The following is a 144,179-nucleotide window of genomic DNA, read 5'->3' as shown; positions in this document are numbered from 1 at the left end:
GCAAAACTTTCCATCTATGTTTTATGGAAAATACTTTCAATGTATACTCAAGGTTTAATTTACAAAATAAAAGGAATTCTCACAACTTGATACAAAATTATCACCAAATAAACTGATTTGAAAATAGGACAAGGGCTCAAGGAGGATTTTTCCAAAGAGTATTTATGCATATCTACTTGATATATTAAAAGGTAATCATTATGACTAGTCAGCAGGGAAAAGTACATTAAAATCACAATGAAATATCATACCACATGCATTAGAAAAGAAGTTCTGAAAAAACAGTGAGAGACAGAAAACATCAGAAACTTGGAACCCCATGGCAATGTGGAATGAGATGGCCACTGCTGAATAGATTGTGATGACTTCTCACCCAAAATCACCCTTGTGGGGAGAAATCTGGAAGAATTGAAATCAGTATCTTAAAGATGTAACATATTCCCAATGTTGTGGCAGGATCTTCCTAATAGTAAAGAACTAGAAAGATATGAAACATGCAAAGTTACCACTGCCAGAGGAATGGATAAATGTTGTGAGGTGCAGGGTGAGATACAAGAACCTTCGTGATCTGCCTCCTGTTTGGAATTTGATTTTTCTGAGCAGGACATATGCTTCCCTTCTGAATAAAGCAGAAACTGACACAAGAAGTGTCTATAATGTTGAAGGTATCTCTGCAAGTACATTAGCTTTGACACATTTTATAGATGGAGCACCAAGATGTTATGACACTCTTTAATAAATGTCCATTTTCCCCTTAACAGGAAAAAAACAAACCGGTCACATAATATAATGGGATCTAATTGGGAGTTTGTAGAGTGTATAAAACTACATATGATAACATGGATCAACCAAAATTTAAAAAGAAAACTTGCAAGAGCATTCTGCAAAATTAAGGGGATATAAACAAACTCCAGAATAAATGAAGTACAAGTAACTGAATGTAAGAAGAAAGTAAAAATCTTTGTTAAATTCTACTTTCATGTCTTGAATTATGTTCATCATTTCATTTAACTGTTTGTGCTTTCACATTGTGATCTAGGCATCTGGAGTTATGATATGTGAAGGGTTTCTTGATACAGATATTTAGCCTCACTTTTGTTAAGTGGGTGTTCCAGTCTTTGGTTGCCTTTCTCCACTCTGGGTCTTAGCCAAGTTTGGCAGCTGTGGGATTCCTGAGTTCAAAGCAAGGGTGGTAGGTCCCTGGTAAAGAGATGTTCTGATTGTCAGTGGGGAATCTCAAAGGAAAGGAAGTGGGCTAGGAAAAAATACCAAAAAGGGCAGCAGGGAAGAACTAGAGGATCCTGGTCTTCACCAAGAGGTAGAGCTCCAAGAGGATGGAGGTGGGCGGAGAGTGCCGGTTCATGTGGATAGGCAGCACCAACAACTCTAAGAGTAAGTCTAGGGAGAGCAGAAAGGAATTTGGGGAGGAGGATAAAGGCTGTGCTCATGAGTCCCAGCCAAGTGTGTTGGCTGTGATTCTCAGATAGATAGTGATTCTGCAGGTTGGCGGGGAGGTAGAAGGGGATGGAAATGGGCTACAAGGGATGGCTGAAAGGGGCAGTGGGTATGAACTCAGGGAGTCCATACCAAGGGAATGAGTCTCAAGGTGATGCTCTTGGGTTAGAAGGTGATAAGCTCATGTTGTAACATCTACTTACAACTTCCATATATTCACATCAGTTCAAAGGATTTGTCAGAAGAAGACTTTGTGGAGTTGGTTCACTCCTTCTGACTCTATGAGTTTCCAGGGATTCAAACTCAGGTCACAGGGCTTATGTGGCAAGCACATTTACTATTGCCCCAGCCTTATCCATGACTACTTTAAGTTCACTGTTTTCTTAAGGCAACTGGTTTTAAATTCTCTTAGAGTTGTCTCATAGTGATTATTTATCTGACCAGTGACTGACACCTTATTTGAACTGTTACATATAGTCATGGCTTTTCCTAAAACAAAAATCACAATTTTTTGGTATGTAGTGTTTTCTGCATATCAGATCATTATCTATTAATCTAGCCTTCTTAATTTGGCGCTGTAGCTGTTTTTTGTTTTGTTTTGTTTCAGAAATTCTAAACAAGCATTTTGTCTCTTCTCTCTGTCAATACTTGTTCTATTTGGGGCATAGATGGCACCTACCCTAAGTTATGCTTTGCCCTGTCTCTGCTAATACTGTGCTGTCACCATTTCAGCACTAGAGAGCAGTCCAAGATTAAGATTGCCCACCTTCTAAGTTAATATCTAGTTCAACATGAAGTAGGATGATACTTGGCTTCCTTAATGTTTATAAATGTAGTTTCATGTATTCATCTGTTAAAATTGGTATGTCTGTTGGGAATCTGACTTATTTACCATATTACATTTAAAGTAACTATTGATTGTTATATGCTTATTAATATTTTCAAAAAATGTGTGTGTATGTGTGTGTCTGTGTAGGCACTCTCGTGGATATCATATTTCCCTCTTCAAAGTGGGTTTAGGGGATAGAACCCAGGTCATCAGGCTCGACAACAAGAGGTTTTACTCACTGAACAATCAGCCAGGTCCCCATTGCTATTTTGATTGTTTTCTATATATTTTTATTAGGCGTTATTATCTTCTGTTTGTTGTTTTGATGCTTGATGGTATTTTATAACGGTGCACTTTCATTATTTGTACTTCATTTTTTCCTGTATTTACCAGGACTTTTCATTTGTGCTGGGCCTGAAGTCTGCATAAAGCTTGTGGTTGTTCTTATTGCTCATTTGTAACTGACAACTATTACCTTCCTGTATACACTGTACACATCATGCCCTATACTATGTATCCAGCTGATGTAGTCTTCATAGCACAAATTGTGTTCCATTAATGTTGGAATTTATTCCCTATTGTATTATGCACTCATTCACCTATTTCTGATTTCAAGGTTTTTTATGTTAGTTAATTTTAGTTGTGATGACAACATATAATATAGAATCTATTTAAATTGGCTCACAGTTTCAGTTCACATTTATTGCTTTTAAGCCTATATTAAAAAGAAATCACAATGAAAGGACATGGCTAAGGAAAGATGCTAGGAAAGAGAGAATGTAAAATGTCTGGGAAGATATGTCTTTCAAGACTATATTCCCAGGACTCTATTTCATGAAAAGAGACACCCACATTATGACTTTGATTATTTCACAGTAATAACAACAGATTAGAACTCCAACTATGCACTAATACAGTGTTCAGTCTAGAGGCTTCATTATCCAATCACTTCCCCATAGTCTCATCTCTGAACATTATCTTGGAGAACAAGCTTTCAACATAGGAGGACACAGGAGACATTTCCCCCTCCCACTGCTTCTATGAGGATGCTCTCCCACCCACCCACTAACCCACCCACTCTCTCCCACCTCCCCACACTAGGATTCTCCTACACTGGGGTATCTAACATTCACAGGATCAAAGGCCTCTCCTCCCACTGATGCCAGATAAGGCTATCCTCTTCTAAGTATGTGGCTGGAGCCATGGGACCCCCATGTGTACCCTGAGGTTTAGTCCCTGGGTGCTCTGGGGGATCTGGTTGGTTGATGTTGCTGTTCTTCCAATGGGCTTGCAGACCCTTTCAGCCCCTTTAGTCTTTCCCTAGCTCTTTCATTGTGGTCCCTGTGTTCTGTCTGATGCTTAGCTGTAAGCATCCTCATCTGTATTGGTATGGCTCTGGCAGAGAGTCTGGGGAGGCATCCAAATCTGGCTCCTGCCAACAAGCAATTCTTGGCATCAGCAGTAATGCTTAGATTTTGAGGTGGCATATGGGGTGGATCCCTAGGTGAGGCAGTCTCTGAATGATCTTTTCTTCAATCCCTGCTCCTCTATTTGTCTCTATATTTCCTCCCATGAGTGTTTTGTGCTCCCCTCCTAGATGGACTGAGGCAGTCACAGTCTAGTCTTTTTTATTTTTAAACTTTATAATGTGTGAATTGTTTCTTGGGTATTCAGAGCTTTGGGGTGCTAGTATCCTATTACCAGTGAGTACATACCATGTGGGTTCTTTTGGGACTGGGTTATCTCACTCAGGATGATAGCTTCTAGTTCCACCCATTTGCCTTGGAATTTCATAAAGTCTTTGTTTCTGATATCTGAGGAGCACTCTACTGTGTAAATATACCACCATTTCTGTATCCATTCATCAACTGCTGGACATCTGGGTTCTATCCAGCTTCTGGCTGTTATAAATAAGGCTGCTATGAGCATAGTGGAGCATGTGTACTTGTTATATCTTGGAATATCTTTTGGGTATATGCCCAGGAGTGGAACAGCTGGGGCCTCAGGTAATAAATACTATGTCCAAGTTTCTGAAGAACTGCAAGATGGATTTCCAGTGGTTGTACCAGCTTACAATCCCGGCTGTCACCTCAGTTTTTGATCTCAGCCCTTCTGATTGGTGAGAGGTGGAATCTCCTGGTTGTTCTGATTTGCATTTCCCTGATGACTAGGAATATTGAACATTTCTTTAGGTGCTCTCGGCCATTTGGTATCCTCAGTTCAGACCTCATTTTTTAGCTCTTTTTAATATTTCATTTTTCATAGGATTATTTGATTCTCTGGAGTCTAACTTCTTGAGTTCTCTGTATATATTTGATACTAGCCTCCTATTATATATAGGATTGGTAGAGATCCTTTCCCAACTTTTTGGTTGACCTCTTGTCTTCTAGACAGTGTCCTTTGCCTTGCAGAAACTTTACAATTTCATGAGGTCCCATTTGTTGATCTTAGGGCATAAGCCATTGGTTTTCTGTTCTGAAAATTTCTCCTGTGGCTATGTGTTCTAAGTTCTTCCTCACTTTCTCTTCTATTAGTTTGAGTCTAACTGATTTTATGTAGAATTCCATGATCCACCTAGTTCTGCATTTCTTGGGGCCCTCCATCATCAACATGAGGTATGTTTTTAAGTCCAAATCTTGTTTTTCTGGTGTGCTGTGATATCCACTATTTGATGGGGTGGGAGAACTGTGTTCTGATGTTGCCAGGTTGTCTTGGTTTCCATTTCTTAGGTTCTTGTGCTTGCCTCTTGCCATCTTGTTAACTGTGATGCTAGATGACCTTTTCTTTGACTGGAGCTTGTTTCCCCTGTGGGTCCCTGGGCCCGGGGCTCAGGAGGGAGATTTCTCCTGGGTGTTCATCTCTCTGTGGGGTAGGCTGTGAGTTCTTATTGCAGTGAGCTATCTCTGGCTCTGGGTACAGATGGAGGCTGGAGAAGTCCTTTCCCAGGCAGTACAGTGCACCCTGAGAGTTCCCAGTGGTCTCTCCCCAGACAGTCAGTGAGAGAAAGTGGGGACTCCCCCGTGGGCCCAGGAGGGAGAGTTCTCTTGAGGCTCCTCTGGGTGCTCAGCAGTCTGTGGGCAGGCTGTGGGTCCTGACGGTGGTGGCCCATCTCTGGCTCTCCTTTCCTCATTTTAAAAATATAATTTAATTTTTAAAATTTCAAACATTTATGCTAAAAATTTTGATCACATTTATTATATTTTTAGCCCTTTCTTATCCCTCCCAATTTCTCTTCTTTGTTTTCAAACTAGTTTCCCTCCTCATTTCATGTCTTTTTACCTTTTTTTTTCAGTGTTTGCAGGTAGCCACTGATATGTGTTGTTCATAATTGTAGTAACCTAGTAACCATGTAAAGGTACAGCATTTCATGGCATTTGGTCTCATCCTGTGACACTTAAATCCCCTCCTTCTTTGATGCTTCCTGAGCCTTGATATGATAATTAGCCTGGGTCTGACAATGCATGTCCCATGTAAGACTGAGCACCCAATAGCCACTTATTTTGTTTTTTTTAACAATAATGGATCACTGGTTTAACAGATGCCCATGGCAGCAGAACTGAGAGCAGCAGTATTCTACCTAAAACTATAAGTGATTAAAAGACAGTTTGATTGCATGTGTATTTAGCAAATCATCAGTTGTAAGTTCCCACCCAGGACCTAGAACCACCCTAGCCAGACAGTTTTGGCCAGGTGAGCATTCGTTCCTTTATATGGACTCTCAGATACCCTCAGAAAACACTTGATTACCTCTAAGAAGTTATGCCATTTTTGTACCAGTGGTTCAAATGTTTTGCTTCTATGTCAGTAGTGTAGTATTTTGGGTCCACAGCTCAGTAGTAATAGCATTGATTGTTTTTCCTTCTGCAGTAGGCTGAACAACATTCTTGCACTGGGGATACCCACCAGCAGAGAGGAAACTTCACATCAATTTAATCCTGATATCTGTTTCCTGTATCCAAAATGGGTGATCAATTTAACATCACCCTAGATGAACATCAATAGGGTGTTCATCTAGTTCTAGTGGGTGACCAAAAACAGTGACAATAACCTCTACTAGTTTCAAGCCTCTGGGCACTTCCTGAAAAACAACTCGCAGGGATTTATCTTGTACCTGGTATTGATGTTTTTCTTTAAAACGTACAGTTTCTGAGCATAGCAACATCACCTATGTAGGGTATCTCCATTTAAACTACCTTTGAAAAAGATTCTATTCAAACTACCTTTTACAAAATAGTTTAAAAACTACTTTTAAAATTAGTAGTATCTTTTTTATAAATTGAACAACTTTATTTTAAAAAATACAAAGATAAATGTACAGAATTTAAGCATTTTTCATAAAAGTATATGAATACATTTTTGTCAGTACTTGATTCTTGTAAAGGTTTGATAGTATGTATTAAAATCTTACTAGTTACAATGAGCATAAAGTACATGTAAGACAAGATGTAATCTGGAAATAGTCAAAGTTTTCTTGGTGTGTAAAGATTAACGTAATGGTTTTTCATTGTCTTTTTTTTCTTATGTTGGCCTTTGTTTTTTCTTAAACTTCATATAGTCTGTGAGTTGTTTCTGGGGTGTTCAGAGCTTTCTGTGGTTAGTATCCAATTATCAGTGACTGCATATTATGTCTGTTCTTTTGTGACTGGGTTACCTCGCTCAGGATGATATTCTCTAGATGCATCCATTTTCTTAAGAATTTCATAAAATCATTGTTGCTGATAGCTGAGTCGTACTCTGTTGTGTAAATATACCACAACTTTTGTATCCATTCATCTTCTGAAGGACATCTGGGTTCTTTCCAGCTTCTGGCTATTATAAATAAGGCTTCTATGAGCATTGTGGTACATGTGTCTTTGTTGTATGTTGGAGCTTCTCTGGGGTATATGCTCAGAAGTGGAATAACTTGGTCTTCAGGTAGTACTATGTCCAATTTTCTAAGGAACTGCCAGAATGATTTCCAAAGTAGTTGTACCAGTTTACAACCCCAACAGTGGAGAAGTGTTCCTCATTCTCTGCATCCTCGCCAGCATCTGTTTTCATCTGCATTTTTTATCTTAGCCACTCTGGTTGGTGTGAGGTGGAATCTCAGGGTTGTTTTGATTTGCATTTCCCTGATGGCACTTCCTTAGATGCTTCTCAGCCATTTGATATTCCTGAATTGAGAACTTTCTGTTTAGCTCTGTACCCCATTTTTAAATAGGGTTGTTTGATTCTCTGGTGTCTAGCTTCTTGAGTTCTTTCTATACCTTGGATATTAGGCTGCTATCAGATGTGGGGTTGGTAAAAATCTTTTCCCAATCTGTTGATTTTACTGGGGTAAGTTCTCTCACTTTCCTCTTGCCATCTTGTTGTCTGTGATTATATGTGATCTCGTTGTCAGTGATTAGTTCCCATCTCTCTGGTGTTCCTGGCCTGTGTCCCTGGATCTCTGCTGTTCCTGGTGGCAGATGGCATGAGCATTTGTTCTGCACACAAGGGAACTCCGGGTGGAAACTGAGTCCCTACGGTAGAGTTCCTGCTCCCCTGAAATAATCGGTGGTGGCATGTTTTCCGGGCTCTCGGCCCAGATCTTTCTGCACCCTGGCTACTCGCAGTGTAGTTTCACCGGGCCTCAAATTAGTAGTTTCTACTTAGGTTGTTTTCCTATCTCCAAGCCTCCATCCCCATTTAATCCATCGAACCCTCATTACTGCATCCTCTGCTTACACATCATGTATTTTACTATCTGTCCCTTTTGAATTTGCACATCTCATGACTCCTTTCTGCTCCCTCCTCTGTTATACACTCACTCATTCATTCTTCAACATAGACATTTAAGCATTTGAGGTCAAGGTCTGGGATTAGAAATAACAGAGGAGTGCACTCACTGATTAGTGGATACTAGCATCCAGAGCTCAGAATACCTAAGAAACAATTCACAGACCTTATGAAGCTCAAATATAAGAAGGCCAGAATGTGAAAGTCTTGGTCTTTCTTAGAAGGGAGAACAAAGAACTCATGGGAGGAGATACAGGGACAAATAGAGGAGCAGGGATTGGAGAAAAGATCATCCAGAGACTGCCTCACCTGGGGATCCATCCCACATGCAGTCATTAAACCCAAGCACTATTATTGCTCATGCCAGGAAGTGCTTACTGGCAGGAGTCAGATATGGATGCATCTTCAGAGGCTCTATCAGAGTCATAGAGATACAGAGGAGGATACTTACATCTAACCACTGGATTGAACACAGGGACCCCAATGAAGGAGCTAGAGTAAGGACTTAAAGACCCGAAAGGGTTTGCAATCACATGGGAAGAACAACATTATCAAGTAATCAAACCCTCTAGAACTCTCAGGGACTAAGCCACAAACCAATGAGACATGTGGAGAGACCCATGGCTCCAGTTGCATATGTAGCAGAGGATAGCATCATCTGGCATTAAAAGGGAAAAGAGGCCTTTGGTCCAGTGAAGGCTCGTTTTCCCAGTGTAGGGGAATGCTAAGGTGCTGAAGTCAGAGAGGGTGGTTGAGAGAGGGAGTACTTTCATGGAAGGAAAGGTTGGGGAGGGGCAATGGGTGTGTGTGTGTGTGTGTGTGTGTGTGTGTGTGTGTGTGTATGTGGGGAGAGAACATTTGAAATGTAAATACAATGAATATCCAATATAAATGAAAAAAGGGGAGAGATAACAGATATCATGTGTCTTTCTGGTTTGTGTACCTCACTCAGTATAATATTTTTTAGTTTTATTCTTTTTTTTCTATAAATTTAAATGTTCAGTTTCTTTGTGCTAATACAATTCTGTTATGCATATGTAACATATTTTCATTATCCACTCATTAAATTATGGACATCTAAGCTAATTACATTTCTTAACTACTGTGAACACAGTATTGGCATACATAGATGTGCATTTATTCATATATTGTACTATAGACTATAATAGATTTTTGGTATATGTCCAGATCTGTTCCAGCCTAAGTGCTGTATCTTAGTCATTTTGAAGTCCCCCATCATTAACAGCATTTTTTATTGGGTTTCCCCATACTAGCTAGCTAATTTAATAGCAGTGAAATGGAATATCAGAGTATTATCAATTTGAATTTCTCTGATGAATAAAGATGTTTAATATTAAAAAAATATTTGTAAGCAATTTGTACACCCTTAGCCATGAAACTCAGATATATAGATGATAGATAATAAATAGATAGATAAAATAATTAAGAATAGCCTTTACCCAGCCAACAGAATGGGAAAAGATCTTTACCAACTCCACATCAGATAGAGGCCTAATATCCAAGGTATACAAAGAACTCAAAAAGTTAGACACCAGAGAATCAAACAACCCTATTAAAAAATGGGGTACAGAGATAAACAAAACGTTCTCAGTTGAGGAACACCGAATGGCTGAGAAATATCTGAGGAAGTGCTCGACATCCTTAGCCATCAGGGAAATGCAAATCAAAACAACCCTGAGATTCCACCTCACACCAGTCAGATTGGCCAAGATCCAAAACTCAGATGACAGCAGATGCTGGCGAGGTTGTGGAGCAAGAGGAACACTTCTCCACTGTTGGTGGGGTTGTAAACTGATAAGACCGCTCTGGAAATCTGTCTGGCAGTTCCTCAGAAAATTGGACATAGTACTACCTGAAGACCCAGTTATTCCACTTCTGGGCATATACCCCAGAGACACTCCAATGTACAACAAAGATACATGCACCACAATGTTCATTGCAGCTCTATTTATAATAGCCAGAAGCTGGCAAGAACCCAGATGTTCTTCAGTAGATGAATGGATACAAAAATTGTGGTACATTTACACAATGGAATACTACTCAGCCACCAGAAACAATGACTTAACCAAATTCTTAAGAAAATGGATGCATCTAGAGAATATCATCCTGAGTGAGATAACCCAGTCACAAAAGAACAGACATAATATGCAGTCACTGATAGTGGGATGCTAACCCCAGAGGCTCGCACTGCCCCAGAAACAACTCACAGACTGTGTGAAGTTCAAGAAAAAAAAAAACAAAACAAAACAAAACAACAACAACAAAAAAAGTCATGCTCAATCCTTACACACCAAGAAAACATTGACTAATTCCGGGTTACATCCTGTTTTACATGTACTTTTTGCTCATTGTGACTAGTAAGACCTCAATGCAGAGTATCAAACCTTAAAAAAAGAAAAAAAAAAAGCCAAGCACTGACACAGTTGTATTTGTATACATTTATGCAAAAATGTTTAAAATTTTTTTCTTTTATCTTTGTTTTTTAAAATAAAGTTTAAAAAAAAAAGAATAGCCTTTACCAAGAAAGTAAAGGAACTCATTAGCGAAAATTTAAATTTCTAAAGAAATATTTTAAGAAAGATCCTAGAAGAAGAAATGGTAAATTTAGTATTGTGAAAATGACCATAATACCAAAATGTACAGATTCAATAAAGTTCCACTCAAAATTCCTACGATTTGACTTATAGAAATAGGGAAAATTTCCTAAAAATAGTACGGCCCTAAAAAAAACCCTAAATAGCCAAAGCAGTCTTGAACAATGTTAGAGGAATTACCACACCATATTTCAAGCTATATTACAGAGGTATAGTATTACTGAGATACAGTATTAAAATCTGCACGGCATAGGAAGATAGCAGGCATTCCCGTCAATATAACAATATAGAAGTCCCAAATATGAATACCCATATAATTTTACATGTATATATTTAGAGTTATAAGTTGATTTCTTCTTTTTTCTTTTTATTTATTCTTCTCTTATATATTACATCCTGAGTGCAATTTTCCCTCCCTCCTCTCCTCCCAGTTCTGCTTTCCCACGCCACCCCTCTTAAGAGTATATTTTCTGTAACTCGTAAGTTTTGTCACATTGTGCTTCATTTAGTTCTAGGAACATTTAAATTTTACTTCCTGATTTCTTCAATAACCATTTCATCAGTCAATAATCTGTTTGCAAATCCCCAAAGGTTTATGTATTTTCTGTAATTTCTCTTGTTGTTTTCCAGCATTGTATATATTTCAGCTTTGTGTTACATGATCAATGGGATGAGTTTAATTGGCTCATGAGAAGGCTGTGTAGTCTGTGTTTGCTTAGATTCTGTTGAGTACTGTTAGGTCTACTTGATCTATGGTGTCATTTAACTTCAATATGTCTCTTTTTGTTGTTGTTCTAGATGACCTTGTCCAATGTCAAGCTTGAGATACTGATGTCACCTACTATTACTGTGTTTATACTAAGCTGTGACTATGTATTTCTTAGTATTTCTTTTTTGAAATTGGGTGAACCTGTGTTTTCTTCAGATATGTTTAGACATAAAATGTTCTGGTGATTTGTTCTTTATTCAATATGAAATGACCTTCTGCATCTCTCTTATCCAATTTTTGCTTGATGTCTAGTCTGTCCGACATTACAATGGTAACAATGGTTTATTTCCTGGTTTCATTTGTCTTCAATAATTTTTACACTATGTCACTCTAAGGTACTATCTATTTTTGATGGTAAAGTGTGTTTTTATAGATAACAGAGAAAGGACTCTATTTTATGACCCTACATGTATATGCTTTTTGACTGAGGAACTGAAACCATTAACATTCAGTATTACTGAAACATTTATGTGGTTCTTAAATTTTTATTGATTTTATGGTATTAAGTATTCTCTTAATCATATTTTGCTTAATGTCTATTTTGCCATCATCTGTTTTCTCTGCATTCTCTTGGATGTCTCTTCTTTGCATGTTGGCTAGGTCTGGGTCTCTGTGAGTTGCCAAATGCTATGAGAAGAAGCTTTTTTGAAGGTTTATAAATGTACTGATTTGTGGATATAGCAGAACACCATTAAGGGTCATTTTAAGTATGTTGTTTAGTTTCCATGAATATGTGTATTTTCTATCATTTCTTGTATTAATATATATATATATATATATATATATATATATATATATATATATATATATATATATATATATATATATATACACATATATATATATATATATTCATTTTGTGTTCTATTATGTGGTAAATTGTGGAGAAAGCTTCAGGGGCTTCTGACAAGAAAGTGTATTTTTTATTGTTTGGGTGTAAATGTCAATTAAATCTATTTTATATTATAATGTGATTTAACAGAAGAGTTTCTGTATTTGTCTACTGGTGAATGTGAAGTATTGAAGTCAGTCATTATCACTGTGCAAGAGTTGAGATATGATTTTAGATCTAGTTGTGTTTCTTTTAAGAAACTGGATGTCCCTTTGTTTAGTACTTAAACATATAGAATTGTAGTATTCTCTTGGTTAATTTTTCCATTATTAGTATACGGCATGATAGTTGAACAAATTTAATCTTATCCCTGTCCATTTAGCTTACGAGTGAATGAAACTCAGACTGTTGTTACTTTATTTGGCTTTGACCACACCTCCTAATAGTGACATTCCCTATGGGCTTATGGGGGGTGGTTTTAGTCATGCTCTAAGATATTTTTGTTGCACAAGTGATTATTCCTAACTTTTACCCCCAACTTGTCAAGATTTTCAATTTTAGGCTACTTTGGGATCCTGGGTCTCATTTTACACAGTTTCAGAGCCACAAAGTAGGTAGGCTGTGGGCAGTAGGTGGTCACGTGGGAAGACTGGCTCTGGGAATTTCTATATGATGTTCTTGTTCTGATTCCAGGATGTCTTTGTAGCAGGACAATGAATGGGGATTGGCTTTAGGGCATCTTTAATTGGGGTTCTGAGTCAGACTCCATGTGGTTCCAGAGCCAAATGTGTTTGGTAGCTGATAGACAAGTAGACTAAGAGCCTGAGCTCCATTTTCATATTCTGAATTGACTTTCTTATTGCATTTAGCTCTTTGTGTTTTTGCAAAAATGTGTTCTGTAGTTTATTCCTGTTCTCTTTAAATTCATTCAGTAGCTTGTGTCCTAGTTTAACTCCTTAATCATATTTAAAATTGCTCTTTTGAACTCTTTTCTAGATTAACTCTAAGTTTCACTCATTGATGACTTGTAGTTTGGGGAAAAACATATGTCTTGGTGTCTTCATGGTAACTTGCCTATGTGTTTAAATTTGCATATCTAGTTAGTTTGTTGGTTGAGTCTTTTCAAATGAGTTTTTGACTCAACTGTGTCGAGTGAACTTTTGTATCAAATGTTTACTGTAACCTCAACTCATCTGGTTTTAGATTGTCTAACTCATGCATAAAGTTCATCCATGCAGAGATATTTAGTATTGATTCTTGAGACTGTAGCTATGGTGATTTCATATCAGCTAGGGAGTGCATGGCTCTTATTCTCATAAGTGTGTGCCTTCATGAGTTCACAGAGTGGGATAGGATGTCTGTGTCAGTGGGGCTATAGCTGGATGGTCTGTGTTATTTGTCAGGCTGAAGATTGGCATGTTTGGCTTGATTAGGTGTTGCCTCTCAGCTTGGGACTCAGTGGGCATTCCAGATGTTGGTGAGGATTCTGACTTGTGAATAACAGCAGTCCTGCTGGGTTCTCTGCAGTGGAGATTGGGATGTCAGGAATAGGAATGTTGCTTTCGAGTAGCTAATAAGTAGTTAACTACTCCTTCCACCCTCACCAAGGCCAGCATAAATTGGTTCTTGATTCTATTCACACAAATGGCATCTTAGTTCCTTAGAGCACATGGTCGTTTACTCTTAGCATTTTTACCAATCATGAATCTCTTCAGTCATTCCTCATATTTAAAGAATTCTGTATTGTGGACATGACATTGTGACCATATTCTTGAACTGACAGAAACTGTGTGCACCTTCCCAAAATTCCACAAGATGAAGCCAGCCCAAACTGAGAGATCTGCTCCTATAGATTTGCCCCTTGAACTCAGTCACCTGTGCCTCTAGACTCCCCTTGAATCAGAGGCCTAATCCTTGAGGACATGGCCCTTAAACTCAGAGCCCTAATTCATGAGACTTGCCCCTCGAAATCACAGGCCTGCTTCTCAGGCCTTGCCAATTGAACTCAGAGGTCTCCTCTGAACTTGCCCCTTGGACTCAGAGGTCTATTCCATGGCACTTGCCCTTGAACTCAGAGACCTGCTCCTCAGGACTTTCTCCTCAGACTCAGAGACCTGCTCCTCGGGACTTGCCCCTTAAATCTCAGAGGCTTGCTTCTACAGACTTGGCTCTTGAATGCAGAGGTCTGATCCTCAACACTTGTCTCTAACATTCAGAATCCTGATCTTTTAGACTTTCCCCTTAAATTCAGAGGCCTGCTCCTTGGCATTTGCCCTTAAACTCAGAGGCTGGGTCCTGGGGACTTGCTCCTTATAGGAAAGCTATTGACAGCCGACTGACACCTGCAGGAAGAGGGAAAATCTTTATTTTTTATTGTTTTGTTCTATTTTTCTTTTACTGAAAATAGATTTGTTTCATACAGTATATCTTCGGTGCTGTTTTCCTCCAACCAACTCCTACCAAAGTCTTTCCACCTCCTCTCCAGCGGCCACATTATGCCTGAGTTGTAGCCACTGCAACTTGAAGTAGAGTTATGGCAATCTAATTTTTGTACTTTTTTGATAAGCTAGATTAAACCACAAATTATTTTACCAATATTATTGCTTTCAGACTGGACAAACTATCAATATTTGGACCTGCCCATGTCCCTACACTTTTAGCATATGTCCCCTTGCATGTCCCATTCCTGTCACTAATATCTAGCACGTGTTCTCACAATGCTTCTCCTGCCCTGCACTGTATGACTAACTAGGAGACTACCACATAACCCCATGGTCTGAGTGGAGCAAGTGTGAATTACCCTGTATCCATTGAAGAAGCTTCAAGAGCACAGGTTGCTAATCTAGGTCAAGGACATTCATAATCCTGTCTTTCAAAAATCAAGATAGCGGCTCCCAACAGGTTTTAGAAACATACCATGCACAAAGTACTCTCAGCGCTTTACCGTGACTTGACTGATGCTAGTCACATTGAGGCAAGGTTGAAGAACAGGTAGCTTAGATGGTCTGCATCGCAGGTTTTCATTAGAACCTCACTTCCACCTTTGAAATCAACAATTCTATGTGAAGAGATAACAAAATATATAAGACAACCAGATCAGTTAAAACACAATAAAATAGTCCTAAATTCATCATCTCAGATAAATTTAAGGAAGATGCATGCTAATTTACAATGGCAGTCTCTAATATGTTAAACAGTGTGCCATCTCAATGAACACACTGAGGAGCACACTCAATATCACTTCCATTCCTACAGGCTTCGTGCCACTCTTCTCTGCAGGTGAGATTAACTACTCTCTTGTCCAACGTTCATTTCAGCAATAATGCAGCACTTTCAACTATCCAAAATTAGGTCCTCAAAAAGTATTTTTCTGGATATCTGCTTCCCCCAGGGACCTGAATCAGCCCCCAAATACAGGGTGAGGGTAGTCGCACAGCTCCATAAAGCCAAGCACTGACCATAACCTTCTCACCTGCCACGTGCTGCTCACTGGGCAGTGACTATTTTATAATAGATCAAAGACATGTCCTAGGTTACCTCAAACATATAGCCATACTCTACTCAAGACCCATATCTAAACTTACTATGTCCATTCTGACAAGAATAGCAGCAGTAAGCAGCTACTCACTGTAGATCACATCTGGTTAGTGTAGGCACTATCTCCATTAGATGTTCTGAACCTTAAAGACACTGATACACATACCTTTCCGGATTCCAATGTGCTCTTAAGCATACATGAACCCTGGGAAAGTGCAACAGGATCCTGTTCAGGGTCAGCCAGTCCCTCCTGAGTACACACTGGGATATTCAGCAGATGCAAACACTTCAGCAAATCTCTATGTTGCCTCCAGTGACTTTGGTACAGAAGTACTCCTTTGGTACAAAAGATATTTTAAGTAACAGGCTACAAATAAAGAAAACAGGTGAACAAGCACATCACTAAGAAAAAGTAAGACAGCAAGAAATTGAGGATTGGAGAAAAGGTATGCATGGGCAGAGGAAAAGAGAGGAGAGGAGTTGGGGGGTTTGGAAGGAAAAGAAGCAGTTTAATAATTGAAATTGCTTAAAATATATTGTTCTAAATTCTGTTATATTTTCCCTGCTTAGTTCTTTTCCTTTTATGTAAAGTTCAAAAGCCACAAAAACTTTCATGTTTATAGACATCAATAACTATATAAATATTAAAGGTATAGGCATATAAAGAAGAACTATTCAACTCCAGGATAGAATCACCATAGAAAGACCAGAAAGTAATGCAAGAAATAAGAGTCATGAACTGTACATCATGTCTATCATGCTTTTTATAGTTTTTTAAATTAATATAATTACATCATTTGATTCTCCTCTCTCAAATCCATGTCCTCTTTTTCTTTATTATTCTTTCATATACACAGACACAGACACACACACACACACACACACACACACACACACACACAGACACATATAAATATATAAAGACAATCTTCTGGTTTCATTTAAAGTTGTGTGTATGTGTGTGTGTGTGTGTGTGTGTGTGTGTGTGTGTGTGTGTGTGTGTGTGTGCATTTTCCAGTGTCAATCACTTGTAGATAATTTAAGGGCTTATCCTTGGGTTAAGATTAATTCACTCTTTTCCAGTAGTTACTACTGTAGTCATTGCCTGTGGTTTTTGTCTAGAAGTGGGGTCTCATGAGATTTCCTCCTTCAGAGTAGCATGCCTACCTGTCTTTTGGCAGCTATATTTTTGAGGTCTCATGGTGTAGCTTCCCTGTTACTTCTAGTAGACACTATCTCACAGTAAACTTACTTGTTCTCTGGCTCTTTAAACCTTTCCATCTTTCTGTGATGTTCCATGAACTTCAGAGGTGCTTGGGCAACCCTACATTCAGTTGTTCACTACATTTTGACTAGTTGCAGTTTTCTGAAATTGTCTGCTTTCTGCAAAGACACACTTCTTTGATGGGGTGTAAAAGATACATTTCTCTGTGGGTATAAGAACAAATATTTAGAAAGCAGTTAGGTTAATTACTGTTACAGGGACATGGCATCAGTAGGTTCTTCTCATAAATCTGTGACCTCATTAGCCACAGGTAGCTGGCTGGGTTTATAGCTGGGCATGATTTCCCCACTGTTGAGCAGGCCTTAAGTCCAATTAGACAGCAGTTGATTAGCACCTTTATAGATAGCTTGCTAATGCTGGTCATTGTTTTGATCATAAGCCTCACAGATTGGTAAGACTACTGATCGCTTCCCTCTTTTAGCAGTCTGCACAGCACCCTCCATTACTATGAAAGCTAGTCTTCAGGGAAGAGGCTTTCAGATCAGGTCCAGCTCGAATCCTCCAAGTCCTATGTCTGAAGAATAAGTATCATCAACACCACGGACTTATCTTCAACTTCTGGGGGCAAAGGCAATAGCAATGGCCTATATTGTCTTCGGAGTATCTTGGACTCCCCTGACAAACAAACAAACAAACAAACAAACAAAAAGATTTCTCATGCTTGGTACTGAGGTTTTCATTAGATAGTCTATGGCTCTTGGAGGAAGTGACACAACTTCATTGTAACTATACTTATATACTTTTAGTATGGAACCGTGCACACGTACTCTGTCACTTGGTCCTTTAGCCACGCACTCCACATGATTCCCTTCCCAGGCAGTTCACTCAGCCTGCCCTGCTGCTTCTGTTCCGGGTGGTAGTTACCACCCTGGCATCTTCTTTCCTCCACCGCCCATCACAAATATCACTTCAAAGCCCAGTAACTTTTCAAATTGATTTATATAACTGTATAATCAGGGTTCTCTAGAGTCACAGAACTTATGAATAGTCTCTCTATAGCAAGGTATCTGTTGGTGACTTACAGTCCGTAGTCCAATTCCTAAACAATAGCCAGCAGCAGCTGTGAAGTCCAAGGATCTAGCAGATGCTCAGTCCCACAAGGCAAGCACGCAAAGTCCCACATAGCAGGCAAAAGAGCCTTCCTTGTTCCAGTGTCCTCAAGATCAGGATCAAAGTTGGGCCTCCAAATTCTGGATTGTGGATTGTGGTTCATTCCAGATATAGTCAAGTTGACAACCAGAAATAGCCACTACAATAATAAATTCACAATTCACAAACCCTCTACACAATAAGATTATATCCAGTAGACAAAAATACAGACTGCCCCTCCATATGAGATAAAGACCTATAGAATCTCTTTAAATATTTATATCTACCTATGTCCGATTACCGCCACCAGGATCTAAGTCTGCTTTCCCCGTTCCATCTTAATTTTTTTCTCCTTCCCTGTCCTCTCAGTTTTCCTCCCTTTTCTCCACCTACCTCCACTGTCCAATCACATATCAACTTAACATAAATCTATATATCACTCCTTTTGTTTACTTTTAAAAAAACCTTTACCTTTAAATGTAAGCTGTGTACTACTATTATCACTCTACAATTTATGAAGTATAAGACAGCCTTAACACCTAGTCCAACAGTTTTGTCCATTAAATAAAGCACTCTGCCATCTATTCTATAATTCTACACCTGACTTATATCCTGGTTTTAGATTGTATGTCATCTGAAAACCACCCTTTTAGATCTATATTAACTTTCTCAAGGTTAAACAGCTGGTCTGGCTATGAGGCTACCAGTCTTTAACCACCAGAATGATTGACATTACCTGATATATGAGAAGCACAAAACACAGCTTCCAAAACTAGCCAATTTATAGAGACTGCTGATCACTTGGACAGTCCCTCATCCCTCAAAAAGTCTTCAGCCTTCTGGCCTAGGATCATATCTGACAGATCTTTGTGATACAGAATTTTAAAGGGCTGATAATTATGGCTTGGCAAAGATTATCAGTTGACTATTATGCATAAAGTGTCCCTTCCTGGACAGTATTGACTGTAGACGAATGAGGCAATTCTTGATTAGTGGCTGTCTCACCACAACTGGAGCAACTCCACTGATGCTCAATTTCTTCTTAGACTCTAAGAAGGGGTACTATCAGGAGCAGACAGGTCTCTAGTCAAATTATCTTTAATAAAAAAAAATGGCCATAAATGTCATATTCTGTGGACTTCTGATGCCTTTGAAGATTATCTATCTACACAAAGCATCTTTGAACTGTTAAGCCTTGACTTGGCCATCTTTAATTGAAATTATATTAAAAACACCCCTTTAATGACTCAGAACCATGACTTTGTTATCTAGCCCTTAACTAGTATTATTTAATCAACTAAAACAGTATATAAACCTTAAATTTGTATCAAATAAATTTTATAGCATTATAAAGATTGTATCTTTAACTTTGTATCAATTAGAAAGATTCGTACCAGTGAAGATATGACTTTAGCTTAGTTACCAAAAGAAGATTATAGCTGTACAATAAAATCTGGTTAATTCTTCCCTGTAAGATTATGACCATTTCTAAATTCCTCATACAAACAACCTTAAAATAACCACTTTCACCCCCCAAAGTCTAGGGAATCAGGTAACGACTCTTCATAGCTTTCTCAAACTGAATATATGGGCGTTGAGAATTTAGAAGTGGGGAGGGGAATGAGGAAGCTGAACAGACCTCAAGAAGGAAAACCACACTGACAATTGTTGCAGTCTATGATATCTGGAATCGGGCCAGTTCAGCATTTTGATGACAAGCTTCACCATAGCTGTACATTCTGAAATATATATAAAACTCAACAGAAAACATTTTAGTACCAAAAATATTTTATTTGATCTTTTTTAATTTAGTTTTTCAGGTGGTCTACCTCTATCAAATCTAATCCATATAACTCTGGAAGGCACACAGAGCCGAATCACACTTTTTAAAAACACAAAGACAAAACCTTTCTCCTAAAATAGCATGTCCCTTAGTTGGCAACTAGAATATCTTGTATATTGTATTCTTTCCCAGAGAAATAATATGAACACAAAACTCAACATCATATCTATTTTGAAACAATATAAACAATTAAGATAATTATAAACCCTCACTAGCTGGCATCTGACAAGCCACGTGTCCTTAGCGGAATAATTCACAAAACAAACTGACAAATCAATAACTTACAGATCATGTACAGATTAATAAGTAAGCAATTTGTAAAACCTTAAAATGTTCATAGCTCCCTAACGCCAATTAAGTCCACCTGGATCCAGTTCATCCTTCCCGAGCTCCATCTTGACACTCCTCTCCCACCTCTATGGGGGCACTATTATTTAACTCACCACAAGGTATTAAGCATAGTTAAAGGGACATAGCAGAAGGAAAGCAGAAGCGGGCTTTGGGAAATGGCTACTTTTTATTCCCAGAAGGCTCTGTGAAAAGAAATGGCAGCCAAGCACAGAGGCAGGTATCTAGATAGGACAAGTAGGGAAAAAGAAGGAACCAATGGACCTACAAAGTATCTAAGTCAGCCTCTGTTTACGGGACTTCCAGCCTTAGTTTCTCCCATCCTAACAGGATAAAGCTATAAAGTTTCCCTTATCTTATAAATTGTCTTCTGTCTTTCCCAGTCATTCAATTCTTTGTTCATGCCAAGGAATAAATTAGCAATCTCTAAGACAGCTGCCAGACCTCCATTACAACAAAGATGCCAAAATTACACACAGGACAGAAGTATCTTCAATGCTGGGTAAACTAGATATCCCCATGTAGAATAAAATTAGAACTGTATATATCACCCTGGTTAAAAAAAAAATGGCTCCAAGTGAATCAAAGAACTCCATGTATAACCTGAAATGCTGAAACCTATAGAAGAAATATTAGGGAGCATCCTACAAGAGATAGGAATAGGAAATGACTTTCAGAAAATGGCCCACTTTGCCCAGAAATTAAGACCAAAATTGACAAGTGGGACTTCATAAAACTAAAGAGTTTCTATATGGCCATGAAAACTGTCAAGTGGGTGAGGAAGAAACTCAAAAAGGAGATAATCTTGGCTAGCTATACATCTGACAGAAGATTAATATCCAAAATACATGAAGAACTCAAAAATAGAGTCATGAAAACAACCAATTAAAAACAGAACTCTTGAAAAAGAAAAAAAAGACTTTAAAATTCAGTGTTCATAATCATGGCAATCAAGAAAATTCAAATTATAATAGCTCTAAGATTTCATCTTACCACAGTCAGAATGACTAAGACCAACAAAACAATCAACAACAAATACTACCAAGGAATTTGAGAAAAGGAAACCTCATTCACTGCTGGGGGGAGGGGTACTTAAAAACTGGTGAAGCTACTCTAAAGACCAGTTTGAAGTACTCTTACAAATCTAAAATTAAGTCTACTACATTACACAAGTATAGTACTGTAGATTTATGTTAAGGCATTACATGATTGAACAGTGAGAGGTAGGTGGAGAAAAGGGATAAAATCAGAAGATGGAGAAAAAAAAATCAAGATGGAGCAGAAGAAAGCAGACCTAGATCTTAGTGGCTGCAATGAGCAATAGGTAGATAGGAATATTTTAAGGGATTTTATAGGTTTTCTACAGCATATAGAAGGGCAGTTTGTATCTTTGTCCATTTTATGTACTCTTACTGTGTAGAGGGTTTGTGAATTGAGAATCTATTATTTAAACCTGTTTGAAAAGTTACTGGGCTTTGAAGTGATGTTTTCAACAGGCATTGAAGGAGAGAAGACAGCAGGGAGGTAATTTTACCTGGAAGGGAGGCAGTAGGGCAGGTAGAGTGAACCGGGAAGGGACTCACGTGGAGAGTGTAGCTCATGGACCGAGTGACAGAGTCCATTCGCGCAGCTCCACACTAGAGCAGCATCCCTGGAGTGAGACTGCAGGAGCCGATAAAGAAATAAAGATTACTTATTTAATATTCACAGCAACATAGTACTCCTTGGTATATGTCCAAAATGTTTAACATCCTGTTCCACAAATGCTTGCTCAGCAACATTCACTGCCACTCTATTCACAATAACTAGGAAATAGACATCCTCAATGTCCTTCAACTGCTGAGTTAATAATGACTAATGAAAACCGAGATACTGTTCATCTCTGATTAAAAACTAAATCGTGCAATTTTCAGGTAAATGAAACTATGTAAGATCATATTAAGTGGTATAACCCAAACCAGAAGGATATACCACTACAAGTTCTCTGTCATCTGTGGTTCTTAGCTTCAAATCTTCAGATGTGAATATGTAACCTAGAATAATTGCAGTAAGGAGAAATTTTAAAAGGTACCACCAGGTAGTAGGGGTGGTTTCTATAAAGGGAAGTAATACATTGTGAGTGATACAGAAAAATGGGAAAACAGGGAGTGGAGTTTTAACTTGAGAGGGAGGGGGGAGACTAATACAGAACAAGGGAGTGTCTTAGTCAGGGTTTCTATTCCTGCACAAAACATCATGACCAAGAAGCAAGTTGGGGAGGAAAGGGTTTATTCAGCTTACACTTCCACATTGCTGTTCATCACCAGAGGAAGTCATGACTGGAACTCAAGCAGGTCAGGAAGCAGGAGCTGAGGCAGAGGCCATGGAGGGATGTCACTTACAGGCTTGCTTCCCCTGGCTTGCTCAGCCTGCTTTCTTATAGAACCCAAGTCTATCAGCCCAGGGATGGCACCACACACAGTGGGCTGGGCCCTCCCTGCTTAATCACTAGTAGAAAATGCTTTACAGCTGGATCTCATGGAGGGATTTCCTCAACTGAGACTCCTTTCTCTGTGATAACTCCATCTTGTGTCAAGTTGACACACAACCAGCCAGTACAAGGAGGAACAAATAACATCAAAGAATATTTGAAAAGTAATAGTGAATCACATTATGTTATAGCTGCCTTAAAATACATATGCATGATAGTTTCAAAAGATACAGAAAAGACCTTTGACAAAATCTAACACGGATTATGATAAAAATCCTGGAGAGACTAGAGTTGAGGGACTCTTTAATATAATAAACTATCCACCATGCTAAATGAATGGAAGTTGGAGCAAGTTCCACTGAAATCAGAAACAAAACAAGGGTATCCATGTGCCCCACTTCAATTCAACACAGTGCTTGAAGTACTAGCTAGAGTATTAAGACAAGAGGATACACTGGGCTGATAGGGCTGTGGGTGGGTTGGTGTTTCTATTGCTCCACTGAGGTTCTTGTCCAGTTAGTTATAGGAGGTTGTCTTCATGTGGGTCCCGAACAATTGGAGCAGGGCTGTCCCAAAAGCTGTTGCCTGTACATGGGACATGTTCTTCTAGCTGCGCTGCCTTGTCTGGCCTCAGTGGGAGAGGAAGTGCCAGCCTCATAGAGACTTGAATTGCCAGGGTGGGGGATATCCAAAAGGCCCCCACCCAATCAGAGGAGAAGAGGATGGGGGGATGGAGGAAGGATTGTGGGAGGGGTGACAGGAAGGGGGCAGTGAGTGGGATGTAAAGTGAATAAGTAAAAAATAAAACTAAATAAAAAAAGAAAAGAGAAGAAAATGAAAATAAGTCAAAGTATCCCTATTTGCATGTAATTTTTTCTGTAACTGAAGGACCCTATATACTCTACCAGGAAACTCTTAGAGATGACAAACACTTTCAGCAAAATGGCACATTACAAAATCAGTACCCTTGCTATATACCAAAGGTGAACATACTGACAGATAAGTCAGAGACACACTCCCTTCATAATATTCTTAAACTTAAATAAATAAGTAAATGCCATAAAATAAACCCAACCAATTGTGCTGGTTTAAGTAAAAGCATCCCCCATAGGCTCTTGTATGTGAAATACTTGGTCCCCAGTTGGTAACCCTGTTTAGGGAGGTTGAAGGAGGAAGTATGTCCTTCCAGGAGGAAGCATATCACCATGGGAAGGCTTTGAAAAATTAGAGCCTTGCCCTATGTCCCACTTACTCTCTGCACTTCTTGCCGATGGCTAAGGATGTGCGCTCTCAGCTTCCTGCTCCAGCTGCTATGCCTGAGGCTGCTATGCCTCACTACCATGATGGACTTTTTATTAATCACTCAGGAACCATGAATCCAAAGTAAATTGTTTCTTCCATAAGTTACTTTGGGGCATAGTGTTATATCATAGTCACAGAAAAATAACCAATACACCAATAAAATGAAAGACCTATAAAATAAAAACTTTAAAACAATGAAGTAATTAAAGAAGACAGAAGATGAGGATTAATATGATTAATACTTTAAAAGTCCATCCTATAGTGATCAAATAATTAGGCACAAATATAATACTTTTCTAGGGGTACATAGCAAGTGTGGCAGCATTATATTCAGGGTCATTTCAAAAACCATCAAATATATCTATTCTTGTTTTCTTCCGTTTTCAAACATGCCAGAGGCTGGTTACTTTAGAGAACTGCTGTACATATGGGTGTGGTCTGGCATGAGATGTACAACCTCTCCCCTGGATATCCAAGGGCTGACAAGTGTTCAGTGGATGCTGCGGGAGACACAATGCTTTCTAAGGCACAGCCCCTCTCTGAGTGTACCCACTTCAGAATTCCCACATACTCTTCTATCGTCAGTCAGATTACTGTACTGGATGCCCCCTAGCCACCAGCTCCCTAACTCCAGCTTTAGGGATCTGAACCCATCAATATGCCAGGAGAGAAGAGGGCATCTCCTGTCCTTCTAGAATGGCATAGCCAGCCAGTGTCTCAGGATCAACTGGCCCATGATCAATTGCTGTTCACCTACTCTTCTATAACAGAGTATGACTAAGGTAAATAAATGAATGAAGACAACTGTGTTTCAAAAGACATATGAGCAGGCCATAGTGGTGTAGTACTCAGGAATTCAGTGCCAGCCTGCTCTATATAATGAGTTTCAGGCTAGCCAGGGATACATAGTATGACCATATATTTAAAAACAAAAAGAGGAAAAGTATCTCATGTTAACAATCTCATTTAAAAATAAAATTGAAATCACTATGCAATGTGAACTTCACTGTTTTTAAAGTATTTCAACCTTTTTACCCTAATGAAATAATAAATAGCATGAACTAAAGTTCTCAGAGAAAAAGCCACATCTACTTTAAACATTCTATAAGGCTATGGCGAGTTGGGATGTTGCAAGACCAAAGCCAAATTATCGTGGGCTATTATAGATACTCTTAAATAGTTATATTCAATAAAAGGCAATCAACAATCTTGTGATTACGAGGTAAGTCCCAAGGCTAGGGAAAGAATCTGAGGCTTAGAGCAGAGCTCTCCCAGGCCTTCATTATAACTACTGCTAATGAAAGTAACAGGTCTTATCTCAAAGTAATAAAAGATGCGGTTTGTTCTAGACTCAAATATGAGTTATTATGGCCCAGGAACACTGATTTTTTTAGATCTCCTCAAAATACCGTGATCCAATGAGGTAGAAATTTCATAAACATTTTATACTAGCAGAAAAAAAGAAGTCCATAAATCAAGACACTTTTGGAAATGTGGGAACATCAGGCAGGGAGGTGAGAACCCTGCTGTAAGCCCTGGATGCCAACTGACACCTTAAGGCCTTCGGTTAGTGGAAAAGTTTGATTTTGTTAATATATCCCTAAATGTTTTATCTGTTTGTCAGGATATTAGATCTGACAGAGGTAGAGAAGAGAAAAAAACATTTAGTAGGCTAAAGGTCACCCAAGACAAACTTTAATTGGGCCCCTGGAACAGCAACAGTCCAGCCTCTCCACATAATTGAAGTGGGCTGTTTGCTTTGTTTGTTTGTTTGAGACGGGATTTCTCTGTGTAGCCCTGGCTGTCCTTGAACTCACTATGTAGACCAGGCTGGCCTCCAACTCACAGAGATCTACCTACCACTGCTGGAATTAAGGCAGGCACTACCATGTCCTAAAAGGTTTTAAACAGTCAATGTGCCTTTGCAGACTCAACTTCTTTCCAAGAATTCTCACTGATATCTGACCATCTAAGGGTATTTGAAAAGGGTTGTCAATTGTGATTTTGTTACCGTAAAATTTTATGAAATGGTTACCACATTTAACCTTGGTATTGTGGGTAACCTAAACCTGTGTTCCAGAGCCAGGGCCGATCATCTCCAAACTAAACTCTCTTCCCTTTGAGGGGAGAGTTATGTTTTTGTGGTGGCAGTAGATAAATATTTCACTGAGTATTACAACAATGAAAGGATAAACAAAATATCATACAATAGATATATTCAATATCACGTATAAAAAAATACAGCTCCAGAAAAAACAAACTGTGCCATTGGGAATGAAAAATTTGTTAGGAAATGTATAAGAGACTATGACTATGGTGACTAGACATATTATCTGGATTCCAATTTTCAACAGTGATGTCAACTGACATCTATGAATCAAATAACATGTGGCCTCAATACTAAAGTATACCCGTACAAGCTGAGACAACTAAAGTAAGAGATCACTCAGTAACGAGAAAATACTAGAGTTACCCAGAAACCAGATATTGTGTTTTAGTAAAAGAACCCTGAAAATATTACCCCATTGAAAATCCCATAGAATCTATAGCATTTGAGGAAGAAGAAAAAAGAAAAATGAAAAACAACAATAAAAAAGGAAAGAAAGGTGGTGGGGGGAGGGGCGGCAGCAAAGCTGCATCTGCCTTGCATTTCTTTTTTCAAGTACAAAGGGCAGGGGAGAAACTGAGCAGCGGGCAACTGCAAGGAGCAGCACTACCATCTACTGGTCAGAAAGCCTAAATTCAACCACAGCGAACGAAACTTCATCTTTTTTTTTCAGGGTCTCCCACCCACTACCCTAAAAAGGCAGGCTGTGGGAGTCAGGTGGGATAAATAAGGGGGGTGGGAAATGTCAAAGGATACAGAATTATATGCAGTAAGTACGTCTGCCTCAGAAGCGGTTTGGCAAGGCTGCCTTTAGTCCTATCCCCAGACCCATAGCAACAGCAGCAGAAAGTCCACAACACATAGAAAAAAACTTAAGCTAGTAAATCATTGGATTGGAGGGCTTTGGGCCTGCGCAATGATTCAAAATGAGGTTGCAAGGACTGACCCTCACTCCAGGATCCTAAACCTCCTAGCACACTTAAATGAGCTGATGGTCCCTGCAGTCTCCTCAGGAGCCATCTGCTTTATCCATCCCAGTCTCTGCACCTGTGAGGAAGCCCTGGGCAGCACAGAAGACGGCTTTTCTGTGGTGCCCAGTAGTTGGCATATATCTAAGCAGGACAGGACTTCTGCCCCTGGGGAAGTTTGCTTAGATAAACAAGAGCTTACAATACCCTAGCCTACAGGATCTCTATGCTGTTCTCTGTGTGCCCCAGTGCCCCAGAGAGCAAAGGAAGATGGAAGACAAAGGAAATCATGAAAACGGGTAAACTTAGCATTCCTTAGGCATACCAAGCACCCCAAAGTAACCTCTAAACTCCATTCTGTAGCTAGAGCACCACCCTTTGACTTAAGCAATGATTTGTAAAGAAACCTTTTAAAAGTCAAATTTATTTTTGCTGTGTATAGCATAACCTGGGAATGACAAAAGCAAGTATAAAGGTGCATCATTGAAAACTAAGTTCCATAGGCATTTTAGTTCTGTTTCATGTTAAATATATATTTGCATGTGTTTATGTTTCATTTGTGTGTATGCACATATTTTTTTCTAAAAGGCACATCATATTTTTTCCTACTTGTATGTAGTTTTGTTGTAGGACCCTTTGTTCACATGCTTAAAGAAGATTATCTCTCCTGTTAAAATTAGGATTCCAGGCCTTGTAGATAATCATACCCATTAAACCACTATACAGCTATGGATTGAATGTGTACTTTTGAAAACCAAAACTTTAATGCTTTCGGATGCAGGGAGACACCAGAGCAGAGTGAGAAGTAGGCAGTACATTGTGACCTGAGAGTGGTGCTCCAGAATGCTGTCTTTGTCTAAAATTTTAATGTAAAGGGTTTGCCTAGATCATCCAAGGCAAGGTGTCATGTCGAAAGAAAAATAAGCCAGGCATAGTGTCACACACCTTTAATCCCAGCACTCATGAGGCAAAGGCAGGTAGGCCTCTGAGTTTGAGACCAGCCTGGTATTCAAAGTGAACTCCAGGAAAGCCAGGGTTAAACAGAGAAACCCTGTCTAGAAAAAAACAAATGACAAAAAAAAAAAAAAAAAAGGGGACTCGAATTTTAAAGGTTATTCAACTGATGCACACCAAGGAGGCCAGTGAGGCCAGATAACACCAGAGCTGAAGCATGGCTAGAGTTCCCTTAGGGAAGAAATAGGATAGGGCATGCAACTGTGCTCATTTCCCAAGTTTTGAAACTGTGACTGAAGATATTGGAAGGTTCTCGCTGCCAGACTGGACCTTTAAAAAAAATCTTTCTTTCATTAGATTCCCTGGTGCCAGAGACTGATTGCATAGGCAACACCTTGAACCTATATCCCCAGTCACAAAGGACTCATTTTAAAAATCACAGTACTGGCTGCTCCGAAAAGCCATCCTTGCATTGTTCCCGGGTCTTGCTCCTGGCTCCCTGCAGCCACCTTCGCCGCCCACCACCTCCTCCGACGCGACTCAGGCAGCTTTCTCGCCAGAGTCCTTGAACTCAACTAATCCCTTACTCGCTGCATCGGACCACCGGCGTGCCCCACCATGTCAGACGCGGCAGTGGACACCAGCTCCGAGATCACCACCAAGGACTTGAAGGAGAAGAAGGAAGTTGTGGAGGAGTTAGAGAATGGAAGAGATGCACCTGCCAATGGGAACGCCCAAAATGAGGAAAATGGGGAGCAAGAGGCTGACAATGAGGTAGACAAAGAAGAGGAAGAAGGTGGGAAGGAAGAGGAGGAAGAGGAAGAAGGTGATGGTGAGGAAGAGGATGAAGATGAAGATGAGGAAGCCGAGGCTCCTGTGGGCAAGAGGGTAGCTGAGGATGATGAGGATGATGAGGATGATGATGTTGACACCAAGAAGCAGAGACTGATGAGGATGACTAGACAGCAAGAGGAAAAGCTAACCTTACGCACCGGGACCTATTCACCCTCCACATCCCGTCTCAGAATTCAAACGTGGTCACCTTCGAGTAGAGAAGCAGGCCCCGCCCGCCCATCGCGGGCAGTGCAACTCACAGATAACATGCGCTCTCCACCACCCCACCAAAGCCACAGGAATTGGCAACATGGGAGGAAAAAAACCAGAACTTCCCAGGCCCTGCTTTTTTTCTTAAAAATACTTTAAAAGGAAAATTTGTTTGTAGTTTTTATTTACATTTTATATTTTTGTACATATTGTTAGGGGTCAGCCATTTTTAATGATAACAGGTGACCGAACCAGCCTTCAGAGCGTTTTCTGTCCTACTTCAGACTTTACTTTTGGTGTGACCATGTTCATTATAATCTCAAAGGAGAAAAAAAACTTGTTTAAAAGAAACAACAACAACAAAACAATCTTATTCCGAGCATTCCAGTAACTTTTTTTGTGTATGTACCTATCTGTACTATAAGTAGTTGGTTTGTATGAGATGGTTAAAAAGGCCAAAGATAAAAAGTTTTTTCCTTTTTTTTTTTTTTTTTTTTTTTTTTTTTTTTTTTTTTGGTCTATGAAGTTGCTGTTTATTTTTTGGCCTGTTTAATGTATGTGTGAAACAATGTCCAACAATAAACCGGAATTTTATTTTGCTGAGTTGTTCTAAAAAATAAAATAAAAATCACAGTAACTTACATGAAATCTTACATATTTAAGCTAAACATAGTAACACACACCTGTACTCCCAGCACTTTGGAGGTAGTGGCAGGATTATGAATTCAAAATTATCCTCATCTATGTGGCTCACTGTGCCTTGAACTCCCTGTAAACTAAAGTTCCTGGGGGCAGGGGGAACCACTTTTGCACGGCTGAATGGTTTGAGCTTCATGAATAGAAAGAGGTGAAATGTTATAACTCTATAGCCAAAATTATTTTAGTCCATTTAATCAGCCATTCCGTGCATCTAACCTAATGTCCTTTCAACAAGCCTGAGCTTACAAAGACAGCCCACACTTACACATGCATGCATGCACACACATCGAAGTGGAGCATAAGCAAAGACTTGAGTACTATACCTCAAACAAAAAAGTCATGCTACACTCCCATTACCCATTTATTTATGTACCTTAATTTTTAAATAAAATATAAGTGTATCATTTCCATTTTCTCTTCCCTTTCCTTGCCCTGCGCCCCCCTCCAGTTCATGGCCTTTCTTTCATTGTTATTATTGTGTTTTGTGTTTGGGGATGATTATCCCATGGGCTTTTAAAGATCTATAAAGTGTCCACACAAAACACAGTTCTCACCTCAAAGCAAATAAGAGATAGTTTGCTCTTAAGCAAAATGTAAGTAGCCATGGCCCAGGAAAACAGTACTCAGGGTACTCTGGATAGAACACTTTATATAAAGTTTTCCTAGCCACAGCACAAAACAAAGTCATAAATTGGAACCTTTTTAATACTTTGGCAGAAACAACACATTATAGTAAAGCAGGGGAAGTCTTCACTATGTCTCAGCTACTGTCAGCTGACACAGCATTTTTGGATGAAGCTCTGGCACAGAAGCAACTCATGAGAAAGGAATGAGGGGCACTTTACAGAAACTTTAAAAGTGTTTCACAAGAGATGAAGTCACAGAGTTCAGCAGACCCAGCCAACAAACAGTATATTGCAAGCATCATTATTTATCATTCTACATCCAAATGTTGTGTTCGTTATAGATGATCCATTTTATTAAGTGCTTTCAACCTGTACACTTGCTGTTTTCAGCAAATGAGACACACGAATTATTGTAGGCCAGGAGCATAGAACAACTGCATATTTTAAGATTAGGGCTATACATTACCTTAGACTGTAAAAGGTGATTACATGGAAAATCCAAGGCAAGCAAGGTTGGTGGCTACATTGTTCTCTTAAAGGCAGGTTAAGCAAACCAGCAGAGTACACAGCAGGATAGCAATCTTATGTCTTAAAGAGACCTCAAAGTTTATTATTAACTCTAGCTCTGAGGTCCAGCAAAAGTTCCAGGCTTTTTAAATGTAAGAGATATTTTGCCACATCTCACATGTATTCATGTACTTCCCCCCCAACCCCAAAAGGAGGAAGTATTTTAAAATAAACCCTCATATCTGGTATTCTAGCTGGCTTATATTAAAAACGTAAAACAGTATGTAAGAAATACTGATAAAACCTGGTAATTCGTAATAAAGAACTTTCCACAAAACCCTATATAACTTAAATTAGGTACTAAAATTAAAATTAGAGTTTATGTCAAAACTAAACATAAATTCTAAAATATCTCCCTATTCACTCCCTCTCTGCCTCTGCTTCTTTATGCCTTGTATCTTAGAGGTCTCCTGAGTAGCTTTTTTCCCCTTAACTCATATGCTTAAAGTGTCTGTATTAAACAAACTAGTCCTAAAATTCCTTTCAACCTTAAAGCCAAAAATTTCCTTGAGTGGAGATCCCAATAGCTTAGGGGAACCCCTCAGGCTGCAAAAGAAACACAAATGAAGCTAGTTTGTGTCTCCACCCCAATATTTCTGTGTATTTATGCTGAGACCCACCTTAATTGTTAGGGAGTTTCCCTGGGTGTCATTTTGCCTGATGTCATTTTGCCTGTTAAACATTAGTTCTGTTCCTTGGCTTCTGTGTTTTTCTAACATGAAACCCACTAAATATTTGAGTGTCAAGAACATCAAAAATAGACATTTCCTAGACCCATCCATAGTCTGCTACTGGATCCTATGTAGTAACACAGAGCTTTTCTGGGGAGTATCTTCAAAAAAACCTGATCCCCTGTTTTACTGGTCAGGCAGAAATAAAGATACAAAGAGATACAATTTGGATATCAGACTACTGAAATACAGACAATAAAAATATGAAAACTTCCCCCAGAAATCTCACGCTTGTAGTACAGGGCACCAGCCAGAGAGAGATCTTGTCTTAGGCAATATGTTTTTCAAACAGTTCTAACAACTTGTCAGACCACTTTACAGGATGAGACTGAAACCTAGGTAAGGGGATGTGACCACACACTGCCCAGATGTGCAAATATTTGGACTTCTATATAATCCTCGCTCTTACTTGGGGACTCTAAAGATGGACTTGAGGGATTTTCTGTATCCCTTTGTCCCTCTTTATTCAATCTGACTACAATGAATAAATCTCCCCTTTTGGTGTTCTACTTCTATTCTGGTTCTTTTAATTGGCTTGAAGAAAGGTAACCAGGCCTGACTTGGCACAAATTGTGACCTCCGAATTCAATAATATCTCTATATCCTAAGATAACCAGATAAAGCAGCCTGATGCACAACTAAAAGAAAGAAAAGGAACACAAAACAAATGACAACAAAAACAACCCCAACAAATTAGAGAAAGAGAAGAAAAGGAGGAAAGAAAATATTGCCAAACTTGACCTTGTAAACTTCTGTTATTAAGTCTTTCTCACATTATACATCTATTTCGATAAGAACTTCCTTCTAAAACAGATTCTAAATATATAGTTTTTTTTTCAGTTGTATCATGGGTAACATAACAATCATGGTTTCTTTTAAAAAATGTTAACTATAACATTCGTCTATACTTATAGATCAGTGCTTCATTCTGCCACCATCAGAGAAGCTTCCTCCTATAGCAGAAGAGAACAAGTACAGAGACCCAGAGCCAGACATCATGCAGAGAGAGAGACAGAGACATGGAGACAAAGTCAGAGAGAGGCACTTTGGAACATTCAGTGAGAAGTCTCTATGAAATCCCTCCTCTCGGAGCTCAGAAAACAATGTTTGTACATCATTATGGAGTTCGGATAATACTGTGGAACTGTGAGATGGCTTAGCAGGTAAAAGTACTTGTGGACAAGCCCAAGAAGGCAGAAAGAGTGTAACAGCCAGAGAGGATGGAGGACACGAGAAGAACAAAGGCCTCTAAATCAACAAGAACAAGCATCTATGAACTCAGAGACTGAAGCAGCACGCAGAGGGCCTGCATGCGGCTGCACTAGGCCTTCCAATCCACTGGACTGAATTTTCCTAAGTAAGCACATGGTGGGTTTGATTTCTGTACCTTCTCTTGGACTCTTTTCCTTCAGTTTGTCTTCTCAAATTTCAATGTGGTAGGTTTGTTTAATCTTATTATATTTTAATGTTATCTCTTAGAAGCCTATTCTCTTTTAATCAGAGACAAAAAGGAAGTAGATCAGAATAGGTTAGAGGTGGGAAGGAACCAGGAAGAGTAGAGGGAGGGGAAAGTGTAATCAGGATACATTATGTGAGAAAAGAATTTATTTTCACTAAAAAGGGAAAAATAAAATAAGCTCTATTCATGTTTTCAGCAGGAACCAAAAACACCAGAACGAGATGGGAGGCTCATGTTCCAAGTAGCCTTCACCTTTCCTTAAAGCCAGGAAACAAGCCTGGCAACCAGCAGTGCTCTGAGGTATAAGCGGCTAAATATCTTGTAGACAAAACATAGGCGAGCTGGGGACATGCAATGCCATAGCTTTTGTCTGGTCCCCTCTCCTCCATTTGAGATAAAAATTCCCTGTGATATTTAACCCTTCAAAACCTGCATGCTTTCTATATTCCCTGGAAAGTTGTTTCTACCCAAGGTTAGATTCATCTTGGAGTAATGCACCACTTACATGTCTGATCTTCTCTGATCCTTACTAATGGAATTAACAAGGGACAGGAAAAGAAAATGATGGCTTCATGCATCATTATAGGGCTTGTAAAATAATTGAGGACCTGTGAGGTGGCTCAGCAAGTGAAAGTGCTGCTGACAAGCCTGATGACCCAAGTTTAATCCCCAAGACACACATGATGAAAAAACTGTTCTCTGACATCCATGCATGAACTGTGACAAGCACTCCCACACAAACATAAAATAGGATTTGAAGAAAAAGCTAAAGGTAAATTATAATCCACAGCACCCAACCCTGCCGTGTTAAATGCAACTTCCACATCAATGATAAGTTTTAGAGAGCAGTCATTTTTCTTCATGATTTTATAAAAAGGCCTTCCCTGCCAGTTTCACAGTCAGCATGCTTAGCAATGTGATATACAAATGTGCCTGTTGTGCTTTATAGGTGGCAGTATAAGTTAGTGTAGCTATTATATAAAGTTTCTTTACAATATGAATAACAGAACTGACCTAATCCATCAATACCACTCCTGGGCATGTATCAAAAATAAATGCAATCTATGTTGCAGATAAACATCCAGTGCCCATGTTCACTGTAGCACTATCACAATGACCAAGGTACATGGCTAAATGTATTTTTTAAAAAGTGTTCTGGGTTACCATGATGACCTGTGAATCTCCTTATAGCAATTCTTGGTTATTTCAGGTATGTCCTATATAATACAGCTTTAAAAATAGCCATTGGTATTAAAAAGTATATGAATACAACATGATGAAAGCTTTAAGAATGATTGATCTTAAATACATTTGGATTTCTTTGAAGGCTGCAACATTTAGAACAAGTGTGAAGCCAGCAAGGAATGATGTATACAGTCTCACAAACCTTAGTAGATCCACCCGGGCTGGAAATGATATTGACTTAGACTAAGATGACATGATGGATTTGGATATGGAAGGATCTGAACACATTCCTAGTACTTTCCATAAAAAAATCAATGGGATGAAGTGAGCAAAGGTGGGGGGGGGGGCAAGGAACAAAGCAAAGTCTGAAGCTCTGTGCTTTAAAGCAAGACAAAAATTTTATTCACCAAGTTTGCCACTTTCAGGCTCTGACACAAAAGTTCATTTAACCTCTCTGTCTCTCTTGTCTTCAGATCTGTAATGTGGTTAATATTGCCAAGCTCACTGTGGTATTTCAGATAGTTCTGAACTGTATTACATGGAAAAATCAAGCTGAGCATAAGCAATCAATCAAGTTGGAGGTAACTAGCTAGCTGTTCCAAGCTCCCGCCCCTGTGACTTCCCTGCCATGATGGACTGTAGCCTAGAATTGTAAGCTAAGTAAACCCTTTCTCTGAATTACTTAGCTTTTGTCAGGATATTTTTCTCAGAAAACAAAATATAAAGTTAGAATATTTTGGGGGGGGGTAGAATGGAGAGATCAAGTCAGGCAAAAATATTCATTGAAAGCACTAAATGACTGCTTCATATTATCATGGCCAAAAGTATAAAAGAAGGGAATATCCAATTTATATGACCGTGTGTGTGTGTGTGTGTGTGTGTGTGTGTGTGTTTTGCAGCATATTTTGGAGAAGATAGTGAGCAACAAGAATTTTCATTCCATCTCTCAATACTAAGGAACATGAAAAGGAAAACATTTCATTTCTAGAGAAATATCTCATAATCATCAGTCATCAAAGGACCAAGGAAGGAAAAGCTCCCAAAGAAATTAAGGAACGTATTGACCATGTAACAGTTTTTGGAAGTTGTGGTGAGAGAAGATATGGAAAAAGGACTAGATCAGAAATGAGACCGACCCTTTCAAGTTTTCCGCTGGGGCCGCCTGGCGGGGGCTGCGAACGTGGTCGCTGCGGACTTGTTTGGAGCGCGGTTTGAACGCCCAGCGCCACCTCAATTGCCCTCATCCATGGGGTTCAGGGTGTATGGTCCTAGCGGTGGAGACCCCTTAAGTAAAATAGGTAGGGGGCGCCTATTGGCCTAAGCCTGACCTGACCCTCTCCGGAGAGACTACGGTGCCTTGAGTTGGTGGAAACCCTTCCCATCTCCTTTTTGAGAGTAGTACAAGGGAGACTGCCCTCGCCTACTTTGACTGTAACTGCATGGTGTTGATTTAGCAGTTCCTTAGATGAGAGTCAAGCTGGAGCTTGTTGTGTGGGGGGGGTAGCGGCGCGCTCTGCAGCTGTCGCCCCCCCTCCTGAACGGAAATTGTCTTCCTTAGGGAGAGAGGGAGGAGGGTGACAGTTTGAATTTTTTTTTTTTTGCCCCGGGGAGGGGTGGGAACAACTGAGGGAGGTTGGCCTCTGGGTTACCAGTCAGTCCTGGTAGCTCTGTAGGTGCGGCCCCTTCATCCTGGCAGGAGCTGGATTCTCTAGGGGAAGCCCCTAGCTAAGTTTGAGTCGTCTCCCCCCACCCCCTTCCGAGTTGCAGCAGAGGGTCTTCTGCAGAAGCTAGGCCCTTTGGCTAGCTGGCTTGTTAGTGCCTTATTTATGTGTGTTTGGGCCCAGTTTCCCAGCTCAGCAGGTGACCCTGGCCTGGGCCTCCTATCTCTCCTGTTGACTTACCAGAGGGCCAATGGCCTCCCCTTTATCACGTGAGGCCTGGAATGTCCACCAGGCTGGGCTGAGCTGGGCTGTGTGGGGGAAGGGAAGCAGGAGGGTTCTGAATCCAGGGCTCAAGCCCCTCTCTTATGTGCCCTAGGGCTCCCATGGTGACCCTTCAGTTTTGTTTCTTTTCTGATACCCAGTTGGCAAGTGTGAAATTGAGGCCCATTTGAATGTGGGGGCATGCTTGTCTCAGTAGGTTAAGTCCTACCTTCTTTAGGTCCCCACTCATGGGAGCATACAGTGCTTTCCAGGAAGAGGGAGAGAGCTTTGCACTGAGCTAAAGCCAGCTGAGTTCTCAGGGCGCGTGGTGAGGTGGAAAAAAATGGAGGAATGCTCTTGGGACAGACCTGGTCCTGCTCTTAATTCTGTGGGATGCAGCAATCATTTAGTCACAGGTAATTCTGCAGCGTTTGCCTTCAGTGGTCACGGATGGAGCAGGCTTACCTACTGTTATTTTAGGTAATACATTTATTCAGCTTCTGATGGGTGCTGAGCACCCCGACATTCTGGAGTGCACATTCTGTCTCCAGTCTGGAGGGGCAGGAGAGCGGAGGATCTTCAGCCCCTACTCTCTTACCCCTACCATTGGTCTCACTCTAGAGCTGTGTGTGTGTGTGTGTGTGTGTGTGTGTGTGTGTGTCTCCTTAATTAAGTATATTAATAGTTAAACTCTCACTCATAGCTGGAACTCAACAGACCACAAAAAAAGCCTCCCCGTTACTCACGCGCTACTGCCCAACAAGAATATCCCACTGAAGTTTTTTTCTGCATTCTCTTACTTCCCTCTTGGTCTGTCGGCTCTCCTGGGTGCTCAGCCTACCTTCCCAGGCTGCTGGCACTGAGAAAGGACTGCCCATTCAAAGATCCAGAAAGCCCCAATCCTTCATCTGCCCCTAAAATCCAGAGGCAGTATCAGCGGGCAAAGGTGGGGGTGTGTGGAACTCTATATGTTGATCAGTGTGACAGCCTGGATCTCTGTCTTTAAGTCTGTGTTTAGAATGTGTATGTCTGAAGGTGTGGAAGTCTAAGATGTATGATTTTATATAAATGGGTAGTTATGTATCTATATCATATATTACATGTTATATATGTATATAAAACACATACACACACTTCATGCACTTAAGTTTGAAGTTGTCTGTAGCTTAGCCATGTCCCTATATAATATATACTGTATGTTTTGAGTACTTGGAATTTTGTAGGGTTTGTGATTTGTATGTGTTTGTTTTAAGACAGGGTCTTACTGTACAGCCCTGGCTGACCTGGAACTTACTAGGTTAACCTTGAACTCAAAAATAACCTGTCTGCCTCTGCCTCCCAAATTCTGGGATTAAAGATGTACCCTACCAAAAAAACAAAAAAAAAAAAAAAAAAAAAAAGAAATGAGACCGAAAAAAGAAGAAATAGAATCCCAACAAACAATGGTTAGCAGTACCAGATTTGTTTATAAGAAACTGCTCCCAAACATGACTGGCCAAAAAAAAAAAAAAAAAAAAAAAAAAAAAAAAAAAAAATCAATGAAAGGATTCCTAAGGATATTTCTGCTATATTCATAGACTGGTACCTTATCCAGTCATCATTAGCGGAGTCTTCCTCTGGGAACTGTTGGGAGCAAATGCAGAGACACAGTCAAACATCAGGCGGACAGCCCAGGTTGGAGGTCTATATCAGGTCCCTCCCCTCAGAACTCTGGGAATTACAGAAGAGGATGAGAAAAAACTGTAGAAGCCAGAGGAGTTGAGGATACCAGGAGAACACATCCCACAGGCTCACCTAAGCAGGGCTTATAGGGCTCACAGAGACTAAAGCAACAATCATGGAGCCTGCATGGGTCTGACCTACGTCCTCCATGTATATGTTATGACCATATAGCTTGATGTTTTGTGGGACTCCTAACAGAAGAAGCAGGGGTTATCTCTGACTCTTTTACCTGCTCTTGGGCCCCTTTTCTTCCTACTAGGTTGCCTCACCCAGCCTTAATATGAAGGTTTGTGCCTGGAGAAGTTTAAGTCTGATCTTATTGTATCTTATTGGTGTTCCTGAGAGGCCTGCATTTGGGGAACAGACAGAGGTGAGAGATGGGGGATGATGGAAGATGGATGGATGGATAGATGGATGGATGGATGGATGGATGGATGGATGGATGGATGGATGGAGAGATGAATCTAGGGGATGAAGGGAGTGGGTAAACTAGGAGGAATGAAGGGAGGAAAAGCTGTGGTCCAAATGTATTATATGAAAGAAAAATAAATAATTTTTTAAATTAGTAAGTGATCATGCAAACTAAAGTTATTAGCTTGGTCCAGCTTCTTGGTGGCTTAATAGCAAAATTAAAATATTAAAGGACAAAATACTGGCACAATATAAAGGAGTATATTTCACTAATGTGACCATGTAAATAGGACAAAGAGAAATGGCCAATGGTCTTAAACCTTACTTTGAGGCAATAAACATGAGTTTTGAAATTTTAAAACAAGATAAAAAAGACATATATAATTATACAATTCTGATAAAAATTTTTAACCTTAATTCTTATCTCAATTCTGTTTCTACAACATGGTCCCTACTGATTAAGGGCATAAATTCACTTTAAGAGAAGATTTCTCATAATCCAGGATCATGTTTTCTTCCCTATTAATTGTCCTCCTTTGAAATACTAAAGTCCTTATTCCAAAAATTAAGAAGATAACTTACCTCTGTTCTTTTAGAAATGTTTTATATGTGAATATGTGTATAAATACAAACATTTAAAAATGTTTTAAGGATGTTTTTATAACTACTGCCTTTTTAAAAACAAATAAATGAGTTTTTCAAGATCCATAGCTTAGCCAAGGCTATGTAAGAGAAAACCCTAAATATTTTTTTATTGACATTTTTAAAAACCTGCTTTAAGGCATATAAAGACAGATAATCTTAATATGTTGCATCATAATGATATATCTTAAAAAATAATAAACTGTTTTTATTTTAAAATAATAATAAAGTCATAAATTTCAAACTTTATCCTGCTCTGAACATCTTACTCAGATGTTTTTTCTAACAACAATAATAAAAATCATTTCATGGTATATGGTATGCCTTGAGTCTTAATTTAAATTGGGTTGAGAATACAAAAACAATTACTTCATGCCTTGTAACATGTACATATTCATTGACATATGACCATGAACAGGAACTATATACAAGAGACTACTCTTACATACACCTACATATGACCGTGCATGGAAACTGCATACATGTAAACTTACACCTGTGTCTACATATGCTCAAGAATTATACATGTGTGAAAACATGATTATGTGTTGACATACAACTATGCTGAAGAACTGCCCACATGTGAACATGTCCTTATATACCAACATATAACCATGGTCAGGAATTGCATACACATGACAACATGTGGGGCGCCGCCCACACATTCCCACGCATTCGCCATTACAAGATGGCGCTGATATCTGGCTGGAGTTAGCAGTAAACAAGCCATGTGCGCACAGGCTGGGTAACTTCCGCTTCATGAGTTCCGCCTCTTCCCGTGGCGTCATAGGGCCTGCTGAGTCTCAACCAATCAGGGGGCTCCGCGTCCAAGGCAAGGACTGATCCTTTTATAGGGGACGGGCTGGATAGCTCCTCTCTCTCTTCTTTTCTCTTCTGCCTCTTCTCTCTCTCTCTCTTCCCCTTTTCTTCCTCTCTTCCCCTCGTGGTTTTCGGGCGTCTCGTGGAGCTTGTTCGTCTTGTTCGTCTCCTTGGATCTCTTGGTTTTCCCCGTCCTTTTCGTTACATGAAGCAAGTACCGGTTTTTCCAGATTAATAAAGTTTACCGCAGAAGGATTCTATTTTGTGTGCCGCGTCGTTCTTGCAGGCGAGACGGTTGCGCGGGACATCTGGTGCCTCAAACCCGGGAAATTCGACCACTTCATCGTCTGCACCACAGAATTCAGAACTGCGGGGAGATTAGTTCGGCAAGGTATGTCTGATCCTGGATCTTTCTTCAATTTGGTTTAAATCCTCCACGGCCGTGTGAAGGGTCCGTAGAGGCTCCGGTCTTCGTCAGTGCAGTTTTTATTCTCTTCCTCTTAATTTCCTCTGTGTCCAACGGGGCTGGTGTTAATTTTGTGCTTAAGTCGGACGTAGATAAGCAGAGGCACCCCTGCGTTCCATAAGTCTTTGTAGATAAAAAAAGCGAGAACGCGCTGAGACTTGCCTTTCAGTTTCGCCTTGGGCCGCCACGCGAATAAGCCGCGGGCATTACATCGCTGTGATGGGCTCTTCACACTCGACCATTACAGCCCTGCAGTCAATTCTTAAGCAGAGAGATTTAGAATTGCCCACCCGCATCTTGCAGCGTTTTGTAAGAGAGGTTGAGCGAACGGCCCCTTGGTTTGCAGTTTCTGGGTCTCTCTCACCAGCCTCATGGAACAGATTGGGTAGAGAATTAAACTGTGCACAGAATGCTGGAAACCTCGGGCCCGGAACCATGGCCATTTGGACGATGGTACAAAATTGTTTAAGAGATGAGAGTTGTAGGCCCGCCGTCGCTGCGGGGCAAGAGGTATTGAGTGAAGCGCAGGATAGGCTATCAGAAGCCGAACAGAGTGAGAGAATGGGCGCGCGCAGGAAAAGGTATTATCCCCCTAAGGAAAAAGGACCTCCAGAAGCGCTGTACAGCGGGAGAGCAGTAACCCAGAAACCCTCAGATTTTCATTCCCTTATGCCCTCTAATGTTAAGAAAAGGGGAGTCAGCTTGTACCCTGTAGAAGACTTTGAGGCTCTTAACATTGATAGCCTCGAGACTTCAGATAAAGATGATTATGAGCGAGAAGGCTTAGACCCAGAAGAGGAGGCAGGGGTAGATGAAGGAGCAGCTAGTTATGAGGAAAAAGGATATTATCCTGACGAGCAGTATAGGCCCACGCGTTTGTCCCCAGTTGTCCCAACAACACCTCCTTTACCAGCAGCCCCTCTTCCTTATGAGACACGCGCACCTTTAAAAGCCTTCTCATTCCTCCCAGAGAGAGTAAAGAAACAGGTGCGTCTTTCATTATGCCACAAAAATTTGATGATTTTAAAAGAGGCATTTCCTATATTGTTACAGGCCCTAAAAAGTAAGGGCCTATATATTGCCACAGAAAAGCTCCAGATTTTTGATACTGGTCAATTCCTAAGGTCTGTGGTATTTATTCACTGATAAGATTGTCCCTCAAAAGCTCGAGATAAGAAGGGATCACCTCCACACTCTTAATGATTTTCAAAAATTACTGGGAGACATTAATTGGCTTAGACCTTTTCTTAAGATTCCTTCTGCTGAACTTAAACCCTTGTTCGATGTTTTAGAAGGGGATCCGCATGTTTCCTCACCTAGAAGTTTGACCCCGCAAGCAGAAAGAGCGTTACAGTTGGTAGAAGAAGCTATACAGGATGCACAATTGGTTCGCATGGATTATGATAAACCTTTCTCATTATGTGTTTTTAAAACAAACCGGCTCCCTACTGCAGTGCTTTGGCAGCAAGGGCCCTTATTATGGGTGCATCCTAATGCCTCGCCAGCTAAAATAATTGACTGGTATCCAGATGCTGTGGCGCAATTAGCGCTGAGGGGGCTAAAATCTGCCATCACGCATTTTGGCAGTGAGCCACAGCTGTTAATTGTTCCCTATAATGCCATGCAGGTTTCCACTCTTGCTGCCACTTCAAATGATTGGGCTATCTTAGTCACTTCCTTTTCAGGAAAAATAGATAATTATTACCCAAAACATCCAATTTTACAGTTTGCTTTAACTCAACCTGTAGTTTTTCCCAAAGTAACGTCCTGTAGTCCCCTAAAAGAAGGGTTAGTTATTTATACTGACGGTTCCAAAACTGGGCTGGGGGCTTTTGTAGTTAACGGTCAGGTCTACTCGAGGCAATATGCAGAAACCTCCCCACAGGTGGTAGAATGTTTAGTGGTTCTTGAGGTTTTACAACGTTTTTCAGAGCCTATAAATATAGTGTCTGATTCATCTTATGTTGTTAATGCTGTCAATTTGCTTGAGGCGGCTGGCATTATTAAACCGTCTAGCAGAGTTGCCTCAATTTTTGCGCAAATTCAAAATTGCCTTCTAGCCAGAAGATCGCCCTTTTATATTACTCACATTAGAGCTCATTCTGGATTGCCAGGACCTATGGCTCAAGGCAATGATTTGGCAGACAGGGCTACAAAAATAATTGCTGTAGCCATGTCTTCGCCGCTAGAGGCTGCTAAAAGTTTTCACAAAAACTTTCATGTAACTTCCGAAACTTTGCGGCGCCGCTTTTCCATTTCCAGAAAACAGGCTCACGATATTGTTGTCAATTGCCAAAATTGCAGTCAGTTTCTGCCTGCGCCCCACTCGGGGGTTAATCCTCGGGGCATCCAGCCTCTTCAAATATGGCAAATGGACGTTACCCATGTCCCCGCCTTTGGTAAGCTGCAATATGTACATGTATCCATTGATACCTGTTCAGGAATAATTGTAGCCACTCCCTTATCTGGAGAAAAGGCCTCACATGCCATCCAACATTGCTTGGAGGCTTGGAGTGCCTGGGGTAAGCCAAAGTTCTTAAAGACAGACAACGGACCGGCTTTTACCTCACAAAAATTTCAACAATTTTGTAGCCAGATGGCTGTGACTCATCTTACAGGTTTGCCGTATAATCCACAAGGACAAGGTATTGTGGAACGTGCTCACCGCACTCTTAAATCATATCTAATAAAACAGAAAGGGGGGGTTATGCAGGCCTTGCCCCCCGTGCCTAGGACAGCAATATCCATGGCACTGTTCACCTTAAACTTTTTAAATCTTGATGACCATGGCCATACGGCAGCTGAAAGGCATTGCCTACCCATGGATAAACCAAAAGAGATGGTAAAATGGAAAGATGTCATAACTAATGAATGGAAAGGACCGGATCTTGTGTTGATAAGATCCAGGGGAGCTGTTTGTGTTTTTCCTCAGGATGAAAATAATCCTTTCTGGGTTCCCGAGAGGCTCACGCGAAAAACGGCAGAGACTCCTGATGACAGCCCTGCTCCTGACGCGGTGGAACCAGAGAGCCAGAGAAGAGACGAGATGGGCGATTCTGTCGGCAGTCCCGAAACCAATTCCAGCGGAACCTGACGCTACAGTCTCCCCTAACCTTTTCACCCCCGATACTAATTTGGGTGGGGGTGGGACTCTTGGGAGCAATCCTTTGCTGCGGACTTGCGTTGCTTCTCTGGCTGGTTTGTAAGCTCGAGGCCCAAACAAAAAAGAGACAAGGTGGTTACTGCCCAAGCGCCTGTCGCTCTAGAACATGCAGCATCAGCCGATATCTGTTTGTCTTTGCTTAAGCAGTAGGTCGCCGGCCAGACAGCTCTTGCACTCCTAGAACTTCGGTTCATTGCACAGGATTAGAGTGTCTGGTTTGAGCAGCCCTTGAGGGATGCCGAGCTTAGCATCGCACTGAGAAACCCCTGGTCGCGGGGTATTCTCCGGGAGATAAGCCATTTGTATGAGGGTTTCCTGCCCCAGTGTCCCTCCCTCAGAAAAACGGCAGAGGACAGGTCAGGTGTACTGCGGGCTACAAAAGGCCTAGCGGTTACTCCTGTACATGGTCTTTATACACCTTAATGAGGATTTGACCTCTATCTCCGCCCTCCTAATATGGGTGTCCTACTTTGCTTAAAGTATAAAAGATAGGGGGAGATGTGGGGCGCCGCCCACACATTCCCACGCTTCCGTCATTACAAGGTGGCGCGGATATCCGGCTGTGGGGCGCCGCCCACACATTCCCACGCATTCGCCATTACAAGATGGCGCTGATATCTGGCTGGAGTTAGCAGTAAACAAGCCATGTGCGCACAGGCTGGGTAACTTCCGCTTCATGAGTTCCGCCTCTTCCCGTGGCGTCATAGGGCCTGCTGAGTCTCAACCAATCAGGGGGCTCCGCGTCCAAGGCAAGGACTGATCCTTTTATAGGGGACGGGCTGGATAGCTCCTCTCTCTCTTCTTTTCTCTTCTGCCTCTTCTCTCTCTCTCTCTTCCCCTTTTCTTCCTCTCTTCCCCTCGTGGTTTTCGGCCGTCTCGTGGAGCTTGTTCGTCTTGTTCGTCTCCTTGGATCTCTTGGTTTTCCCCGTCCTTTTCGTTACATGAAGCAAGTACCGGTTTTTCCAGATTAATAAAGTTTACCGCAGAAGGATTCTATTTTGTGTGCCGCGTCGTTCTTGCAGGCGAGACGGTTGCGCGGGACAACAACACACATATAAACTGACACGTGACCATGTATCAGACTGCATGCATAGATACAAGCATATATGCACTGATGTGTGACCTTACTGGGAAAGTACATGCATATATATGGCAATATATAAAACTATATCCAGTGTCTTAATTAGTTTTTCTACTGCTATGATGAAACACCATAACCAAAAGCAACTTGTGGAGGAAAGGGTTGATTTGGCTTACTTACATATCCTGAGTCACAGACCTTTGAGAAAAGCCAAGGCAGGAACTCAAAAAGGATGGGAACTCGGAGGCAGGAGCTGATGTGGAAGCCATAGAGAAGTGATACTTGCTGGCGTACTCCTCATGACTTGCTCAGCCTGCTTTCTCATAGAACCTGGGACCACCTGCCCAGGGAAGGCACCACCCACAACCGCCTGGGCCCTCCCCTACTGATCATTAATTAAGAGAATGCACTACAGGTCTGACTACAGCCTGATCTTATGGAAGCATTTTCTTAACTGAGGTTCCCTCCTTTCAAATGACTATAGATGTGCCAAATTGACAAAATACTAGCCAGCAAGCAAAAAAAAAAAAAAAAAAAAAAAAAAAACCTGCACGCATCTGAATACGTGCATATGTGTCAACATATAAACATTGTCAGTAAAAGCACATATATGAACATATGCCTATATATGGACATGTTCTCATATAGGACTGCATGTAGGTAAACATGCACATATATGCTACTATATGTTTAACTCAGGAACTACGTGTGTGCCAATAAGTGACTGATATTGGGAACTGTACAAATGTGAACACTTCATATGCACTCAAATGTGACATGTGTGAACATTTGCATATGTACTAACATAGTCCCATGATCAGGAATAGTAAACGTGTGAATGCACACTAACATATGACCACACTAACATATGACCACTCATGTTCAGAACTACACATGTGACCACATACATACATACCAATATATGTCCAGGCTCAGGATTGTCATGCATGTGAACATACACATGTGCCAACATATGACGCTTCTCAGGAATTGTGCGTGTGTGATTACACAATGTACTACCATGTGGCCATGCTGAACACAGTCATATATACTGGCATGTTACCTTGCTCAGGAATTGTACATGTGTGAATATCACATATGTGTTAACATGTGCTAACATGTAACCAAAGTTACAACTACCTACATGTGAAAACTCACAAGTACTGCAGCATATTACCGCCATCCAGAACTGCACACAACAGGCATGGTGGTACACACGTGTATTCCCAGCACTCAGAAGGCAGAAGCTAGCAGAAGTCTACCTCTGATCTACACAGAGAGTTCCAGGATAGCCAGGACTACATGGGGAAACTGTCTCAAACAAAACAAACAAAAGAGAAAAAAAATCAGAACAGCACACAAGTGAACATGTGTGTAAAAACCAATATATAACTGACCTTGAGAGCTACATGGTTGTAAACATGTGCATATATATTGACATATGGCTACTTATGGAACTTCACACAAGTCAATACATATATATCACAAACATGTGATTGTGCTGGAAAAGAACATACATATGAACATGCATATATGTGTTGACATGACCATATGACCATATTCAGAAAATATGTATGTGAACACATGAATATATACCAACATGTGATCACACATAATATGCATGCATGTAAGCATGTGAAAATGTGACAATATGTACCACACTGGGAACTGCACACAGGCGAATGTATGTATATGCATATGAATCTTCTGAAAGCTTAATACTTATAAACACACAAATTTGCATAGACATGAGACCATATTCAGAACTTTGCATGTGGAAACATGCATGTGGATGCCATGTGAAACATGCATGTGAATACCTCTCAGAAGTTACACACTTGCTAGCACATGCATGTGTCAACATGTGATCGCTCTCAGAACACATGTTAAAATGTACATATGTGCCAACATGTTACCAAATTTAGAATTTCCCTGTGTGTCAACATACACATATGTGCAACATGACCTGGCTCAGAACTTATACAGGTATCAAAATGTACATACATGCTGACATGTGAGCATACTTAGAACTGAATACGTGTAAACACATACAATTGCCAAGACATGTGCCTGCACACATGTGAACATGTATGTCCTAACATGTGATGTCTTAGTCAGGGTTTCTATTCCTGCACAAAACATCATGACCAAGAAGCAAGTAGGGGAGGAAAGGGTTTATTCAGCTTACACTTCCACATGCTGTTCATCACCAGAGGAAGTCAGGACTGGAACTCAAGTAGGTCAGGAAGCAGGAGCTGATGCAGAGGCCATGGAGGGATGTCACTTACTGGCTTGCTTCCCCAGCCTTGCTCAGCCTGCTTTCTTATAGAACCCAGGACTACCAGCCCAGGGATGTCACCACCCACAATGGGCTGGGCCCTCCCCCCTTGATCACTAGTTGAGAAAATGCCTTACAGCTGGATCTCATGGAGGCATTTCCTCAACTGAGGATCCTTTCTCTGTGATTAACTCCAGCTTGTGTCAAGTTGACACAAAACCAGCCAGTACACATGACCTCCTTTATAAGTAAGTAACACATCAATACACACTTATGCACTGACATGTATTTGCTCTTGGCACTTGCATCTGTGTAAAACTATGTGACTATCTTGGCTGAGAAGTAACTTCTCTGCAGTACTAAACATGGATCATGTACTATCAGGAAACATCTCTGTAATACCCAATCCTATCCCCCCACAGAGAAGGTAAGTCCTAAAGCAACTTTCAGTCATGACTGAAAAGACTACAGTGGAAAGTCATACATTACAGTTAGGAGACACTCAGGTATCTATTGATAAATAATCACCAGAGCATGCTGAGGTGTATGTAAATCAAGTAATCTCAGTGAAGAAACTCGTGGAATCTATTTGGCAGAGATGACAGACAAGCCAAATGAAGAAAGCCTAAAATAACAAAAAACATTGTTGTAATTTTGGTATAGCTTAAGTCCTTGCAGACTATTAGTAATGTATAGTCCAGCAATACAAAAGTACTTTGGCATAGAAGAAAACAAAGGCTTCTGGGTGGCTAGTGGAATTCTTTGAGTAAAATTTGCTCATGATAACAATGCCAGAACTATTCCTGTCACTTGGCACGATTAAAAGTACTTGATATTAATTTAATAAGAATATGTCTATTTGTGTGTTACTATCTTTCCAATTGCTATCAAATGTGAAGGTCAACAGCCAGTAGAACTAAACTGACAATACAGTAACGCAAAAGGATTAGTTTTGAAATATGATTGAAATTTGGAAATTGTGCATTTCCCTTTCACATGTTGTATACTTGCCAACCTTCTGGGCTGGCTAACAAGTCAAAGGAGGTTCTTACTAGTCATATTCACCCTGGGAATTCAGAGTTCCATGAGCTGGGCACTGAGGAACCACAAAAGAGGAAGCCACAGACAGGAAGCCAGTGACATAGCAGTATCACTCACTGTCCCACCAGACATGAACATACACCACTTCATTATGCATTTCTCCCTGGCATTCAAGAACTTGAAGACCTACAAACTAGGAGGCAAATGACACAATAAAGGTCATTATTACTGGTTTCTGAATGTGTTAGTGAAGCATTTAACTGGGGGCTGGCTTACTGTTCAGAGGTTTAGTCCATCAGTATCAAGGTGGGAACCATGGCAGTGCGCAGGCAGGTATGGTTGCTGGAGAAGGAACTGAAACAGACAGGCATAGCACCAGGGCAGTAGGTAAGAGCTTTACATCCTGATCCACAGGCAGAGAAAGTAAGCAAAACAGCCTGATATAGGCTTTTGAAACCTCAAAGACCACCCCCAGGGACACACTTCCTCCAATAAGGCCACACCTCTTAATCTTTCACAAACAGTTCCATTAACTAGGGACCAAGCATTTAAGCATATGACCCAATGGTGGCCACTCTCATTCAAACCACAATTGAATCTTGTTCCTTCTTGGTTTCTGAGGCATCATCTGTAAGCTCCTCTCCTCACTTCTGGGTTGTAGGGTCCAGTCTGCTGACTGCCAACTGGTGCTACCCTAAGACAAAATACTGCCAGGGAAGAGCACACCAATTGGTTATCCGGTGCCATAATGTCAGCCCTGAAACATACATACAAGTAACATTGCACATCTCTTGCTCACAATAACAATTGATGACAAAAGAAGTCCTAAGTGTAAAAGAGAGTAGTGAGGGGTAGATATGAATGTCTGGAGGGAGGAAAGGAAAGCACAAAATGGTGTAATGAAAATACAACCTCAAACATAAGCAAGAAAACAAACAAAATATTCCAAAGTGAGCCAAGTAAAATAAAAGCTAACCCTTAAAAAAATCAAAGTAAATATTGTCTTTAGCACACACTCGTGTGTACACACATCCACCACACATTGCACATGTGTGCATGCAAATAGATATATACACATGAGAGAAATAAGCCTCTCACAATAACCATATATACACATAAACCATGTGGATAAGCACGGGAGACGCTCACTTAAACTCATAGCAGTAAAGAAAGCAGGCCAGCTTTGTTGGAATCTGGACTTTAATTTTTTACATAAATAGTGATCTAAGAATGAGGAGTTCTAAGGCTTGTACATTATTTCCATGTGAAAGATTGCAGATTAGTTGGCCTGTAATATGGCATCACCCAAAACAGCAAAAAGGCTTAGTGTTGTTTTTCCTGAAGAAAGCCAGTTTACTATATCCAATACTGATTCTGCCATTTGTCTGTAGAAATACTGATTTACTGTCTGGAGTTTCCAATGTTTACCTATAACTTAAAGAAAGAAAGAAAAATGTAAGTTAAGTGTACACAGGAAAATAAAAATGACTCTAAAATTATAACTTTTGGAATTTATTTAGACTTAAATAAACATACATATTTTTTTACATTACCATTCTATCACCATAAAGAAAATGAGTTAGGGAACACTGCAGGTGAATGAACCAAAACTGAGGATGTGTCCCATACACGGGTACATTCAGACTTTCAACTGGCTAAGTACCCAAGCATACTGAGGTAGGTGACGATGCCAAGTACATGCTTAAATGGTACAGCAAATACTATGCACCGCTTGTCCTCTGAAGAAAGAGACATACTTCCATGTATCAGCAGGAGGAGAATGTAATTACATCATCCTCAGGCAGCTGGATGTCTTTCCTCACACCTTCCTTTACCTCATATCCTTCCTTCCAGAAACGAATCACACAAACTCACCCAACATCTTAGAAGCCATTGACTATTAGAAGTAATTGACTATTCACTTGATCTTTTAATATAAAATTGAAAATTCTTTTAAAAAGCAAACTAGCTAATCGTTCTCTCAGTTTATTAACCTTTTGTGGCTCTCTAAGAATTTAATAGATTTACCATTTTGTTAAACACTGAAAGCAACCTATAATTACCAAGGATTAAGTAAGCAATGGTACACAGAGGTTCCATCTAAGGCTGATGGAAACAGATGTAGAGACCCACAGCCAACCATGGAGCAGAACTTAGTGAATCCTGTGATAAGAAGTGGAGGAAGGATTATAGGAGCCAGAAGAGTCAAGGGTACTACAATAAAACCTATAGAATCAACAAACCTGAACTCACAGGGGCTCAATGAAATTGAACCAAAAATCAGGGAGCCTGCATGGGTCTGACCTAGGCCTTCTGCATGTATGTTATAAATATGTAGCTCTCTCTTCTTGTGGGACTCCTAATAGTGGGTGCCATGTTTGACTGATATCTCTGAGAGGCCTGGCCTTTTCTGAAAAGAAATAGAGGAGATGTGGATGGGAAGAAGGAGGGACAGGGAGGAGAAGAGGGAGGGAAAACTGCAGTTGAGATGTAACATATGAGAGAATAAATTAAAAATAAAAAAATTTAAGGTAAGCCATGGTAAAATTATAGACTAGGGACTAACTACATAAATAAAAAGGAGGCAAATGGATCTACAAATACTGACAGAGAATATACACAGAAAATTAAGCTGTGATTCATTTAGTGTGAATAAATTTAGATACCATGGCAAATTGAAGACCAAAAATGTCAAGTTTTTCAATGAATAAATGAAGAACAGGAAAATACCACATTGAAAAGACAATTAAGAGACATACTCACTAAAATGTGAGAGGTTTGAGTCCTGGTTCAAATAAACCAGTTACAAAGTTACTACTGACAGGTCAGTGTGGCTCTATCCCCAGCAAATCAGGAAGCTGAGGCAGAGGATCACAAGTCCAAGACCTGCATGGACATAGTAAGGCTGTGTCTGAAAAAACAATAAAGGTACTGCTGAGACAAACAGGAAAAACTATACACTATTATGAGAGGGTATTAAGGAATTACTGTTAGTTTCTTTTGGTATGATAATAAAATTATACATACCTTCATGGAGTTTTCTGTGTACTTGGAGAATCATATAAAGAAAATGATCTCATCTTGACAAAAAAAATTCAAAAGTATGCAAATGTGTACTATCTATTTAAATACATAGATACTAAAATATCTAATATACCAAATGAAGAGCAGAAACTATCTCTGGGGAAGAAATAATGACCAGGCAAATTTTTAAAATGTTTAGTTAGGGCTGGGTGTAGTGTGATGTCAAGGCGACACATGATTGGACAGTAGAGAGTGGGGTGGAGACAAGGTTGGAAACACAGAAGAGGAGGAGAGAGCAAGGAGTTTCAAGAGGAGACAACATGGAAGCAGAGGTAGATGTTTCTCTTGCTGCATCTCTAGATGGATAAGGTTGTTATGATTATTTCTAAGGGCTTCTGTGGGTCAATTTATCTTATCTAGGTAGGCAGTTTATATCTTTGTCAACTGGTCATAAGCTTATTGTGTAGAGGGATTGTGGATTGAAAATTTAGTATATAAACCTGTTGGATAACTTAATGATTGTTGGTCATGTTTTCACCAGGCCCGTGGAAAAAGACGTGTGGGTACAAGGCTTGGGAACTAACCACTTAGGGGATTGTGCTCCAGCTCCCCACTGGAGCGGCTCCTAGAGTATCACTCCAAGGGGCCAATGGCAACAGAACAGAACCTTTTTAATTATTACTGAAAGAGCTGGGGTATAGTCAGAGATAGAATGCTTATCTACCATGTGTAAAGCCCCAGGTTCTATTTCTATCATCCAAAAAGATAGGTACAACCAGTATACACTGCTTTTATTTTGTTGTGCCCAGTATACATACATACACACACACACACACACACACACACACACACACGTTTTCTTTCATGTGTGCATGCAGGTGCACATGTAACTATTGGCCAGAGGTTGACCTTGGCTACCTTCATTAATCACTCTCTACCTTAATTTTGAGACAGGGTCACTCAATGAACCTGAAACTCACTGAGTTAGCTAGATTAACCAGCCATCATCCTTTAAGAATCTATCCACTTCCTCCTCCCCGGTGCTGGGATTATAGTCACATGCCACAAAACCTAGCTTTCTACATGGGTGCTGGGAATCCAAAATCAGGTCTTCCTGCTTCCATTGCAAGCATTTTGTTGACTAGACCATCTACCTAGCCCCCTATTGCTTTTATTATTAAAACCTACACCACCAATAACGTTCTAAAAATTCAGTAGTAAAAATAAAGGTTGTATATACAGTGAGTTGAAACCTGGTCTAGAATATCTCTCAACACTAAGATGAATAGCTACTTTTTCTTTGTTAGATCTCACATCTATAGAGAAATACAAACACATTCTATGTAAAGTCTCTAAAGGACTTGTATGGCTCTCTGGAAATTTACTTTCTTGTCTTCCTTCTGTTGCTATATCCCCAGAAATACTGTTCTGGGATGGAGCATAGATCTCTGCCTTTTAACAAGATCTCGTCTGTTACTAAATTATTTGTATAACAACAGAGTACTGGCTTTGCATTAGTTTAAATGTCAAAGTAGAACTGCATCTGCTCTCGGTGACCCATCAACCAAATTTATGACCACCCTAGGAGTCACAAGAAAGTATATTTTGCTTGCTATAAGTAAAAGCTTCCTAAAATATCAGAACTGTCCAAAGACAACTGCCCTGTGGGGTGTTTCCTAACAATGGAGATATAAAAGGTAGGTGACAAGAGGAGGATCAGGGGATTCTGTTGGAAGCTGGGGGTTGCACTGGACAGTCTCAAATTCCAAATGACATGATTATCTGGCTCTCTAAAAACATGGAGATAGATAAGAAAGAAAATCCTCGAACTCAGGAGTTTTGTGAATTTTAAATAGAACTTGAGATACACAACCTTTTAAGATAGGCTAGAGTAGTAATTCACTGATAGAATGCTTGCCCGGGCATCTGTGAAGGCTTGGGTTCAATCCCCAATGCCACACACACATACACAATGCACGTAAAAGAAAACCCATATTCACTGCAGGAAATGTGAAAAAATATAAAGTTACAAATAAAAATACACATCAAAATGCTCTATTATACCTCCTGGTCTAACAAAATATCATATTGCTTTTCTTTTCTATTTAATAATTGAAGCTGAAAGACTGAAAATATAAGGTTAGTCCAGACACTTCACAAAAAAGTCTAGAAAATAAAAAGGAAAAAGGGCTCAGGGGTAGATAATGTGCTTGCCTAGCATGTAGTTCAATCTCAGTACCACAACAAAAGGGATTTGTACATGTTCCTATGCAATTAAGTATGACTGAAACAATAATAATCCTCTTTACAGATATATTGTAACTAAACTACTTTCACGCAGCTGGATATCTAGGTTAATTTTTAATTCCATATAATTTGCTAATTGTCTAGAAATAAGAAGATCTGTTACATAATTCTAGTATATTCACAAAATAGTAATATAATTAATGTTTTTGTACTTAGCAGGTGCTGGATATTAAGCAAACAGATAAAGATCAATAATACATTGAACATAAGGCCAAAAGAAATTACATTGAGTTTCTGACCTATCTGGTTCTAGCTCATCTGAAAAACCCTGGTACTTCTCAGAAAGAAACACAATTAAATAAGCCATGGCACACAAAGCCAGAAACTAAAGACAATAAATATGACCCCTAAATTTCCACATCAAGATGAAAATGCTATAATTAGCTAATTGACAATAAATTATTTCAGCTAGCACAAACAATGCTAAAAAAAACCAGAGTTTTTGTTGTTGTTTTTAGTCTTTACCTGATTAAAATGGGCAGAGCATGGAGTTTTCTATTTATTTCCAGGTGAATTCTTCACATTTCCTGGCTTGTAAAACAAAATTGAGAGCTTTAATACAAGTTGAAAAGAAATAGTGAAACATTGCAAAGTGTCATCAGTATTTGGCAGGATAGAGACATGAAATACTATTATTTTCTTGGGAGATGGTCAAACCATTTTATTGAGGTAGGGTATCATAGAAAGGCCTGGGAGATACCAAATTCTTAGCTGGGGTTGCAGCTAGAGATATTAAAGGTGGTAATCAAAAGGGATGAGCCATTTCTCAGTAAGCTGAAAGGATTAGCCATTTTCCTTCAGTGCCCTGTCATGGAAAGTAACTTGGAAACAGGAAACAGAAAAAAAATGTACAGTAATTCTTATTCTATAGATTCAGCCAAACAGTTTATTTCATAAAAACAAAATCAAATCAATAGTGAAGCTATTCTCTAGTTCCTACAAGTCAGATTTATTACTGCATGCCACCATCACTGCTGTAGAGAGCTTGACAAACATAAGAAAGCTTCTTGCATTATCCACAAGGGCCAAATCATTAAACATACTCACTCAAAGAGGTTTAAATTGGACCACACCATTTCTGCCTGGCCACCTTTGGGAACATATAATTTGGCCATGTCATCCATGAGAAGGATAGAAAAGTTTCCAGTAAGGAAAATTCATGTGCTAAATAGTCAAGGCTTTCCTTTCTTATATGTTTTTAGAACTTAAATTCTGAAATTCTATTAATAAAATCTCCCTTAATATCAAAGATAGAAACTTATGAACTGGCAGTCTGAAGAACTCTAAGCTGCTGCTGGACAGGCCGTGAGACTGTGCTTCTGCAGACTAGATTTAGTGCAGGGGTTCCTGGTGGCCTCTTCCTCATCAGCACTTATGGGTAAAGAGGGGATAAGAAAGCAAGAACATGTCATCTACTGTCACTACTCCGCATGGCTTCTAGACAATTACAAAGTCTATTGGAGTAGTTCAGAACTGTTCTCTATTGCTTTATTCCCATTATACCAGCATAATTAACTCTGCCCTCTCTTATTCACAAGAGTATCCTAATTTGGATGATAATATAACTATATGGTCACCCTATCTACATATCACATCACTTTACGATGAAGTTCTGGGGAACAAGATCATACGCATTGCATGGTGGTTCAACGTAAATGCAGAAGCCTGACCGATGGAACTCTTCAAGACCTAGTACTAGTGCTACTTCTTTCCAGAATGACTACTGCAACCCTGCCCCAAATGTACATACATGTGAGCACACACCTCACCACAGCCCACTGGGCCTTCTGCTGTTACTCAAGCTTGCCAAGCAGCTTTGGTGAGACATCATTTTGGTAAATATGTACTCCTTGCCCTAGAATAGTCAATCCCAATTTTTTGCCTGGCAAAATACGCATTCATCCTTTTCTCAGGATTTTCTTTGTACCTTACCCCTCAATGTAGGTTATATTAGAACCTTGATTCACTTTCACTATTCCCATCTTCCTTTTGATTTTTATTGTTTCCTTCATGTTTGAGTCTCAGAATGAGTTATGAGCTTCATAATCCTATGAACACATGCTAGCCCTAGAACCTCCCACCACATAGCAGTCAAATGTTTGCTGAATAAACAAATGGAATGGCATAGAAATGAGGGACCTAGGGAGAACTAGGACCAAGCATGGTATTACAAATCCAAGTAATTACAAGTACTTAAAAGGTAGAAGGAAGACTGTGGCCAGTCTGGTAAATATACAGAATCTCAAAAAACAAACAAACAAACAAAAAAAAAACAAGAAAGTTTGGGTGAGTGATTCATTAAAAAAAAAAAAAGACACAAAAGGAAGGTTCCAAAAGTAACATACCTATAGCTGACTACTGGGTCTGCCATAAAAGCAATATGATGTCCCACCTAACTAAATGCATTTACATTTCAATCAAGTTACTAATTGCTGAGTATATCTAATGATATTCTTGGATAGTCTGCTCTCTATACCTACCTGTCTCTCAACCTCAAAAATAAATAAAATGCCAAATTTACAACTTTAAAAAAAAAGACTAACTCAGATGAAGAAAATAGGAAGGCAGATGATTCCATTGTACTGATTGAGAAAACCAGCTCTGTTGCCAAGAATATGGATATACTTAGGTACGTATCACTTATAGCAAAACAAATCAGAACCAATATTTTACTACAAAAATACTGGGCCCACCCACTCATAACCACATTACAAATTAAGAGCTGTCTTGAGACAGCACCATGATCTCAAAGGAAACAACATTCTCACAGGCCAAAAATCTGTTTGCATTTTCAGAGAATGTTTTCTTAAAAAACTTCCCTATAATCTAATTTTAATTCATACTTTTTTCAACATATCCTTACCATATTTATGAATACAAACGACAATTTGTTAGCAAACCTAAACCATTTTCAAAAAAATTGAAACATTGGTTCCTAATTACTATGGTCTGTTGTGTAAAGGGGGGTTGCCAGTGGGATGGTTAATCTTTATTGCCAACTTAACTGGATTTGGAATCACCTAGGAGACACAAGTGCGTCTGTAAGAGTGTTTCCAGAGAGGTTTAACTGAGGAAGGACGATGCCCTGAGTGTGGGTAGCATCATCCCATGGTCATGGTCTCAGGTTCCATACTAAACCCAAAGCAGAGAGTGAGCAGACCACCAACATTCCCTGCTCTCTGCTTCCTGTTCTGCTGAGATGTAAGGAAATGAGAAGTCCCAGCTGACAGCCATTTCTATCACCATGCCTTTCCAACCATGACGGACTAGAACTCAAACCAAGACCCCAAAATAAACTCCCCTCCCTTAAGGTCCCCTTCATCAGGTACTTGATCTCAGTAACTAATGAGCCAGCCAAACAGTGGAAAAATTGCATCCTCCTAATATGTTAGAGTCCTAGGTCTAGGCACAGCTTACTGTGCAGGCATGAATTTGTGAGTTTGACTCCCAAACCTCATATTTAAAAAAGAAAAACTACAGGCATGATGGCTCATGCTTGTAATCTCAGAAGTGGGGAGTGGCTCAGAGGACAGCCAGCCTAGCCTACTTGGAATGTCCCAGGCCAGTGAGAAGCCCAGTCCAAAATTAAAGCAAAACATGTCCTCTGGACTCCACTCCCATGAGCTCAGACACACACATACACAGACACACACACACACACACACACAGAGAGAGAGGGGGGGGGGAGGGAGGGAGGGAGGGAGGGAGGGAGAGGAGGGGCAGGAGAGAAAGAAAGAGAGATGGGGGGGGGTAGGTACTGAACTATTTCCAGCAATTATTTAACTCCTCCACCATTCAATTCCTTACTTATAAAATTAAGGTAATAAAAAAATCTGTCTGAAAGACTCCTGAGTAAAGAGCATTCTAAACTAAGCTAAATAAATGTGACCTACACTATATGATAGGTCACTTCTTTTACATAAAAAGTAGCTAATAAATGGAACCAGCCTAAATGCCTATAGTAGATGAAGAGACAAAGAAAATGTGGTATGTATCAGCAAATGGATACAACTAAGGACTATTATAAGCCAGGCTAGGAAAGACAAATACTGTATGTTTTCTTTCACATGTGACTCTTAGATTTTAATGTGTATATGTGTAAATATGCATGTCCGTGTGGGTAGAGGTATGAAACTAGAAAGTGAACCACAAGAGGGAAAGAAGAGGTCTTTAGAGAGAAGAAAGTGGATACTAAAATATATGATATTAAATAAGGGGGGTACTGTGTGGGGAAAAAAGGCTAAAAGAGAAGCTAGGGGGATGAGAGAGAGGAGTGAGGAAGGAGACCAACAAGAACAAAGCATATATAAAAATACCGGAACAGATTCCATTATTTTGTATGCAAATGTAAAAAATGTAAAAGTACAAAATAAATAGGTGAAGTCAGATGACTTGTTAAAGAACCCAACAAAATTCCAGTTCACTAGAATATGATAGGCAAAATTGTGTTTCCCAAATGTCTGAGAACCGGAAACTATACCAGATTAAGCACGAGCCAGAACTACCTTGGATTGTGTGAATGGGCCCAACTGAATTTGAAGAGTTAATAGACACTAAGGAGACAAACAAGGGGGTGAGAAAGAAGAGACTTTAAAAAAGACAACCTGTGTCCTGGTTTTAAAGACAAAGGAAAGGGTCAGCCGCAGTTGCCAGGCAGCAAAACAGAACTTGGTTTACAACATCAGGAACTCAATTTTGTCAACAACCTAAGTGAACAGGAAATTCTGTTCAAGGGTCTCTGGAGAGGGATGAAACCCTGCTGACACCTTGATTTTGTATTGTACTTCTGTGCAAAGATAATCAATCTGTATTGTGTTCAGCTTGAATATATTTATTTGTTTCAGAGACAATAGGAGACAATACTGTATTGTAAACTTCAAAATCTGTTAAGAGCCAAGAGTATTACTTATCAGTAGAAGACTTATTGAGCCTGCATGCACCCAGGAAGACATAATAGTACATATCTGTTAAGAGTGTAGGTCATTTACTGTTCCTACCAAATAAAATTACAAAGAACATTAGGACATGTTAGATTTTCCATGAAGCTAAAATTGTTCTTCATATGTCATTTCTCTTATGTAAGACTATTAGAAATAAAGGAACTAGGTAATGTTCTTTTTTTAAGATTGAAAAGCAGACCTTCAGAGCTTATTCATCTTTTTTATATTTTCTACCATCAATTAGCAACTCCTCTTTTCTCCCTCCTCCAGTCCTTGACAACCACCATCAATCTTTGTTTCTATGAACTTGGTAACCCCATTTACCTGTCATAAAGTAGAACCACATGGTATATGAACTTCTATGACTGGCTTATTTCAAAGACAAATCCTTTAAGAGCAAATAAGTTACTCTCAACTAAGCTTGGGTTTAAAGAGCTGAGGAATCTAGAATGGAGAAGAATGAGCAATGTTTACTCAGTATGGTAGCTGCTTTTCCCTTGCCTTCTGCTGAGCCAGCAAAGGCTCAAAACTAACGATCAGCTTGAGAGGTTCTGCTTTGTTCAGTTTTCATGTTGAGAAAAGTTTGTGTTTCTGTGCTTTTCTGACCTTTAATAATAATTATTTTGGGCCTATAACACTCAGTTGAAAGTAACTTGTTACAGATTTTTTTAAAAAAAAAAACCTAGTGAAAAGCAAAACTGACATTTCCTGGGAAGATGGTTGTATTTAGCAAATTATAAGGGAACTCTAGAGGAGCTGGTGGTAGTTACACACATAATCCCAAAAGTGGGAGGCTGAACCACAAAGACAATCACATGTTCCAGGCCATTCAGAATACAAAGTAAAACCATCTTTAAAAAGAGAGCTATCTCAGAACAAACGCTCTGGAAATTAGTATGGTGATTCCACAGAAAATTTGCAATAGTTCTACCTAAGAACCCAGCTCTATCAATCCTGAGCACAGACCCAAAAAATGCTTCAACATATAACAAGGATGTAAGCTCCACTATGTGCATAGCAGCCTTATCTACAAAAGCCAGAAGATGGAAACAACCCAGATGTCTCTCAACAGATGAACAGATACAGAAAATGTACATTTACACCATATAGTACTACTCAGGGGGCTTGTGAAGGGGAATTTTGGAAGACGGATAACATTTGTAAATTAAATGAATAAAATAACTAATTTTTATAAAGTGAAAAAAAAAGAGAGAGAGAGAGAGAGCTATCTTTGACTCTGAGGCCTGATACATGGAATTACCTGTGACCCTTAGAGCTGAGGCTGGGATTATCCTGAAAAGGTTGCAGATTAACAATCGAATACCCATGCTCTTACTAATTTCTAAAATAAAAGAATTATAGAGATCAATAAGTCAACTATATAAAGAATTTCAGATTATCAATAAAAGACAACAGTCACACTTGTTGGTGTGCATCTTTAATCCCAGCACTCCTAAGAATGAAGCAGAAGATCCTAACTTCAAAGCTACCATGGACTACCCAGCAAGACTCTCCTCACAAAAACAACAAAAAATAGATGTATACGTCCACATAGAGCTTATCAAAGGATCAAATATGAAGCAAACCAAGAAGTCTTTGAATTAGCTTGTCCTTTGGCAGGTACCACAGAGAACTGCTAACAATGTATGAAATCAGCAAAATACCTGTTAGAAATGTCATTGGCCAAATGTACGATTCAACAAATAAAAATAACAAAAGTACAAGACAAAAAAGACTTGTAAATTAAGAATCTTAAGACCAAAAAAAAAAAAAAAAGAGGAAATTAGAAGTAAAAAAAAAAAATGACATGATTGTACATGTCTTTAATCCTAGCACCCAGGAGGCTGAAGCAGTCTGGTCTATATATAGGGAGATCCAGCCCTGTCAGGGTTACATAGAAAAACCTTGGGGAGAAGAAGACAGATACAGACACACACACACACACACACACACACACACACACACACAAAGATGGGGGGGGCTAAAAGTACTAAGGTGATAAGCCATAAAGAAAGGTAGGAAGGTCATGGCTCATACCTATAATCCCAGCACTGATAAGACTGAGGTAGGAAGGTCACCAAAAGTTAGGGCCACCTGAGTTATACAGTAAGACCTTGCCTCAAAAACAAAATGAGGAAGCTATTACAATAAAATCCAGAATAGTCACTGCTTTTAATGAGGTGGAGAGGGCTGTGCCTTAGATCAGCTACACGGAGAGTTAAGCAGGAAGCTGGTAATTCTATTTTTCATCTTAGATCATGGTTTATAAGTGTTTACCATTTAACAATTCACTTAGCTATAAAAAAAGGTCTTTAGATGATTATAAAAGGTTAAAAGCAGTTCAGTAGGGGAAACTACTGAGTGTGGGATATGTATTAGATATTATTACTATCAACAGTAAAAGAGCTTTCCTAGGTGTGATGTTATATTGATATTCATATATAAATGAACCTCCTTGTTCCTTGGGAATACATACTGAATTATATATGATGTATGGAAAGTGTAATGAATAGAACTTTCAAATGATTCCATAAAATAATATACATATGTGTATATATGAACAAAATTAATTTATTAAAAGATGGTAAGACAACCTAGCAGATGCTAATCAGTTAAGTGAACAGCGCTGGTTTTGCTACTGTTCTGTAGTTTTAAAACTTTTCTAACTGAGTATGGTAGCTCATGCCTTTAACCCCAGCATCTGAGAGAGAAAGACAGGTAAATCTTCGTGAATTTGAGGTCAGCCAGTTCTACATAGCAAATTACTGGACAATCAGAGTTATATAGAGAAACCCTGCTCAAAATTTTTTTCCAAAATAGACATTGGTAAATTATTCCTCTCTCCTATCTCAAGTTTAAGGTCATCTTGGTCTGCAAAGCAAGTCAAAAACCAAAACCAAATGCAAATACAAACAAAACACTGTTCACAGCTCTGTGTGTGCTAAGAGTATGCAGGAAACTACCCAATTAGTCATCAATAGATGTATTTTCCCATACAAAAATTACTCTGCAGAAGTTAAAAAAATCTACTGCCTTATATTGTTTATAACTGTATTATTAAAAGAACAAAATAATAAAAATAATAAGATTCAATTGAGATAGTTTATATGTTTATATGTATCATATTTATAAGCCAAGATAAGGAAAATCAGGCAAGCTGAACTGGGTGTGGGGCCATGCTTGTAATCCTAGCACTCTAAAGACTGAAGGAAAAGGTTCAGGAGTTCAAAGTCATCCTCAGTTAGGATGTTCAAGGCCAGTAAGAACATGAAATCATGGCTAAAACAAACGAATAAAAAAGAATATGCAAGATCAATCATAGTGTTTTACAATATATACATATACAGTTAAATAAAAATTTAAAGATAAAGGAGGCAATAAAAAAACACATTTCAGTTAATGTTTCTTCTGAAATGCACGGCACTGATAATTTCCTAGTTCTGAAGGTGAGTAGATGACTCAAACATGTATGGCTATATCATTGGATCAGAAACTGTATACACATGTCGTATATTTGTTTGTAGAAAAAAAGAAACACAAACCATGTTGTGATAGCAGTATTTATGAACACAGCTATCTTCTTTACATTTTAGGTAGTTCATTTCAGCAAATAACTTTTCTTTAAGTGGCCAAGGACAATGACCAAGGAAAACACACCCTTATCCTAATAACTACTAGAGGACAAAATGCAGACTTCTAAAACCAATTCCTAAAAGAAAGATGGGATATGGCAGAGCAGCAAAATGCCACAGACTTGTTTTGGGTACTTGAGAGTACTATGATGACAAGAAAAATACAGCTAAGAATTGAGGCACTGCTGGACTGGGCAGCACATACCTGTAACCTGAGCTACTTGAGACAATGAGGCACAAAAGTAGTGTTTGAGATGCCAGACACTAGAACAAAACAAAACAAATCTTGGACATCATTTGCACCATTTTAATTTATTTGTGTGTGTGTGTGTGTGTGTGTGTGTGTGTGTGTGTGTGTGTACACATGTGCACTGTATGTGTGTGTGCACTGGCCCATGCATTTGTGTAGGCCAGAGGACAACACCTGTCATCAGGTACCATTTGCTCATTTTTGAAGACAGGGTCTCTCACTGGCCTGGAGCTCGCCTATTAGGCTAAGCTGGTTGTCTAGTGAAACCCAGGAATCCACCTACCTCCTCCACCTCCTCAGTGTTGGGATTACAAGGGAATATCAGCATGCCCAAATCTTTTAATGTGGGTTCTGGGGGTCAAACGCAGGTCCTCGTACTTGCACAGCAAGCACTTTACTAAGTTATCTCTCCAACCTGCATTTAAGACTTAGGTTCCGGGGCTGGAGAGATGGCTCAGCGGCTAAGAGCACTGACTGCTCTTCCAAAGGTCCTGAGTTCAAATCCCAGCAACCACATGCAATGGGATCTGATTCCCTCTTCTGATAGCAACAATGTACTCATATAAAATAAATAAATCTTAAAAAAAAAAAAAGACTTAGGTTCCTACTTTAGATATAATGTCCATTAATTTACTTGATTTTACACAACCAAAGATATGTACTATATCTATTATTAGAGTACAAAAATCCAAATAAGGCACTTAACTGAGACTGGTCATTACACTTGAAAACTTCCAGCCAGGCAGTGGCAGTAAAGGCTTTAATCCCAGAACTGGGGATGCAGAGGCAGGTGGATCTGAGTTCTAAGCTACCCTGCTCTACACAGTGAGCTCCAGCACAGCTAGGGCTATACAGAGAAGCCCTGTATTGTAAAAACAAAACAACAAAACCAACTGGTAAACAAGTAAAAGACAAGTCTGCTGTTATGAAGTGCCTCCTGCCTCCCTTAAAAAAGCCAAGGTCTCTTGCTTTTGTCTGTGCCTTTCTTCTGGCATTTAGTTTATTTTGTGTTTCAGTTATAGACTTCATCCCCCTTTACTATATCATGAGTTATCTGATACATATTTAATTATTTGATATTCAATGAAAAGAATATACTCAGCTTCAGGACCCCCAAAGATTCCTGTTTCAACACAGCTTAATTCTTTACTCTCAATTAAAAACAATGACTAGAGCTGGAGCAATGATAGCTCAGAGGTTAAGAGCTGCTACAGCAGAGCACTCAGATTCGGTTCCCAGCACCCACAGAGGAGGCTCACAACCAATTGTAGCTCTAGGGGATCCAACACCCTCTTCTGGCTTCCCTGGTCACCAGGCATACATGTGGTGCACACATATACATGCAGGCCAAATACTCATATAAAATAATGATAGAAGTAGTAAATTAAAAGAAACCCTCCACTGTATGATTAGTATGTACAACAAAAATAAACAAATAAAAACAAAAATAAGAAAGGAAGTCCCTCTATAAACAGGTAATCAATTAAGAGTTGAACCATATAGCAAACAACTGTAAACACATAATGATGAACTACTTACTGAATCCTTATTTTTTGTGTATGGGTATTTCCCTACACGTATGTCTGTTTACCACTTGCATGTCTGGTGCTCACAGAGGCCAGAAGAGAAATCTGGAGCACCTGGTATTGGGGTCACAGAGAGGTATGAAGTATCATGTGGGAACTGAATCCACATCCAGTGCTCCTTGCTACTGAACCATCTCTATGGCCCCCAGTAATGCCCTTAGAAGCCTTTACCACCCGACTCCAAAAGGACTCGCATCAAAATATATGGCTAATATATATATGACTACCTTTAAATACCTAAGCCCACATAGGCTCCTAGAAGATGCTCCTCTAAAGATGCCCTAGTCTGTAGTTGCACAGTAGTAGATACCGATTTGGTCTCGTTTTTCATGATCCTTTCTAGAGATATACACAGTTTTTTTCTGACATTTTAATTCCTTTCCCATATAAAATTTTGCCATATGCTTTTTAAGGAGTTTTTTAAACAAGTAAAAAAAAAAAGACTTCCAAAGAAAATGTCAGAAGTGAAAATAAAACCAGGTTTATTTTTTAAAAGGGAGTGCCAGGTGACATATGATACAGATGCAGAGCGTCCTCTCACTAGCTGGCTCAGCCAGCCCTGGTGGCTCACACAGTATAAGAACACTTGGGATACTGAGGCCAGATGTGGGGGGTCTGCTGTGAGTTGGGAGACTAAAGGCTGGGTTAGGGTTCTGTTTGTTGTTTGTTTGTTTTAATTGTTGTTTTGAGTGGTACTGGGAACTGACCCCGGGGTCTTGCACATGTTAGGTAAGAACCCACCAATGAACTATATACTCAGCCCTTAATAAAAGAGCTAGTTTAAATGGGCTCAAAATAGACTAACTTCCTTATAAACAATCAGTATAAAAATCAGTCTTTAAGCTGGCTCAGTGGTTAAGAGCACTTGTTGTTGCAGTGAGCACAGAATCAATTCCCAGCATCCACATGGTGCCTCACAACCATCTGTAATTCTAGTTCCAGGGAATCCAACATCCTCATCTGACCTCCATGAGCACCAGGCAAGCATGTGATGCATAGGCACATATGCAGGTAAAACAGTCATACACATAAAATAAAACAAATAAATCTGAAAGCAATTTAAAAATCAGTCTTAAGACTGTTCTAAAAGGGTGTGTGTGTGTGTGTGTGTGTGTGTATTGAGAACTTATATAATTTAGTCTATAATATTACTCCTAAATCCTGATATTTACATAAATAAAGGTATGTGTGTTTGTGGTGCTGGGGCCTTGTGCATGCAAAGCTCACATTTTTTCCTACTGAACTACAACTCTAGTGTTTTATTTAAAGATATTTTGATGTGTATGCATTAATGATACAAAATAACAGGCCTCATGACATTTTATGCACGTATTTAAAATTTACTTTGATCATAGTTGGTTATTTCTATTTATATATTTTACAAAAATATCTTCTTTTGAAATAATTGGAGTCCAATAAACTTTCTTTGATCTATACTGCAGAAAGTTTACTAATATAAGATCCCCAGTTTGCCCTTAGTCTCTGAACACACATGAGGCATGGTGCCTCATTTTGTACTGCACCTTCTTTTTTGTTGTTTATTGGTTTTTTTTTTTGTTTGTTTGTTTTTTGAAACAGGGTTTTCTCTGTGTAGCTCTGGCCATCCTGGAACTTGCTCTATATAGACCTGGATAGCCTCAAACTCAGAGATTTGAATGCCTCTGCTTCCCAAATGCTAGGATTAAAGGCATGTAGTGGCACCACAACCTGGCTGTGAGTCTGCTTTAACAAAATAGACATTATTTCTACAGGCCACATACAATAAGCTATGTGGCGACTAGGAGAGTTATGAATGTGGCCTACAACTGCTCACTAACACATCAAGGCCTGCACTCTAGATAGGAGATGAATAATACTAAAGAGAAGAACAGAGTTTATGATCAAGTGTAAAATCAAGGAAAAATGTGTGTCTCAATTATGCATATTATTCCTGAGACCATAATATATTCCATTTGAATCCAGGGCTTTTTTATGTTACTTAATTATTTTATGTGTATGCATGTTTTACTTGCATATATGCATGTGTACCATGTGTGTACTTGTTGCCTTTGGAGGCCAGAAGAGGCAGATTCCCCCAAAACAGAGTAACAGACAGTTGTTAAGCCATCATCTGGGTACTAGAAATCTAACCCAGGTCTTCTGGAAAAACAGCCAGTGCTCTTAACCACTGAGCCATCCCTCCAGCCCCAGGTACTTTTAATCACATTTATTTACATGTGTTTGTACATTATAAGAATTTACAGACCAGAATATATGTGGAGGTTGGAGGAAAACTTGCGGGAATCAGTTTTATCTTTCCACCATGTGAGTTCACAGGACTAAACTCAAGTCATCAGACTTGGTGGGAAACATATCTCTACCCACTGAGCCATCTCACTAGACATTTACAGTATAATTTTTAGATAATACAGTACACTCTGAGGAAACTATATAAAGAACAGAATAGAAATTGCAGTCTAAGGCTATATTGGGAAGCCTTTTTTGGTCACCACTTTTGACCTACTGTCAATAACCAAATACTGAAGATATTTTACTGTTCTTCCAAAGAGGACAACAGAAACTAAAAGCCAACAGAAGAAGCAATTAAAGGAATAAGGTGATTTAGGTATTTCACAAAAATTTAGAAAAACTATAATAAATATAAAATATAAATATAAAAAATATATTTATTTTTATTCATATTTAACCAAAATATATTTATTTTATTCAATATTTAACATAATGAAAATGGTTCTCACCTTCTGAAAATGTTGCTTCCACAAATCTTCGACAACTATGTACCCTCGCAATCCCCAGTCATATAACTTCTCTGCAGTGATCTGGAAACACAAACAGAAAAGACCGATAAATGATCCATTTGTGAATGATAAAAAAGATAGTTTCTTTTCTCCAATTTCCAACAGTGCTGCATTTGACTACTGTGAGGAAGGGGGTGTGGTATGTGTCGGGGTGTGTACGTGTGTGTGTGTGTGTGTGTGTGTGTGTGTGTGTGTGATTTTGTAACTACTACAGAAAGTGTTTGGACACATCCATCAAACCTGAATAAGATGCTGGGAATAGAGTTCAATGGTAGAGCACTTGCCTAGGAAACATCCTGGCTTCTATCTCTAGTACCATAAAAGAAAAAGCAATGAGAATTCTGTCTCAGTTTGGTGGCTCAGATCTATAATCTCAGCACTCAGGAAGCTGAGGCAGGTAGGCTGCTGTAAATTAAAGGTCAAAATGAATAACAGTAATGTTCTGTCTCAAAAGCAAAGAACTGTATAGCAAAAAATAAAAAGTTTAAAAAATAAAAATTGAAAAGAAAAAAATGAAAAAACAAAGAAAAAGAATAAGAAGAAAAGTCTGATTACAAATAGTTACCTCTTAAAATGACTGGCTATAAATTATGTATATATCTTTTATTACTGGTGCTAATGATCAAACCTGGGGCATTATGTATGTTACTGATACCTACATCCCAGTTCCCAAAAGATTATAACTTCTAAATTAAATGTAGGAGAACACTGATGAGGTGAGGGATTCCTAAAATCACAGGAAGAAACATCTACCTACCCCACCTGGCATGTATTCTGCCTGCACATATGTACTGCACCACAGATATGCTTGGTGCCTGTGGCCCAAAGTTATAAGAGGGCATCTGATCGTCTGGGACTGAAATTACAAACAGTTGTGAGTTGCCATGTGGGTTCTAAGAATCAAACCTAGATCCTCTGCCAAAAAAGAAAAAAACATAAAACAAAAAGCAAACAAAACAACAACAAAAAACAAGTACTTTTCTCCAAATACCTGGAAATTTTTTTCCCAGCCTTCAAAAAAAAATGCTTCTAGCAATTTGCATTCATTGGTTCTACTTATAACAAAGAATGCTGATTGTTGTACACCATGATAATAGTTCAAAATTGTCTTTATTTGGTGCGTGTACGTGTGTTGTGTTGTGTTCTCATGTGCATTTCAATGTCTGCCCTGTGTGTGCAGATGACCAGAAGAGGGCATCAGATCCCTTGGACTGGAGTTAGAGAAGGTTATAAGCTGCCTGATGTGGGTGCTTCTGGGTGAGCAGTAACCACAAGGCCATCTCTCCAGCCCCAACACTTACAATTTGTTTTCTTTTTTTTTAATCAGATGTTTTCTTTACTTACATTTCAAATAATGTTATCCCCTTTCCTGGCTTCCCCTCTGGAATCCCCCTATCCCACCTCCCTCTCCCTGCTTCTATGAGGGTGCTGCCCCACCCACCCACTCCCTCTCACTCCCTCCCACTCCCACCCTAGAATTCCCCTACATTGGGACATTGAGCTTTCTCAGAGCCAAGGGCCTCTCCTCTCACTGATGCCTGATAAGACCCTCCTCTGCTCCCTATGCAGCTGGAGCCATGGGTCCCTGCATGTGTACTCTTTGGTTGGTGTTTTAGTCTCTGGGAGCTCTGGGGGGTCTGGTTGGTTGATATTGTTGCTCTTTCTATGGGGTTGAAAACCCCTTCAACTCCTTCAGTCCTTTTCCCAACCCCTCCATTGGGGACTCTTCCTAATTTTTATAATTGATCTTTGTATAGTGATGTTTTACAGAACACTTTAACATGAGTTATCCCTATCCTAAAGAATAGTAAGGACATGAAGAATGCAAGGATACACTCAAAGGCCAAGTAATTTGTCTACAGTCCCAGTAACATAAAAAGAGTGATGATCTCTGTAACATACTGATTTCTGCAAGCCAAATCCTCAGTTGTTCCTAATTCCTAAGAATATCGATGCATCTAGCGAATACCATCCTAAGTGAGGTAACCCAGTCACAAAAGAACAGACATAATATGCAGTCACTGATAATTGGATACTAACCCCAGAAAGCTCTGAACACCCCAGAAACAACTCACAGGCCATATAAAACTCAAGAAAAACAAAGGCCAAAAAAAAAAAAAGAAAGAAAGAAAACCTCAGTCCTTCTTAGGGAAAAAAATGTATAGTACCCTCTCAAAGTGTGGTACACCTGGACCTTAAATCACTAATAATCCAAGAGCTAATAATATAGCCTTGTGGCAATTTTTGATATTCAAAGATCATTATGCTTAATCTATACTCACCAAGAAAACTGTTTCCATGTTACATTCTGTCATACATGTACTTTATGATTATGGTAACTAGCAGGATTTCAATGCATGCTATCAAACCTCTAAAAGAATTAAGTACTGACAAAAATATATTCATATAGTTTTATGCCAAAAATGCTTTTAAAAATCTGTATATGTATCCCTCTTTTTTTCAAATAAAGTTGTAAGAGAGAAAAAAAAATGATATGCTAAGAGTCTTGGCCTCCTTGTTAGATATATTAAACATTTACCACATATGATACTGCCATTCTTGGTGTTTCACATTTCTAAAAAGAAAATAATGTTTTCTGTCAATATGAGGGTATTTTCTCTTTTGTGTGTGGTTTGGGCATGAAACTTCTACACATGCTTAACAAGTATTCTACCACTAAGCTACTATTTCCCCTGTCCCAATATACCCAATTTGGGTACATTATTTTTAGCTAGATACTACTGAACAGAACAGAACTTAAGTGGCTAAGTGGTCCATCCAAGTTTGAGGGTTCTAAGAAAGAAAACTAAAACTGTAAAAATGGAACTAAATAACAAGATACAAGACCAGAAAATCTCTTTGAATGTTGGTGCTCTTCTGGCTTGTTTTCTTGTAGTAAGATATGCATGCCATTACTTTTAAAAGAAAATAAGATTTAAAAAAATATATATACAAACACAAAAATGTATCATTTTAATTGTTTCAAAAGTATAATTCAGTGGCAGTAAAGATGTCCTTACTGTTCAACCATCACCACTATCCACTTTCAGATCTTTTTTTATCGCTACCTTGGGGTGAATACAGATGATGTTTTGCAACAGATGCTAAGGCCCAGAAGGTAAAAAAGTGCCACTCTATGAGGACAACCACGACAGCTTCACAACCAGCAGTTAGCCCTGCCCACCATATACTTCTTAAACTTTAAGAGACTAGAATGATGCTCATTTTTCTTCTTTTATCTATGATTCACACTTCCTGAGCTGAAACAAGAGCAAGGACAGAAACATTACCTACCTGCCTCCAGGACTGTTACAATCTCAAGCTATGAGAGTTCTGCTGGTTCTCAACCAAAAATATCAATTTCCCACTGCCGAGGCCACTAGAGTCTCACCTACAACTGAAGCCCAGGCTGGAAATGAAAAATCCAAGTGGCCCAGTGTTCAGTTGGTCTGGCTCACGACCCTCAGAACCTGATTCTGATGACTGCATTGCTGTCTCTTCCTAGGACAGCATTTCCATGTGATATAAAGTTCTGACACGTGGGTCCCTATGGCCCTAAAGTGAAAAGGTCTTCAAATCCTAAAGCTCATCTCCCTCTTCCTAGTTTTCCCAGTAATTCTATGTGTACAGTATCACTGACTCCAGACCAGCGTCTAAAGCTTATATTCCCAAATATCTTGCCATTTGAATCACCCTGAAGTCCTGCTAAAACACACATGGCAAGTCTACATGCTTACACTGCCTGATTCAATTCCTGTGGGTGGGGACTGAGAATTTGCATCTCTGACAAGTTCCCTTATGCTGATGCTATCGATCTTAAGGCCATGTTTGGAATCCCATTGATCTATCTTTACCCAAGTTATCAGCCAACTGTGATCCATCTACTTGTCATGATATCATCAAACCAAGGTCTGAAGGGAAAGAAAAGGACAGTTAGCTGAGAACCCCAACTAGTGCCTCCACACCAGAGGAGAGAGCACACACATGTTGCAATAAGGAAAGTGAGTCTGGCACTAATAGCAGGGAGAAAGCATGAAGGTTAGAGTGGTCTACACAGACAATGCCAGTGAGAGTCACTAAAAGTACTCTGGGTCTTTAGACTTCTACAGAAGTATATAAATTATATTTTAAATTTACTTGGATTAATATTCAAGTTAGCAAGTATTTTTATGAACACTGACATTATTGACATGAGGGAAATAGTGAAGAGAAACTTTTAAGTTACCTATGAAAGAAACAGAGCCGGGTCACCACCATCAGGACTCAGGGCCTGCACACAGATTGCTGAGCGCCCAGAAGAGCCTCAGAAGCACTCTCCATCCTGAGCCCGCAGATGAACTCCCCACTCTGCCTCACTGACTATCCAGAGAGAGACCTCCAGGGAACTCTCATGGCTCAGGTAACAAGGTGATGACTGGGCCTCTTCTGGCCCAAAGACAGAGCTGGGCCACAACAATCAGGACTCACTGCCTGCCTGCAGAGAGCTGAACACCCAGGAGCAATCACCCTTCTGAACTCATGGACCCACAAACCCACAGGAGAGAAAAGCTCCAGTCAACAAGATCACTAAATATCACAGATAACAAGATGGCAAGAGGCAAGCTCAAAATCCTAAGCAATGGAAACCAAGACAACCTGGCAACAGCAGAACCCAGCTCTCCCACCACAGCAAGTAGTGGATATTCCAATACACCAGAAAAACAAGATATTGACTTAAAATCATACTTCATAATTATGATGGAGATCCTCAAAAAGCACATGAATAACTCCCTTAAAGAATTACAGGAGAACACATATAAACAAGTAGAAGCCGTTAATAGAGGAAACACAAAAATCACTTAAAGACCTACAGGAAAACACAACTAAACAGGTGAAGAAATTGAGAATGGAAATAGAAACAATAAAGAAATCACAAAAAGAGACAACCCTGGAGATAGAAAACTGAGAAAAGAAATCAGGAGTCACAGATGAAAGCATCACCAACAGACTAAAGGAGATGGAAGAGAGGATCTCAGGGGCAGAAGAAAACATAGAAAACATTGAGATATCAGTCAAAGAAAATGCAAAAATCAAAAATCTCCTAACCCAAAACATTCAGGATATTCAGGACACAATGAGAAGACCAAAACTAAGGATAATAGGTATAGAAGAGGGCAAAGACTCCCAACTAAAATGCCTGGTAAATATCTTCAACAAAATCATAGAATAAAACATCCCTAACCTTAAGAACAAGATGACCATGAATATATAAGAAGCCTACAGAACTCCAAATAGATTGGACCAGAAAAGAAATTCTTCCCGACATATAAGAGTCAAAACACCAAACTTTCAAAGAAAAAGAAAGAATACTAAAAGCAGTAAGGGAAAAAGAACAAATAACATGAAGGCAGACCAATGAGAATTATACCAGACTTCTCAACAGAGACTATGAAAGCTAGAAGATCCTAGACAGACATCATACAGACCCTAACACAAATACCAACCCAGGTTAAAATATCCAACAAAATTTTCAATCACCATAGATGGAGGGACCAAGATATTCCAGGACAAAACCGAATTTACACAATATCCGTCCATAAACCCAGCGATAAAAGGGATAATAGATGGAAAGCTCCAACACAAGGAAGGAAACTACACCCTAGGAAAAGCAATAATAATAATAATAATAATAATCTTCTTGCAACAAAAACAAAAGAAGAAAAGCACACAAACATAATTCTACCTCCAACAACAAAAATAACAGAAAACAACAATCACTATTCCTTAATATCTCTTAATATCAATGGATTCAACCCCCCCCCCAATAAAAAGACATAGACTATCAAGACTGAATATGTAAACAGGATCCAGAACTTTGCTGCATACAGAAAAATCATCTCAGACAGACACTATCTCAAAGTAAAAGGCTGGGGAAAAAAAAACTTTCCAAGCAAATGATCCGAGGAAACAAGCTGGAGTAGCCATTGTAATACTGACTAAAACAGATTTTCAACCAAAAGTTATTTTAAAAGATAAGAAAGGACACTTTTTACTCATAAAAGGAAAAATCTATCAAGATTAACTCTAAATCCTGAACATCTATGCTCCAAATACAAGGGCACCCACATTCATAAAAGAAACTCTACTAAAGCTCAAAGCATATATTGCACCACACACAAGAATAGTGAGAGATTTTAACACCCCACTCTCATCAATAGACAGATCATGGAAGCAGAAACTGAACAGAGACACGGGGAAACTAATGGAAGTTATGAACCAAATGGATTTAATGGACATCTACTGAACATTTCACCCTAAAACAAAAGAATATACCTTCTTCTCAGCACCTCACTGTACCTTCTTCAAAATTGACCATATAGTCGGTCAAAAAACAAGCCTCAATATATATATAAGAACATTGAAATGCTCCATTGCATCCTATTAGATCACCATGAACTAAGGCTGATCTTCAAAAACAACAAAATCAACAAAAAGCCCACATATACATGGAAGCTGAACAATGCTCTACTCAATGATAACTTGATCAAGGAGGAAATTAAAGATTTTTTAGAACTTAACAAAAATGAAGGCACAACATACCCAAACTTATGGTATATAATGAAAGCAGCAGTAAGAGAAAAACCCATAGCACTGAGTGCCTCCAAAAAAAGAAACTGGAGAGGGCATACACTAGCAACTTGACGGCACAGTTGCATGCTCTAGAACAAAAAGAAGCAGATACATAAGAGGAGTAGACGGCAGGAAATCATCAAACTTAGGGCAGAAATCAACCAAATAGAAATAAAAAGAACTATACAAAGAATCAACAAAACCAGGATCTGGTTCTTGGAGAAAATCAACAAGATTGATAAATCCTTAGCCAGACTAATTAGAGGACACAGAGAGAGTATCCAAATTAACAAAATCAGAAATAAAAGGGAGACATAACAACAGAAACTGAGGAAATTCAAAAAATCATCAGGTCCTACTACAAAAGCATATACTCAACAAAAACTGGAAAACCTAGAGGAAATGGACAAATTTCTAGACAGATGCCAGGTACCAAAGTTAAATCAGGATCAGATAAACCATTGAAAGAGTTCCATAACACCTAAAAAATGCATATCAAAACAACCCTGAGATTCCACGTCACACCAGTCAGAATGGCTAAGATCCAAAACTCAGATGACAGCAGATGCTGGTGAGGATGCTGAGAAAGAGGAACACTTCTCCACTGTTGGTGGGGTTGTAAACTGGTACAACCACTCTGAAAATCAGTCTGGTGGTTCCTCAGAAAATTGGACATAGTACTACCTGAAGACACAGCTATAGCACTCCTGGGCATATACCCCAAAGATGCTCCAACATACAATAAGGACACATGTTCCATTATGGTCATAGCAGTCTTATTTATAATAGCCAGGAGCTAAAAAGAACCCAGATGTCCTTCAGCAGAGGAATGGATACAGAAATTGTGGTACATTTACAGAATGGAGTACTATTCAGCTATTAGAAACAATGACTTTATGAAATTCCTAGGCAAGTGGATGGAACTAGAGACTATCATCCTGAGTGAGGTAACCCACTCACAAAAGAACATACATGGTATGTATTCACTGATAGGCCGATACTAGCCCCCAAAAGTTCTGAATGAAAACATCATTCAGAGGCTGCCTCACCTGAGGATCCACCCATACACAGCCACCAAACCCAAGCACTATTAATGATTCCAAAAAGTGCTTACTGGCAGGAACCAGATAGAGATGCCTCTTCAGGGGCTCTTCCAGAGTCATATAGATACAGTTGAGGATGCTTGCAGCTAATCATTGGACTGAACAGGAGGTCCCCAATGAAGATGCCAATGAAAGGACTGAAGGAGCTGAAAGTGTTTGCAACCTCATGAGAAGAACAACATCAACCAAACATTCTATAACTCCCAGGTACTGAAACACCAGCTAATGAGCACACATGAAGAGACCCATGGCTCCAGTTGTATACATAGCAGAGGATGGCATTGTCTGACATCAATGGGAGAAGAAGCTTTTGGTCCAGTGAAGGCATGTTTTCAGTGTATGGGAATGCCAAGGCACTGAGGTGGAGAGGGTGATTGGGAGAGGGAAAACCTTCATTGAAGCAAGTTGGGAGGGGATAGGAACGAGGGAATGGGATAACATTTGAAATGTAAATAAAGAGAATATACAATAAAATAATTTTTAAAAAATTACCTGTGAAAGAGTTTTAGTTTGGTGTTATAAGAACTTCAAAATAAAATAAGCAGCAGACCCCACAGGAACTGAGAATAGCCTTGCTTACTGGGTGGGTCTGACTCACCTGGGCAATGGTGATGGCTTGTTGTGGGTAATAGACAGAGGCACCTAATCCCATGAAAAAAGGAGGGTATACCAGCTTCTTTATTTTTGAACCTAATCAATAAAAAGGAGTACATACCATCAGATGATTTGATATTCTTACTATTACAATTTACTATATACTTTTAATGCCAAACATAGTAATTGACCCTAAATTGAGATATTACTTAATAGTACATACAACAAAATGAATTGCTATTTCTTTATAGCTTTGCAATATAATTCACACATTTCACCCTCTTAAAGTACAAAATACAACTTTTAGTGTTCCCAAAGCTGTGTAACCAAAATCACAATCAATTCCATTATTCTCAAAAGAAACACCCATCGTCGAGGATAAAGCATGCTTAGTATGCACAAGGCCCTAAAATCCCCAGCAGTAAGAGAAGGTAGGAAAGTAAAAAGGCAGGAAGGTAGGAAGAAAGGAAGGAAAGGAGGGAGGGAGGGAAGAAGGAAGGAACAAACGAACTAACAAATGAATGAACCAGTCAGCACCATCCTCTCTGTCCCCACAACAAACACATAAAGCTACGGGAAACCTATTTTTGATCTCCATGGATTTGCCTACTCTTGTAATTAGTGTGATTCTTTGTGACTAACTTCCTTCGTTCAACAAATATTTTAATACAGCCACCATTAGTTAACAAAGGCATTGTAGCCTAAGTTGGCCTATACCTCCTCTGCTTTTATTCTAGGTCTTGTTTGTTTGTGTTGCTTTTGGTTTTGTTTTTTTGCTTCATTTTGCTTTTGGAGATAACCTCACTATGTAGCCCAAACTAGTCTTAAAATTGTGACTTCTCTGCCCGTCTCTGCTTCCTATGTGGTACAACTTATACTTTTTTTAAAAGCAAAGTGACCACCTTCCTATTGAAATACAAATGACAGTTGATGCTTTCTCCCCCTTCCTGAGATTCCATTAAAATAGCAGTAAGAGAATAAAATATGGATCAGAAACATCCTAAGGAAGAAGAAAAGTGCAGAGGGGCCACTGGTAGAGAAGTCATCCAGACTGGGGATATAGGTCAATGGTGTATTACTGCTTAGCCTAAGTAAAGCCCTGGGTTTCATTCCCAGCACCACAAAAAAGTGTCAACTGTTAGGAATATAGCACAGTTAGTAGAGCACTTGCCTGGCATGTATGAGGTCCAGGTGGTTCACGCACCCACTCACGCACACTTACATCCTCACACCACTGTTGGTGCCTAAGAGAAAAGACCTCCCCATACAGTCAGCTCCCATCTGGCTTACCTGACATAAAACCTGCCTACCAGCAAGCCACCTTTATACAGAGCTCTTACTAGCATTTCAGTGAGCTCATTCTGAAACATGACTTGACAACCAAGGATTAGCAGGTATTGGAAGAGAGCCTGCAATTTAAAAGGAACATCCAGAGAACAAGACCTCAGGGAAATGACAAAGGAAATGAAAATATTCATAAAAAATGAAATAAAACAAGCAAGAAAACATAAGACACACTACAGTCACTAGAAAGAACTGGATTATTAACTAAAAGCATTCAAGAAGGAGAAAGAATGCAAATTCTCAAAGAAAAAGCAGATACATAGAACTCTTGAGCTGAAGAAGGCACACCACTAAAGGCCAAAAGCATCGTCATGCTATAGAAATTCAGAACACTGAAGATCCTCAAATTTTCCAAGAATTAAAAAAGTGGGAGGTAGTCACCATGGCACAGGGCACATGTTCCACTATGTTCATAGGGACCTTATTTGTGATAGCCAGGAGCTGCAAACAACCCACATCAGAAGAATGGATACAGAAAATGTGGTTCATTTACACAATGGAATACTACTCCGCTATTAAGATTGAGGACATAAGTTTTGCAGGCAAATGGATGGAACTAGAAAATATCATCCTGAGTGAGTTAACTCAGACCCAAAAGGACATGTATGGTATATACTTACTAATAAGTGGATATCAGCCCCCCAAAAAGGATAGAATACCCAAGATACAGCTGACAGACCTCAAAAGGTCAACAAGCCAAAGGGCCCAAGAGAGGACGCCTCGATCCTACTTGGGAGGGAGAAGAAAACAACCACAAGGTGGGAAGAAGAGAGGAACCTGGGTGGGAAAGGGGACAGGGAGGGGAAGAGGGGAACATAATCAGGTATTGGGTGGAAGAAAAGGACTGAAGCCCTGAGAGCCAGCAAAAAGAATTGAAACAGGTAACCTCGGGAGGTAGGAAGTGGGGGGGACGCTCCAGAATATACCAGAGACCTGGGAGGTGAGAGACTCTCAGGACTCAGAGGAAGGGAACTCAGATGGAATGCCCTACAGTGTGGAGAAGGAACCTGGAGAGCCCACCTCCAGCAGAAAGACAGGGCAGCAAGTGAGGGATGGGGTTGTCATCCCACAGTCAAAACTCTGACCCATAATTGTTCCTCTCTGAAAGAACCGCAGGGACAAAAATGGAGAAGAACCTGAAGAAAAGAAGGTCCAGTGACAAATCCAAAGTGGGATCCAGCTCAAGGGGAGGCTCTAAAGCCTGACACTATTACTGAGGCTATGGAGTCCTCATGAAAACCTATCATGACAGCCCTCTGAAAAACCCAACAAGCAGCTGAGTCAGATGCAGATATTTACACCCAACCAAGGGACAGAAGCTGGTGACCCCTGTGGTTGAATTAGAGAAAAGGTGGAAAAAGCTGAGGAGAAGGGCCACCCTGTAGGAGGACCAGCAGTCTCAATTAACCTGGACCCCTGGGATCTCTCAGACACTGGATCACCAACCAGGCAGCATACCCCAGCTGATATGAGGCCCCCAACACATATACAGCAGAGGACTGCCAAGTCTGGGTTCAGTCAGAGAAGATGCACCTAATCCTCCAGAGACTGGAGGCCCCGGGGAGTTTAGAGGTGTGGTGGGAGGGGGAACATCCTCGTGGAGACAGAGGGATGGGAAGAGGTATGGGATGGGGAACAGTCAGAGGGTGGATCGGGAGGGGAATAAAAACTGGAGTGTAAAAAAAAAGATTAAATAAAAATTTTTAAAAGCAGGGGAGAGGAAGCAACAAGTATCTAGACTTGTATGACAGATGCTAGTTTGGACGAAAAAGAACTCCAAGTTATCTAAACTGTCAGTATGAAGAACAGACCTAAAAGGTCATCTGGGAAAGTCTCTCTCGTGCTTTTTAAAAAGCAATCTAAATATGTAGTTCACCAACATGGCTGAATATGGCAAGGAGGTGATGTAAAAGTCCAGGAAATGGGACTCAATATTGAGTATGAAAAGTCTATAACAAGTTGGGTTAGAGTCTTGGAGCAGATTTCAGGACAGAACTGGGAGGAGAGTAGACTCCAACCAACCGTCTGGAGAAAGGAAGTGAAAACCAGCTGGGAAAGCATACAGGACTTTATTCCTCATGTGAACCAAAGCTGCCACCAGGACAGTATCCCCTTCTGACTCTAAAATGACACCTAATGAACAAAGAAGGAAGAGTTCAGAAATGAGGTCAACTGGTATAAAACTCTGGTCTCTTTTATGGTGGTCAGATTACAGGATTCATTGCTGGGATACTTCTATTTTGAATTCTATTTGTTTTGTTTGAGAGAATCTCACTCTGTAGGCCAAGCTGTTCTGGAACTCACTATGTGGCCCAGATTAAGACAATCTTCTTGCGCCACAGCCTCTTGAATGCTGGAACTAAGCTTCTAATCAAAATTTTTGGAATATTTGCATCTTATGCCCATAAACCTTTATTTTACAACTAGTAAAACTACAAATAGATCATAAAAATAATCTCTTCACAGTTAAGTTTTTATTACCATTATTGTTTTGTGATATAATAGAATAAAAGAATATTTTCTGGTGCTTAGGCTTGAGCCCAGGGCCTCAGACATAAAAAGTATTCTGCCACTGAGCTACACCCTCCATCTCCACTACAATAACATTCAGAGATACTTACTAGGGTCTTTAAATGGCAAGCATTTTAAAAGTGTTTATATCATCACTAACCGAAGCTGTGACAGCTGAAGACGTTAGTATGTTAGTAAGTCCCTGTCCTACTTACTGAAATTAATAGCCTGAGGATAACAGGCAGGTTTTTGAGTTTTATTGTTGTTATTTTGAGACAAGGTTTCTCTGTGTAACAGAACCCCTGGCTGTCCTGAATTCACTTTGTAGACCTGGCTGGCCTCAAACTCAGAGATCCACCTGCCTCAGCCTATATCTCCAGAGTCCTGGGATTAAAGGTGTGCACCACCAGTGAAAAATTTACAGTTTGTCAGGTGTGAAAGACTTTGAACAGAAGTTCACTCTTTTTGTACCATAGAGCAATATTTGGACAAGTAGATGTGATTATTAAGTATAACTAATTTATTTTTCTTACCAAAATCATAAATTTCTATGGATGTTTAAAGTCAAATGTAATTGGGTAAAGATGAACATGAATCATACGTTTGAATCATATGTTAAGAAGTCCACATTCAAAAACCAACTTATCTAAAAACTATTAAATATGGATTAAGAAGCAAACATTTATCTCATCTCTTCTATATAAACTGACAGGGGGAACCCTAAATAATTGCACCTACCTCTAGCAAAAAGGAGTCCAACAAAACCAGCAAAACCAATAACACCAAGTCTTGGGAAAAATCCAGGAGGCGCATTCTGAAGATAGTTATAATTGTCTACAATGGAATAAGATTGGGAAATAACTCCATAAATTGTTCATTAAAACCAAAAGCAAAAGTCTCATACATAACTAGAACATACAGTGCCAAATGTTCCCCAACAACACATTCTTTGCTTCCTGTTAATACATATTTTATTTTTCTTTTAAGTCTGGTTTTATTTAGTATGGAGTGGTCTTGAATTCATGATCATCTTATTTCACTTCCCATGTGCTAGGATTACAGGTATGCATCATCAAACCTAGCTCACACTCTTAAAAAGACAACCTTGCTGTGTGGCCCAGGCTGAATTCAAACTTGCTTTGTATCCCAGACAGGCCTGGAACTCACAATCCTGCTTCACCTTGAGTGATGGGATATACACCACCATGGCCAACTGGAACCAATTCTTTCAGGAACCAAACACATTCAACTCAGGAAAGCAAGTTTGCCATCTAAACTCATTATTTGAACTCAAGAACAATATATTTGGGGAATGAAGGAAAATTGTAGTATAAATTTGTGCTGGCTAGTTTTTTGTCAACTTGATACAAGCAAGGGTCATCTGGGAAGAGAAACCTCTATTGAGTAAATGCCTCCATCAGATTCCCTTGTAGCCAGGTCTTCTTTTATTTTTCTGATCTTATTGGATATATTTTATTTACATTTCAAATGTTATCCCCTTTCCCAGTTTCCCCTCGATATCCCGTATCCCATCACCCATCTCCCTGCTTCTATGAGGGTGTTCACCTAACCACCCACCCCCACCTTCCCACCCTGACACTCTCCTACACTGCAGCATTAAGCCTTGGCAGGACCAAGGGCTTCTCCTTCCACTGATGGCCAACAAGGCCATCCTCTGCTAAAGGTGCAGCTGGAGCCATGGGTCCCTCCATGTGTACTCTTTGGATAGTAGTTTTAGTCCCTGGGTGCTCTGGTTGGTTGGAATTATTGTTCTTATGGGGTTGCAAACCCATTCAACCCCTTCAATTCTTTCTCTAACTCCTTCATTAAGGACCCCATTCTCAGTTCTATGTTGGCTGTGAGCATCCACCTCTGTATTTGTCATGCTCTGGCAGAGCCTCTCAGGAGACAGCTATATCAGGCTCCTATCAACATACACTTCTTGGCATCAGCAATATTGTCTGGGTTTTGTGGCTGTATATGGGTTGCATCCCCCAGGTGGGGCAGTCTCTGGGTGGCCTTTGCTTCAGTTTTTGCTCCAAGCTTTGTCTCCAAATTTCCTCCTGAGAATATTTTTGTCCCCCCTTAAGGACTTAAGCATCCACATTTTCATCATCCTTTTCTTGAGCTTTATATGGTCTGTGGATTGTATCTCGGGTATTCTGATCTTTTGGGCTAATATCCACTTATAAGTGAGTAAATACCATAGTTGCATTTTTATGATTGGGTTACTTTACTCAGAATGATAGTTTCTAGATCTATCAATTTGCCTAAGAATTTCATGAACTCATTATTTTTAATAGCTGAGTAGCACTCCATTGTATAAATGTGCCACATTTTCTGTATCCATTCCTCTGTTGAAGGACATCTTGGTTCTTTCTACCTCCTGGCTATTAAACATAAGGCTGCTGTGAACAAGCATGTGTCCTTGCTGTATTGGAACGTCTTTTGGTTATATGCCCAGGAGTGGTATAGCTAAGTCCTGAGACAGTACTGTGTCCAATTTTCTGAGGAACCGCCAGGCTGATTTCCAGAATGGTTATACCAGCTTGCAATCCAACCAACAATGATGGAGTGTTCCTCTTTTTCCAGATCTACGCCAGCATCTGCTGTTACCTGAGTTTTTGATCTTAGCCATTCTGACTGGTGTGAGGTGGAATCTCATGGTTGTTTTGATTTGCATTTCCCTGATGACTAAGGATGTTGAGCATTTCTTTAGGTGCTTCTCAGACATTCAATATTCCTCAGTTGAGAATTGTTTGTTTAGCTCTTTCCTCCATTTTTAATAGGGTTATTTGATTCTCTGGAGTCTAACTTCTTGAGTTCTTTGTATATATTGGATATTAGTCCTCTATCAGACGGAGGATTGGTAAAGATCTTTCCTAGTCTGTTGGTTGTATAGGCAGGTCTTAAAAGCATTTTCTTTCTTTTTTTTCCTCTTAAAAAGTCCCAAAACCCATAAAGCTGGGCCTGATAGTGCTAGCTTTTAATTCCAGCATGGTCATTTTGATTAATGGCTGATATGGGAGGGCCCATGCCACTGTGAGTGGAGCCACCTGTGGGAGGGTAGTCCTAGGTGGCTTTCAACTTATATTTAGCCCTCCCTATGCTTACAATTATTCCTGAAAAAGCCTGAGTTTTGTCTCTAAGCCCTGATCACATTGTGCTGGCTATGTGGTTTGTTATTCAGAATCCCACCCCTACATTTTAACTACATTTTTTGAACAACTTTATTTTTAAAAACAAAGATAAATGAACAAATTTTAAGCATTTCTGCATAAAAGTATACGAATACATTTTTGTCAGTGCTTGGCTTTTTTTTTCAAAGGTTTGATAGTGTGCATTAAGGTCTTACTAGTTACAATGAGCATAAAGTACATGTAAAGCAGGATGCAACCTGAAATTAGTCAGTTTTCTTGGTGTGTAAGGATTGAGCATAATGGTTTTGTTTTTGTTGTTTTTTTTGTTTTTTGGTTTTTTTTTTTTGTTTTGTTTTCTTGAACTTCACACAGTCTGTGAGTTGTTTCTGGGGTGTTCAGAGCTTTCTGGGGTTAGCATCCCACTATCAGTGACTGCATGTTATGTCTGTTCTTTTGTGACTGGGTTATCTCACTCAGGATGATATTTTCTAGATGCATCCATTTTCTTAAGAATTTCGTTAAGTCATTGTTTCTGATAGCTGAGTAGTACTCCATTGTGTAAATGTACCACAATTTTTGTATCCATTCATCTACTGAAGGACATCTGGGTTCTTTCCAGCTTCTGGCTATTATAAATAGAGCTGCTATGAACATTGTGGTGTATGTGTCCTTGTTATATGTTGGAGCATCTTTGGTGTATATGCCCAGGAATGGTATAGCTGGGTCCTCAACTAGTACTATGTCCAATTTTCTGAGGAATCACCAGCCTGATTTCCAGAGTGGGTGTATCAGTTTACAACCCCACCAACAGTGGAGAAGTGGTCCTCTTTCTCCACAACCTCACCGGCATCTGCTGTCATCTGAGTTTTGGATCTTGGTCAATCTGACTGGTGTGAGGTGAAATCTCAGGGTTGTTTTGATTTGCTAAGACATCCTGATGGCTAAGGATGTCGAGCACTTCCTTGGATGTTTCTCAGCCATTCAATATTCCTCAATTGAGAACTTTTTGTTTAGCTCTGTACCCCATTTTTTAATAGGGTTGTTTGATTCTCTGGTGTCTAGCTTTTTGAGTTCTTTGTATACCTTGGATACTAACACTGCTAACATGGCTAACACTACTCCTTGAAGATGTGCCTTCAGAAATCCTTTCCTACTCCTATCTCCTCAGACTCTTCCTAACCTATCCATATACTCTCAACCTTGCAATTCTCTCTGTATTTGGAATAATATTAAATGATTTATCATGTATATCTCAGTGATCAGGACTGCTATCATTTCTTGTGGATGTGAGGGTTACTGTTTTTAAGACAGGGTATTGCTATGTGGCTCAGACTAGCCTCAATTCTATTATCTTCCTGCCTTAGTATCCTGAGTGGAACTCATCGTGATGCCTGGTTTTGACCACTGTCTTAATCAACCTTGATCATCAATGCCTGACATGATGGTGACTTAACAAATGCACTCTGAACTGAATGCTAACAAGCAAGAGTCAGTAGTTTTATCCCCCTGTAATGCCAGATACATGCCAATTTTCCTTTTCCTGGATTCTCTGGGAAATGTGGTAATCATTTTAAACATTACTATAGGGTTTGTGTGATATTAGTATTAATTTCCATCATGTCCTTTCATTTAGTTTGACTTTAATTGGCTTTTACTTTCTATCGTTTTATCTGGGTCATTTGTGGCAAGTTTTAGACATGCGCACAGAGCACTTAATAGGAAGATACCCAGATGAGTTTGGTGAGCTGAGCTAAAGGGAGCAAACCATACAGAAATGGGAAAGAAGACATGTTTTAAGATCACACCTGAAGCCAAACCTCAATTCTGGTAACCTGCCTTAGCTGTGACTGCTGGAAAACAGACTCACAGTCTTGATAGAATGAAATGCTTCTTCTTAAGAGTCTTTGTAATAACTCTGTGATCAGGAGGAGAAAAGACAAATATCTCAAATAATACCTGTTGCCATTAATTAGGTAAATGGCAGGTAAGCAGTGAGGGGAACTCCTCACTTACATGTTATGATGATTTGCATAAAATGGGCCCCATGAACCCATAAGAAATGGCATCATTAGGAGGTGTGGCTTTGTTAGAATGACATGGCTTTGTTGGAGGAGGTGTGTCATTAAGGGGTGAGCTTTGAAGTTGCATTTACTTCCTGCTGCCTCTGGATCTGGATATAGAACATGGATCTCCTTCTCTGGCATGTATGCATACATACCATCATGCTTCCCACCATGATGGACTGAACCTCTGAACCTATAAGCCAGCCCCAATTAATGTTGTCCTTTATGAGAGTTGCCTTGGCCATGTGTCTCCCACAGCAATGGAGAACCTAACTAGGAGACAATGATTCTACCATGAGAGCAAACCCTTGGAGAAGCAAGACTTTAAATGTGCTGAGATGTCCTAAAAAGAATGAAGTACGTGTCAATATCTCTACTGTGTTAATAGTTCCTGGCTGAAATTAGACAAAGCAGAGGCTATAAGCTTAGTTTGTGAGTGCATGGGATAAGTAGCGCATAAGTGAGACACAACCAAGGACAATAAAATTGAAAAATGTAAGAACGCTACAATTTATGTACTTTTCCAGAAATGCCAGCTGAATTTCTTCCTGCATCTAGATTTTATGCACCTTTTTGAAAGTTCTGTTGTTGTTGTTGTTGTTGTTGTTGTTGTTGTTGTTGTTGTTGTTGTTGTTAAGACTACATAGAGATCTCTCTATGTAGTTCTGGCTGTCCTGGATCTCACTGTGTAGAAAAGGGGCCCTTGAACTAGCAGAGATCCATCATTTTCACCTGCCTCCTGAGTGTTACAATTAAAGGTGTACAACACCATATCTAGTCTGTGCAGCATTCATTAATGTGCAACTAACTAATTAGTATGATTCCGAAAATCTGGTGAGAAGTAAGCAAGTTATAGTACATTGTAATTTTAGGGGTTTTGTTTGTTTGTTTGGTTGGTTGGTTGGTTGGTTGGTCAGTTCTTAGCACTGGACCTCACAGATGCTTATGGAAACATTCTGCTACTGGGAATTATTTGAGATATTCATCTTTTTCTTCCAGAACACAGAGTTACTACAAAGATTCTTAAGAAGAAACATTCCATTTTGCTACTGGGAACTACATCCCCAGCCCTGGACTTTTTTTATTCCAAGATACAAGCACTTGCTAGTCCAAAAATCCTAATAATGTTAAAGAGATTCATGAAATAGCACGCCTCTGAATCCTAATTCAAACATAGATCATCTTCCAGAAACATCTAGATAGCTCTAAAATTGTCCATATACTCTTAAGTATTCTGATCTCCAGAGCCTATTATGAAAAGCCAGTACAATAGTTCAATAGGATGAAGTAACTAATTATGCCTAATTAAAACTCAACTTACCTACTCCCCATTGGACAAAGTATTCCACCTTGGGTTTAGTATGGGAGTATATTTCCTACAAAGATAAACAGAAATAGAATGAGTAGGGCTTACTGAATAAATGATCATTATTAACAATTTTTGGTTCTAGGGCTGGATCTAGGGCAAGTTAAGCATAAACACTACCAGTAAGCTATACTTCCAGGTACTAAACAGTTTTTAAACAAAGGAATCCACATTCAATTTTATTGCTTTTTTCCCCTCTTTTTAAGGTCCCTTGCACTAAAGTAATCTATTCATCAGAATGCTTTACTACTGCCACAGGAAGCAGATTCCAAGTAGAATGAGATTTTGAAAACCTAATCTTCTCCCTTTTAAGACCGAAGGAAATAAGAAAATCAACGAGTTGTAGAAATAGCTGAGTAGTTAAGAGTGTGCATTGTTCTTGCAGAAGACAGGAGTTCAATTCCTAAAACCTATGTCAAGCTCCAAGAGGATGCAATGCCTCTGTAGCTCACGGGCACCTGAAGTCAGGTGCACATACCCACACACACATACACACACACCAAAATAAATTTTTTAAAAGACACAGAAATTGATCATCTTGATAAGCAGAGATGATTCTTTTGTTCCCATAAGCTTATTAGCACTGTCTTCCAAATTAAGTCTATTTTATATATGATTTGCCATGATTTTAGAGCCTATATTTGGAAAATGCTCTTTTGGAACAGGAATGCGCACCTTTACTGAAATCAAAATCTCAATAACTCAATTGTAAAGAGATACCCCAATCCTATAGTAAATAAAGCTATCAACATTCTCTTAATGCAATGACTTTGAGAAGCTAGAGATGTACCTCAGTGGCAAACTGCCTGCCTAGCAAGTCTATGTAAGAATATATAAGTTCCCACCTCCAAACAAGATAAAAGTGCAAACAACAAAATAGCTCAGCAGTTAAAAGCACTGGCTGTTCTTGCTGACAAGCTGAGTTTGATTCTGAGGACCTGCATGGTTGCTCACCACCGTCTATAACTATAGTCCCAGAGGATCGGACACTCTCACCCACATGGTGCACATGCAGGGAAAACAGTCATACATATAAAATAAATAAAATTTTAAATGGCTTAGCTAAAAGAACCCTCAAGAACTCTACATTGAAGACAGAAGGAAATATAGAAATATCAAAAAGTATCAGAACTACCCACAACTTAGAAAAGGATTGCTTTATAAATTTTGGTCCAAATCACAACAAATTATCCGTATACTTCTAAATGGGATTGTGTAACAAATGTTGAATGTGGACACAAAGAACTTAATGTCTTCAGTAAAATCAACTTTTCTTTTCCATGTTGCCTACACCTGCCTTTTTCCATTTATAAGAAGAAAAAAGAAACAGAAGGTTGGGGATAAGGTTCAAATGCTAAAAATGTTTGTGGTCCCCTCTCCTCATGTTGCAGAATTTTAGCAGAGCCACTTTATCTGGCATGAATCTGAAGTGATGGCACCGAGGCTTTGAAGCAGCCTTGGTATGTGGAAAATTACTTGCTAAAAGTACCTTTTGTGTAACAATAAAAACAGCTTCAAGTAAGCTGACAGTATCAATCCTTGAGAGGCTGACCCCCTTGCTTCTTGGAAAGCCTAAATTGATCCTGCAGTCTCTCTTTTCTTTCATTCATGTCCTGCAAAACCCAGAACAACACTCTTGGCTCCATAGAACTAACCTACAACTCCAGAAGACCCCTGCTCTGCCAGAGGCCAAGCCTGTACAGGAATCCCAGAAGCCAAGCTGGTATCTGGAACTCCAATGATCACACCAGTATCCAGAATCCCACAGGTCATGCCAGTTGCCAGAACCCCAGAAGCAACGCTGGCACCCCAACCCCCAAAGGTCAAAACCCAGCAAAGACACCCTACTAGGCCTGAAAACTCTGGTCATAAGAACCCCAGGCTACTCAGGCCAGAAAACCAGAGAGAAAACCCCAGGCTACTCAGGCCGGAAAGACCAGAGGGAAAACAGAAATCAAGGAGAAAAAAATTCAAATATCTATCCAACAAAAATAAACTAAGAAACTAATACTTAAACCTATAATTATTCCAAACCCAGATGACTAGAGGCCAGTGTTAGAATACAAGAGCCAGGGTAGTATGGCAGCAGCAGAGCTCAGTTATCCTACTATAGCAAGTCCTGGATATTCTAACACAACTGAAGCATAAGAAGATGACCCTAAAACAATCTTATGAGCTATTAAAGAGGAAATGAAGAAATCCCTTAAAGATATCCAGGAAAACAGAAACAAATAGATGAAGGAAGTAAATAAAACTGTTCAAGACCTAAAAATGAAAATGGAAGCAAGAGGGCTGGAGAGATGGCTCAGTGGTTAAGAGCACTGACTGTTCTTCCAAAGGTCCTGAGTTCAATTCCTAGCAACCACATGGTGGCTCACAACCATCTGAAATGGGATCTGATGCCCTCTTCTGGTGTGTCTGAAGAGAGTGACAGTGTACTTATATACATAAAATACAAAAAGAAAAGCCAAGAAAATAGAAGCAAGAAAGAAAACACAAACTGAGGTGTAGGTTTATGTTAGGGTGATACATGACTGGACAGGAGAGAGCTAAGCTGGGAAAGGCTGAGGAGCGCAAGTGGAGGCAGAAGGGAGATTCTTGGAGAATCAAGATGGAGCTGGAGAAGGAAGATCTAGATCCAGGTGGACTTATGGCGATAGGTAGATATGAATATTCTTAAGAAATTCTATAGGTCTTTTTATCTCATATAGAAGGGCAGTTTGTATCTTTGTCCATTGGATGCAAACTTATTTTGTAGAGGGTTTGTGGATTGAGAATTTAATATATAAACCTGTTTGATAATCTACTGGACTTTGGAGTCATGTTTGTGTTGGGCAATGGAGAACTAGAACACTCCAGGTGGTCTTATCCACCGGGGACAGGGACAGCAGGGGTGATGGGGTAGACCTTGTCTGAGTTCTTAGAAGCGGCCTAGAGCGCCAAGTGGTGTGGAGACCAAATGTGTGTGCTCGACTCTTACACTAGAGTGGTGTCTGCCAAATGAGACTGCGGGAGCTGATAAAAGGTTAAGCCATCCTTTTAATTAATTACTGCAACACTGAGGGAATCCTAGAGATACAAAAATCTAGGTAAGAGAGCAGAAACTACAGATGCTAGCATCACCAACAGAATACAAGAGATGAAAGAGAGAATCTCAGACATAGAAGATGCAATTGAAGAAATCAATATATCAGCCAAAGAAAAATGTTGGATCTAAAAAGTTATTCACACAAAACATCCAAGAAATCTAGGATACTATGAAAAGACCTAACCTAAGAACAATAAGAATAGAAAAAAAAGATTCCCAGCTCAAACACCTAGAAAATATTTTCAACAAAATGAAAGAAAATTTTCCTAACCTAAAGGTACAAGAGGCTTACGGAACACCAAATAAACTGGACAAGAAAAGAAAGTCGCCACCCCACTGCCACATAATAATTACAACATGAAACGTATAGGACAAAAAAAGAATATTAAAAGCTTCAAGGGAGAAAGGCCAAATAATACATAAAAGCAAACTTATTAGAATTACATCCAACTTCTTAATGGAAACTCTAAAAGCCAGAAGGGCCTGAACAGATGTGCTGCAGACTCTAAGAGATGCTGGCCCAGACTACTATATGCAGCAAAACTTTGTCACCATAGATGGAGAAAACAAGATATTCCATGACAAAGTCAAATTTAAACAATATCTATCCACAAATCCTGCCCTACAAAAAGATACTAGAAGAAAAAGTCTACCAAGGAGGTTAACTGCACCCAGGAAAACACAGGAAATTTCATACCAGGAACTTTCTCTCTCTCTCTCTCTCTCTCTCTCTCTCTCTCTCTCTCTCTCTCTCTCTCTCTCTCCCTCCCTCCCTCCCTCCCTCCCTCCCTCCCCCCCTCCGCACCCTCTCTCTCCCTCTCCCCTCTGTACCCTCTCTCTCCCTCCCCCCTCTCTCCTCTCTCTCTCTCTCTCTCTCTCTCTCTCTCTCTCTCTCTCTCTCTCTCTCTCTCTCTCTCTCTTTCTCTCTCTCTCTCTACCCCCCACCAGTCTGTCTGTCTGTCTCTGTCTTATTCCCTCCGACAACCATCAATAACCAAGGAACTAACACTTTTTGACCATTAATATTTCTCAATATCAATGATGAACACCCTCAGAAAAGTGGATAGATACAAAACTTAACTCAAAAAAAAAATCAGTAGCCTTCCTATATACAAACGACAAATGGGCTGAGGAAGAACTCAGGGAAATAACATCCTTCATAATAGCCACAAATAATATAAATATTTTGGGGTAACTCTAACCAAGCAAGTGAAAATCTTATATGACAAGAATTTAAAATCTTTGAAGAAAGGAATTGAAAAAGGTATCAGAAGATGGAAAAATATCCCATGGATGGTAGGGTTACCATAGTGAAAATGGCCATCTTACCAATAGCAATCTACAGATTCAATGAAATCTCTATCAAAATTCCAACACAATTCTTTACAGATTTTGAAAGAACAATACTCAACTTTGTATGGAAAAACCAAAACCCCAGAATAGCTAAAGTAGCCCCTTACAATAAAATAAATTCTGGAGTATCAACATCCATGATTTCAAGCTCTACTACCAACATATAGTAATAAAAACTGCATGGCATTAGCATAAAAACAGAGAGACTCAATCAAACTGAAGACCAACATGTAAATCCACATACCCATGGACACCTCATTTTTTATAAAGAAGCCAAATTATACAAAGGGAAAAAAGAAAGCATCTTCAACAAATGGTAATGGTCTAACTGGATGCCAGTTTGTAAATAGATCTATATTTACCTGCACAAAACTCAAATCCAAGTGGATCAAAGACCTCAACATAAAACTGGATACACTAAATCTCATAGAAGAAAATATAATAGCTTTGAATGCATTGACACAAGAAATAATTCCTGAACCAATAGTGCAGGCACTAGGATCAATAATCAATAAATGAGACTTCATGAAACTCAAAGACTTCAGTAAGGCAAAGGACAGTCAATAGGACAAATCAGCAGCTTGTTACAGAGTGGGAAAAGATTTTACCAACTCCACATCTGACAGAGGGCTAATATCCAAAATATATGAAGAACTCAAGAAACTAGACATCAACAAACCCCAAAATATCCAAATAACATATGGGTTATAGACCTAAACAGAGAAATGTCAACAGAGGAATCTCAAATAGCCAAGGACTTAAAGAAATGTTCTACAACCTTAGTCATCAGGGAAATCCAAGTCAAAACGACCCTGAGATTCTACCTCACACCAACTGGAATGGCTGCAATAAAAAGTCAAGCAACAGCACATGCTGGTGAGCATGTGGAGCACAGGGAACACTTCCATTGCTGGTGAGAATGAAAACTTGTATAACCACTTTGAAAATCAACAAGGTGGCTTCTTAGAAATTGGGAACTGATCTACCTTATACCACCTCTAGCATATCCTCAAAAAACACTCCATCCTACCACAAAGGCCATTTACTCAACTATGTTCATAGCAGCTTTATCCCTAATAGCCAGAAACTGGCAACCTGAATGTCCTTCAGCCATTGAATACTCATAAACAATGGAGTTATTACTCAGCCGTTGAAAAAAATATCATGAAATTTGCAGGTAAATAGATGGAATTAGAAAAGAAAATCATCCCTAGTGAGATAATGCAGACCCGGAAAGACAAACATGATATATACTCACTTATAAGTGAATAGTTGCTATAAGTACAGGATAATCATGCTATCATCCACAAACCCATGGGGTTAAGTAATAAGGAGGGCTCAAGGGGATACACATGAATCACCCTATGAAGGGAAAATAGAATAGTTTCTGCATGTGGGCTGGAGGTGGCTAGGGACAGGAATAGCAGGGAGATCGGAAGACAGGAATGGGAGAGATAAGTGGAATGGGGGGGGAACATTTTTGGGATGAGGTTTAAACCTAGTGCAATGAACTCCCAGGAAACCATGAAGATGACCCTAGCTACAACTCCTAACCGTGGGGGATATGGATCCTGACCTATATAACCAGGCAAGACTTCCAATGGATGGAATGAGACACCTACCCAGTCACAAAACTTTCAACCTACAATTTGTCCTACCAACAGATGTGCTGAAGTAAAGATGGGGTAGAAATTGTGGGAGTGGCCAACCAATTACTTGTCTAGCTTCAAACCCATGCCACAAGAAGGAGCCCATTCCTGATACTGCCTGAAGGACCAGGAACCAGACGGCTTGATAGCCCAGAGACCTAGGATAGAACCAAACATGACTGACATTTTAAAAAAGGTTAATGAAATGATTCCTAATGATATTCTGGTATACACATAATTTGGAGCCAAGAATAACTGTCTTCTGAGAGGCTTCCTCTGGGACTGATACGAATAGATGGAGAGACCCAGCCAAACTTTAGGCAAAGGTTGGAAAAAGAGGAGGAGGAAGAATTGAAGGAGCCAGAGGGGTCAAGAACACCACAAGAAAACCCACAGAATCGACTAATCTGGGCTCACAGGGGCTCACAGACACTGAACTGACCAGCAGGAAGCCTGCACAGGACTGACCTAGGCCCTCTGCATGTATGTTACAGCTGCGTAGCTTAGGTTCTTGTGGGACTCCTAACAATTGGAGCGGGGACTATCTCTGACTTTTCCTGCCTTTGGGGCCCTTTCCTTCTTATCCAGCCTGATATGAGGGGAGGTGCCTAATCTTATTGTAACTTGTTATGCCATGCTTGCTTAATATCCCTGAGAGGCCTGACCTTTTCTGAAGAGAAGCAGAGGAGGCATGAACAGGCTTGGGGAGGGGGGGAGACTGTGGTCCGAATGTAATATATGAGAAAAGAAAAATTAAAAAAAAAAAGAATTCTTGTGGCAGCATCATGAAGCCCAGAGTTCAGATCCCTTTTTCTCTCTGAACCAGTGTCTCCTTTTCTAGTCCAGGCAGGCTTCAACAATGCAGCAACCCTCAGGCTTCAATATCGTTAGTGCTAGGGTCACAGGCAGGTGCCACCACAACCAGCTGACATAAACACTTTTCTTACAGAACAAACAAGCTGGGGTGCAGCTCAGTGTAAAGTGTGTGCGTATAAACTGTTTATGTCATTGATAGAGCTTGTACGCTTTTTCCACCCTCAATTGGTAAACAGAAAAAAGTCCAATGATGCCATAATTGATGACATTTAAATTTTTCCAAAAAAAATCTTAGGTGAAATTGAATTTGCAGTCTCAATTAAAATAAACCTAGATCATCTTATCTACAGCTACATATTATTTCCTTTATTTTTTCTTCCTTTTCAAAATCATAAGCAAGTACCACGAATATGTACCAAAGGCTACAAAAGCATTCTATAGACTGCAAATTTTGGTTTCAGATGTTTAAAATCAGAATACTTTCAGTTGCATAAAAACAAACGCCTATATAGCCTAGCTGTCCTAGAACTATGTAGACTAGATCAGTTTCAGAACTCGCAAAAAATCTGCCTGTCTCTGCCTGCAGAGTGCTAGGATTAAACACGTGCCCTACTACACCTTGGTAGCCTCACATATATTAGTATCTGAAACGTATAGGAACAGGTGTTTGTTAGGTTTCAGAGGGGTTTTTTGCTTTTTGAACTTTTTGGATTTGTAGCTTGGATGTCCCTAGTATAAAGTTCAAATCCAAAATAATCTCAGAGATGAGGGATGCTCAGAATGTAGTGATTTGTAGAGTTTCTAGAGGGAGAGAAAAATCTCATGTTTCTGTATGTGTGTGCATGATAAGCATGTACAGGTATGTATGTGTATGTACAGGTTTGTGTTGCCTGTGTGGGAGTGCAAGTTTGGGTGCAGATGTTCATTCTTGGGTGTCATTTCTCAGGAGTCATCTTGTTTATTACAATGGAATCTTTCACTAGGACCTGGGTCTTGCTGATTAGGCTAAGCTAGGCCAGTGAGCTCCAAAAATCTACCAATCCCTGTTACCCCAATGCTGCAAGTATATGTACAATGCCTACCTTTTATGGGTGCTAAGGACTGAACTCACATGCTCACGGAACAACTGAGTTATCACCCAAGCAATAACATCACAATTTTGATACACATGTGTATGTTTTAACTCATTTCCTTCCATTGGTGTCCCATGTTTTCCCTGATATACACAACAGCTTTATAATACCAACCAACATGGTAATTATTAGCCCTCCACTCTCTGGCCAATGTGCCACAACTCTTCTGATGAGAGTCAACTTCCCCTTGCTGCCACCAGGATGCCAGAATTGATTGTACTTGCTCTCTGGGTAGCATTAAGGAACACTTAAGTTAAACACTCTTATCTTTGGATCCTTATTACACATTTTTCTAAAAACATGAAGTCAGGGCTGGGCATGATGGCTTACATCTGTAATTCCAGAACCTATGCTAGTCAATGAGGCAGGAAGATTGTCAATCAGTCTGAGGACAGTCTGGGCTATGTAGTGAATTCCATGTCAACTCTACAGAGTGACCTCCTAAGAAGGAAGGGGGAGGGAAGGAAGAAAAGGGGGAGAGAAGGAGAAAGGGAGAGAGAAAGGGAGGGAAGGAGGAAAAAAAGAAACAAACAATAAAAAATTAAAACATACAGCCAACATAGACTTTTCATTATTAACTCTTAAGTAGATGTACCTGACACAAACTTGTATATGGCTCACAATGATGTCGGAGTTGTGAGATGTTTTCTTCAAGTTGAGTCCTTGGCTCCTCCACATATTTAGATTTACCCTCAGGAACTGAGTAGAGTGAAAGCTACACATATTAAAACAAAAAGAAAAGCATATACCATGAGATCATGTAACATATGATCAATTGTGTAGGTGAATACCTCTATCACAATTTATAAAGCACAGTCATCCTAAGGGGTGCATGCAACCTCTAACTTTACTTCAGATAATCTTTGTACCTTACTTCCTCAATAAAGACGGGGACAAGAGGGCAAGACTGCAAGGTGCTTTGTCTTCTCCCTACTCCACTGTTTTGTCTTGGATATTAGATCCAGGGCCCGAGCATGTAAGGCAAGCCCTCTATCACTTTACAGAAGTAATATCTTACCTCAAACTTGAAGTGGAAAAAATTCTAATGAGATAAAGGAGGAGTTTGGTAGCGGGTTTTATTTGCAGTGTGTGTCCGGGCAGTCTGAGGACAACTTACAAGAGTCAGTTTTCTCCTACCATATGGGTTCCAGGGATCAAACTAAGTCATCAGACTTGGTAGCAAGTGCCTTTATCCACTGAGCCATTTTACCAGCCCATGGGTTTTATTTTGCTTTTTGTTGTAGTTATTGTGGTTTTTAAGAAAAAGGAAAGCTGAGAGAAATGAAGAATAACTGGTTACATGGCAAATATCAGATTGCTACTGATCAAAATGGGCGAGCAAATTCATTGCCCACCTAGAAAAGAGCCTTCTCAGCAGCTACTATTAGCAACCTCTTCCCACTTAACAGTACCACTGTTGTAAGGCCTGAGAGGAAAAAGAGGCTACCTAGTTTTATATAAATACTATCCAAGGGCTGGAGAGATGGCTTAGTGGTTAAGAGCACTGACTGTTCTCCCAGAGGTCCTGAGTTCAATTCCCAGCAACCACATGGTAACTCACAACCATCTGTAATGGGATCTGATGCCCTCTTCTTGTATGTCTAAAGACAGCAACAGTGTACTCATATATATAAAATAAATACATAAATCTTAAAAAAAAAAAAAAACCATTCAAGTAATTTTGCCTGACCACTAGGGGCATCAGTACATCTCTTTATTCCACAGTAACAGACATCAAATAAAATAAAAATTCCAAATAATTACTGGGAAATACAGACAATAAAGAATATAAGCAATGCAGAAGATATCTTAGTGATTTCTTTTTTAAAGATTTATTTATTGATAAGTGCATTGTAGCTGTCTTCAGACACACCAGAAGAGGGCATCAGATCCCCTTACAGATGGTTGTGAGCCACCATGTGGTTGCTGGGATTTGAACTCAGGATCTCTGGAAGAGCAATCAGTGTTCTTAATCACTGAGCCATCTTCTCTCCAGCCCCCTATTAGGGATTTCATTGATCAAGTATGCACTAAATATTTAGTTAAGCATCTCAGGTCTTGCCAAGAACCAGAAAGAATCTAAGCCTTTAAATTCTTTGAAAGAAAAAAAAAACGTATTTTGGATAAGCAGTCCAGAATCAGGCAGGCCACTCTAAAAAGTGAGTTGCATAGAGACCCACCACTGGACAAGGTGCAGAGAGTGAGAGTTTTTGGTATGCTCAACCCTAAACGGGATATCTTCACGAAACCCCTCCCCTCAGGGCTAAGGGAGCTATACAGAGCAGGAGAGCTGTAAGAACCAGAGGGAATGGAGGACTCCGAGGAAATAGTGTACTCCGGACACAACAGGACTAAAGCACATAAAACTTAGCATACACAGGGCCTGCAAGGGTTTAAGCTAGACAAGGCCTCAGTGCTCAGAGAAGGAAGTAGACACAGCCTTCCATCCCTAACCAAGGTGCTATCTCCAAATGACAAACCCCTTGCAAAAGAAAAACTAGAACTCACCAATAAAGTCTCACTAGGTGTATTAAACACAATTAGGAGCAGGCCTCAGGCCCAGCAGTAGATGTCAACGTACTCAACAGTACTTTTGTAGACTTTCTGTCTCGTTTTGCTTTTTTCTGTCTTCCTAGACTTCTGTTTGTATATTATGTTTTCAGATTTTGTTTTTATAGAGAGAGTGTGTATGTGTTTCTCATGGTTCTTCTTTATGGCTTGGGTTTTTTCTTTGCCTATTTATTTTAGAGAGGAAGAGAAGACAGACATGTGGAATTGGGGAGGTAAAAAAGATCTGGGAGGAGTTGGGGAAAGGAAAATCCTGATCAGAATATACTGCATGAAAAAAAAATTAACAGAAAATAAGTACTTATAGAAAAAGTGACCTGTGCTTACAATTCCCTGGGATACAATAAGCTCTCCACTAAAAACAAAATCTATGAGCTATTCTGTAATGTCATTAGCTATATTCTACTAGCATTTATGGAAAAATCAGAGTCTAGCAAACTTTCCCACAGAGAAAACAAACTATCAAAAATGTATAGGTCTCCTTTTGAAGAATTTATAAGTATGCTAAGGGAATACATTACTATCCCGTATCTCAAAGAGTAAAAAAAAAATAAAATAAAACTACAATTCTTTTATCATCTTGATATATAATTTCTAAAAACTCTCCCTAAGTCAGATGTTTATAATGTGCCATTTAGCATCAGCACTTTACCTCATCGATCTTCATGTAACTTTTGTGAGGCGAGTCCTTTTTGGGTGCTGCATAGACTCTGAAGGTGAGCAGGCTCAGGCTGGCTGGCCCCACAGACCTCTGAATTACCTGAAATGCAAAGGCACATACAATATAAGCAGGCCCATAACCCCAACCACTCGCAGGCAGAAAAGCTTACTGCTCTTCAAAGTAAACACATTTCTGAAATTCTAGGGATATCAAAACGTAAGCATGTATTGTGGAAAAGTTCAAATTTCAAGACCTTATCTTAATTTTCCAAATATAAAAGTTACAAAGCCTTCAATTAAAAAATTAAAAGACAAGGCTGAACAAATTGATACCAATTTATATATGACACATACATACATACATACATACATACATACATATGTGAAAGTTGCTGTGAATATGTGGCCAGCGTGATCTACAGAAATGAGTTCCAGGACAAACAAGGCTGCTACTTAGTAAAACCCTGTCTCAAGAAACAAACAAACAAAAAAAAAAAAAACAAAAAAAAAAGACAAACAAAAAAGAATAAAAAACAAACAAAAGAAACCTCAAGATCATCTTAAGTTCTACCCTCAATCCTTTCTGTCGCTAAGCTCTGGTAATTGTACCTATTAAATTATCTTACTTCTCTTTACTCTTCTTTATCCCCTACTGTATGGTCTGTTCTAGCACCCTCATTTTTTTCCCAGATAGTTTCTAACAGCATCTTAATTGGTTGCCTAGCCCTCAATAGATTCAAAGCGCCACACGAGAAACAATGATCTATCTAAACTATAACCCATATTAGATTCTTTCTACTCTTACTTGAAGTTCCCCACCTCCACTAGGACTTTTATATAAACCAACAATTTACTATAACCTGCTACAACCACTTTCTCTAACCTCACTGACTCTGGCCACAAAACGTGAACTTTCTGTTTTTCTGGATTTACATTCACTGATTCCTATGATGATTTTCTTTTTCTGTAGGACTGCCTTTTTAAAAGCAGAGAGGATTTGTGCTTTTACTTTATTTTTTAATCTATGTATTTATGCCTATCATGCTCTCCCTAACAGGTTAAAATCCCTCAGAATGAAGTGTGTCTTGCTCCTATTTCTACTGCTATAGCTGTGCCCAGCACAAAAGAAATGTTTGGCTACTGCATGCACTGCCTGTTATAATGACACACCTGGAATAGGAAAGAGAACAGTGAACGATGCTGTTTTATCTAGGTAGCAACATTTAGAATCATAGAAATCATAGTACAAACATTTGCAGTAACTATAATACAAAACACTAAGCCACTTGGTAACACAAATCCTTACTCCCAAGAATTCAGCTGCTTGGAACTCTCAAAATAAGAATTCCAATATATTGGCTTATCAGAGATTTTTAAATATAGCTAATTAAGACCCAAACAGGCAGAATACTAAAAATTGGCTCAGACAGAAGCTGAGTTGCCGTTCTCAGCTTGGCAGATCTCAGGAGGGCTGTCATTGCGTTCCTGTTCCATGTGGCTAAATATCTCTCTCTGGTATGAGTATTCTCTAGCACAATTCACTCGAATATGGCACATTCTCTAGTGTAGACTCTCTTTCGACTTCTATTTCACAGAACCTACCAGGGACTTAATAGTCAGAAGAAACCAAGCAACTGGACCAGTATTTGATTGAATAGGAACCTACTAAATGCTTTAAAGGGGTAAGATGCCATTATTTTAAAAGAAAACCAAAAAAAAAAAAAAAAAAAAAAAGGCAATGGCCTTTGGCTCCGGGTCCTCCTCCCATAGTGAGCCAAGTAACTGGGATTATAGGTATTGGCCACTATACCCGATGGCTGCCATTATCTTAAATGCATTGCTGTTTGTCTCTCTCTTCTGAAGCTCGACTTATGATTACAAAACAAATACATCCTGGTAAATAGCATTACACATGCTAACAATTAGAAGAGGCCAACTAGAACCTGACTTCAAAATCATACACACCTACTGGGTGTCAGACACAGTAAGCAGATATGGTTGCTGGCTTAAAGAGCTTCTGGGAAACTTAGGAGGTTATTCAAAAAGCCTCAAGCAGTCAAGCATGTAGAATTCTTGAGGACAACATCAGTTCTAGGGTACAGAGTCTGATCAAGGCCAGCCTAGGCCTCATAGCCAGACCATCTCAAACAAGATCCAAAAGACTCAGGCAATATCCTGAGTGCTGAGATTATGAGTGTGTACCATCATACCTGGCTCTAATGCTTTAATTATTGCACTCAAGCTATTAGATCACTGAGCTATCATATAGCCTATACATTAAAATAAACGGCTCTTTCCAGAGTCGTATAAAATCATTTTAAATCCCTGTGAAAAGTAAATGTTATTTGAACATTTTAAAAGTAAATGCCATTCAAAATGATATATTTCTATACTTAACAAGAAGAGGTATAGCCACATCCCCACCCCACCCCCAAATGTTATACTGATTCTATATCATTTGTCTTTTCTCCAGTGGTTTCCATTCTGGAAGCATTTATTCATTTGCAATAGAATACTCCTCTGCTGAGGGTGTAATGCAGTAGGTTACATGCCTGGTATGCTTCAAGACCCTGGATTCCATCTTTCGCACCACACACCTAAAAGTGTTTCCTTTTGATTCCCCAGTTGTTTAAGAGGTAAAAATCTAAAGTGAAGGAGCTAAAGAGATGGCTCCATGGCTAAGAGTACTGAATGTTCTTCCAGAAGAGCCGGGTTTCATTCCTAGCACCCACATGGCAGCTTACAATTGTCTAGAACTACAGTTTCAGGGGATCTAATGGCCTCTTCTGGCCTCGATGGGCATCAGGGACACCCACAGTGCACGAAAGGCAAGCAGGCAAAACACTAATGTAAAATAGGTTTTTAGAAATCTATGAAAACTGACCAGTTTCAAAGTGATGCTTGTTCTAAACAACTAACATAAAACAAAAAGATAAGACATGTACAATTTTTATGGTAAAATAAATTGATGAGAACAACCAACAATTTAGTCCAAATGACATTACATTGGTATCCATAAAAAGACATTACTAATAATTTCTTATAAACTGAATTTTAAAAGAGAAACACTGCAAATTCACTCACAACTGTAGAAATATCAAAACAGACTACCTTGCCCTAAACAGACACTCAAATCTCCCCAGCTCTGTATACAAATAGTCAAATTCCTACCACAGAGCTATGGCTCTAGTTTTCTTTCTAGGCATAGTGACACCTGACTAGAATCCTACCATCTGGGAGGTGGAAACAGGAAACTCAAAAGTTCAAGGCCAGAAGCTGAAGATCTGGGTTCTGTTTCTAGCACCATATGGTGGTTCACAACCTTCTGTAATTCCAGTTCCAGGAGATTCAGCACACTCTTCTGACGTCCACTAGCACTAAGTATCCACAGGGTGCACCCACACACATGCAGACAAAACACTCATACACATAAAATAAATTAAAATAAAGAAATTTAAAATTTTTTGTTTTAAGAGTTCAAGAACATCCACGGCTATGCAGCCAGTTTGAAGAGCAACTTTGAAGACAGCCTGAGGTATTTGAGACCCTGCCTAAACAAACAGGCAAACAAAAACCAAGAAAAAAGAAAAACTGCCTTCTACTATTACAAACAGAATTTATGAGCTTTTTGATCCTGTAGTTTGTACCAAAGTAGCTGATATTTCCTAGTTCTTCTATATCTACTATAATCTTAAATATAAGCAAAAGATGAGGCTTGAAAAGTTATTAATATCTTTTCCTCACAAAAAAATTTTATTGGGGGGTACAAATGTCACTACAAAATTAGGCCAATAAAGCCATAAAAATATATTTCATCTAGAATTGTTTTATTTTTAGCTGTAAAAATAGCTATCTAATTTTGTCAAATATACATAGAAAAGTAACAAACCTATGTAATAAACAGGAAAAAAACACCCTTGCCAAAGAGTGTGATTGCTGTTCATTCAGGCAGATTTTGAGTCACCCACTTGGTTTCACAGACTTGAAACACATGTGACATGTAATTTACTGGGTTCCAAATGTATTCTGAACTTCCTCATTCAGGTAGAAATTGATTGCTGAATGCCCAAAACTCCAAAAAGGCTTTTCTCTCTCCCTCCCTTTCTTCCCTCCCTCCTCTACCCTCTCTGAGTAATGTCATAAAATCTGCTCAGTCAGAAGGTAAGGTAATATAAGAAAAAAAAGTTGTAGAGGAATATTCCTTTACTTGGAGCCTTGTTCTCAAATGAGCCTATATAACTAAAATTATTTATTATTTAATAGGAAGCACTATGTTATTGATGTAGAACCTTTCTAAACTTAGGTTTCATCTCCCAAATACAGCATCTATACAGAACTCCAAACTCTAATGAGAACTTCCTTCAACCTCATCCCAAGTACTTGTATGCTTTTTCTGTTTTAAAGAAAACTATAAATATTTTCACATAAAAATCATATTTCAATTAGCTGATGACAATTTAGATTTATTGTGAAAATCTTTGTTTAAAATGAAATAAAGACGAGTTTTCCGCGTTGGTTTGCACAGCGTCTGTGATGGCGGCGGCGGCTGAGGAAAGTGTGGCCGCTAGCTATGTCAGTTCCCCACAGCATTGGCCCGGTCTCCCGAGGCCGAAGGAATTGGAGCAGCGGGCGAAGAGAAGGACGCAGCCGCCAAAGGAACTCGTTGAGGACAGCGAGGCGGATGGGGAGGACGTTTTTGAGGTGAAGAGGATCCTGGACATGAAGTGTGAGGGGGGTAAGAATCTTCATAAAGTTCGATGGAAAGGATATAGGCCTGATGATGATACCTGGGAACCTGAGGTTCATCGGGAGGACTGTAAAGTTCTTCTTGAGTTTAGGAAGAAAGTTGCTGAGAACAAAGCTAAAGCAGTCAGGAAAGATATTCAGAGACTGTCTTTAAACCATGAAAAGTTGCAGACTGAGTGTGGAAGAGAAGGGCCTGAAGTCCTCTGACTCGGCAGAAGAGGAGAAAGAAAAAAATGAACCAAAATACCAGAAAAGGTATGATTTGGACAAAGAAGAAAAAGCCAGAAAAGAGCCAAAGGGATTAAAATCGTTTAAGGAAATCAGAAATGCGTTTGATTTATTTTTTAAAAAACTACGGAAGAGAAAAATGATGTTCTTGAGAATAATTCAAAAAGAGACGAAATATCACAGGATTATAAAATTACAGATGATAAAACCAAGACACGTATTTGCATAAGGAAAAGAGAAATACTAGAGATGAGACTGACACTTGGGCATACATTGCTGCAGAAGGAGGTCGTCAGGAAGTTTCAGACACTGTATGTCAAACAGATGAAAATTCTGATGGCAGGCAACCAATTTTGAGTTTGGGTATGGACCTGCAGTTGGAGTGGATGAAATTAGAAGATTTTCAGAAGCATCTTGATGGAGAAGATAAGCCCTTTATCAGAGCAAATAGGATCCCAAGCAATTTGTTGAGGGATGCTGTGAAAAATGGAGATTATTTTGCTGTGAAGGCTGCACTGAACTCAAATGAAGAATACAACTTGGATCAAGAGGATTCTACTGGAATGACCCTGGTGATGCTGGCTGCAGCAGGCGGTCAGGATGACCTCCTCAGACTCCTTATCACCAAAGGAGCAAAAAGTGAATGGGCGCCAGAAAAACGGGACTACAGCCCTCATTTGCGCTGCTGAGAAGGTTCGAGACATGACTGTGTGAGGGGAACTGAGAATCTTCTTCCTTTGTAGTGAAATATAATGATCATGTGTCATGAAAAAAAAGACAATATAAATAAATTTGGGCTTTATACAGAAACCTTAAGAGAGCTCTGGACAGATCCTAAAACGAGCTAAGAGTCAGTATTTTCTAGGTGACATCAGTCACCAATGCAGTTTAAGAGAGTTGATAGAGCCCTTGTATTATTCTTGGCTTACTTATTCATCTAATCTATGTCATAACATGATATAAGAAGCAACCCCTCCAATGTGAAAAGAAATTCATTTCAGCCAGCACAGAATACAAGCTGCTATTTCACAACGACTGACATTTGTGGAATATGAGAAAGAGATCCTTTGCTATTTCCATTGAAAGTGTTCAATATGGGTCATCAAGACTCAGAATCTGCCCGGGAAAGGCTGTTCTCACAAATCAGCTGCACATGCTCTTTTCCACCTAGATCAGAAGTGAGCCTAACACATAGGCCCAGGAAAGTCACACCAGGAGTTCTTAGACGGCAGAGAGCATAGTGCTCTCTAGAAAAGGGTCCTTTTTGGCCTAGAGAAAGAGCAGGGTCTCCACCAGTAGGACACAGGACTTGTGGGAAGAAGACTGAACTGCCAGAACATCCTCACAAGAACTCCCACACCTGAGCCCACAAAGACAGAGCTGAGTAACTACCATCAGAACTCACTGCTTGCCCACAAAAAGCCCAACACCCAGAAGCAATTTCCTTCCTGAGCCCACAGACCCTCAGATCCACAGGAGACACAGGCACCAGTCAGTGACAAGATCACCTATAGTCAGAGATAACAAGATGGCAAGAGGAAATCAAAAGAATTTAAGCAATGGAAACCAAGACAACCTGGCAACATCAGAACACAGCTCTCCCACCACAGCAAGTAGTGGATTGCCAAACAATCCAGAAAAAAAAAGACTTAGACTTGAAATCATATTTGATGATGATGATGATGGAGATCTTCGAGAAGCGCATAATAACTCCCTTAAACAATTCCAGGAGAACCAGGAAAAAAAACCACTCAAAGAACTACAAGAAAACACAACCAAACAGGTGAAGGAATTGAAAATGGAAATAGAAACAATAAAGAAAACATAAAAAGAGACCACCCTTCATAGATGCAAGCATCATCAACAGACTACAAGAGATGGAAGAGAGAATCTCAGGGGCTGAAGACACCATAGAAAACATAGACACAAGAGTAAGAGAAGGTGCAAAAACCAAAAAGCTCCTAACCCAAAATGTCCAGGAGATCCAGGACACAATGAGAAGACCAAATCTAAGGATAATAGGAATAGAAGAGGGAGAAGAGTATCAACTAAGAGGCACAGTAAATATCTTCAACAAAATTGTAGAAGAAAACTTCTCTACCCTTATGAATGAGATGACCATGAGCATGAAAGAAGCCTACAAAACTCCAAATAGAAATTCTTCCTGACACATAATAGTCAAAACACCAAATTTTCAAAACAAAGAAAGAACACTAAAAGCAGTAAGAGAAAAGGGACAAGTAACATATAAAGGCAGACCAATCAGAATTACACCAGACTTCTCAATAGAGACTATGAAAGCTAGCAGATCCTGGACAGACATCATACAGACTCTAAGAGAACACAAATGCCAGTCCAGGTTACTATATCCATCAAAACTCTCAATCACCATAGATGGAGAGACCAAGATATTCCAGGATAGAACCAAATTTATATAATAGCTGAATACAAATTCAGCCCTACAAAGGATAATAGATTGAAAACCCAACACAAGGAGGGAAACTACACCCTAGGATAAGCAAGAAAATCATTATGCAAGAAAACCAAAAGAAGAAAGACACACAAACATACATAATTCTACCTTTATCAACAAAAAATAACAGGAAACAATTCCTTAATATCTGTTAAAATAAATGGACTCAATTCCACAGTAAAGAAACATAGACTATCAGACTGGATACATAAACAGGATCCAGCATTTTGCTGCATACAGGAAATTCATCTCAGACAAAGACAGACACTAGCTCAGAGTAAAAGGCTGGGAAAAAAAAAAACCTTACAGCAAATAGCCCCAAGAAACAAACTGGAGGAGCCATTATAATATCGAATGAAATAGATTTTCAACCAAAAGTTATCAAAAAAAAAAAGATAAGGAAGGACACTTTTTACTCATTACCGGAAAAATCTATCAAGATGAATTCTCAATCCTGAACATCTGTGCTCCAAATAAAAGGGTACCCAAATTCATAAAAGAAACCCTACTAATACTAAAGCTCAAAGCATATATTGCACCACACATATAATAACATGGTCAAACAAGAAATAAAGAAATTAAGGATATTTTCTAATTTAATGAAAATGAAAGCACAACATACCCAAACCTATGGGATGCAAAGTACTAAGAGGAAAACTCATAGCACTGAGTGCCTCCAAAAAAGAAGAAGAAGAAGAAGAAAGAAATGGAGAGAGCATACACTAACAGCTTCACAGCACAGCTGAAAACTCTAGAACAAAAAGAAGCAGATACACCCAAGAGGCATAGATGGCAAGAAATAATCAAACTCAGAGCAGAAAGGAGCCAAGTAGAAACAAAAAGAACCATACAAAGAATCAACAAAACCAGGAGCTGGTTCTTTGAGAAAATCAACAAGATTGATAAACCCTTAGCCAGACTAACTAGAAGGCAAAGAGAGAGTGTCCAAATTAACAAAATCAGAAATGAAAGGGGAGTCATAACAACTGAAACTGAGATAACTAAAGAAACCATCAGAGCCTACTACAAAAACCTATACTCAGCAAAACTGGAAAATCTGGAGGAAATAGACTAATTTCTAGACAGATACCATATATCAAATTTAAGTCAGGATCAAATAAACCATCTAAACAGTCCCATAACAGCTAAAGAAATAGAAGCAGCGATCAAAAGCCTCCAAACTAAAAAAAGCACAGGACCAGATGGGTTCATTGCAGAATTCTATCAGACATTCATAGACCACCTAATACCAATCAATACTCTCCAAACTACTCCACAAAATCGAGACAGAGGAAACACTACCCAACTCATTCTTAGAAGCCACAATTACTCTCATTCCTAAACCACACAAAGACCCTATAAGGAAAGAGAACTTCAGATGAATCTCCCTCATGAAAACTAATGCAAAAATATTCAATAAAATTCTTGCAAACCAAATCCAAGAACACATCAAAACGATCATTCACCATGATCAAGTAGGCTTCATCCCTGGGATGCAGGGATGGTTCAATATACAGAAATCCATCAACAGAACAGACCATATAAACAAACTCAAAGAAAAAAACCAGATGATCATTTCACTAGATGCTGAGAAAGCATTTGACAAAATTCAACACCCCTTCATGTTAAAAGTCTTGGAAATATCAGGAATTCAAGGCCCATACTTAAACATAATAAAAACAATACACAGCAAACCAGTAGCCAACATCAAACTAAACGGTGAGAAACTTGAAGCAATCGCACTAAAATCAGAGACTAGACAAGGCTGTCTACTCTCTTTCTACCTGTTCAATAAAGTACTGGAAGTCCTGGCCAACACAATTAGACAACAAAAGAAGTCAAAGAGAAAGAAATCAGAAAGAAGTCAAAATACACTATTTGCCAATGACATGATAGTATATTTAAGTGACCACAAAAATTCTTCCAGAGAACTCCTACAGCTGATAAACAACTTCAGCGAAGTGGCTGGCTATAAAATTAACTCAAAGAAATTAGTAGCCTTCCTCTACTCAAAAGATAAACAGGCTGAGAAAGAAATTAGGGAAAAGATAACCTTCACAATAGTCACAAACAATATGAAATACCTTGGTGTGACCCTAACTAAGCAAGTGAAAGATCTGTATAACAAGAACTTCAAATCTCTAAAGAAAGAAATTGAAGAAGATCTCAGAAGATGGAAAGATCTCCCATGCTCATGGATTGGAAGGATCAACATTGTAAAAATGGCCATCTTACCAAAAGCAATCTACAGATTCATTGCAATCCCCACCAAAATTCCAAGTCATTTCTTCATAGAGTTGGAAAATGCAATTTGCAAATTCATCTGGAATAACAAAAATCCTAGAATAGCAAAATCTAGTCTCAACAAGAAAACTTCTGCAGGAATCACCATCCCTGACCTCAAGATATATTACAAACCAATTGTGTTAAAAACTGCATGGCACTGGTACAGAGATAGGCAGGTAGATTAATGGAAAAGAATAGAAGGTCCAGAAATGAACTCTCACATGTATGGTCACTTGATCTTTGACAAAGGAGTTGAAAATATTCAATGGAAAAAGGACAGCATCTTCAACAAATGGTGTTGGTTCAACTGGCAGTCAGCATACAGAAGAATGAAAATAGACCCTTTCTTATCTCCTTGTACAAAGCTCAAGTACAAATGGATCAAAGATCTCCACATAAAACCAGGTACACTGAAACTATTAGAAGAGAAATTGGGAAAAACCTTAGAACACATAGGCACAGGGGAAAATTTCCTGAACAGAACACCAATGGCTTATTTTCTAAGATCAAGAATCGATAAATGGGACTTCATGAGATTGCAAAGTTTCTGTAAGGCTAAGGACACTGACAAGGGGGAAAAAAAAGCAGCAAACAGACTGGGAAAGGATCTTTGCCAATCCAACATCTGATAAAGGTCTAATATCCAATATATACAAAGAACTCAATAAGTTAGACACTAGAGAATCAAACAATCCTATTAAAAATGGGTACAGAGCTAAACAAAAAGTTCTCAATTGAGGAATATCAAATGGCTGAGAAGCATCTAAGGAAGTCCTCAACATCCTTAGCCATCAGGGAAATGCAAATCAAAACAACCTTGAGATTCCATCTCACACCAGTCAGAATGGCTAAGATCAAAAACTCAGATGACAGCAGATGCTGGTGAGGATGCGGAGAAAGAGGAACACTCCACCACTGTTGGTGGGGTTGTAAGCTAGTACAACCACTCTGGAAATCAGTCTGGTGATTCCTCAGAAAATTGGACATAGTACTACCTGAAGACCCAGTTATTCCACTTCTGGGCATATACCCCAGAGACACTCCAATATACAACAAAGACACATGCACCACAATGTTCATAGCAACCTTATTTATAATAGCCAGAAACTGGAGAGAACCCAGATGTCCTTCAGTAGATGAATGGATATAGAAATCGTGGTACATTTATACAATGGAGTACTATTCAGCTATTAGAAACAATGACTTTACGAAATTTCTAGGTAAATGGATGGAACTAGAGAATATCATCCTGAGTGAGGTAACCCAGTCACAAAAGACAGATATAATATACAGTCACTGATAATTGGATAATAGCCCCAGAAAGCTCTGAATACCCAAGAAACAACTCACAGACCATATGAAGCTCAAAATGAAGGCCAAAATGTGGAAGCCTCAGTCCTTCTTAGAAAAAAAGAAGTGTATAGCACCCTTTCAGAGTGTGGTACACCTAGACCTTAAATCATTACTAATTCAAGAGCTAAGAATGCAGCCTTGTGGCAATCCTTGGTATTTAAAAAATCATATTTAATCTTTACAAACCAGGAAAACTTTGACTATTTCTATGATACATTTTGTTTTATATATACTTTATGCTCATTGTAACTAGTAAGATTTCAATGCATACTGTCAACCTTTAAAAAAAATCAAGTACTAACAAAAAATATATTCATATAGTTTTATGCAAAAATGCTTTTAAAATCTGTACATTTATCTGTTTTTTAAATAACGTTTAATTAAAGTGTTCAATATAAATATACATATCTGAATTATAATTCACTGAGTATGCTTCCAAATTAAAACAATAAACAAAAGTTTCTGAATCTCTCTAGCACCCACAGAGGGTTCCTTATCTTTGCAAAAGCAAAGCCAATAAAAAATTAAGTGGGCTCTAGTATGAGCTCTGAATAAAACATAGTAGATTGTTCTGAGCCTCTTGACTAAAGTCAAGTGTAAAATATATTACATAGCTTAAAGATTTCTCGATAGAAGTCTGAAGACAGGTAACTAGTTCAAATGAGTTTTAAAGAAAATTCACTCAACATACAAGTATACTATAATACATAGTAGTACCATAAAAATACAGCTTAATATTGACTTAGAGGCTTTTGGAATATTAAAAACTATAACAGAACTAATATAAACTAGGGGGAAATTTAGCAAAAGTTCTAAAATACATCTTCTCTAAGATTTATTTTTTTATTATTACTATAGATAAAGAGAATGTTAGTTTCCTCTGTGGTAATATGGAATTGTTCAAGGTCCTAACATTGAATACTCCACTGACTTTTTGTGATGCAAGGTATGTGTACACTGCCCTGGCTGACCTGGAACTCACCATACAGACCAAGCTGGCCGCTAACTCACAGAGATCTACCTGCTTCTGCCTCCTGAGCACTGGGATAAAAGCTATGCAACACTGTGCCAGCTCCTCTACTGCCTCTGTGCAAGCATTTCCTTTATCATTTAGAAAACCTATTCACCCTTGACTGGCTAACATCAAAAGTCAGATCAAGCATGTTCTTTATTGAGTCTGATATCCACTGCTGGTGTTCTATGGTTGTTATCAAAGTTGTGTGAATGTTCCACAAACTGGACCTGGATTCTTTCTTTAGAGATTCTGATGTCATTGGTCTAGAGTCCTTCCTACCAGTTATAGAGACATCCACTAAGCTTCAGATAACTCAAACATGCCATCTAGGTTCAGACCCATTCTATTATAATGCACTTGTTACATCTGTACCAATAGCCGCATGTAAGATTTAAGTCAAAGTTTGACAGTTACCTACAAGTATTAAAAACCTAGAGATCACTAGACTCTACCTAACAAATTAATCTTTGGGGCGGAAAAGATGACTTAGCAATAAACAGTGCTTGCTGCTCTTCTACAGGCCTAAATTCAGTTGCTGGTTCCCAGAACCTATGTCAAACAGCTCACAACTACCTCTAAATCCAGCTCTAAGGCATCCAGAGGCCTCTTCTGGCCTCCAAGGGTACCAGCACACACACCATGACATTCATATAAGTAAAAAAATTTTTAAATTAATTTTAAAGTAAAACTGAACTATATGAAAGGCCCCCCAAGTATATCGTAAATAACCATGATGGCTGGCTAGATTTGGGAACTCGTAGATAAAAACTCAGTCACTGTACTTATATTCCACAGAACATTAACTATGCCCAGGCCATAGTCACACAGTGATTAAAATCTGTGAAATGAATAAAATCTAGTATCACACACTGGGAATGCATGTATTCAATATTAAAACTTCCTGTTACAGTATAAAAAAAAACTGTTTTCAAAAACAGAATCCAAATTCTGGCATACTTTTCAAATGTGATGTTTTTAAAAGATCCACTAATGTGGGACTGGAGAGGTGGCTCAGTGGTTAAGAGCACTTCCAGTGGTCCTGAGTTCAATTCCCAGCAACCACATGGTGGCTCACAACCATCTGTATTGGGATCCGATGCCCTCTTCGGTGTGTCTGAAAATAGCAACACTGTACTCACAAACATAAATAAATCTTTTGAAAAAAAAATCCACTCATGTTCCCTACTGCCCTGAATATGAATAGCCAATTCAAAACAATGGTCACAGAGCTGGAGCAACGGCTAAGTGATTAAGAGTATATATAGAGAGAATATCATCCTGAGTGAGGTAACCCAGTCACAAAAGAACAGACATAATATGCAGTCACTGATAATTGGATAATAGCCCCCAGAAAGCTCTGAATACCCAAGAAACAATTCACAGACCATATGAAGCTCAAATTCTTAGGAAAAAAAAAATAAGTGTATAGCACCCTCTCAGAGTGTAATACACCTAGACCTTAAATCATTAATAATTCAAAAGCTAGGAATATAGCCTTGTGGCAGTTTTTAGTATCCAAAGATCATTATGTTTAATCCATACACACCAAGAAAACTCTATTTCCATGTTACGTTCTGTTCTACATGTAGTTTATTATGGTAACTCATAGGATTTCAATGCATGCTATCAAACCTCTAAAAGAATTAAGTATTGACAAAAATATAATCATATAATATTATGCCAAAATGCTTTTAAAAATCTGTACATGTATCTCTCTTTTTTAAATAAAGTTGTATAAAAAAATAAAGAAAACGCTTTGAAATGATGGGGGAAAAAAGTGTATATTATTCTTACAGAGGATCCAAGTTCAATTCCCAGCATCCACATCAGGCAGCTTGCAAGTATCTGAAACCCCAGCTTCAGGGAGCCAACACTTCTTTGACCTCCTTGGGTACATACATAAACTCATAAATAAATAATACAATTTTTAAAAGAAAACAATTTTTAAAAGAAAACAATGGTCAAAGTATAAATATTAAATATGCCCTCAATTAGCTGCACATATTGTACTTCCCTACCAACACCTATACTATCAACTCCTGTTCCTTCCAGTTCTAGTCTTCCCAAGCTGGCAATTCCCAAAGCCAGACCAGTCCTATCATTTGTTCTTTCCCCCGCAAGCAGAGATCTGTGATAGTGAAACTCTCAGAACTTCTGCAAAGCATTTTTATTCCCGCTTAGTACCTCTTCCAAATCCTACTCATTAATAAATCCATTGACCTCAAAAAAAAACCAGGGTACATTCACTAAAGATCTTACTAAATAAATTCTTAACCATTCAAAGTGTGATGACCAGCAGCATCAATGACAGGAAGATGCTCAAAAAATAAATAAATAAATAAATAAATAAATAAAAGGAAAAGCTGAGGACCCCATTCCAATCTAGATTTTAATAAGTCACCTGCACAGTAAAATTGGATGAATACCAGGTATCAGTTTTACTATCCTCAAATAAAATTCGTCATTCACTGACACACATTACTTGAGTCATATATAATACATATTTACTTTATAGATAACATAATACTGGAAGGTACTGCATAAACTACCAGAGGAGAAAACCAACCCAGCTACACACCCTGTGGTCTACAATGGTGACCTGCCTATAAGACAAGCTAGTACAATAGTGGCACAAAAGTTATAGGAGTAACTAACCACTAATGAATTACAACTAAGGCCCATACCATGAGATAGAAGCCATACCTGACACTGCCTAGGTGCCCAAGAACCTGAGACTCGAGAGGTCCATGGACCTAGGAGAAATCCAAATACTACTGTTCTGCTAAAGAACGTAGCAATAAAATGACTCGTAATGATATTTTGCTATACTTATAGATCAGTGTCTAGCTCAACCATCATCAAAGAAGTTTTGCCCTGCAGCAGATGGGAACAAATACAGAGACCTACGACTGGACAATATGCACAAAGTGACAGATCTTGGAACAGTCAGTCCTAAATGGGATGTCCCTCCATCAAGTCCCTCCCCTCAGGGCTCAGAGAAAGAACCCTTAGAAGAGGAGGAGGAACATTTGTAAGGGCCAACAGGAAGAGACCCCAGTGAAACAAGGCCTTCTAAATAAAGCATGATAGACACCCAGTGTGAAAGCACAGAGACATCACACACAGGGCCTGCATGGCTCTGCACCAGATAGGGGCCCAGTGTTGACAGAAGTGGACCCAGGTTCCATTCCCAGCACCCACACGGTATCTGACAAACATTTGTAACTCCAGAGAAGGGGATTATATTCCGTCTTCTAGCCGCTATTGGTACCAGGCAAGTATGTAGTACACAGACATATATGCAGGCAAAACACTACTACACATAAAATAAAAAAATAAAACAAATGTTCAACACAACTCAAGACACAAAGAACAACCCCTGGAATTTCCAAAACCTCCCCAAAGGAGGTGGTACCAATCAGCTGAGAACACTGTTTTACAATCACATTTTTTATCTGAGTCATAGACCAATGCTAATCTTTCATGTGCATTAATAAATTAAATGTATCAGGATCATGAAAGATTTTCAAAGAGCCAATGTCAATGCACACTTACACAAAGTTATCTGAACATACCTGACATGCTGATCCAATTTCTATTACACCTCTTCCTTCCTAAGGAACCCTACTGTGTTCGTGAAACATTCCTTCCCCCCAATATTTAAGCGGCGATTCTGTATAGCCTAAGCTAACCAAAGACCAGCATTCCATGGCAACTGCTATGGGGCTAGGGACAAGCACATGACCCATACTGGTCCAATCAGACCTGAAGAAAAAAAAACATAATACAAACTTGGGAGTTTTATCATCTCTTCTTCCCCTAGTGAGTAAGTATTGTTACTGGCAGTCATCTTGAAACCATAAGGAAAACCAACAATGCCATAGTAAACCCAGAAGATCCAGGTCTCTGATAACATTGCTGAGCCAACAAATCAATGAGTTCAGTGTTCATCCTCCTTCTGTGTTTAGTGACATAATTCTCCTCAGTGTTTAACAATTAGATTTTACTACCCTAATTTAACAGTGGTGGGGGGGAGGCAGTTAAGTGGAGTTAAGTGACATGCTCACTATCATATAGCTAGAAGCTGGCAATACACAGCAATGGAAGGCACAAACCATGGGCTCATTTTCATCCCTTACTATTGTGCCTCAAACACTAAAGCTGCAAGAAACTTTGAAATGAGTAGCACAATTCTGAGATTCCCTTAGCATTCTTCTGTGAATATTATGTTTCTTGGAGACTTAATTTTGTTGATTTCTGGCTGCCTGTGATTATTTTTTAAGACAGAGACTCTTTATGTAAAACAGGGGTTTTCCTGAAAATCGCCATGAAAACCAAAACCAGGAACTCACGAAGATCCACCTGCCTCTGCGTCCTGAGTCCTGAAATTAAAGGCATGCACAGCCCTGTGATTTTTTTTATGACAAAATATAATTGACTTTTAAGAAAGAATAATTTTTATGCTAAAATACAGGTTTTTGAAAGTCTTCACTGTAAATGTCCATCTTATGGAGGACAGTTCAAAAATACTGTAAGAGGGGAGAAGAGTCGACTTGATACTAATGCTCACTCGGCAGTAGAGGTCCAGCTACACACGCACGCACACACACACACACACACACACACACACACACACACACACACACACACACACACACACACATCCCCAAGCCAGCATCCCTGACATCCTTCGAAGCTGACCCTCCCCCCACCCACAGGTCAGGTTCTGAAACCTGATCCTGCCAAGCAACCAAAACCACAAACCCTGCAGCGACCAGACCTGGCCTCATCCTACCCACGACCCCAAAAGGGCATTAGCCGAGGAGGTTGGTACTATGGAGGCGTTTTAACTTTTCAAAGTGTTTCATTCGCGAGAGAGCTCAAAAGGCCGATCCCAACCATCTAGGGTTTCACGCCACAGCCTCACAGGTGCTACACCAAGCGCTGAATGAACTGCCGCCGAGCCAGGACTCAGCCCGGAGGTGGGCAAACCCTCCGGTGGAACCGAGTCTGGCTCTTAAAGAGGCGCTAGAGGAGCGTGGAAAGGGCTCCTGGAGGCCGATAGGGGACAATGACAGCTGTGACCCGGCTCCATATTCTCACCTTGAACATGTCGCTGGCAGCCGCGGCTAGAGCAGGGTCACCCCTCCTCTGGCCCCTCCCACTATAAAAAAGAGACTACGGTGGCCGGGTTAGATCCTGATTCCCTTGACCACGAGCGGGCACCAGATGTTGCTGTGACGCCAGCTTAACCCGCTAAAAGCTCAGGCCGGCGCCGCTAGGTGGCGCGTTGCGTCGCGTTGCGTTGCTTAGCAACCGAGTCGCGCGCGGGAACCTAAGGAATTCAAACCCCGCCTTCTAGTAGGTCCTGCCTCCTCGCCAGCTGTTGCTAGGCGGCAAAAGGCTGCAAGTCCGTGTAGGCGGCCACACGCTGTGGTAAGAAGAAGGCGGTTCTTTGGCTTCTTGCCGCCGCGCTGGGGACCGGCTTTCGCCTCCACCCTCTGGCTCCCCGCTGCGAGGGAAGGGAATCCTGAGAGCTGGGGCAGCCGGGCGGTGGCGCCCGACAGACGAGGGTAGCCTTCACAAGTCTTGTAGTGAGAAGCAGCGGATCGACCCGACCCGACCCGACCCGACCGTGGGGCATCGATTTACCTCACAAAAGGTTTTTCCCTTAAAGAATTTACCTTGTGCTGAATGTTCCTTAAGTTTTACGTTTAAACTAAATGTACCACGTCGTTTAATTGCGAAGAACTGGCCGGTTATTTGATTTTAAAGTACTTAAGTGTAAATCTGATCATCAAATAGTCCCGTTTAATACTTGTAGAAGTAAAATGGCAGTATTTAGCTATTTGCAAGAAAAATAAGCTTTAATATTGGTTTAATGACAATTTTATTCCTTTCACCCAACTCTATGGACGTAATTCTCATGGCCGAGTATCCAAGGCTGCAAAAAATCTAAAGCAAGGGTTTAATTCCAGGTAGTCTGTCTTTTGAAATCTCGGCGCTAGCCTCAGGGAGCGCTAGCCGGTCCGATAATGAAGGCTGCAAAAAATCTAAAGCTAGGATTCAATTCCAGGTACTCTGTCTTTGAAATCTCGGCGCTAGCTTCAGGGAACGCTAGCTGGTCCGATAATGACGGTGTGTTTCTTACTTCGTTCTGGATTTGTCCTAATTCGACAGAAAATGGACGAAGCCCTGTGGGCGGGCGTCCTGGAGATGCGGAGATTTTTTCAGTGTAAGGTCACTGTCCTTTTACCCAGAGACTGCTAGGGACACACCTGTCCTTAAGGAAAATAGGGGTTTTTTTATTCGCTGAGAGAGGAGGAGAGAGAGAAATAAAAGGCAGGCCGTCGGGGCCGTCCAGGGCAGTTCGGGACAAACTGGAGCACTTCGGTACGAAGATGTTAGGTTTGTCGTACTATCTGAGCTTTAGTTTAGTGATTTGTGGTCAAAGTTTTTTTTGTTTTTTGATCTTTTAAAGCAGGTCTTTGCGGTGTTAGCAAGTTTCAGGGAGGAGAAAGCGCTAAGGCTCAGCCTACTGACAGACTTAAGCCTCAGCCAAACTCCCAAATGTTAAGGGCAGCTTTTCTTTTTCCTTCTCAACAGAATTGTGTCTTCCAAGCCATCCCAATCTCTTGTCTCTAAGGAGAAATACTGAATTGACTCGGAAGGCTCTGCATCAGTAAGGTAACGTCTTAAAAAGTGGGAAGCATAGTGATAAGTTGCAGCCAAGGCACTTTTTTAATGTGGGAGTAAGTCGGGGTGAGCGGGGAATGTAAACTAGGAAAAGAGGGAAATGACAACTTCACCTTCACTAAACTCTAACTGAACTTCAGCATTTATTTTAAGTACGTTGTAGACAACAAACCTCAGTATTGGGAGTACTTGGGAGTGTCACCAATAAAAAGCAGATATATTCGTTACCATTTACAGTCACAGCAGCTAACTAAAAATATCACTTATGTTCATTACTACAAAAGTACCGTTGTTAATAGATTTTTATTTTATGCATAAAGAAGGCACGTATTACTGCAATTTCCTTTTAAAGGGTATTTCGATGGTATGACTAATAATTTGGGAACCTTCATCCAAACGGGCATGTACTGCTTCAAAGAGTAAACAGTTAAAGGTACACTCTAGTAAACTCTTACGTGCCTGCTCACTTTGACAAAAAGGCACGGAACCTCGGAGAGGTTAAGTAATTTGCTTATTCTCACACGTGTTCCGTAAAAATTGGACCAAAACTAACACAAAAAAGCTTTTTAGAAAATGTGTAAAAACTCTCCACTCAGCATAGTGTCCCGTGCTAGTAAGGAGTCTGTGAGGAAAATGACTATCCCTGAATTATTGCTCCAAAAAGATAACTTCAAGAGCCAGGTGTGGTGGTGAACATCTGTAATCCCAGCATATGGGATGTTGAGGCAGGAGGATTAGCTTAAAGCTACTGTATGCTACGTATTGAATTTGAGACCAGGCTCAGTTACCTGAGACCTGTGTCACAGAAAGAAAAGTTAGCTTCAGCTGTCCGGTGACTAGAAGGAAGAAGACAGGAGATGGGTGGGGCGATTAGGAGGTTTCGGAGCGAGCCACGGTCTTTCTGACATACCTCGTGGTATGTTTAGTATGGAAAGGGTGCAAACTGGAAACAACACTAAAAGCTCAATGCTCTCTTCTGAAAGGGATTCAAAACTTGACACAGCAATCATCTGACATTTGAGGCTAGTCCAGAATGTAAGGATGTGGGGATTATGACCTTAAAAGCTTAATGGTATGTGTGTTCAGATTACTCCTTTGTAGGGAAAATGAAAAAGTCCTCAAATACAACAGGTTCTGGTGCTCCAGAATCAGATAGTCAGCTCTCAGAAAAAATCCACAGGACACATTCGCCACGTGCTGCAAAGATAAAGGCAAGAAAAGAGTAAGAAGCCATCTCGTATTTCCACAATTAGACAAATTACCAATTTACCCACCTTCTTTGTTTATTGGTTTTGTTTTTTGTGTTAAAATTGAGGTTTTTATCTTTTTTCTTATTTATGTATTTACATCCCAAACGCTATGCCCTCCTCCCAGTCCCCCATCCCAGAGCCCCTTCTCCCATCCCCCCTCCCCTTCTCCTCTGAGAGAGTGGGCTCCTCCCAGGTTTCCCAATCAAGTGTCCACAGGGTTAGGCGCATCCTCTCCCACTGAGGCCAGTCAAGGCAGTCCTGTTGGGGAACAGATTTTACAGTCAGGCTACAGCTTTAGGGACAGACCCTGCTCCAGTTTTGGCGGGACCCACCGGGAGACTGAGCTGCACATCTAATATATATGTGCCAGGGACCTCGGTCTGGCCTGTGTCTGCTCTTTGGTGGGTGGCTTAGCTTCTGAGAGCCTCCAAGGGTCCAGGTTAGCTGACTCTGTTGGTCTTCCTGTGAAGTTCCCATCCCCTCAGGGCCTTTAATTCTTCCTCCAACTCTTCCATAAAGTCCCCAGACTCTGTACAATGTTTAGCTGTGGATCTGACTCAGTCAACTGCTGGGTAGAGCCTCTCAGAGGACAGTTATGTTAAGCTCCTGTCGATCCATGAGCATTGGAGCTCTTTCCCAAATTTTGGTATTTTTTTTTTAAATTTACCCTCTAGTTGAATATTATGAATTTAGAATTTTGTAATTTATAAAGCATGTTAACACGTCTACAGGATAATACTACAACCTTCTGAAGCAGTTTTATTAGTATACATTATAAGTGAGAAAGAAGGACTGGAGAAATGGCTTGGTGATTAGGACCTACTTCCTAAGGACCTGAGTTCTGTTTTCAGCACACATGTTAGGTAGCTCACAAACCCCTGTAAGTCAAACTCCACAGGATCCAACACTTCTAGCCTCTGTTGGAACCTGCACTCATATGCACACACCCATATGCAGGCACACACATACACATCATTTCAAAATTTTTAAATCTTTTTAAATGTGTAGAAAAAAGCAACTGAAAAGTAGTTAAGCAACTTACAGAAAGGTAAACCAGATAATAAATTATATCAGCTAAAATTCAAAAGGTTTATTCCTGGAGTTTGGGTTATTTTGAGGGTATTGTTGTTGTTTGTTTTGTGGTTTTTGTTTTGTTTTTGAGACAGAGTGTCTCATTTTGTGTCCCTGGCTGGCCTGGAACTGACAGAGATTTGCCTGCCTCTGTTCTTAGGTGTTGGCACTAAAGGCATGCACCACAGTGCCCTTTTCTGCTTTTTTAATGTGTGTATGTATGTATGTATGCATGTGACAACTTTGGATGTCATCTTCAGGAATACCATTCAACTTCTTTGTGACAAACAAGCTCTCATTGGCCTAGAGTTTGCCAGTTAGGCTGGCCAGCAAGCTCCGGGCATCCTCCTGTCTGAACCTCCATAGCGCCAGGACTGCAAGTACATGCTACCATGCCAGTCATTTTTACGTGGGATCTAGGAGTCAAACTCAGGTCTTTTCCTGAGCCATTTCCCAGCCCCCTCACCTTATTTTTTTGGGAGAGGAATTTTCATTGGGCTGAAATTCACTAAAAAGGTAGGCTGACTTGCCAAGGAGCCTCAGGGATGCCCATGCTACCACTTCCCAAGTGCTGGGATTACAAGTAGTTTTGAACACATCTTTTTATATGGGTTCAGGCTGTTGAACTCGGGTTCTCATTCTTTACCCACAAATCTATTTCACCAGCCCCATAATTTTTATATATTTTTTTATATATGTGAGTACACTATAGTTGTCTTCAGACACACCAGAAGAGGGTGTCAGATCTCATTACAGATGTTTGTGAAGCACCATATGGTTGCTGGGAATTGAACTCAGGACGTTAGGAAAAGCAATCAGTGCTCTTAACTGCTGAGCCATCTCTCCAACCCCATGAAATGTTTTTAGAAGGTAACATTTCCTTCTCATACCTTCTATTTATCCATATTCTCCCATTCTCCCTCCCTTTCCCTTCTGTCCTCCATTACCTCTCTTTCTTATTCTCCTCTCCCACCCCAACCCCCAGCAGTAGGATATTCTTAGTAGATGTGTTGCCTAGTATGTACAAAATCTTTGGTTGAATTTCTTTCACCACATAAAACCAGGCATGGTATAATCCCAGCACTAAGAAGTTAGAGGCAGAAAGATCAGAAATTTAAGACCATTCTCAGCTACATATTCAGCTTCTTAAAGCCAGTAGAGGTTACATGAGACACTGTCTCAGAGGCAGGAGGCAAGAGAGGGAGGGAGGGAGGGACAAGGAGTGAGGAAGAGAGAGGTCGTATGTAATAATAAAAATGTGAGTGTGTATCTTCCACAGACCAGGAACACACACCTTCAGCCAAAGTCATTGTGTAGTCAAGCTGGTCTCGAACTCTTGATCCCCCTGCTAAGTGCTGGAATTATATAAGAATGTGCCACCAAGCCGGGCTTAAATTAAGTATGGGTCTTGATAAACATTTAGGTGTTCTTTTTTTTTTCATCTCAAGGGAAATATTAATTATTCCATATCCTCATTCTGATTAGATACCACAAAGGACTAGTTTCAATTACTCCACCCAAATGCTCATTAGGTCAGTCTTAGAAATGGGGAAATATAAGAGGATGCAAAAATTGAGAGTTGTCTAGGATTTTAGGAAAAACTACTTCATAAATAACTAACCTCTTTTTCCTTTTAAAAGTAATAGGGAGATCTCAGCAACAAAAATACAGAAAGCCTGGTTCGTTTATGTGGACAAAACCTTGTTTAAACTCCTAAAACATACAGTTTGTGCAGCGGTATGTATCTGTTTCCTCTGACAGAGATTATTCCTTAACTAGTTAAAAGACCTGTTAATTAAAGATAAAACAAATAGCCCTCTTTATCTCTGATTTAGATAAAATAATATTATGTAAAGTTCTAAAATTGCTTATTTTGCTAATCTCAAATGAATATTTCTGTTCTTTTTTATTTTTATATTTATTTTATTTGTATGGATGTTTTGCCTTCATGTGTATCTCCGCACCATGGCATACAGTGCCTGTGGAGACCAGACGAGGGCATTGGATCCCCTGGGACTGGAGAGAGAGGCAGTTGTAATGCAGGTACTAGGAATCCCATGGGGTCCCCTGAAAGAGCAGTCAGTAAAATGAACTGCTGAACCATCTCTCCAGCCCTCTGGGTTTATTTTTAATGTGGATGAGTACTAATTATTTTTCTGAAATTTATGCACTGTTATAGTCCCATTTTTTAATTTGTATCCTTATCTGAGTATAGGAGATAGCAATCTTCTACCAAAAGGAAAAAAAAAAACCTCTAGATTAAGAACTAGAGGTTTAGCTCAGTGGTAGAATGTGTATTCAACATGTGTAAGGCCCTGGGTTTGATCCCTAACACTACCCCCCAAAAATCCCTGAATTTAAAAATGTACTTTGCTTTTACCCAGCAGTTTCACTTTTTAAAGGATTTATTTATTTGTTATTTATATTTGTGTGAGCCTGAGTGAGTTTATGTGCACCATGTGTGTGCAAGAGCCTGCAGAGAGCAGAAGAGAACATCATATCCCCTGGAACTGAAGTTATAAGCAATTATGAGCCACCATGAAGATGCTGGAAAGCAAACTAAGGTCCTCTACCAAAGTCAGATGTTCTTAACCACTGAGCATCTCTCCAGCCCAGAATTTCCTTCTAAGAATGCATTCTATAATACAATTTCATAACAACCTTGATTCATAAACAAAGTAAATGTCTCCTTCTTTATGTGTAAAGCTTGCAATATTAACAATATTTTTGCAATAGAAAGACAACTAAGATAGCTTTTAGTGAAAGGGGTGAGTGAGTCAGGACAGGATAAGGAATATAGTCCTATTGGAATACAAACAATAAACAGATGCCTGTCCTCTTTTCCCACCAAAAAAAAAAAAAAAAAAAAACCAAAACACCCTCCTGGAAACTATTCTGCTATCAGAATAGCCACATTAGAGGAATTTTAGCAGTCCTGAAAAAGTCTGAGCAATGTGTATATTTTTTCACTATCTTACTCACACATACCTACTTGTGTTATCATATAAAACTCATTTTTAATTATCATGTTACTGCTTTCCTCATATTGTTAAGTTCTTAGTAAATACATAAAGTTAGTTAATTTTTACATATTAATTTCAATGCTTCAAATTAATACTTCACATTAAAATAATTTATCTTATTAAAATTTCACCATTGTATATTTTATAAAATTATCACAAGCATAAAATTGAATAGGGTCATTTAAGAAAAAGAATGGAAATTTTAGAATCAAACAGACCTAAGTTTGAGATCTAGCTCTTCCTCATTTATAAAATGAGAGTGATACTCTTCTAAAATTGTGTTGTTATAATGAAATGAGTATATATATACATATGTGTATATATATATATGAATGATATACTACCATACTACATGGTAAATAAAATGTGCTTAAAAGCTAGCCACTTAACACCATTATTATCCCCATATTCATTCAACATTAAACATTTGTTACGTTTCTTGTGTGTTTCAGGTACTGTATTAAATGCTAGGGATATAATAAAGAATAAAGATGTCTCTACCTTCATGGTGCTTATAATCTAGTTAGAAACACAGATAAGTTTATATACAAAGGCAATAGACTGTGGGAAAGTATTGTCATGGGGAAAAAACAATGCCTGTGATCTCAAAAGGGATGGATATTAGAATTTGGAGAGCCACAATTTGAAATAACTGACTCAATATTGCATAGATGGCAAATGGAGGAGTCAGGAATAGAGTGCTCCTCTGCATAACCCTGAGACCACTGTAGTTCACTATACTTCCATCCCTGTAATCTGTAAGTGAACTCTGAGCAGTTTACAGTGCCATCATTTATTTCAGGAATATTGTGTGGCACATGAACTACTGAAGAAAGTAAGCCCCATAGAGGCTGCACTTTTGAAAGATCCTAGCATGAAGTGTAAAGTCAGATTCAGGTAATGTGACTATGCTAATTTATTTCACAGAAAAAATAATAGAAATGAATTTTTTAAATCCTGATTATTTCTCAGGACAAAATTAAAAAGTAAGTGTTTTACTTAAGCTTGTTATGTAAAAAGGCTAAGACTTTTGTTTTATAAAAAGGCTAAGTTGCCATAAAGTTTCACCCCCATTTTGTTCATAAGTTTGAGAATAGTTATGGCATTCACCTTTAGATCCATTTCTTTGCTAGATCTTCATATGCTCTTTATATGCCTTGTATTTGAAAAATACATGTACTTAATGCAGCTGTATTAAGTACATGAAGAAGCAATGGGATACCACAGTTGATACCACAGAACTTTTTTTCTTTTCATTTCAGATTCAGTGGTGAAACGTTTCCACCTTGCATCGTGTTTAAAATTTTTTTGAAAAGTGACAGCTATGGTTACAAGTATTTCAGCGGGAAAAATGTACTAAAGCCGTCAAGTAAGGTGATGCTTCATGACGTATGTTTTCTATTATTATTGCTTTTTAACATCTATGCAATATCTAAATTGCATTCCAAGTATCTAGGCTACATATTTTGCCATTAGTCAGCCCACCAAACAGGTAACTTTTTCCTAAGCACCATAATTCAAAGTGTCTCCACTAAAATAAAGTTGAAGTTTATTGCTTATATGAGGCTCCACAAAATATATATATATCAATTTTCTTTGCGTTAAAATTTTACATTCTGCAGAATCTTGAGTGCAATTTTATTTGTTTCAATGGAATTTTGTTTTTCCTTTGATTCTGTAGTATACCTAGAAAGTATGTGTCGGATATTGGTACTGAAAATACACTGTTAAGTTGAGTGCAATGGCACAACTCTGTAATCCCCATACTGTGGCAGGAAGTTTCATTGCTCTAGGCCAGCCTAAGCTATATAGCAGAGCCCTTTCTGAAAGAAAAAAAAAAGGCTGGGGAGGAGGACGAGAACTTTCAAAATAATTCTTGACAGTTCAAGAATCATTGCCATAATTGTGTCTAGCACATGAATTACCTGGGGAGCTTGTCAAACTGCTGTCTCTACCTTCAACAGATCTACAGAAGAGGTTTTAATCCTTTGGTCCTTGCTCTGAGTGTAATAGAGTGGGTATGGTCATGTTAGCCATTAATAGAGATGTTATTCTAGACTACTAGTGTAACTTTGTGGTAGAACATTTGCTTAGTATATGCTATGCCATACATTCAATTCCAAGCAATGCAAAAGAAAAATAAAACCTCTGATAAGTTTGTTACACAAAAGCATGACCTATCTAAAATCGTAAGTGTGTTCTGGAGAAAAGACTGCACAGGCTGCCAACTTCTGATTTGATCCAGCAAGTGCAGCATTTAGTCTCTGAAGATTATTAGAAAAGTAACTAAGGCTACTTTGCCTTTTGTTTTCAAGCAATATCAGAGAAAAATAAACTCCACTACACAAATATAACAAATAGGCTACAGGTTCTCATCATGCACTATGGTATAATGTTTCAAAAACATTAATATTTATTATAAAAATTGGAATCAGATGGAGAAATATATATTGTTTTATTGAAACAGGGTTTCTCTGTGTAGCCTTGGCTATCCCATAACTTGCTCTTTAGATCAGGCTGGCCTCCAACTCAGAGATCTGCCTACTTCTGGCTCCCGAGTGCTGGGATTAAAGGGGTGTGCCACCATGCCCAGCTTGAGAAGTGTATTTTCATCTTCCTCTTGAGGGATAAATTAATATCATTATCATATTCATTTTCAGAATAAGCTGAGGTTGGTTTTATAAAATACCATCTATTGGTTCTATTCTAAAATGATATAATCAGACTTTTCCAGGACTGATAATCTCCTAAGGTAGTTCTACCATCCCTAATGCGCTTAGGCTTTAAAAAAAAACGAGAAGTTCAGAAGAAGAAGTCACTAGAAAGCACTATTTATACATTATAACTCATCAGAACACTGTAAAATAACTTCATTAATTTTTGTTTATTTATGAAGTAACTGTTAGAGGGGGAGAAAATAGTCCAGTGATATAAAAAAGAAAATGTGACTTCCCTTTTCTCCAGCATCCTGAAAGCTTCATAACTTGTCTAGCGGTGTCTCCATCATCTGAGAACCTGCTAACAAACAGGAGAAAGACAACTGGATCTTGGGAAATCCCAACTCAACACATAGATCCTTTTTTGGACACTTCATCTGACAAGAACATGGAAAATCAAAATTCACAGAACAGGAAAGAACCAGCTGATCAGAGACACCCCCTACCAGAAGAGAATCCCAGGATGAAATGCAGAGACTGTGGGGCCTTTGGACACACTGTAAGGAGCAGAAAGTGTCCTATCAAGTGTTGGGATGGGGCCAAGGCACCACTACCCTTGGGAGTAAAGAAGGAAAAGGAGAACCAGGACCCACAGAAGAAGCCACAGAATCCCCAGAGTCTTGAGCCAGAGAATGAGACAGAGAGAGAGAGAGAAGAAAGAGAAAGACTAGAGAAGAGAAAGAAGGCTCTCCTGCTCAGATTTCCCAAGAAACCCCTGGAGAGGAAGCCACCGAGTTGGAAGGATCTGACACATTCTGGTGACTATCTGAGGCGCCCAAGCAGACCAACATTCATCCATATAAACAGGAAATTATCTCTGATCCATACTCAGGTTAGTGTGCCAGGAGATGAGAAATCTGATGACCAACCTGTGTGCCAAACAGCATCTTCCACAGAAGACGCCAATATTATCGTACCTCTTGAAGAAGAAACATGTCAGACCTTGGATGACCCTAGCGTGCCAAAAACAGCATGGGGGCACAGTGATGAGGATGCAGCTGTCAGTGAGAATCCAACAGACCAAAGCCCAGAGTATTGCTTCCATCAAGTTCCACAGGCTGCCTTACAAGTACAGGAAATGGGCCACATGTTTAACACTCAGTCACTGGCCCAACACTCAGATGAAGATCAAGATTCCCACCTGTATTCTGCGGTGCATACAGCTAGCCAGGATGCTAAACGCGGCTTCAAGGTAACCACTGAGAGAAATTTCCAGGCCCACACTCAGATTATCCCCAGTTCTACAAAGAAATTTCGTCTAAGCTCCTACAAAACACCCAAGAAGAGCACTGAAGGGCCTATGTTGTGGGCTTCCCGTCTTGTGCCATGTTCTAGTACCAGTGAAGTTGAACCAAAAAGATTACCTCAAGGGGCCAAGGTTGAACAACAGCCTCCACACAACAAAGCTCTCCTGAATTTCACCCAGTCTTGCATGGAGTCCCATCGTCCACTGACCAGCCACGTTCCAGTGCAACCCGTCCGAATGGTCTTCACTAGATTGAGAAATGACTGCTGGAGCTCCAAGATCTTGGAAGCTTCCTCATTCCATATTACTGAGAAAAAACTACGTCCTGATAAGATTTCACTCTCCCTGAAGCACTCTGGGGGACTGTCTCACTGGGTCTGTCGTAAGTAACATTCCAACCGTCTCCTCTGAAGAGAGCCAAAGAGAAGAAGCCCACTTGAAAACAGAGACTGCCTCAGGGGAGACTTGTGGAAGACTGCTGGATAAGAGGGGAAGAGAGCAGAGGAGAGCTGACTGAGCCAGTTGAACCGGGTCCTCGGGACAGAGAGGCCTGGGAACAGGCAAGATACTATCTACAGCACAGCAGACAGATGCTGGCTATTCAGATCACCTAAACTGTGCTTTAACTGGAGCTTACTGGAGTGAAACCTTAAGGAGTTTTATATGAAGTTTGAGAATTTGAGTTAACATGTATGTGTGCTTACTTATCCACACGTAAGTAGGAAACAAGAATTATTCTGTTTGACATTCGAGTACCTGCATTAGGGGAAAGTCTGAATGATCTCTACGGCCTACATCTTCACAGAAGGGCGCTTTAATGGGTAAAAGCCATCGTGAGGAAAGTTCTTTTGCACATGCAGATGTTCTTTAATGACTTGTAAATACATTTTAAAAATATGTTTCAGTATTGATGAAGTCCTAGAAACTATGCCAAAGAGAAAAGAAAATGTACCTTTATGCCTTTCCCTAATGTGGCACAGCTGCCACTCTCAGGGAGTAGTCAGGCCCAGCAGTTCCTTCTGTTGCCTTCATTTTCCCCATGAAATGAGATTTTATAATTCCGTTTGTTCTTATTAAGATGTTATCACACTATTCGGCCTTTTTCAGTGGACACTATAATGTTCTTTAAGTGAACAGAACATACTCAACTTGAAGAGAACAGTTTGGACCGTCCTCATCCCTTTCATTCCCTTTTAAAACAAATTTGACTAGTATGTGAATTCGTAGTTGAAAGAAAACTTGCAATGGTGGTGGGATTTTTTTTCTTATGCTGCGTTTACATTTTTGATCTTTGAATAAAAGTTTCTTCAACAAACTGGTGCAGCTTTTCTGTTTACTTATTTCTGTTTTGTTTTGGTCTGTTTGTTTGTTTGTCTGTTTGTCTGTGCAACCCTGACTGTCCTGGATCTCACGAAGTAGACCAGGCTGGCCTTGAACTTCCAGAGATGCCTGCCTCTCCCACCAGAGCTCTGGGACTAAAGGCATCCAGCACTATACCTAATTCTTCTTGAACTTCTGATTGCCTTGCCTCCACCTCCAAAGTGCTAGGATTATAGGTGTGCAGACACATGTGGTTTATGGGGATCAAACTCAGGGCTTCATATACACTAGATAAGCACTATACCAACTGAGCTGCGTCCCTAGCCCTAAGTCTGTTTCTATTATTTTATTATACATATTGGTGTTTTTACCTGCATGTATGTCTGTACCCCACAAGTATATCTGGTGGAGTCAGTCAGAGGAGGGTGTCAGAGCCCCCCTGGAACTGGAATTAGAAATGGAAGCAAGTCGTTGTGTGAGTTGGTGAGAGCAGTCAGTGCTCTTAACTGCTGAGCCATCTTCCCAGTCCCTCGTTTGTTTCTTTATAGAAGTAGGTCACTTTTAGTTCGTTCAGATGTTTAGTCTAAGTTTACTTATCTTTGAAAATATTCTTATGTGTATGGAATGGATTTTTTTTTCCTACATCCCTGAGCACCAGGTGCATGCCTGCCTGGTGCCTGAGAAGGCCAGAAGAGGGCATGGATCCCCTGGAACTAGAATTGCAGACACTTATCGTGAGCTACCAGGTGGGTGATGGGAACTGAACTCAGGTCCCTGGAGGAGCAGCTAGTGTTCATAACCGCCGAGCCCTCTCTCCAGCCCTTCTGATTCCATGTATAAAGAAGGGAGAATTTAATGCATATTTGCTCCATCGTTCCCCACCATCTTTTTATTTCTTGTTGCAATTCCTTATTATTTTTCAGGTGTATTTCTTTTTTATTCACAAAAAAAAAAATGCAAGTGAAAAGGGAGGGAATAAGCAGAAAATTAGACAATTTATATTACCCAATTTCAAAACATATAAAGCTGCAGGAATTAAGGCAGTATAATGGTGGCATAAAGACAGATGTAGAATCGACCAGGAAAAATTAGAAACAAAATTGCCGAGACAGGTCAAATGGATCTAGAACAGTGGTTCTCAGCCTTTCTAATGCTGTGACCCTTTAATGAAGTTCCTCATGTTGTAGTGACCCCCACCCATAATTTCATTGCTACTTTATAAGTGTAATTTTGCTACTGTTATGAACTGTAATGTTCTGGTGGCCGTGGGTGACACCTGTGAAATGGTCATTCAAGCCCTAAAGGGATCATGCCCTACAAGTTGAGAACATAGAATAAGGATGTGTATGTATGTGTGTCTGTGTGTGTTCTCATCTTATTTACCACTTTGACAATCTATTTTCTCAGCATTGATACTTTACAAGAGAATTGCCGTTATTGTGTCCTACCTGGCCACCTCGGGCACCTGCAAGCATGTGCCCACGTGCACACACAAAGAATAAAAATGAAGTTTTTTTTTTTAAGAAATTCAGAAGCCATGGTCCTACTTCAGACCTTCTGGCCCAGTGACTATATTTTAGCAATCCCTCGGGGGATCCTTGACACCGTATCATTTATAAGGACTTTCCTATAAAGCCTCCTCTGTGGCCTGAAGCACCAGTGGATAACTGACATGGTTTTCATGTCTGACAGTTAATATGGGAAAATCCAGTTATTACACTTACAGGCTACAAAAAGATCCTGTGGATCCAACTGACAAGCCTGAACTGTTTACATTCAGCAACTGTTATTTTATATTGAAAAAATCCTAACATTTTAAACTTCATTCATATAAGAAAAACAGAACAATAGCCACCCATGTTGATTAATTATTCTGTCTTTCTGTCTCCCCCATCTCCCCACTCTTGTTCTTTTCCGTCTCTGTCTCAAGCCTCATATATATTTGGCTAGCCTTGAATTCATTATGCAGCTGGTCTTGGGTTTCCAGTGTACACCACTATATCTGATTTGTATGGTAAGTTCTGCCGATCAAACCCAGGGCTTTGTGCACACTAGGCAAGCACTCTGTTACCTTGCAATATTATCAGTCCTACTTGATCACTTTGGGATAGGGGAGTACAAAAGCTGGAGGTTAAATTCCTCATTCATTCCCATCTTAATTTTTGAAACAGGATCTCTCTAAACCTGGGGTTCACCAGTTTAACTAATCTGGTTATCCAGTGAGATTCAGGTATCTGTCCATCTCTGTCTCACAGTACCAGGGTTTCAGATGCATGCTACAATGCCAAGTTCTATGTGAGTACTAACAATCAGAACTTGGGTTCTCATGCTTATGCAGAAAGCACCTTACCAATTGAGCCATCTTGCCAGTCCCTCTGGCTCTACTTGGTCAGTTTCTATCAAATATAATATCAAATGTGCAATCATTTCACATAATTCCCATAAAACTTCTGAATATAAAAGCAGAAAGGAGGCTGTGGTTGATATACAGGAAGGCAGGCACAAGATAAGACAAGGCCTGTGATTAGATAGTGAAAAAGTAAGGCGGAACAGAGTTTGAGAAAGGGGAGAGAAGCCATGAGAGGAAAAAGCAAGATGGAGGAGGATGAGGAGGTTCAATCTCTGTGTGGCTTTATACAGCCACAGGGAACTATGAATATCTTATAAGGGATGGATTATTATAGGACCATTTGTCGTGTCTAGGTGGGCAGATTGTATCATATCAATTGGATCTGAGTTTACTATCTGAACACTTTGTGGAGTGAGAATTTACTGAGATAAATTTGATTGTTAAATTGCAAGTTTCTAGGGCTTTGGTTTTTGTCAGGCTGGTGGGAGTTGTGCTGGTGACCACAGGGAGCGGTGGCAGGGAGTATCAGCAGAGTCCGGGTAGAGCTGTGGGGAATCAGCCAATGCTGGGACCTCTAGAGTCAAGACTGGTTTTACCTGGTTGCTGGGAATGGGAGCAGGGTCCACAACGGAGAGCCACGAGATAGATGGAGCTAGTCATAGAGGCAGACAGATCACCACGGGGATCAGAGAGTAGCCGGCAGCAGAGAGCCAGGATGTCGGTCACGGCTGGGGACAGAAGAGCTATGGTACTGCAGAATGGTGCCATAGAACCATGGGGCTGCTGGGAATGTGACCTGGGTCCCCAGCGGACAGACCACCATGGGCAAAAACTAGCCAAGAGGGCAGCTGCTACTGCTAGGACCAGAAAATTGCCGGAGGCAAACTGGGATGGAAATTAGGATCTTAAAGAGTCAGCCAAGTCTGGCTAACTGAGATGAATATACCCTGAATGCCATGTGGCTCTGTGATGCCGGCTATAGCGAAGGTATATGCTTTTGTTTTTTAATTAGATACTCTCTGTATTTACATTTGAAATGTTATCTTCTTCCCCCACCCTGCTCACAGTCCCCCTCCACATCCACTTTTCTTCACGAAGGTGCACTAGCTCCTAATCACCCTCTGTACCCCCATTGCCTTGGCATTCCCATACATTAGAAAAACGTGCCCTCCCTGGACCAAAGGCCTCTTCTCACATTGATACCAGACACTGCTGTCTTCTGCTACATATGCATCTGGGGCCATAGGCCTCTCAGTGTGTGCTCAGTGGTTGGTGTTTTAGTCCATGAGAGTTATGGAGGATTCGGTTGGTTGATAACGTTGTTCTTCCCATGAGGTTGCAACCCTTTCAGCTCCTTCAGTCCTTTCTTTAGCCCCCTGATTGGGGTCCCCATGTTCAGTCTAATGGTTAGCTGCAGGCATGCTCAGCTGTATCTGTATGACCCTGACATAGTCCCTGATTTCTTGAATTTCCTCGGTTACTGTTGTTATGTCTCCCTTTTATTTCTGATTTTGTTAATTTGGATACTCTCTCTGTGCCCTCTAATTAGTCTGGTTAAGGGTTTATCAATCTTGTTGATTTTCTCAAAAAGAAAAAAAAGGGGGGCTGGTTTTGTTGATTCTTTGTATAGTTCTTTTTGTATCTACTTGGTTGATTTCTGCTCTGAGTTTATTTCCTGCCATCTACTCCTCTTGAGTATCTGTTTCTTTTTGTTCTGGAGCTTTCTGCTGTGCTGTCACGTTGTTAGTGTATGCTCTCTCCAGATTCTTTTGTGGGTACTGAGCTATGAGTTTTCCTCTTAGTACTGCTTTCATTGTATCCCATAAGTTTGGGTATGTTGTCCCTTCATTTTCATTAAATTCTAAAAAATCCTTAATTTCTTTCTTTATTTCTTCCTTGACCATGTTATCATCGAGTAAAGCATTGTTCAGCTTCCATGTGTATGTGGGCTTTTTTGTTGATTTTGTTGTTATTAAAGACCAGCCTTAGACCATGGTGATCTGATAAGATGAATGAGAGTATGTCAATCTTCTTATATCTGTTGAGGCCTGTGTTGTGACCGACTATTGGTCAGTTTTGGAGAAGGTACCGTGAGGTGCTGAGAAGAAGGTGTATTGTTTTAGGATGATATGTTCTGTAGATGCCTGTTAAATCCCGTTGGTTCATCGCCTCTGCTAGTTTCATGTGCCAGGTTGTCTTGGTTTCCATTACTTAGGTTCTTGTGCTCTCCTCTTGCCATCTTGTTATCTGTGATTCTAGGTGATCTTGTCTCTGACTGGAGCCTGTCTCTCCTGTGGGTCTGAGGGCCTGTGGGCTCAGGAGGGAGATTGCTCCTGGGTGTTTTGCTCTTTGTGGGCAGGCAGTGAGTTCTGATGGCAGTGACTCAGTTCTGTCTCTGTGGGCTCAGGTGTTCGAGCTCTTGTGAGGATGTTCTTGGAGTTCAGCCGTCTGAGTGCAGGTCTTGAGTCCTGATGGCAGTCACACACCCCTCTCTCTGGTCCAGAGAAGACCTGATCCCAGAGTGCACCACACTATCTGGGCTCTGAACGATCCCGGAGTTCCCTCCCTGGATAGTTGGAGAGGATGAATGGCTGACTCACTGTGTGCTCAGGTTCGAAAGCACTTGTGAGGCTGTTTTGGGAGCTCAGCCGTCTGCATGTAGGTCCTCCAGTATATGGTTCGTTATTATTATTATTATCATTGTTGTTGTTGTTGTTGTTGTTAATTACCGCAACAGGAGACTAATGGGGAAATGGAACAGGGATCATTGGGAATAGAAGGAAAACACACATGTCTAAAAATGCCAAAATGCCTAATAATGAAAAATTAAATCATACATTCAAAAAATAAAGAAACAAGTAACTAGCTTAAAACCTTACAACTAGAGAGTAAAGAAACTGAGGTCAGGGATGGCACTCACTGTGAATGGTCTTTCACATGACCCTCCTCCTTCACTCTGATGAGAAATACTATTCCCACTTTGTCTGTGAAAAAGCTAGAATTCAGGTCCATAAATGAGATTTGAATGCTTATCTGTTTCTGTCATACTGCATAAATTTCAAGGCTTAAGCAAAGCAGCAGTTATTGAGTTTTTTATTTATTCTGCATCTGCATATAATGAATTATTCCAAACCAAATGCAAGCAAATTCCTACTTCCATAAGTAGGAATTTCCAGCAAGAATAAACAACTGACTATGTGGTGCAGATGTCTGACAATACCTTGTTTTTCCCAAACACCTTTGTGTCTGGATGAAAATGTTTCCGAAAAGTTTGCATATTTGAACACCTGGTCCATGATTCGCAGTTGTTATTGGAGATGTGGTCTCTTAGCTTCCTGCTCTGGCCACCTGCTGCCGTCTCTCCCCTCCTGTTATGGACTCACGTACAGGAGCTGTAAGCCAGTATAAACTCTTCCATAAGTTGGTTTTGGTCATGATTTCATAGCAATAGAAAAGTTACTAATACATCCTCTCAAAAGCAAGCACAGAGTTCGTCCTATGCTTCTAGGCATGGTTTTCTTTGGCCACAGGCCTAGAGTAGCATCAATATAACTGGGATATAATATGAACAAGAAAATCAGGTCTAGGAGAGATCCGTGGTAGTGAATGAGTGGGGCATTGGAAGGAGGAAACTGATGATAAATACCTTTTCTAGGTAATCTGAGCTAAGGTAAAATATAATTATCTCTGCAGAAATACCTAAAGCAGAACTACATGGTTTAATACCTGTTCAGTGTGTAATGATGTGTCCAGAAGCACAGATCCATATCATAAACAGCTGTTAGACAGTTCCGCACAGCTGTTATCAGGATAGATGCCTGTGGGAGGAGTCAGCATGATGAGAGCCAAGACAAAGAATTTAAGCCTCTGTTTTCTCTAATTTTTCTCTTGCTGGTCTCTAAGACACGTTTTTTTAAAGTTGTGAACGGTTGACAGTTTAGAAAGAAGGGAGACTCCTTTATTTGCTTTTCTTTGGCTACTGAAAATTAAGTCTAAAGGAAAGGAAAGTGTAAGCAACTTGACACATCCACATTTGGGAGCCATGAGCTAATGAACAGAAGAAGCGTGTTGGTTCCAGAAACCTTTTATTCTAATTTCTAGGGCACTCTCTTTAATCACCAGGTAAGTTGTCTTTTCCCTGACAGCACAAATGAGTTTTTATGGTTTTCTTTTGTTTTTAAAAGGAAAAAATAACCAAAATCTTGGAGCTGAAGAGATAGCCATCTCAATAGCAATTGAGAGCACTGACTGCTCTTCCAGTGGACCCCGGTTCAATTCCCAGCACCCTATGGGGGCTCACAACTGTCTATAACTCCAGCTCCAGGGTACCCAACGCCATCATACAGACATACATGGAGCCAAAACACCAATGCACATAAAATATAAATAGATAGATAGATAGATAGATAGATAGATAGATAGATAGATAGATAAGATAGATAAATAAATAATCAATCTAGGCTTGATAGAAAGCTTGGTGGTTAAGAGCACATAATGTTCCTGTGGAGGGCTCTAGTCTGTTCCCAGCGCCACATCAGACAGCTTATAATTTACTGTAACACCAACTCCAGGAGATCTGACACCCTTTTTTTGCCTTCTTGGGCACATACATAAATTCACATACATGTACACATAATCAAATATAAAAAAATATTTTTTGAGATTTAAAAACCATTGTTGTGTTGTACTGATTGATGTATTTCCTGCATGCATGTCTATGTGCCACATATGTACAGTGCCAAAAGAAGCCAGAAGAGGACGTCAGGTTCCCCTGGAACTGAGTAACATATGGCTTGAAGAGAGCATGGGAGTGCTCTTTTTATTTTCAAAAAAATAAAAAAATCTATGATCCCTTGAAGACTGTAGACTCAACTAAACCTGTAGTTATATTTTGAAACTGTGCATCAGTGGCTATGGGAACAAGTATCAAATGGTTTAAAAATCCCTATGTAAGCCAGACATGGGGGTTCATGCCTATAATCCCAGCACTTGGAAGGTAGAAGCAAGAAAGCAAGAAGTTTAAACTCATACTTAATCTCACAGCAAGTTCAAGGCCAGCATGGATTACATGAGACTCTGTCTCAAAATAAATCTATATAGCTGGGCATGGTGACTCATGCCCCAACATTTAGAGCTGAGGTAAGAGGCTTATTACTAAGTTTCTGGCCAAGCTGGGGCACACAGTGAGACCTTAACTCCTTCCCCTACATTCCCCCAAACAGCTATATGACTTCCTTTTTGTAATGTACCCTTTCTATTAATAGAAAGATAGTAAAATACAGAAACAATTTTTGCTACATTTGTCAGAAAACATACAAAATATGTGCCAGCAATTTAAAATGTATTATTTTTAAAATCTACTTTCTTTATAGGCAGTGGCTGATGCTTATAAGATAATGGGGGAGAGGAAGTTTTATCAACAAATTATGCAAGATGAGTATTTTTTCCGGAAGTTCAAAGTAGCCGATCGTACGGATGTTGTCACAGTGCAAGATTACATGCAAGTAAGGAGTTTATATGTAGACGTTGAAAATTCAAACAAAAAAATGTTTTCCGGACCTCCAGTGAGAAAGAATCATACTTTTTAAAATTATGATAAAATATACACAAAATAAAATTTAACATTTGGGGACCTAGAGAGATGGCTCAAAGATAAAGAGTGTTTGCTGTGCTTCCAGAGGACCAGAGTTCAGTTCCCATCACCTAAATCAAGCAGTTGACAACCAGCTGTAGCACTAGCCTCAGAGAATTCAATGCCCTATTCTGGCCTGTGAAGGTACAGCACACACACACACACACACACACACACACACACACTCACGCATACCCACAGCTACTCATTCACTCACATACACAGGGAAGGTGAGGAGGGAGAGAGAATAACAGTTAAAATAAAGAAAGAAAAACTTACCAAAATGGCCTAACAGGTAAAAGTGCTTGATACCAAGCATGAAACCCTGAGTTTGATTCCCAGAACTTACATGGTAGAAGGGGAGAAAAACAATTCCACAATGATGTCTTCTCACTTCTACCTTGATATGTGTGCTCTTCTCATGTATGCACACATGCACACAAAAAGAGCAAAATGTCTTTTTTAAGCTAATGAGTAAAAACCTACCTCTGGTTACAGGAGAAAGAATTAGAAAGCAACGAGAGCTCTGTTCAAAGGGTTTGGATACTCCAGGGAAAATGGTGGTTGTTCAGTTTAAGGCTGTGTGTCTACAGTTGCAAGGACAGTGGGCCTGGGTGACAGACTGGGACAGAAGCTGAAGGAATGTGTGTGGCATGATTCCTGAGTTTCTGGTTAGGATAGTTGGGTAGAGCAATGCTGAACTGGGGCATTTATGCTCCATATCATCATCATCATCATCATCATCATCATCATCATCATCATCATCATCATAACATGCTTCTGAAATACTCCAGCTTTTCTCCTAACAATCCACAGAGGCAATCAATAAAGAAATGAAAGTTGTCAATAATCTGATTCCTAATGTAATAATAATATATATGACTGCAGCCTATTCATTTGGGTACGTCATTGAACTTATGACATAGTGTCTTATCATCATCATTATTATTTCTTTTTCCTGTAACCAGAAGTAGTTTTTTTAGCACCAGAGCTTGAACCCAGGGTCCCTTGCATGATAGACAAGCACTTTACCCCTAGGCTATGTCCTTGGCCCCATACAAAGCAAAGAATAATCAGTGGAGATGCCAGCAACACACCCATCTGCACACACACCCTGCCTTCAACACACCCATCTGCACACACACTCTGCCTTCAACATACCCTCTATCTACACACATAAACACTCTGCCTTCAATACACCCACCTGCACAAACATACACACACACACACACACACACACACACACACACACACATACACACACCCTGCCTTCAACACACCCATCTACACAAACACATGCCCACATACTCATACACACACACGTTGCCTTCAACACACCCATCTATCTAGACACATAAACACCCTGCCTTCAACACACCCATCTATCTACACACATAAACACCCTGCCTTCAATACACCCATCTGCACACACACACACACATACACACACACACTGCCTTCAACACACCCATCTACACAAACACATGCCTACATATTCATACACACACAGACACACACACACAGACACACACACACGTAGGATCTTGTTTGTTGCTTTGTTTGTTGAAACAGTCTTACTGTGTTGCCTTAGCTGGGCTATATACTTGATATATATAAACAGGCTGACCTCAAACTCACAGAAATACACCTGCCTTTGCTACCCAAGTGCACTCATGAACACTAGCACCTCAAAACTTAAGAAAAAAAAATCAGTAGAGAAAAATGGTTGGCATGTAAAAAACAGCTGGTTATGCTGGTGCCTGATAAAATCTCAGAATTCAGTGAACAGTGAGTGTAGCAGAGTCACTCGCGTAGTTTGATGGTACAGTGCCTCGAGTTCAATCCCTAGTGTAGTTAAAACAAAGAAAAAAGCAAAATCGAAAATGATATAAAACCTCTTGGGTGGTTCCAACCTATAACCTTAGATGTTTAGGAAGCTGAGAAGGATCAACGTTCAAAAGATACAAGTTCAAAGCTTGCTGAGGGACAGAATAACTGTAAGGCCAACCTGGGAAACTTAGCAAGACTATCAAATTAAAAAAAAAAAAAAAAAAAAAAAAAAAAAACCTTTAAAGGTTCGAGGGCAGAGCACTAGCCTAACATGCACAAGACCTGGGTTCCACCCTCAGTCCACCCACTACCAGAAGAGCATTGCAAGAATATTTGCCTTCTTCTTCTCCGGTAAGTAACAATAGAGACCGTGTGTGCCACACTGTCAAACCCCTAAGTTTGAATCTGTTGCTGACATTGTAGTCTTCACATTTGACGTGATGCGGAATATGTTCACTTTCTCATGATGTGAAGGCTTTTCTGCCAGTGTCCCTTCATTCTTGTCACAGCAACTTACATTAGGAAGTTCCCTTTCCCCGAGTCTTTCTAGCTACACAGCTCCAGTCTCTTGAACAGTGTCAGCTTCTCATGACCCCGTGTTTCCTCTACAACTCACTTCACATTGGATTCTTATTTTGCTTCCAATGGTTCCACGCTTGGTACTTTTGATGGCCAAGGTTGCCTTTTAAAGAAAGATCTCTTTTTATTTTAATCATGTGTATGAGGTAAGATTGTATACACATATGGGCAGGTGTCCAGGGAAGCCAGAAGATGGCATTGGATCCCATGGGCCTGGAGTTCTGAGTTGCTGTAAGCCAACTGCCAAGAGTGTGACAAAACCTAACTCAGGTCCTCTGCAAGAGCAGCATGTACTCTTAAGTGCTGAGCCACCTCTCCAGCCCCTGATTCCCTCTTTTAGGTATCATTTTTTTTTTTAGATGTCACATAGGTTTATCATTGTGGGACAAAGAGGCCGCACAACTATCTGCTGTCTATATGTGAACTCATTAAGGGGTTCACAGTGACCAAGCACTGACCTATTTTTACAGACGGGACATGACTTGTCACTAAATATGACTGCACACTTGTCACAAATGTAGTAGGCTACGAACTGAAGATGGAGCTGCAGGGTCTGTGCTTTGTTCAAAGGCTTGCAGTTCCATTGTGAGAACTGGGGTTGTCGGCCTCTTGTTGAGAGACTGGTACTACTCCACAAAACGATGGCAACGGACATTCTGCATGACAAAATGGCATAGGTGTGCATGTTTGTATGTGTGCATGTGAATGCACATGGAAGTGGGTGCATAGGAAAGTTTGAGAGTATGTAGGACACCCTAAAGTCCTCATGCCTAGCATGTAGATCTCTCCAACACACACTTATAATGTTAAATTGAATATATAAACTGAGTGTTTATATTGCTTACTTGATATCGTTTTAAACTGGAAAAATGGTAAAGTAAGATTGCCACAAATATTACAAATAAAAATAATGAAGTTCTCCACTTAGCACTCATCATTTCTAAAATAGTGTGTGCCGGTGTTGGTGCACAGATAAACATCTGGTGAGTGCGGTGCTGTGTGAGCTGAAATTGCCCTTTAGTAGGGGAGTTAAGATGAACATAGATGACAGAAACATCTAGTTGGAATGAAAATCATGGGCGAGAGATGTTGATAGACTTTGGAGGTGAGCACCAACCACTGATCATTGTGTATCTTTTTTTATTTAGTACTGCAGTCTTATAGATGAGACCCCTGCAGCTTCTGGTGGCAAGAATAACCACTGGCGAAGATTAAGTCTCAGAAGCATTCCCAAGACAATGATGATGTACGACATAGTTGATTATGCGGAGTCTGGAGTAATCTCAGACCGTTTACAAAAAGAAATGAAGTATTTGTTACAGAAACCACAAACAGAAGAGATGCGTCAGCACCAGCTAGAGATTGTTTCTAAAATTAGGTAAAAGACCATTTTTCTTGAAGTTACAACCCTAAAAACATTGCTGAAAATGTTCCCATTTGGATACCTGGTCCACTAAGGATGATCATAAGGCATATGGAAAATTTTAAACTGGGGAAGATTATCCCAAACATATGCAACTTTGTAAGTAGAATACTAACAAAAAGATCCTGAGGTGATAATTTGTACCATCAGACTGGCACCCCAGGGTGGCAAGAGGCTGCCCTGGCACACATAAAAACAGTAGAGTAGTAAAGGGGACCTGCTGGAGACTCTTTAATTTGAGCAGGTGGTGGACACAGAGATGGAAGAGAAGCCTCAGGCCAGCGCGGCTGCCTTTCAAGAGGCAGTGTAACCTGGCAACAAGTAAGAGCCATCGTGACTCAGGAAGTGGCAGGCACAGCAGAGTGAGGCAGAGCTGAGTGTGCCTCTCTGAGGTCAGGGGTCTGCGTGTGACTGTTAATATTTTTGTTTTCATAAATACAGTCTTACAGGCTTCTCCCACTGCCCATTCAGTGGAGCTGAAGGCCTTTCCCTTCTCATGGAAAGCCCTAATCCTCCTCTCACTCTCCTGGCTCCCGTTGCCTAGAATTGATTGCATAGAAATCATTCCTTCTTTACCAACTCCAAGCAAACCAATTTTAGTTTGTAAAGCCATGTTGCAGCAAAATATATGTATTAGGATCTGAAATGACAGGGACAGAATGTGATTGTTCCAATTAGATTCCTTTTCATTTCCGTTACTAAGACTCACCCAGCCCATCTATCTAGAAATGAATCTGGCTTTCTTAAGAAAAAGAAAGGGGAGATAAGGCTGAAGAGGATCTGTTGGTAATATAGTTTTACACACATACTTGCAACGAGAGATATTCCTTTAGACCACAAAAAACACACTGGTGAACATACTGACGATTCTCAGGAGTGGAGATAAAAGATGCTGACTCAGCAGCATAATTTAACTTCTTTATTTTATAGTCAATGATATTCATTTTCCAAACAGACAACCTGATCCAAGACACAGCCTGTCATCATAAAATAATTTTTTCTCTCTCATACATATGACCATTGAATACACAACTTAACCCTATTACCACCAAGGTCAAATAAATGATGTCATTTTCCTTACTTCCAAATATAACCTTGAGCCTTCTGCTCTTTGGATTCATGCTACTGATTATCCAAGAATGAGCCATTCAGGAGCCAAACAGCTAACCAATTTTTAAATCAACTGAAGAAGTAAAATATTTTCCTAAAAGCATGTTCAGTTAAAGCCCTTGTCTGGGATCTCCCAGAAGCAAATGCTAACACCAGGAATTGAGTTGGAGTGGTTTATTCAGGAGGTGATTCCAGGTGATTGCAGGAGAGGGGTAGGGCTGTAAAACATAAGGGTAGGCAGCCCAGCCTGAGTATTAGCAAGCCAGTTACCACTGGAGCTACCTGGAGCTTCGTCCTTCCTGAGAATCTTAGAGCCAGTATATAACATGCAACTCAAGAATTAGCCCACTGGTTACACTAATACCCAGCCACCACTGGTTCAGTGCTGGTGATCAGGGTTAGTATTCTCGGGTGCTTTTAACCTTCTCTGCACATGGAGTCTTGTTCTAAAAGAGGGTTCTAAGGATGAATGAATGATACAGATGCTGGCAGTTGGATATTGGGCTGATCTGTCCTGTGATAGTAAAGCTGAGAGGACTGAATGCGTGACATGAGCTAAGTCAGATCCTAACACCGATTTAATAAAATAGCTTTCACCAGGCTGGAGACATGGCTCAGTGGACAAAGAGATGATTCCACAAGATGATTTCACATGATTCTGAGAACTAGAGCTCAGGTCCCCAGAGCCCAGGTCAAATGCCAAGCAGGTGAGCCAGGCAGTGGTGGCACATGCCTTGAATCCCAGGACTTGGGACTCAGAGACAGGAGGATCTCTGTGAGTTCAAGGTCAGCCTGGTCTACAAGACATCCAGGGTTATGTTGAGAGACCTTTTCTCAAGCAAAACAAGACAAGACTAAAGGGTTTTTTTTTAAAAAAAATATTGTAAGAAGTTTGCTTTCTCAACTGTTATAAAATGTAAATTCCAGTGTTACTTATGGTTTTCAAACATAATGTTGGACATCAAACCCAGACACTATTGCTAATGCCAAAGAAGCGCCTGCTGACAGGAGCCTGGTCTGACTGTCCCCTGAGAGTCTCTGCCAGAGCCTGACCAATATAGGTGCAGATGCTCGAAGCTGAGCACGGGACCCCAATGGAGGAGTTAGAGAAAGGACTGAAGGAGCTGAAGGGATTTGCAACCCCATAGGAAGAACAACAATGTCAACTAACCAGATCCCCCAGAGATCCCAGGGACTAAACCACCAAACAAAGAGTACACATGGAGGGAGCCATGGCTCCAGCCGCATATGTAGCAGAGGATGGTCTTACTGGGCATCAATGGGAGGAGAGGCCCTTGGTCCTGTGGAGACTCAATGCTCCAACGTAGGGAAATGCTATAGTGCTGAGCGGGAGTGGGGGAGCTCCCTCATAGAGCAGGGGAGAGGGGGAGGAGAGAGGGGGGTTATGGACGGAACGCCTGGAAGGGAGATAACATTTGAAATGCAAATAAATAAAATATCATGCTGGAGGCTTGCCTCTGTGAGATTGAGACCAGCTTAAGCAACATAGTGAGACCCTGTCTCATTTTTTTCAAGTGGCCACTCCACAGTGTTGTCCAGGAAGGCTGGAACGTGTCAGTAAGAACTGGCATTCAGCGCTGCTCCACACACTGAGAGGTCTGTCAGTATGCTAGACAACACATTACAGTTTACAATTTGCCTCACATCTAATCATATTTTTGTGGGTTTTTTTTTTTTTCTGTCTCCAATACAAATGTCTTCTAGGTATCCATCCATTACAACTGTCCATCCCTTTTACCAACCCTGGGGACAGCAAAGAAAAATAAAACATCTGGGTCGTCGATCCAAGCAAGCACAAAAGAAAGTTGAAAAGATGAAAAAGGCCTATATGGAAACTAAAGAAGGAAAGGCTTCCCCCCAGGTAACTGCAAGTTTAACAAGCAGTGAATTCTCCTTCATTATTATGGACAGTTTTCAATCTGCCTGTAAGTTATTTTATTTGCAACAAAGTCAACCTGAGTTGCATAGCAAAACATTATGTGGAAAAAAGGAAAAAGAAGGCAGTGAAAGTGGCCTGAAGAGATGACTCCGTGCTCAAAAGCACTGACTTTCTCTTCCAAAGGACTCTGATTCAAGTCCTGCACCCACACTGTGGTTCACAGCTTTGACTCCAGTCCCAGGGGATCTGACATCCTATTCTGGCCCCCAAGGTCACCCCATGCATGTGGTGCACAGACAGACATACAGACCAAACAGCCATAAACATAAAATTAGAATGAAGCTTGAAACTTTTTCAAAGAACAGAATTCTTACACAATATTGCTAAATATTCTATTAAGCATCTGCTGTTAAGCATCTATTAAGCATTCGGCCTTCACATCAGTACAAGCTGGTGGGAGGGGGGAGGGAAGGAGGGAGGGAGGGAGGGAGAGACAGACAGAGAGACAGAGAGAACATGTTCAATTCATCACACCCCTGGTAGGGCTTTTCTCAGAATGACAGCCATCTGGTGTATGTGCTCAAAACCAAAGCAGAACCTCACAGGCACTGCACCACTCAGCTATATTCCTACTTAAGCCACTTTTGAGACATGGGGTCTTTTCTGTATTACCCAAGATGGCCTCTCCTTCTGGGCTCAAGTGATAGTAGTGCTTCAGCCTCCTGAGCAGCAGAGCTATGAAGTTGTAGTTAGCCATGGAAAGTTGTGCTATGTGAAATCTTCCTCTATCGTGCCACATTTTAGGGATATGTTTTGATACATGTTTTGGTTTTGTTTTGTTTTGTTTAAATTGGGCAGTGTTTTATTTTCTTTTACAATTTAATAAATATTTTTCAATGACTGCACACGGGGTAAGGCTGCTTGGTGGTTCAGAAAGATCACAGTGGTGGTGTTTTCCTGACAGCGTGTAGTCTTCGCTAGTGGAATGACTTGTATGACGTCACTGTCAAACCAGCGAGACTGCATTTACGCGCCCATTGTTTTCAGGATTGTTGGTAACTTGGACATACGTTTCTCAAATCACATTGCTTCCTTGTGTCATGAGGCCCAACTCGCATTCACTTCAATAACTGTACCTTTGGTGATCACACCCAGGTTGTGTATAATGGGGATGATGGATTATTTTTCACACAGAGTGTAAGCAGGTAAAAAGTGTGTGACATGGGCTTTTTTGAAACGCAGACCCATTGCCCTAATGAACCTTTCATATTTAGGTGGTTATCTTGTAAAACCATCACCAACAAAGCAAACTCTAATAGCCATTCTCTTCCATGCCTTTTTTTCCCTTTTTCCTGTTTAAATAACTTTAGATACTTCTGTTTCTCCTTGGGCATGAACTTTGTGTAGAGGAACCTCCCATTTTCCCGCCTTTTCTTTTTCGTTTCTGCTTAATCATGTTTTGCTCTGGACTGCCCCTCTCTGTCCAGCAGATAGACAGGGACTGCTCCCTGTGGGGTCTTCTCCTCATCCTTCTGCTCGGTGTTTCTCTTTCCATGCATCTTAATGTCTTTTTCATTTGTATTTTCTCGGCATGGTGTTGTTATGGTAGAGCTTAGCTTTCAGAGCCAATCCTTTTTTTTTTTTTTTTTTTTTTTTTCCTTCTTTGAACGTTCATGGGCCTCCCGACCTTCTTTCTTTCTCTTTTTCTCATGGTAGTCCAAAGGATATCAATATCGTTTGCAGTGAAATTCAATATATTTATTCTGTGTCATGATGACAGTACGGAACAGCAGATCACAACCTCCTGAGTTCCAAAAAACTCTTAATTTCTGAATGTCACTGACCCACGAACCTGTTTTGCTCAGGTCAGGGCTGGAAAGGGTAGTCTTGATACATGTTTTGATACACTACTTTATAATTTTAAAATATTCTGCTTGGCTGATATGATTCTTGGCAAATACAAGCTGACAAACCTAATGACATGAGTTTGATCCCAGACTCCACAAAGTAGAGAGAACCAACTCCCAAAACATTTGTCTCTGACCATCAAAATAGTGCCATGGCACTTACATTGCGCGTGTGCGCACTCTCACACACACGCACACACACACTCACTCACACACACACACACACACACACAGAGGGAGAGAGACAGAGAGACAGAGACACAGAGACACAGAGAGAATAGATAAAAATATTAAAAATATTCTTAATTCTGCTATAAATTTTTAGAGGGTGAAGCTAAGTAAAAACAGAAAATAAAAATGCAAAGTAGTAAGAGCCAAATCTGAGACATTGAACGTTCATTTGCAATTCCACCTAGGAACCACCAGCAAGCAGATCACACATTAAGAAGAAGGTCATCTTCTACACTCCATCTTTTGAAATTTTGAAAGTTGATGAACTGATAGACTCCGACCTGGAAAGTGAAGAAAGAGAATTATTCACCTGGTATCAAGACCTCTATGTTAAACATTCTTCATTGTTTTGAAATACTAACTGACAGAAAGCAAAAGCTGTTTGACAATATTGTTGTCTGTCTGTAAATAAAGAGCAATCAACTACAAAGAAGTCTTTGGTATACTTTCTTAATCAGTCGCTTGACATATTTATAAGCTCTTTTGCATTACTGTAGGTGGAAATGATTTTTAACCTGAGTTCATTACTTCTGTTAGATGCCCTGGAACTAACAATCTACAGTGTTGTTCAAGAAATGAGAAGAAAATTAATCCCAAAGCATTTGATTCAATGTTGATTTTTTTCATTAAAAAAATCGAGCAGACATACCTAACATGCATATTTGAATTCATAGGGTGGAGGGCAGTTCTTTAGTCAGCCTCCATTATCTTTGTTTAGCTGCATGTTGGTTTTATGTAATGGCTTTGGAACGAGCTGTTCTGAATTACAATAAAATGAGAATAGAGACGCTGTGACAATAGGCAGGACATTATTAACCGAAACATTATTAAGCACCTAGGTCAGAACACAGCACCTGCTTTGGACATTTTTTTTCAAATATAAAGACTGTTTTTGAGTAATATTTCTTCATTTCATTTTGAATTGACAAATTCACCTTCCTAGTAAGAGCAAATTTTTATTTCTTTTGTGTTGCAAGGCACTGAATCATATCAAACATTACCAAAGACTATGAGGGCTAAACAAAATGTAGTTATTTACTGAACGTTTAAAATGGAATATTTTATTTCACTTAGGATTTCAAATACACAGGTCGATTGTTAAGCTTCTCAAGCATGACAAGAATTGTTAGGGTCCAAAAATCCAAAATAACCAAATCAGTCACAAGAGTCCAGCAGAGCAAGATCATTATTTGAATTAGGCAACAAAAACTGATCAGTCAGGAGCAACAGCACAGACTCTGGA

General features: G+C 39.8%; 2 protein-coding genes and 1 pseudogene across 3 annotated transcripts; 2 read left to right on the top strand and 1 right to left on the bottom strand.

Annotated features, from left to right (window-relative positions):
• Positions 1-28,778: 28,778 nt before the first annotated feature.
• LOC308414708 (prothymosin alpha-like) lies at positions 28,779-29,122 on the top strand (annotated as a pseudogene). The gene has a single exon. The product of its transcript is annotated as a prothymosin alpha-like (transcript).
• Positions 29,123-49,206: 20,084 nt separating this feature from the next.
• APOO (apolipoprotein O) lies at positions 49,207-113,802 on the bottom strand. Its single transcript, XM_080910934.1, has 9 exons — positions 113,755-113,802; positions 96,543-96,650; positions 93,918-94,037; positions 85,239-85,293; positions 79,453-79,548; positions 74,864-74,955; positions 66,494-66,574; positions 53,813-53,878; positions 49,207-49,450 (listed from the first exon to the last, which is right to left on the bottom strand). The coding sequence occupies exons 1-8, from the start codon at positions 113,761-113,763 to the stop codon at positions 53,843-53,845; spliced, it is 597 nt and encodes a 198-aa protein (XP_080767060.1). The 5' UTR covers positions 113,764-113,802; the 3' UTR covers positions 49,207-49,450; positions 53,813-53,842.
• Positions 113,803-116,453: 2,651 nt separating this feature from the next.
• Positions 116,454-143,289, top strand: LOC308414336 (uncharacterized protein CXorf58 homolog; the record flags this gene model as incomplete). Its single annotated transcript, XM_080909572.1, has 8 exons — positions 116,454-116,569; positions 119,309-119,405; positions 121,494-121,588; positions 121,954-122,065; positions 133,697-133,828; positions 137,514-137,743; positions 140,624-140,780; positions 143,122-143,289. 8 exons carry the CDS (start codon positions 116,454-116,456, stop codon positions 143,287-143,289), a joined length of 1,107 nt encoding a protein of 368 aa, XP_080765698.1.
• Positions 143,290-144,179: the final 890 nt, after the last annotated feature.

Source organism: Micromys minutus (assembly GCF_963924665.1).
Source record: "Micromys minutus genome assembly, chromosome: X".
Classification (NCBI taxonomy): Eukaryota; Metazoa; Chordata; class Mammalia; order Rodentia; family Muridae; genus Micromys; species Micromys minutus.
This window is presented reverse-complemented; position numbering and strand designations above follow the sequence as displayed.

Excerpts from the sequence above, each read along its gene's own strand:
- APOO (XM_080910934.1), bottom strand. Across the intron at positions 74,956-79,452 it reads TGGACTCCTTTTTGCTAGAG|GTTCAAAAATAAAGAAGCTG; the intron begins GTAGGTGCAATT and ends TTTATTGATTAG. Across the intron at positions 66,575-74,863 it reads AAGCCATCACCATTGCCCAG|ATCACTGCAGAGAAGTTATA; the intron begins GTGAGTCAGACC and ends TTGTGTTTCCAG.